At 32.9% G+C, this 139,771-nt stretch overlaps 18 protein-coding genes and 2 long non-coding RNA genes across 29 annotated transcripts; 10 read left to right on the top strand and 10 right to left on the bottom strand.

The window, feature by feature from the left end:
* Positions 1-2,530: 2,530 nt before the first annotated feature.
* On the bottom strand, positions 2,531-7,990 carry LOC118039239 (alpha,alpha-trehalose-phosphate synthase [UDP-forming] 5). Of its 3 annotated transcripts, XM_073404905.1 has the most exons (5): positions 7,720-7,990; positions 7,419-7,583; positions 4,870-6,912; positions 3,684-3,957; positions 2,531-3,096 (listed from the first exon to the last, which is right to left on the bottom strand). In XM_073404905.1, exons 3-5 carry the CDS (start codon positions 6,858-6,860, stop codon positions 2,767-2,769), a joined length of 2,595 nt encoding a protein of 864 aa, XP_073261006.1. In that variant the 5' UTR covers positions 6,861-6,912; positions 7,419-7,583; positions 7,720-7,990; the 3' UTR covers positions 2,531-2,766. The 3 variants fall into 3 exon arrangements, with proteins under 3 accessions (XP_073261006.1, XP_073261005.1, XP_073261004.1); XM_073404904.1 differs by having other exon boundaries at positions 7,419-7,990; XM_073404903.1 differs by lacking the exon at positions 7,419-7,583.
* Positions 7,991-20,067: 12,077 nt separating this feature from the next.
* LOC118039238 (uncharacterized) lies at positions 20,068-25,596 on the top strand. The gene is made up of 7 exons (XM_035045887.2): positions 20,068-20,575; positions 21,088-21,162; positions 21,247-21,763; positions 22,382-22,767; positions 23,711-23,937; positions 24,036-24,183; positions 24,941-25,596. Exons 1-7 carry the CDS (start codon positions 20,117-20,119, stop codon positions 25,067-25,069), a joined length of 1,941 nt encoding a protein of 646 aa, XP_034901778.1. The 5' UTR covers positions 20,068-20,116; the 3' UTR covers positions 25,070-25,596.
* Positions 25,597-26,257: 661 nt separating this feature from the next.
* LOC140954889 (uncharacterized) lies at positions 26,258-28,221 on the bottom strand. The gene is made up of 2 exons (XR_012168517.1): positions 28,024-28,221; positions 26,258-26,503 (listed from the first exon to the last, which is right to left on the bottom strand). It is a non-coding gene; the product is annotated as an uncharacterized lncRNA (long non-coding RNA).
* An 8,086-nt stretch (positions 28,222-36,307) lies between these two features.
* LOC118039237 (uncharacterized) lies at positions 36,308-39,497 on the top strand. The gene is made up of 2 exons (XM_035045885.2): positions 36,308-36,463; positions 36,619-39,497. The coding sequence occupies exon 2, from the start codon at positions 36,707-36,709 to the stop codon at positions 38,990-38,992; it is 2,286 nt and encodes a 761-aa protein (XP_034901776.1). The 5' UTR covers positions 36,308-36,463; positions 36,619-36,706; the 3' UTR covers positions 38,993-39,497.
* Positions 39,498-40,671: 1,174 nt separating this feature from the next.
* On the bottom strand, positions 40,672-42,938 carry LOC140955201 (uncharacterized). The gene is made up of 3 exons (XR_012168974.1): positions 42,681-42,938; positions 41,681-41,762; positions 40,672-41,090 (listed from the first exon to the last, which is right to left on the bottom strand). It is a non-coding gene; the product is annotated as an uncharacterized lncRNA (long non-coding RNA).
* Positions 42,939-44,503: 1,565 nt separating this feature from the next.
* LOC118039236 (uncharacterized) lies at positions 44,504-51,374 on the top strand. Of its 2 annotated transcripts, XM_073407233.1 has the most exons (3): positions 44,504-47,413; positions 47,785-47,854; positions 50,965-51,374. In XM_073407233.1, the coding sequence occupies exon 1, from the start codon at positions 44,701-44,703 to the stop codon at positions 47,179-47,181; it is 2,481 nt and encodes an 826-aa protein (XP_073263334.1). In that variant the 5' UTR covers positions 44,504-44,700; the 3' UTR covers positions 47,182-47,413; positions 47,785-47,854; positions 50,965-51,374. The 2 variants fall into 2 exon arrangements, with proteins under 2 accessions (XP_073263334.1, XP_034901772.1); XM_035045881.2 differs by lacking the exon at positions 50,965-51,374 and having other exon boundaries at positions 47,785-47,981.
* LOC118039235 (uncharacterized) lies at positions 50,799-53,816 on the bottom strand. Of its 2 annotated transcripts, none has more exons than XM_035045879.2 (7): positions 53,629-53,816; positions 53,403-53,492; positions 52,974-53,128; positions 52,096-52,216; positions 51,501-51,620; positions 51,355-51,425; positions 50,799-51,261 (listed from the first exon to the last, which is right to left on the bottom strand). In XM_035045879.2, the coding sequence occupies exons 1-7, from the start codon at positions 53,734-53,736 to the stop codon at positions 51,015-51,017; spliced, it is 912 nt and encodes a 303-aa protein (XP_034901770.1). In that variant the 5' UTR covers positions 53,737-53,816; the 3' UTR covers positions 50,799-51,014. The 2 variants fall into 2 exon arrangements, with proteins under 2 accessions (XP_034901770.1, XP_034901771.1); XM_035045880.2 differs by having other exon boundaries at positions 52,974-53,117; positions 53,629-53,677.
* A 4,815-nt stretch (positions 53,817-58,631) lies between these two features.
* LOC118039232 (heat stress transcription factor A-1d) lies at positions 58,632-63,664 on the top strand. The gene is made up of 2 exons (XM_035045876.2): positions 58,632-59,076; positions 62,036-63,664. Exons 1-2 carry the CDS (start codon positions 58,792-58,794, stop codon positions 63,281-63,283), a joined length of 1,533 nt encoding a protein of 510 aa, XP_034901767.1. The 5' UTR covers positions 58,632-58,791; the 3' UTR covers positions 63,284-63,664.
* A 1,677-nt stretch (positions 63,665-65,341) lies between these two features.
* LOC118039233 (mitogen-activated protein kinase kinase 10) lies at positions 65,342-67,014 on the top strand. Of its 2 annotated transcripts, XM_073404871.1 has the most exons (2): positions 65,342-66,326; positions 66,457-67,014. In XM_073404871.1, exons 1-2 carry the CDS (start codon positions 65,411-65,413, stop codon positions 66,498-66,500), a joined length of 960 nt encoding a protein of 319 aa, XP_073260972.1. In that variant the 5' UTR covers positions 65,342-65,410; the 3' UTR covers positions 66,501-67,014. The 2 variants fall into 2 exon arrangements, with proteins under 2 accessions (XP_073260972.1, XP_034901769.1); XM_035045878.2 differs by having other exon boundaries at positions 65,344-67,014.
* Positions 67,015-68,380: 1,366 nt separating this feature from the next.
* LOC118039231 (protein SAMBA) lies at positions 68,381-71,775 on the bottom strand. 2 transcript variants are annotated; one of them, XM_035045875.2, is made up of 4 exons: positions 71,508-71,775; positions 70,310-70,420; positions 69,107-69,216; positions 68,381-68,946 (listed from the first exon to the last, which is right to left on the bottom strand). In XM_035045875.2, the coding sequence occupies exons 1-3, from the start codon at positions 71,656-71,658 to the stop codon at positions 69,155-69,157; spliced, it is 324 nt and encodes a 107-aa protein (XP_034901766.1). In that variant the 5' UTR covers positions 71,659-71,775; the 3' UTR covers positions 68,381-68,946; positions 69,107-69,154. The 2 variants fall into 2 exon arrangements, with proteins under 2 accessions (XP_034901766.1, XP_034901765.1); XM_035045874.2 differs by lacking the exon at positions 68,381-68,946 and having other exon boundaries at positions 69,061-69,216; positions 71,508-71,774.
* A 1,239-nt stretch (positions 71,776-73,014) lies between these two features.
* Positions 73,015-74,850, top strand: LOC118039230 (uncharacterized). The gene is made up of 5 exons (XM_035045873.2): positions 73,015-73,235; positions 73,383-73,384; positions 73,691-74,076; positions 74,199-74,359; positions 74,485-74,850. The coding sequence occupies exons 1-5, from the start codon at positions 73,125-73,127 to the stop codon at positions 74,776-74,778; spliced, it is 954 nt and encodes a 317-aa protein (XP_034901764.1). The 5' UTR covers positions 73,015-73,124; the 3' UTR covers positions 74,779-74,850.
* Positions 74,851-76,286: 1,436 nt separating this feature from the next.
* Positions 76,287-80,604, bottom strand: LOC118039229 (syntaxin-22). Its single transcript, XM_035045872.2, has 7 exons — positions 80,129-80,604; positions 78,641-78,734; positions 78,289-78,428; positions 78,059-78,133; positions 77,305-77,462; positions 77,111-77,211; positions 76,287-76,667 (listed from the first exon to the last, which is right to left on the bottom strand). The coding sequence occupies exons 1-7, from the start codon at positions 80,317-80,319 to the stop codon at positions 76,602-76,604; spliced, it is 825 nt and encodes a 274-aa protein (XP_034901763.1). The 5' UTR covers positions 80,320-80,604; the 3' UTR covers positions 76,287-76,601.
* A 7,657-nt stretch (positions 80,605-88,261) lies between these two features.
* Positions 88,262-92,027, top strand: LOC118039228 (binding partner of ACD11 1). 2 transcript variants are annotated; one of them, XM_035045870.2, is made up of 5 exons: positions 88,262-88,419; positions 89,797-89,900; positions 89,990-90,065; positions 91,091-91,174; positions 91,254-92,027. In XM_035045870.2, the coding sequence occupies exons 1-5, from the start codon at positions 88,414-88,416 to the stop codon at positions 91,824-91,826; spliced, it is 843 nt and encodes a 280-aa protein (XP_034901761.1). In that variant the 5' UTR covers positions 88,262-88,413; the 3' UTR covers positions 91,827-92,027. The 2 variants fall into 2 exon arrangements, with proteins under 2 accessions (XP_034901761.1, XP_073265690.1); XM_073409589.1 differs by lacking the exon at positions 88,262-88,419 and adding an exon at positions 89,526-89,668.
* Positions 92,028-93,682: 1,655 nt separating this feature from the next.
* On the bottom strand, positions 93,683-94,670 carry LOC118039227 (uncharacterized). The gene is made up of 3 exons (XM_035045869.2): positions 94,260-94,670; positions 94,138-94,173; positions 93,683-94,041 (listed from the first exon to the last, which is right to left on the bottom strand). Exons 1-3 carry the CDS (start codon positions 94,555-94,557, stop codon positions 93,893-93,895), a joined length of 483 nt encoding a protein of 160 aa, XP_034901760.1. The 5' UTR covers positions 94,558-94,670; the 3' UTR covers positions 93,683-93,892.
* A 5,983-nt stretch (positions 94,671-100,653) lies between these two features.
* LOC118039226 (uncharacterized) lies at positions 100,654-102,898 on the top strand. Its single transcript, XM_035045868.2, has 2 exons — positions 100,654-100,829; positions 102,155-102,898. Exons 1-2 carry the CDS (start codon positions 100,699-100,701, stop codon positions 102,630-102,632), a joined length of 609 nt encoding a protein of 202 aa, XP_034901759.1. The 5' UTR covers positions 100,654-100,698; the 3' UTR covers positions 102,633-102,898.
* Positions 102,899-103,619: 721 nt separating this feature from the next.
* On the top strand, positions 103,620-105,671 carry LOC118039224 (dolichol-phosphate mannose synthase subunit 2). Of its 2 annotated transcripts, none has more exons than XM_035045866.2 (3): positions 103,620-103,708; positions 104,969-105,082; positions 105,167-105,671. In XM_035045866.2, exons 2-3 carry the CDS (start codon positions 104,993-104,995, stop codon positions 105,317-105,319), a joined length of 243 nt encoding a protein of 80 aa, XP_034901757.1. In that variant the 5' UTR covers positions 103,620-103,708; positions 104,969-104,992; the 3' UTR covers positions 105,320-105,671. The 2 variants fall into 2 exon arrangements, with proteins under 2 accessions (XP_034901757.1, XP_034901758.1); XM_035045867.2 differs by lacking the exon at positions 103,620-103,708 and adding an exon at positions 103,831-104,644.
* A 2,900-nt stretch (positions 105,672-108,571) lies between these two features.
* On the bottom strand, positions 108,572-109,902 carry LOC118039223 (probable calcium-binding protein CML11). Its single transcript, XM_035045865.2, has one exon. It carries the CDS (start codon positions 109,205-109,207, stop codon positions 108,713-108,715), a length of 495 nt encoding a protein of 164 aa, XP_034901756.1. The 5' UTR covers positions 109,208-109,902; the 3' UTR covers positions 108,572-108,712.
* A 4,778-nt stretch (positions 109,903-114,680) lies between these two features.
* LOC118039222 (plastid lipid-associated protein 3, chloroplastic) lies at positions 114,681-117,171 on the bottom strand. The gene is made up of 3 exons (XM_035045864.2): positions 116,534-117,171; positions 115,494-115,689; positions 114,681-115,241 (listed from the first exon to the last, which is right to left on the bottom strand). Exons 1-3 carry the CDS (start codon positions 117,127-117,129, stop codon positions 114,930-114,932), a joined length of 1,104 nt encoding a protein of 367 aa, XP_034901755.1. The 5' UTR covers positions 117,130-117,171; the 3' UTR covers positions 114,681-114,929.
* A 1,355-nt stretch (positions 117,172-118,526) lies between these two features.
* LOC118039176 (uncharacterized) lies at positions 118,527-120,971 on the bottom strand. The gene is made up of 2 exons (XM_035045794.1): positions 120,960-120,971; positions 118,527-119,147 (listed from the first exon to the last, which is right to left on the bottom strand). Exons 1-2 carry the CDS (start codon positions 120,969-120,971, stop codon positions 118,527-118,529), a joined length of 633 nt encoding a protein of 210 aa, XP_034901685.1.
* Positions 120,972-128,529: 7,558 nt separating this feature from the next.
* LOC118039221 (homeobox-leucine zipper protein HDG5) lies at positions 128,530-134,627 on the top strand. 2 transcript variants are annotated; one of them, XM_073410401.1, is made up of 13 exons: positions 128,548-128,686; positions 128,776-129,051; positions 129,174-129,411; positions 129,530-129,696; positions 130,017-130,134; positions 130,771-130,953; positions 131,120-131,602; positions 131,805-131,903; positions 132,052-132,264; positions 132,449-132,617; positions 132,877-133,145; positions 133,277-133,372; positions 133,582-134,627. In XM_073410401.1, exons 3-13 carry the CDS (start codon positions 129,271-129,273, stop codon positions 134,059-134,061), a joined length of 2,418 nt encoding a protein of 805 aa, XP_073266502.1. In that variant the 5' UTR covers positions 128,548-128,686; positions 128,776-129,051; positions 129,174-129,270; the 3' UTR covers positions 134,062-134,627. The 2 variants fall into 2 exon arrangements, with proteins under 2 accessions (XP_034901754.1, XP_073266502.1); XM_035045863.2 differs by lacking the exon at positions 128,776-129,051 and having other exon boundaries at positions 128,530-128,686.
* The last annotated feature ends 5,144 nt before the right edge of the window (positions 134,628-139,771 follow it).

Raw genomic sequence — 139,771 nt, 5'->3', positions numbered from 1 at the left:
AAGGTCACTAGATATGCTTTGCACTTATTATTATTGTTATGGTTGTGGTTATTTTAAAAAAAAAAATTATATTAAAATAATTTTTTTAAAAAAAATTATATTAAAATAATTTTTTTAAAAAAAATTATTTTTAAAATTAGCACATCAAAATTATCTAAAATATATTAAAAATAATTAAATTTTAATAAAAAATAAATTATTTTAAAAATAGAGGTACAATCATATTTCTAAACACTTTTAAAAACACTTAAGTCTTATTCATCTATTCTCATTATCAAAATGTTATTATAACTCTTTAAATAAAATAAAATAAAAAACTAGAGAATTCTAACGATATTGACTGAAAAAATCATAGAGTTATTACTAGTTTCCTAATAAACGACTTGTCTAATTCTAATAAATTCTGGAAAATATTAATCTGTAATTTATGTGCTATGTGTGCTGCGTCATTTTTATTCAGATATTTCCAATTCCAATTTACCCTTAACTTTGATCATAAGAAATTATTATGTTTAACTTCAATTAATATGCAATTATTTTTTTATTTTTTCTTACATATGCGACCATTCATAATCCCTTATAAGAGTCGACTAATGGTAATGTTTCAGAGGGCTCAATTGAACCAAAATAATATAAAGGGTTTGATTTGACCAAGTGTCAGAGTTTGAGGGACTATAATGATTTTTCCCGCTAAGGAAGTGAGGTGTTAATAATTCGAGGCATGGAAGCACCCATTCAAGGCAAATTCCTATCATAAGATGCTAAATGGATTTAAAAATAATACATTTTTTTGGGTTGTAAACAGGCCATAAGCCCAAAACCACAAGACGAAGCAACACAAATGCAGTACATAATGTCATCCATCCATTCTCTTCTCTTCTATTTCATTGGCAACCAATTTTATGATTTCTGAAGTTGAATTAATTATTGTTTTTTGGAATTGCTCAAACTCCTTCCTTGTTCAATTTTGTTCTTACTTGTATCTGATCTTAGCTGCGATTTCAGTTCTTAAAATAAATTTCCTCGAGGCTACAACTTGTGTAACTTGAATCTTCAAAGCAAATACAAAGAGTTAATATACACTCGAGGGAGGACAGGAGGACACATTGCCCCCAGAATTTTGTTGTTCCAGCTCCATCAAAACGGGTGCCGTGTGCTCGTGGAGAAGCAAAGAACACGAAAAGGAATTTATTGGCGATCCCGAGGAACAAAAGCAAGGAGTTCTCACTCTAAAAAGAGGACAATCAAAGACACGACAGTACAAAAACGCCTCCTTCCCTTTCCCTTGTTCTCTGCAAAGGAACAAAACTATATCATGTTCCCTGTGTTTCTCTTGGAAACCGGCATCACTACAAGGACAGCAAAATAAATCAACTATCTATCGTGTCAAGAAGAAAGATTTTACTTGTATCTAATCTCAAGTAACATCAGAAAAAAGTATTTATCTTAAAATATGTTATTTTTATTGTTGATAACTATGTTAAAATCCATAAAAAAATTTACTTGCTATTTACATATCATATGATAAATCAATGTCAAAATTATATTCTTGAAAGAAAATCTTTTAAGAAAATGTGTATATGACATAATTTGAATATTTTAAATCTAAAAAATTTGTCAAAAAAATATATAATCTATAAAAATCAATTTATGTACTCAAACAAACTTTAAAGAGTTGTAATATCTATTTTGATGAGATAATCAAACATCTTGATCTCATAAAAAATATAAACAATTCTTGTGTTTATAAAAAGGTTAGTGAGAGTGAAGTTGTTTTCATGAAGACGGCATATTATTAGTAAAAAATAATATATTTTTTCTCGTGGGTTCAAGCTTTTATTTGCTCTAGTTAATAAAGATCTGGTTATCCAAAAATTTATCTATGAAGAATATTATAGAAGCAATCTATATATTAAAAATAAAAATCTAAATAGAAATATCTAAAAGGTTTTGGAGTGTATCAATACATGCTCTATTTAAGTTGCTAAAACATTAATATTTTTTTTAATATTTTTTAAATTATTTTATTTTAATGTAATAATATCGAAAACATTAGACTCCAGCAAGTGACGTGACTTGAGCACTACCAAGGATTGGAAGCAATTCTAAATTATAACCCTTGCACTACTAAGATTGGATGCAAACCCATATTGAAATGTAATAAATATTCCTCGTACAATTACAGTCATATAAATCTGAAACTGACACAGTGAACTACGTAGTCATCTTTTTACAACTGAAGACTTTTTTGGCCAAAACATGACTTCCTTGCAAAGTTGGAGAAGGGAATTTTCCCATTAATGGAGGCAGGAGTGCCTCTGCACTCGTTCAGAAATAGTTTCATACCAGGAGTTCTGGTGATGGTTAAAATTCGCAGAACTTACTTTTCAACAGCAAACTGACTCGTCAATTTTATGGTCGTATGTAGAAAATTGTTTGCAAACTGTGCAGGCTCGTGCTTAAGCATGATCAGGGATGGTCGAGCATTGATAATCGACCTTGAGATGAGAGAATCACATAACCGGCACTATAACAAATGAGCCATACGTTTAGCATAATCTATCTACTCGCGATAAAAATCACAATTACTGTGCAACGAAAGTTGGAAAAGCTATCCATGTAATGGACAGACACAAGATCTAGACCTCCAAGCATCGTTCTGAACACCACGTAAATGCCCCGAAGGGTTCGAGGAAATCCTCAAGCATAGAACATTTTCAATATATACTTAGAGACAAGACACAGTACAAGGAGATAAAGGGATGATTACTCTCTGTCAATAATCACCTGATGAGAGGGTTGGGGGGCACTTCTGGCATCCAGCTGCTCCGAAGCACTGGCAAGACCTTGTAGCATTCTCAAAATCTCAGAAGTGTCTTCCAAGTAGTACTTGGCCTTGCTGGGTTTTCGGCCAACAGTGCATGCAAACACTTCAGCAATTGGGGAAAGAGAGGAGCCAGATCTTGCACTCAATATCACCTCAAACATGTCCTCATCAGACTGGTCATCCCCAACGCAGAGAACAAAGTCAGGAAGCTTTCCCTTCAGTTTCATTGTATCTAGGAGGCGTTCGGCCACAAGACCTTTTCTAACACCCTGTCAAGCGCGTAACAAACATGAGATACAATAGCAAAGCTGAAACGCATGTTTTGTTGGTACTGCATTGAGAAGATCTTCTCTAAAAAAGGAAATAAAAGAAATAAATATACAAAATTTCCATAGCTAATAGGCATTCATGGAGAATAAGTGGTCAAATACTTCAGGATCCATGAGAAAATTAATCAAAGAACTGCGGATGATACACTTTTCTGCAACACGAATTTCCATAACAAGCCTGTTGGAGACAATTAATTGTCCGTGGTCCAGAAAATATAGAGACAGTTCATTGTCTTTCCATTACAAGAGATGACTGTTCCCAGGATTCGAGCATGCTCTTTTATGGAAGCATGGCTGAACAAGTTGCCTAAACGCTAGAGACTCTTTTATTTCGAAGGCCTAACAATCTGTAATTAAAATGATTTGAAGATAGCATGGCATATTTGTGAGTTAAAGAGGGTACGGCACCCAAATCTGCAGTTGGTTTCTAGGCACCAAGGAACATACAACTTTTTTCTAATTAAAAAGCAAATATCAATAGAATGTAAGAATCACAAGGATAGATACAGGAACAGAGCAGCACTAACCTGGGGTTTAACTTCTACAGTGTGTTGACCGCTCTTGACAGTAACTGGCTCATTGACAAGAACACTTTCCAGGTGATCTAGAAGCTCCTTAGCCTGGCACGAACCAAAATCTGGATCTGCGTACTGGTAATTCCAAGCAAGTGAACTCTCTTTCGTCTCAATGGCAGAACCATCAGTTGTTTCAGTGTATAGTTTCATTACTGGCTCAGCAATACGTTTCCAATCAAAATCTGGTACGGATACACATGTTTCCCATTCTGCATCATGATTGGTCCTGTAGCCAAAAGCTGAGCTCAAATCGGAGAGTGAAGAAAGAACTAGGCTTCTTGTGCATGGATTAGTCTAAATTAGAATAATCATAGTAGATAGCTCAAATTTACATTGTTGACATAAAGACAGAATAATTCAAAGGAGAGCAGGGAGCTTTCAAAATGCGGCAAGATCTTGTAAATGCTAGCATTAGTTGCCCTTGCTCTGTCTGTTACCCAATTGAGATAGCCCGTCCATGGCTAAACTCACAGGTAATTAAATTTAATTTTCTTTTTGGTTCGTGATAAATCCTTAGTGCAGCAAAGGGGATGAGCCTAATCACCCCTCAAAAAATTAAACATGCACATCTGTTGAATACTTCGGTCAATATACATTATCTTCCAGTCAAACAGTCACAAATACCTCATTCCTAGGTCGTGATAGATGTTTCTAACAGTCTATCACAATCTAGGAATTGTCGTCACTAACAGAAGCTCACTTATGATAGCAAGGACGGCTAGAGTGGTTTAGATACCTAAGCCGAATAATATATCATTCATTATCCTTGGATTAAAACGTCCTATATGAGGGTTTCTAGAATGTGGATAAGTTGTAAATAAACATTACATTTTAGCCAATGCTGAAATTCACAGCACAACAACAGTGCTGTTACTTTCAGCAATGTCAAAAGCCATCAAGCTGTTGTTCCATAATGATGGATATAGCACAGAACAATGAGATATCACCCCTCTCACCAAAACAAGGACTACCACTGGTTGAACATGTGGAAAATGTAAGCCACATTGTCCATTTTTTCTCCTTTACATCACTAAACCAAACATCACTAAGAGAACCAAGGGTCCAAAGTCAAAAATCACAATTTTAAGTGGGGAGATCAAGATCAAATTGAAGTGGAGTTAGAAAAGGCAATTTGTACCTCATGAAATAACCATGTTCTGCAGCAATGCCAAGCTTTTCACAGGAAGAAAACCATTCGGTAAGAGTCTCCCTGTCTCTCCCACTAACAAGGAAAACAACATTCTTAGGGTCTGTACACAAGCTGTTCAAGACTCCAACAGTCTCCATGTTTGGAGTCCTAATTGAACTTGGCAGCGTCATAGTACCATCATAATCCAAAAGAATCACTCGGTTGTTGGTCCTCTTATAAGCAGAAACAATATGTTCAACTGAAATTTTTCTGAAATTTGGATCCAAAGCAATGACTCGGAAACCTAAACCAAAACCAAATCCCCAGCACCTCCTCTTCACATGATCCCTACATGCCCTTTCAAGATCCTGCAAGAAACTATGTGCCCAATATGCAACATCATGCGTACTCACATACCTATGGTGCTTCTCATGTCGCATCTGTTTTTCTAGCTCAGGGACTACCAGGGCAGAATTCATAGCTTCAGCCACAGCATCAATATTCCATGGATTTACTCGGATTGCACCACTCAGTGATGGGGAGCATCCAATAAACTCCGAAAGAACCAGCATGCTCTTTCTTGGGGCTGATGGATCCCGTCCTAATGTCTCATCCAGCTTCTCACTTCCTTGTCGACATATGATATATTCATAGGGTATCAGATTCATCCCATCCCTCACTGCCGTAACAAGACAACACTCTGCAATTGCATAATAAGCAATGCGCTCATAAAACTGAAGTGGCCTATCAATCAAAACCACTGGAGTATATCCTGGACTTCCAAATGTCTCATTGATCCTCCTCACTGCAGCTTTAGTTTCAGACTGGACCTCCTGTATTTCCCTTCCTCGGCCTCTTGCTGGGTTTGCAATTTGAACCAAAACAACTTCACCCCTCTTATTAGGATGTTGTGTGAGTAACTGTTCCATTGCCAAAAGTTTCAAGCTGATTCCTTTAAAGATGTCCATGTCATCAACCCCTAGCAATACAGCTTGACCCCTAAACTGGTCATGTAGCTCTGCAACCTTAGATTCTGTCTCGGGAAGATTGAGCACGGATTGGAGCTGACCAATATGAATCCCAACAGGGAGAATCTTGATGCTGACTGTCCGACCAAAATACTCAAGCCCTATGTAACCTCGCTTGGATTGATAAGAAAGACCGAGCATTCTACTGCAACAAGAGAGGAAATGCCTTGCATAATCAAATGTATGAAAACCAATAAGGTCAGAGTTCAGAAGTGCTCTCAGAAGTTCATCCCTTACAGGAAGTGTTCTATATATTTCAGATGATGGGAATGGACTATGAAGGAAGAACCCAAGCTTCACCCTATTAAATATCTTCCTTAAAAATGTTGGCAAAACCATCAAATGGTAGTCATGAACCCACACATAATCATCCTCAGGGCTAATCACTTCCTTTACTTTGTCTGCAAATATTTTGTTCACAGAAACATAAGCCTGCCAAAGGGACCTATCAAACCGGCCACCAAGATCCGGTGATAAAGGGAGCATGTAGTGAAATAAAGGCCATAGATGTTGTTTACAGAATCCATGATAAAATTTAGTAAAAAGGTCAGGAGGGATAAATGCGGGGACGCATTTAAAAGTTTCAAGCAATGTTTGGGCTACATCGTCTTGCTCACTTGGTTCAATCTCTTCTTTAAGAGAACCAACATAGATAACTTCAACACCTTCTCCAAGACCATCTTTGAGTTGTAAGAGAAGTGAGTCCTCATCCCAGCTAAAGCACCACCCTCCACTGCTATCTGGACTTCGAAGTGCCCGAAGGGGAAGCTGGTTCCCCACAATAATCATCCGTCTACCAAGAGAGACAGAAGAGGGGGCATCAGAGCCATCATTGTTTTCATCATCTAGATCAGTCAGTACTCCAGCAACAGTTGCCACTCGAGGAAACCTCTTCCTCTCACGACCAAAACTTGGAATCGGAGCATCACCAGAAGCAAGATCTAAGAGGTTGGAATATGACCTTGAAACCATTGCGAGGACAGATAAAGTAGTGCTGTTCTTCTCAAAGTTATGCAGAAACAAACTTTACAAAAATAAAAAAAAATAAAAAAATATTAACGAAATAGAATCAGAACTAAAACTGCAAATAATAATAATAATTGAAATATAATGCATAGCAATTTTTCCAGAAAATGTAATCTTTTGCCTTCTTTAGAATTCCTTACTGAAGCATGTTCTACTTAAGGAATTAAACATCTTAAGAGACTATATACCCATTACAATCCCAAAATATTCTCCACCAGAATAAGAAATTAAGACTCACTCTTATTAGTTGCCCTCTTAAAGACAGATTCCATGCTTTGCAAAAATAAAAAAATTCCACAAAATGAAGACAGACATACTTGTATGCACAGGGAAACATATCAAAAATTAAAAGAAAAAACAAAACTCAACATTGATTGATCAAACTCAGAAAATACAAAAAAAAAAAAACATCTGAAAACATGAAGAGAAGTTGGATTTACTACAAACATAAGTACCCATATGTTAAAATCTGATAAAATTAACACCCGGTATTAACACAATTACCTCTAATCTCCGATACCAAAAATATCCATCAAAATCAAGACAACAAGACTGATCAAATTATATGAACACTCCGAAAGCATAAACCACACCATCAATTGAAGAGCACAACTTCTAAGGGAGTTGGAGATGACCTCTTTGAGCCCATAAAGAGAACATGCATCAAAACTCAAAAACATGCAAACGGGTATGTGAGTAAATGTAACAGAAAGTAGCTGGCAATGGCATGCAACATGAAAGAGCAAAAACGCTAGAAAAGCCAGTAAATTTAGTGACAGAGAAGAAGAAGATCAAAAGAACTTACCTTTCAAGCTTCAGATATACTAATAGCAACCAAAAAGATTCTTCTCCTCTCCCTCTATATGCTGCGAGAGAAAGTATGGCATTTAACAGACCTTATTTGGCCTTGCTTTTGCAGTTTCCACTGAAAGATTTTTTTTTTGAGATTTTTTTTTTCCTTCAGAGATATGAGACTACAAATGGGATGATGTCTCTATAAAAAGCATTTGATTCTCTCAGAATTATTTCCTCTCACTCATTATGTGAGTACTGATGAGTGATAACACTAGGAACAGAGAACAGTGGACTCCAACTTATTGGTTTTCTTAACCATGGTTGGTTTTTCAGTTAATCATTTAATTTAATTTAATAATTATTATGTTATTAAGAGCTTAAACCCCTAAGCTTGTGTCTAGCCAACCTAACTCGTTACCTCCATCTCAGGTCATGCCAATTTGAGATGCAACATTCCGCGTGCTAGTCACTCGCTGATGTATCCATTTTACCAATGTAGTGGCAGTAGTGATGTTATTGTATTATTTAGCACAAGATTTACGCACATATTCATTATGTAAATGAAACTCCCGCTTGAAAAATATTACTTTTTATCATATGAAACCTAAATTATTTTAATTTTCAAACTTTTTTTTTAATTTTACATTGTTTTACAAATCTCTCTTTCTGTCGATGAGATATATGTCTTTTGAGATGGGAGTACGAGACACGCACTATGTGTTGAAGTAGGTAATGCAATAATTTGTTGCTGTTATTATTATTTTTACAGTTGCTCGTGTCTGTACTCCGCGTTTCATTCTGTACGATGCTGCTGTCACCACACAGGATCACAATTTGTACTGTCCCAGATATTTATTACAACCTTTACCGTAGGAAGCAAGTCGGCATTGCATTATTATTATTATTATTTTTATTAACACAGGATTTGATTATATGTAATTTAATTAATTTTATAAATTTTAAAATTAATAATGATATTAATTTTTAATATTTATTATATTAATAATCACAATACTCGAATCTAAAACTATAAAAAAAATAAATATTTTAATTTCAAACTTTTATTATTAAATCACTTACTAAATGGTTAATTATCATTGCATTTCTTAATGTATTTTGCGTTGCATGTCACTTCACTTGTTACACTACCGTGAAGAATTGAGCTACCAGTCAAGGCCTATGAATAATTATAAAAAAAAAAAATTGACTCAGATTTCATGTATTGCCTTAACAGAAAAAAAATGTTTATTGAATTTAAGTAACTTGATTTTCTTATTAAATAAATATAAAAACATGATCAGATAAATTAAATTATGATGAGTTGGTAAACAATAATTTATTTGAATTAAAAAATTATTTAACAATTAACTTAAATACAAGCCCGAGCTAAACCAAGCTGAATATAATTAAAATATGAAGTTTACATTATTTATAACCTCTTCCCTCTAAAAGATTTTACTGTCATAGAGGTCTAATTTCAACTTTTCAAGTCTCACTGTACAAGACACCAGATACTCATGTAATTTTCTAACATGGAATTGAGGTAATTTGAGTTTATAAAAGTTTATTAACTCAGGAATTCTTTGGTGTAAATTTTCTATTTACCTGCAATTAATTTTAAATGTGTTGATATTTCATAGTTGAAAAATAACTTTTTAATAAATTTTTAAGTCAAATTGTAAATGGACCCATATATAAATTTGGTCTTTGCATTTTTCAACGGCTGCAGATTGCGTAGTCGAAAGGTGGGTGCCTCCTGCTAGGTACCAGCTATTGAATCCTCATCAAGTTTCAGTAAATGGGTCATCAACACTTCATGATTTGTAACCGATACTTTTTTTTTTTTTTTTTTTTCCGGTTAGGAGGTTCCACTTGGTACTTTTCCTCCTTTGTGGAGGTTTCACTTCTTTCCTTGCCCCCCCCCCCCCTCCCGAGGAGGCTCCGGCACACACATAAGAATTATAACACATACATAAAAAGGTCACTAAACTAATTTGCTGAAATTGTTGACTAAGAGAATTATATTATGGTTCGTTGTTTAAAAAAACTATATTATGGCTTTTAAATATCAATATAACAGTCCAAAAGTACTCATAATAATTAAGCTGTAAAAAAGAATCCCATTGTACCGATGGACCGGCCTGAGGCATTATAAATAATATATTACAGTGGCACCGTACAAGCGGAAAACAACAGGTGTAGCTACAGAAATGCAACTCAAAAGAGTCCCACAAAAATGATTAATCCAGCCCATCTCCCATTTTTACATTTCTGAAACGCCGGAATCATTCAATTAAAAAAAAAAAAAAAACAAAGGGTTCTTTTAATGGTTAATAAGGTTGCTCTTTGTTTTTTTTTTTTTTTAAATTAATTATTCTAGTGCTTTTTAATTCACGCAACTATTGATTCTCTCTCTCTCTTTCATATCCTGTATTGAAGAAAATTAATTAACAAGATACAACATAGGAAGGCTAAATCATTGAGGTCACGCTAATAAGATACTATTCATCAAAATAGCTTATTTTTTATTATTTAATATTAAGCTTTTTATAATTATATTTCATAATCTTTTTTTTATTATTTTTTTATATTAGGTTTTATATTGGACTCACGGGTTTAGTTTTTTTTTTTTCTCTCTCTATTTTAACTTTCAAATTAGATCTGTGGGAAGTGAGGATCGTAATTTTTTTTATTTGCTTTCTATGAATTTATCATGATCTTATAATTAGCTTACGGATTTAATAAATTTACCCGAGTTATTTTTTATATAGCCTTTTCTAATTGATTATTTTTCAATTTAATCTTTAACATTGAGTTGGTTAGAAATTAAGCTTCGAATTTTTTTTTTTAATTTCTTTTCTAGAAGGTTGTTCTAATCTTATGACGAGTTTAAGACTTATTCGTGTGACAAGTAATGTCAGTTTTTTGCAATGGTTTTTCTTTTCCCTTGTCCAATTATTTCTTATGTAATGTGTTAGCAAGTGATGCTTAATAAATTATACTCTTAATAAAAAAAAAGAGTTATTATTTCTTATAAGTTGTTGGAGGGTAAAATTTAAAACAAAAAAGATTGAGTCAACTTAGGTCAACTTGCCAAACCTGTAACTCGGGTCATGAGATCGGGATAACCTCATATAAAGCAAATTAAAAAAATCATAAAGCCTAATTAAAAAAATATTCAATTAATAAGGACCTAAATAATAAACAAAGTCAATTTGAACCAACTTGTCAAACCCGCGACTCTGGTAATGAGATTAGAACAACCTCCATAGAAAAAAAATAAAAATAAATTATAAAGTCTAATTTCCAAATAACCTAATGTTAAAGGATGAAATTAGAAAAAAAAAATCAATTAAAAAAATAGCTTAAAAAAACAACTGAAGTCCACCCTTGGATAACTTATTAAACTCGTGACCTGTGTTATGACATCGGGATAAATTCATAGAACAATTTAAAAAAAAATGAAGCCCCACCTCCAATACATCTAATGTTAAAGGTTGAAATCGAGGGGAAAATGAAGCTAAATTCATGAGACCAGTACATAACTCAACAAAAAGAAAATTAAGAAAAATTATAAAGCACAATTACCAAAATAATTTAATATTAAATGATTAAATTAAAAAAAAACTAGATAAATAAAAAGATTAGGTTGTTGAAAGGTAAAATTGAAAAAACAAAACACTATTCTAATTAATAGTGTCTTGTGAGTGTGGCTATAGTATTTTAATCACATCCTTTTATTTTTTTAAAAGAAAAGGAAGAAGAAAAATGAGCTCACATTCTAAGGCAAAAGAAAGAAATGGAAAGGAAAAAAAAATAAGACACCAAAGACACATTAAAACTTCGATCAACACAACAACATCAAAAAAATCTTGACAAGACAAACTCAACAATACTAAAAAAGTCATCATCGAATCTAAGGGTAAACCATATACATGCCAGACATTTCTTCTTCTTCTCCATTTCAGTCCCTTATTCTAGTGCAGTTTCTCCAATTCAGTATTATAATTTATTTAACCAAAGAGCATGCTAAAAAAGAAGGGAAAAAGAAAGGCATAAGAGAGAAAATACTAAGCTCATGTGTTATGTAACCATGATTATTAGTATAGTAAATGCTCAAACATTGGCACACATCTCAAGGTAGAATTGTGACCTTTAATAAATTTGATATGATGTTGGACTAACTAATGCTTACATATGAGTTGTCAATATAGCACCACCTTTCCTAGCAATGGTTATTTCTCACCCACAAGTTATCTTAAAGGATGTATTTTTACAAACTCCTTAATTAATGACACACAAAGGCACCACAACCAATAATAAACATTAACCTTTCAATCAATGACACAACAAGGCATAGCAAATTGCTTAACTTTTCAAGTTATCAACAGGAAAAAAACAATTATTTTTCATTATTACTTCACTCTTCACGAGGTAAACTAACATGAATAAGGTTTGTAAATACCTCAAATCACCATATATATATAAAGTGATTGAAACCACTAGAGAAATTCCCACTAATTTATTCAATAATACCAAATAATCACACACTTCCTCCATTCTTCATTCTCTCTCTCTTGTACGTTATTTATAACCTTAAATTTACTGATTTAAGCAAGTGAGGGTTTTTTATTCTGATGGGGGACTAGTTATGTAGGAAAAACCAAGCCTAAAAATAATTCAAGCCTGGTCATCTCAACCTCAAAAGAAGTCGTGGAAAGCCTAATCCAATCTTAAGTTTTCACAATTTCATATATATATATATAGACAAATTAATAGTAAAAAATGATATTTTTAGTTGTATTGTATAATAATAATAATAATAATAATACAATATAACAAAAAAATATCATTTTTTATTGTTCATTATATTACATTTGTCTAAAATCATTGTGGGTGGTGCTATTTTGCAAAATCAACCACCCATCCAGTGTCGAGAAATTATTTGATACAACGATGAGTACTTAAAAGCATATCAAAACAAACTATCAATAAAGAATCTTAATAAACACAACATAAAATGTTGAAATTGAAATAAAAGCAAAATCAATAACTAAAGAAAACATAACAGATTAAGGACTAGACTTGAAAGCACATTTTGTTATAAAAAAAAAAAAAGTAGTATTGCTCTCTTGGTTTTAAATTTCTTTGAAAAAAACAAAATCAATTTTTTTTTGTTAAATCAAGCACCAATTTGTTGCTAATTTTTATTGATATCGTGATAGCCTTATAAAAGACAAATTAAAATAAATTATCAACTCAAAATACCAACAAATTAACATGCAATCCAATTATTAAATTGACCATAAAAAAATCAATAATTGAAAGAAAAAAAAAGACTAACGCAAAAAAAAAAATATATATTATAAATTACTATTGTAATGCAACATAATAGGTATAGATGAATGGTGATTTCCCACACCTTTTAGTATATATTTTTTTTAATTTTTAATTTTTTTTTATTAATGTGGGTGTCAGAGGCAATTTGCGTGTACCTCGACTAATCCTACAGGTCCTGAAGTTAATGACTATATATACAAGCTTTCAGTAGCCTTGAGGGAACTTGAACTTGTAACCATTGGAAAGCAAACGTAAGACCTGATCAGTTGAACTCGTGACATTAATTCTTTTTATTATTATTATTATTAACGTGGGTGTTTAGGTCAACTTGCACGCACTCGACTAATTCTACATAACCTAAAATTAATAACCATGTAATTCTCTAGTAACCCTAAAATTTGTGAGATTCAAGCTAATAATTTCTAGAAAATAAATCTAAAATCTAATCAATTGAACTACACCCGTTCGCGACATTAATTCTTAATCTTAATGGTGATAGCTAGCGTAAGAAAGCATTAAGGGAAATCGGCGGATGTAATGATGACTACTGTAACTGAAGGTGTCTCTGCAATCACATTCTTGTCTTGTTATTTTATAATGTGTTTAATTACCGAGCCTATCATGATTTTTATCTTGTAATATAAGTAACTAAGTTAGTGACACGTTTTTGTTTTCGTGCTAATTAAGCTGGCAAAATGAGAAAAAAGGCAGTTGATAACAACTGGAAACGCAAACCTTTTTTCTTTTTTCACTGATTTTTCACTTCCTAGCTCCCGTTTCCCACTGGGATGATAATTCTATCTGCCTCGATGAAGGTCTAGCTCTGATTATCTAGATGAAGGCTCACATGAAAGGTATTTGTCCTTATAAAATTTGTACAGTTTTTCTTCTTCCAAATATTGTCTAAATTAACTATCATAAAGATCAGGAGGAGTTCGCCGAAGAGAAATACCAGAAATCTATATGCAAAAACATGCACTATCATCCCTAATTTCTCTCGCTCAAATTAAACACCTCCTTCTAGCTCCAATAATCGTTAAATAATACCTTCGTTCCTTGTGCATTTCATGCTCCTTTTGTTCCATCAAAATTAGACAGAAAAACAAATCTTCTGATCGTGATCTGAGGGAATATCTGATTGTAATTTAAACCAATTAATTAACGGTGTTTTCCGCCATGATTCTTAATTTCTCAAGATTAGCGGGTTTTCCTTAGCGCTTGCTCTTGTTACTCGTGAGTCTAACTCACTTGTCTTGCATCGGTGATGGCAGCTGGATTCTTTTCTCTGCAGAACATGGCGGTCTCCTATTCTGGTGAGGACAAATTAAGGTGTGAACCTGTCAACAAACTCAGGGACTCAGCTCCCTCGATCGACTCATTCTATGAACCAGAAAACCCTAGTTGGTGTCAGCTCGCCCACATCAATTAAAAGAAAAGAAAGAGCAGCTCAAAACGCGCCAGCAATCGAAAGATTTTCTTACCTTGTTGTTATCTCCAAGTAAATCTTCACACATGCGTGTGTCACATCATATATCTTCAAATATATGAAAGTGGAAAATCATAATTAATGTTTCTCAATATGAATATTTCCACACTCATTATATGTACTGAAAAGCAAAGGGTCGTTAACTGATTGTGTTTTATTAATAAATTCAAAATTAGTTGGCTAATGATTACATTGGAGACTCGTGAACCGCTAACCATGATTAGAATACGAGGTAATTGAAAATGTAAGTAATGATTGTTTTTTAAAGAATATTTTATTAGATAATATATTAAATTATTTTAAAATATTAAAAAATATTAATTTAAAATAAAAAACACTTTCGAATACAGAAACAGACAAACAAGTCATTAATTACAAATCAAAAAACAAAAGTTTGGACGCTGTTCTTCTCTCAGCTTGCCTCCATTCAAGCATGATAGCTGAACATCGAGAGGCCCATTGCTTGATGATCTGTTCCGATGGAACACCGAAACTCGTAGGCTTGGACTCCAAACATCATGCACGAACCCCGTGTCACCAAATATCTAGAATGCTAAGACTGCACCCTTCATTTAATCTCTTTCTTTGCAGGAATATTTCTCTCTTTTTGTTTAATTCACTGCTGCCGCCGCCGCCGCTGCTAATCATCGACCGTGATCTTATACTGGACTTGATCAAATCATTGCTTGATGTAACTCCTTCAGAGGAAAAAAGATCGAAGAACAATCGCTGGAAAGTGATGCCCAGCTTCTAACATGAAGAAGGCTCGAAAATGCGTAATAATGTGGCTCCCTTTTGATATTTTACTAGGACTTGTGATGATTTCATCTCTGTTACGGTCTTGGCTGCCATTAATTACACTCTACTCATGGTTTTGTTATCTCCAGGTTCTATCTGTTTCACGCCTCTTTTCTCTTCTAAACTTGTAAATTTGTTAAAAGAACAGTTCTCTCCAGAGACAGGTTGAAGGCAAACGCAGACATTTTTATTATTATTAATATGAATATAGATAAAATAATGACAAAAGAAAAACAAGTACGGTGGCCACGCGCATCAACCATGTGGTGCGTGTGAAGTAAAGAAGGAAGAGTGTACGCAGACATTTTTATTATTAATATAGATAGAATAATGACAGAAGAAAAACAAGGACGTTGGCCACGCGCATCAACCATGTGGTGCGTGTGAAGTAAAGAAGGAAGAGTGTATATCTTGAAAACGAGAAGTAAAGAGTTGGTGGGTGGTTGAAACCTAGACAAATATTTGACCGTAGCTGACCCTTCACCTCAGCTTGTCTATTGCCTATTCGACGGTTGGACGACGTCACGTTCGTATCTCGTATTCTACGGTAATGTTCTCAAAACGGTGTGTTGCTCAGTGCAGACTGCAGACTGGAGGTCGTCCTCTCCTGCACACGTGCCCCTAGCAGCGAGTTTTTATTTATTTATATATTTTTCTTGAGTTTCCAATGATTGCCCTTTTCTTTCTTTTGAATCCCGACAGGTGACCGGGGACGATGAATCTACTTGTCAAGCTGGCTACAGCCAATCACCATCATAATCATGACCCGACTGCGACCCGGCAGATCCAATCCCTTCCTTTAATTTATTGAAACTTTCTCACAGTGAATTTACCATTATCGTCTTTACTGTGAAGTAAGGCTAAGTCATCAAACAATATAAATTTATTATTTGTTTTTGTGTGATTGATTATATTTATTTTCTTTATATAATGTATTATTATACATTCTAAATTGTTTTTTTTTTAACATCGCGATGGATGTATATATGTAGCCGTGATGATGAAGATAATCTATTCCCTTCAATACCTCACGTAGCATTGTTGCTATCACCAACTCCTCGAAACCATCAGCATAAGCAGCCTTCAATGGATGAAGACAAGAACCCCAGACATGTATGGCATAACAACCCACAAATTATGATCACTGACGAAGGATACTTTTTTAAATATTTAAATACAGGGATAAATTCAATTGATTTAAATACAAGTAAATACAATTAAGGTTAAATTATGTGAAGAAAATATAGTAATTTTCATTATAAAATACTATGAATTGATACAATTTTTCTCATATAGTTTTTTTTTTTTTTAGTTTTTTTTTATAATATTTTTTTTCTAAAATTATCTTTATTGATATTATTTTTTTAATATTAAGCTAGTTATAATTTAACTTTATAATAAAGCTTAATCATGTGAGGAAAGTATTGTAGCTTTCAACACTATGAATTGCTACAATGTCTCTCTACATGGGTTTTTTTCTTATGATTTTTTAAATTATCTTTGTCAATTTTATTTTTTAAATATTGAGCTGATTAAGAATTACAATTATAATTTATTACAAATAAACCTAATCATATGGGGAAGCACTGTAACTTTCATCACAAAACACCGTGAATTGCTACAATGTTTCCAGCATGGTTTTTTTTAAAAAAAATTATCTTTGTTGATTTTATTTTTTTAATATTGAGCTGATTGAAAATTTAATTTTGTAATTTTTTTTTAAAACACTGTGAATTGCTGCAATGTTTTCCCATATATTTTTTAATGAACTTTTCCAAAATTATCTTTATTGATCTTTTTTAACATTGAGTTGGTTAAAAATTATAATTACAATAAAAGTAAATCATATGGGGAAAGCGTTGTTTTCCTCACAAAACACTGTAGATTGCTACATTATTTCTTTAAATGGTTTTTTTATGATTCTTTCTAAAATTGTCTTTGTCAATTGTATTAGGGAAAACACTATAATTTTCTTCACAAAATAGTGTCAATTGCTATGACGTTTTTTCTCATGGGTTTTTTTCCTTCCAAAATTATCTTTGTTGATTTTTTTTAATATTAAATTGGTAGAGAATTTAGCTTTGTAATGTTTTTTGCCTTTTATGAACAGAAAAGCTAAATCATATGGCGAAAGCATTGTATATTTCCTCACAAAATATTGTGAATTGATACAAATTATTTTACTTTGTCTCGAAGTTTTTGATCACCAACACAATTTTTTTTTTCCATCATGAAATATTGGCTTCATCATATCTTTAGTTTTTATTACTTATCTAGCGCTAGTTCACAATTATAACACTATCAAGTACATTAATTTTATAAGTCCGCAGCAGCACGCGGACATGCTAAATTGCTAGCCTGAATTTGAGAGGGTTAATCATTATATTTTTTTCTCTCTTTTATTTTTGAATTCCTTTTCTTTTCTATTTTTTTTTCCCTTTAGTTTCTTTCTCTCATTTTTTGCTTTACATCTTTGATTTTTATTTTTTTTCTTTGTTATTCTCTCTATAATTTTTTTAACACTCGAGGGTTAAAAAATATTAAAAATCTTGAAAACATATAAAACTGGCTAAATATCCAAAAAAAAAATTACATTTTTGTTGTTTTTTCTAAGAAAAATTTCATAAAATTAAGATATCAAATTTGGATTATAACAATTATGTGCTATATTCTTCATCCTTTTAAATGATGACAAATGTCAAATAGCTAAATTAATCATTTTGGGGTGTTTAGAATATGATAATAATTATTTTTTTAGGTATTTTTTATTTAAAAATATATTAAAATATTATATATATATATATATATTTTAAAAAATTTAAATATCAATACATTAAACAATTTAAAAATATAAAAAAAATTAATAAAAAAATAATAATTTTGACACCATCTCTGTTTAGCATATCTTTTTTAACTCCCAAACGGGGGAGTTTAGTCTCTCCCCTACTTTTTTCACAAGAGTTAAAACCCGTCGTGGACAGGAGCGCATGTACTCCGCCTCAAATCCGAGTTCTGACATATAAAATCCTAGCTCTTTTGAATACTCCGCCATGACGTCGAATTGTCGAAAGCCATAATTTCACTAAGGTGAATGTATTTGTCCCAGAAATTGTCATTCCAAAGCGGCTAAGCCAGCTATTCCTTTGCCGGGGTACTCGCTAAAGTAATGAAAATTGCTTTTTTAGACTATAAAAATATATTAAAATAATATATATTTTTTATTTTTTAAAATTTATTTTTGATATAATATATTAAAAAAACGAAAAATATTTTTTAAAAATAGAAAAAAATTGACAAAAACGATGGTGTATACAGCTGCGCCAAAAAGGGCTTTATATGGCTAACACATAACTAGCTCACATAAATTCGGGATTTTTATGACAAGCGTCGGCCTAAAACCATTGCAATTGACAGACGCTTTTGTGTGTTTTGAACCATTCATGTCATCTTTCCGCTTGTATATATATATAATAAATGTGTTAAGATCACGTTGTCATGATTTTCCAAATTTTGTTGTATAATAAATGTGGCATCAGTTAATAAATAATTGCTAGCTTCTAATCAAGCAATTTCTTCAATTTACAGGAGTGCAAGTCCAAAGGTCATTTTCTTTTTATCTACATGTTTATTTTATTTTATTTTTTAAAAAATCATTCTTTAAGAAACAAGCACAATCTAAGCATATGAATCATTTCCCATCAGCCTTGAGCAAGCTACTGCAGCTGGGACAGCTGCTATACCACCACCCCGAGAAAAAAAAATCAAAGTCTGTAATAGAAGCCCTGCAAGTATACCCTTGATTCTACATGAACATCAGATAGCAATTGATTTCAAAGTAAAGAACAGAAGACAATTCAGTTAAGAACAAGCAAAATTTGTAATAATTATGATAAGTGTAATATCTAAAAAAGAAAAAATGGTCAGGACTTAACTCTGTGATTGAAAGGGTCAATGTGGAGGATTTCTTTGATTGACAAAACAACATTTGATGATGATGGGATTGTATCAATCTGGAAAGGCTGGAAAGCGATGACGTAATAAAATATTTAAGTAGTTTAGGAATAAAATTTATATTCTGAATACTTAATTAATCTTCCAGATCTAATAATTTGATCCACTCTTTTCTTATCCAAGAAAAAAAACTAAGGAATTCATGTTTCTGAATTTATTTTAAAAAGAGCCATCGTGTTTGACCTGGTTTTGGTTCCACACTGCTTTCGTTTTTCCCAACTTTTTTTAACTCCATTTTTTTATTATTTTTGTTTTACCTAATAACTTATTGACTATTCTCAATTGTAATGGAAGAACCGCTTGAACCTCGTCCACGAGGATGCTCTCTCCTTCATCTTCTTTTTCTTTTTCTTTTGTTTTTTTTTAATACGGATATCTTGAGTAATTTATTAGTATTTTAATTAATTCTAAAAATTTTAAAATTAATGATGATATAAATTTTTAGTAGTTATTAAAAAACTAAAACTTATAATTATTAAAAAGCAAATTTAAAATCTAAACAATTAAACTATATTAAATTTTAATATAATCATGAAAATGCATCCAAAATGTTTTTTTGTTTTCTTTTAACTTAAATTAAAAGTGTTTGAAAATAATTTTTAATTTTGTTTTTTATTAAAATTTATTTTTAAATATTTTTAATAATATTTTTTAAAAAAAACTATTTCTCACCTACCAACCACCGTAAAACAAGCCTATAAAATAATCAATCTGGTCATAAAACAAATCCACTCCCTGAAATTTTCAGTCCCTCTCCCTGTAAAAATTGGCCATGAGAAGAGGAAAGCACCGTATCGGGGAGTCCTGGACTGTTAAGCGACTTCACGATCATTCCCAACATCAACAAAAACAACAACAAGAAGAAGAATCTAATCTTGAATCACCATCTGTACCATCAGCTTCTTCACAACAACAGTATATCAAGAAATCCGAGCACAAACCCTCAAATTCTCAAGTAGGTTCTTTGAATTCTCCCAAATCTTACCCACCCTCTTCAAGCACTGAAGTGGGTGCTTCTAGTTTTGGTGAGAAAGTGAATGAAAATATGGAAAAACACCTTCATGAAACAAAGAAAGAGGAGATTGAAGAGAAAAAAGAAGAGAGTGAACCGGACAATGGAAATGGGGTTGATGGCGTTGTGACTAGATTGGAAGAATTCTTTTTGGGTGTGGAGGAGCCAGAATTATCTGAGGAGCAGCTAAGGATCAATGATCAGCTGCAGGAGGATGAGGTAATTTGAAAAACTTTGGGGTTTATTGACTTTTTTTTTTTTTGTTTAATGAATATTTTGTTGAACTTTATTTTGCAAGATATATACAAATGGGCATAAACTCAAAGGGCATAAAATTGTACATTTCCAATGTTTTAATTTGTTTTGTGAAACTTGATATGCACAGTTTTTTCCGGTAGACTGGGATTTGCGTAGGAATGTCAACAGAGTTCGAAGCTTGTTGTTTAACAACTTTATCGTACCTCCATTAGCATTTTGCCATTGAACGGTTTACAATTACAGAACTTTGTTACCATTGAACTGCAAAGCATCAAACCAACCATCGAGTTTGAAAACATATCTTTCTCGAAAGAAATCAAAAATCAAAATTTGTCTGGAAATGTAAAGAAAATCGAGGTCTTTAAAGTTGCCCGTAATTTTTTTCCCTGGTTAACTGAAGCCTGAAAGTAAGAAACCTTTACCACACCTCTTTCAGCCCATTCTCATCTTTCACTCTTATCCATTTTCTTCAGTTGCTTGCTATGGAGTCGATTTATGGAGACAATACCTTCATTCTTGAAAGACAGAGAGGTCTAAGATCTTTTCAGGTTACTTCAGTACCTTACAATTTGAAAGCTTCTTTTCATGTTGTACAAGAGTTAATCATCCAACACCTGCATGTTATTCCGCAGATTCATATTCACATCGAAGTTCCTGCTGAATTTACTGTAACTGCAAAGCTATATTCACTTGGTGATTGTAATGGGAAAAGCGATAGTTCTGATGAGTTTTCTTACTCATTCGAAGTCCAATATCTTCCACCAATAGTGTTGACCTGCCTATTACCTAAATCATACCCAAGCCACCTACCTCCTTATTTTACCATCTCGGTTCAGTGGTTGGATTCTACTAGTATTTCTCATCTCTGCTCAATGTTGGACTCAATATGGACGGAACAACCAGGGCTGGAGGTTATATATCAATGGGCTGATTGGCTACAGAATTATTCCCTTTCTTTTCTTGGGATTGATAAAGATATCATTGTTGGACCTTGTGTCACTAAACATAAAGAAGACAGGCGTGCGATTTCGGGAAGTGTATCCCTGGAGGTTGATGTTCCTTCACTGAGAAGTTACAATGCTGAGCAATGCCATGAGAACTTCTGCAAAAACTTGCATGAATGTTGTATCTGTTGTGAGGAGTATGCAGGCAATTTTCAATTTTTTCCTATTTACTTTAATCTGGTCTTAATTATATAAACAGCAAATCGTTTGGTGTACTAATATGGCTGACCTGTGCTCTGTTTATGACTATTTTAGGTTTTGGGGGATGGAAATGTATATTTGAACTCCATCAGTCTTTTTTTTTTTAAAAAAAAGACGACCTTTGACTTTGCTTATAGGTTATCGTAATGCATAGTTGTCCCTTTTGGTCCGGTTGTTTGCTGTAATCTTTCTAGATGATGTTGCTCTAGTTAAGCTTCAAACGTGTGCATATGGTTGTCATTTGAAATTTGATAATGCATAGTATTTCATGGACAATAATGTCAGACATTGGGAGACCTTCCACTTACAACTTTCTGCGGCATTTGTTTGCTGTATGAAGACAAGGTCATGGTTGTTAGTAGTCTTGTCCTTTAACTTCACACTCACTTTTTTGGTTCACTGCTGAGTTGGTTTTTGATAAACATCAACTTTTACTCTGAACTGATTTCCTTTTCTTACCTTTTTCAATGTACTATTTCTGAATACTATTAGAAAGAACCTCTTATCTGTTTTTGTATGTTCTTCTATGGAAATTAACCTTCTTTTTTATTTATCTTACCAGGCAGCGATTTCATCAGGCTACCATGCCAGCATTTCTTCTGCTCAAAATGCATGAAGAGGTATTCTGACATTCATGTTGCAGAAGGTACTGTGAACAAGCTTCAATGTCCAGATGCAAGGTGTGGGGTTATGGTCCCGCCTGGTTTATTGAAACGGTTACTCGGTGATGAAGAATATGAACGATGGGAGTCCCTGATGTTGCAGAAAACACTGGAGTCCATGTCTGATGTTTCCTATTGTCCAAGATGTGAAACACCCTGCATAGAAGATGAAGAACAGCATGCACAATGCTCGAAGTGCTTATATAGCTTTTGCACACTTTGCAGGGAGAGACGCCATGTAGGCGAAGTTTGTATGACACCAGAAATGAAGCTTCAAGTCTTGGAGGTAAAGTTTGTGTTCTCATCTCTGGTATTTAGTTTCAGAGTCACCTCTGCTAACAAGAAGGATAAACAAGCGCAAAAATTTTAATAGGGCATCCTACTAGAAGAAATGAAAACAAACTCAAAACAAGGGTGTTCTCTTGTCTTGCTGAGAAAACCCATAATTAAAGCTCCTGAAATATTAGTGATTGACAATATCTTTTCTCCGTATGTAATTTCAGTTCTTAATCATTTTATAGAATTGGGAGGAAACCAGTAAGAAAAGCGGAGATTGAAGGAAAGTTTCTCAGTACTCGTTAGTCTGTTGATCATTGGAAATATAATCCTTAGAATAATTAGGAATGGGATCAGGCTCCCTTATATACACTGAGAACTCTAGCAAAAACCCTAGAATGTTGAGAATTGGAATCCCTAAATAGGGAAACCAAATTTCAAATCATATGGGAAATTGAATAAGATCCCAATATCTATTTTAATAGGAAAGAACTAAAATTCTGATTGATCAAATAAAATTAAATAATGAAATGATAATCCAGAAATCTTGCTTGGTTATGCACACCTTCTTCTGTTTTTATTATAACTACTATGATGTTGCTCATGGTATCAGAATGAATTCTCTACCAAAAAATGCTTCTATAACTTTCATGTTAGCCTGCGTTTCAGATTTTCACAACTTGGATTTCATTTTCTCTTGATCTTTTGTGGTGCTTTGGAAAAATAAGTCATATGTGGTAGGATGTTTTCCTTGCCAGTTGTGAAAGAATAATGATGGTATAACAAATAATTGTTAAGAATTCAACACAAATACAAACAACAGCATTGATAGCAATTTAATGGAACCTTTTGTTCATTTATTTTATGTGTTGCATTCGTTAAAATTTTTTCGATATACCAATCATTACTTATCATGAAATATGTCTTTAATGACCTTTAATTTTGCCCTACAGGAACGTCAAAACTCATCTCACCTCAAAGATGGACAAAAGCATAAAGAGCGCGAGATGATAAATGAACTTCTTAGTGTCAAGGAAATACTTCGCGATGCTAAGCAATGCCCATCTTGTAAGATGGCAATCTCAAGAACTGAAGGTTGTAACAAGATGGTGTGCAAAAACTGTGGGCAGTTCTTCTGCTATCGTTGTAACAAAGGGATTGATGGATATGACCATTTTAAGTGAGTGATTCAATGAAAAAGTTAAATACTATATTTGGTGTGTTTGTCATGATCTTGCATTTGTCAGATTTATACAATAACTTTTGCAATTATTGAAGGGATGGACAGTGTGAACTCTTCCCACAAGAAGAGATTCAACAATGGGAGGAGAGGATGAATCCCCGCCGGGTTCTGGCTGAGGTTCATGCTGAACTTTTTCCGGATCATGTTAATACATGTCCCAATTGTGGTCAAGTCAATGTGAAGGTTAGTGATGATTGGTCTTTCTGTAGATAAGAATCAGATGTTGAATGCATTTAAATATTCTGAAGTGCTAAATTCTGTTTGGATCTCTCGTTCTTTTTTTATCTGACCTGATACCAGGTGCTTTCGTGTCTTGTGGGCCATGTGTCCTATTCAAAGTGCAACACCGAACCATAATTATTAAGCCCTAAACTTTCAAAAGTATTCCAGTTCCATCCTTTTTTTTTTAGCTATTGCATATCTATTATTAGTATTTTTTCTTAAAAAAAAAAAAAAGTTTAGACCTGAAACTAGAAAGGATAACTGAATCCCGCTTGATTCAAGACATGCATGGGCTGATCATTTACAAATGAAAACTTTGCAATTGACAGTCTTCATTTTTCTTTATTGCAAGTATAGTCTTTGGGACACAAATGAAAGCTGATCGATGTAATTTGTGGTATTAAAAGTAATATTTTTCAAGAATGACAAAATAAAATGCTATTCTTATGGGCCATGTTTGACATCAATTTCAAGCAATGTCGAACAAAGACTTCTACACTACACAGTGTTAGTGTTGGTAAAATCTGTTAAATCTTCAATGAGCTTGGTTTCATTTCTTTGCTTATAAAGATTCAGGAGATAATTAATGGATTGATTCCTCTGGAACCCTATGATCAAATCTACTCTCTTTTTTCCATTTGCTATGAAATACTAAAAAACATCGAGCATCAGCTGCCTGATAGGCTTGTCATTTTCTTCTCTTTTGACATGGTTACAGGTTGGCAATAATAACCACATTCTTTGCTGGTCATGCCAAATGCACTATTGCTACTTGTGCAGAAAGATTGTGAGGCGCGGTTCTCAGCATTTTGGACCAAAAGGTTGCAAGCAGCACACAGTGGGATAGCTGTCAGTACAGCTCTAAACCAGCCCAGTTGAAAAGGAATATTAGAGATTCAGTAACAATAGCAAAGAGGATTTGGTTATATTCCTGTGGATTGCGATGGTATGTAATTAGGGTCGCCCCCCTAGTTAGAGCTACCATGTTGAACAATGATGTCCGTTGTAAATGCTGGTTTCACGACCGAGAGATTTCGGGCAGGCAAAGCCCTCCCAAATTTGTGTTTTCTGAGTACATTTTTGTTTTCCCTGTGGTTGGTTGTTGCAACATTCAGTTTCGTGCGCTCAGGGTGCTGGCTGCAAGGAGTTGTGCGAGTAAAATGAGCGTGTTTTTTCCATCATAGCTTCGGTTTACTGAAAAGAAAAGAATGAAAATAGGGCAAAAATACAATTTTGAGTTGATATTGTGTAACATTATGGTTTTACTCTCTTTACACCCGCAAGTTGTGTTCTCTTAAAGATGAAGCTCTGGATTGACTGGTCGTGGAGTTTTGATGTGTTGTAATAAAATGTCAGTAGCTCTCTTCTTCTCTATTCCGTTGTCTGTGTAAATGCTCCAGGTACTTTTCTTATCCAGGTTTAGAGGCCTAAATTATAGGAGTAAAGAAAGAAGTGGAAATAACAATTTGCCTCCAAACTATCAATTAAGTCTCCCATCTTTGAGATTATGCTCAATTAACCCTGTCGTTACCTAAGGCTAAAGGGCATGCTAATTTTGCACATGGTTCCCGCACCTTTTATCTTTTGCCTGATTTTAGTGTAAAAACGAGGCTTCCTTAAATATTTTTGAGCTAAAACAAATGTTTTTAACACTCCAAATAAGTCATGTATTGTTGATAATTTTTAGCAGCAAAATGATCTTTGTTGATGAATATTTAATTTGGCAAGAAGCATCAAAGTTGCCAAGAACGGTCTAAAATTCAAGGCATGTATCTGTCATGTGAAAAAATAATGGACTTTTAAACTTTAAATAACAATGGAGGTTAATTTAATTGGGACAATCGAATGGTAGAGGACTCAATTGAGATATGTATAATAGTTTGGGAGTAAATTTGTTCTTTCCCCATAAAGAAAACTAGCAAGCTACTCGGACCACGCGCTGCTGCGGGCAGTCTTTCACAGTGTGGAGCAATCCTGTATATCCTGAAAGAATAGTCATGGGAATAATATAGCTGAAAAGGAATAAAACCAAGAATTGACGCCAAGCAAAATTAAGGGTGCATTCGAAAGCCATGTTTAAATGTTCAAAAGCTTGATGTGAGAATCAACATCGACTACAGTAACACATCAGCTGAGTTTATGGGATGACTTTGCGCACGATAACTGAAAATGGAATGTCTACGGAGAAGATAAGCAACCATTTGCAAGAGAGGGAAAAAAACATAGCAAGTTGGATTGAGCCATGAAAAAATCATCCAGCACGGTTTCACAGCAAGTCACCCTGCATAAAAACGAAGCTGTTAGCATGCATGATAACGGGGAAGGAGAAGACTATAGGCGCAAAGGTGTAATGGATGGCAGTTGAATCCTAAAACATGCAAACAGAGACAAAGCTGTAGCTAAACTATAAATAGAGTTATTCATTTAACACATAATGAAAATGTAAAAACGAGTAAATATGTATCTCTTTGAAAGCCATCAATAGTTTTGTGAGCGATTTAGGGGGCGAGTGGGGGGAGAAATGGCAAACAACCATAGCAAAAGGAAAACTAAATACGCACAATTTACAGGAAATGCAAATCAGGAAGCCAAGTTAACAAAGAGGGGGGGAACATGGAGAAATACAACAAAACTTTCATGTATAGTAGTGGCAAAATACAGAAGCAAGCAGCTAATAATATTGAAATTGCACATGTAAATGATAAGGGGGTGGGGAGAGGTGCGGTCTAGGAAATTGGCCAAATCTAGGAGGTGCCAAAGTTTAGCGCAACGTAAGATCACCAAGCATAATTCAGTCAGCTCAAACGCAGAGGGTATTTGAAAGAACAGTTTGTTCAGCTGCTAAGAAAGCTAAAGAAAAGAAGTAACAGTTGAAAGCATAATAGCAAAGGGAACCGCATGACAACACTTTTTCTTTGCCTTAATTGAATTGATCACACCAAATTTTTGCCAAGACGGGTCGAGGACAGAAAAGAAAGATGAAACGCAGTAGAAAAAGCTGTAAATGGTGGGCCAATTGAAGAGCAGTTGTATTGAATGAGAGTGGGAAAACGATTGGATCCAAAAATGAAAACATGTTGAACTGATACAAAAGAAAGGTCCTACAAGTATCTAGTCTTGAGAGCTTTGTTTATACAAAGAGTAAGTGACATGAGCCATGCATTATCAAAATAATAAGAAAATGCATCAAGATATTCAAGGGCAGCCTAGAACAATGAAATGCCAGTGTCCAAACAATTTGTTAGCAGCTGATAAATGCGTGAAAATACGTAAGGTCCCAGCAGAGTAGAGCTGGATCTGGACAGATTGAATCATTTTTTGAAGAATCTTGAGATAACAAATGAAGTGACCCGTAAGATAAATTAAAAGCAGGTGTTTGTTGGCAAATGAACAAAAGAACTGGAAAAAAATATGGTGCGTGAAAGAACAATGGAAACAAAAACTAGTGCAAGGTGGGAAGTCCTAGAAGAAAATGCAAATTTAAGGCTCGATTGTGTTGTATAACAGATAACTATAACAGTAGTTGCAAGAAAGATTGTGAATGCGACAGTGAATTTGTCTACAGGAAATCAATTGCTAAAATAAACCAGCGAGAAAAAGAGAAACAGAGTTATCTTGACGCGTAATTGCCCATGTGAATGAACCTAAATAGGAAACTAGCAAAGCTCTTAACGTCAATCTCTCATGGAAAGTGACTGTAGCAAGTTTTCAAGAGCATGGATATAGCTGCACTGCGCTTGGATAAACAACAAAACATATCCTATTGCTTGTGAGAATCACTAATTATTTAGAAACTGAAACCTGGAAATTATAACAGCGACCAATGCCAGAGGACAATCTGATGGTGCTCAAGGGATGAACTTGTATCGACCTGAGTCATCGTGGCACCGATCATGATAAACTCTGCAACATTTCCCATTGTTCATTGCGAGAGACGGCTCCTCTCCTGCATCGTCATCTTCTCTTATGTGCCTCCTTTTTTTTTTCATCTAGCTATGTGGTAATTCCTCCTCTCCTCTTTCTTTTGTCCTTTCTATATAAAAAAAGGGTATCGATTGTAATTTTCAGGAGAAAGCCTCTCTCACCTCTCTCACATGAGATTATGGCCTAATGGTTGAAAGGACTTGTTTCCTTCCTCCACACCAGGGTTCAAACCACACTTGTGTACGCCTGTCACCTCCGCGGTGCCTTACATGTTCACTAGGCTTGCAGGATGTTCAATGAGCCCGAGGATTAGTTGTGGTGCGCACAAGCTGGCCTGGACACCCCAGGTTACCAAAAAAAAAAGGCTAGGAAAATATGTTCTTAGACATGCCACATCCTTCAATACCCGAATTTAGTGATAAAAAAGAAACTTGTGGGAAAACACCCCATATAAGAGGAGGTCAAAGTTAGTCCCTTATATTTGCTTTGGTGATCAAATTAATCCTTATTATTTGTTATATGACCTAACATTACTGGACACTAGCATTCTAACTTCACATATTCTTAATTAATAACATATATCTATGAATATGATATAAATTAAACTTATAGCTATAAACCTAAACTGATTTTGATAGGAATTATAATATAAATTATATATATTAGTAAAAATAGTAAAAATACTGGGTTGAGTGAACCTTGTGCCCGCTCTAATATTCAATCTAAGTGAAATTGGGTGGAGATTTCATAAATCCACTTTGATTCTATTACTTTGACTTTGGACAAACCAAGTAAAATCTCAATCCAAATATACCGAATGATGTTGGATACTTGTATGAAATTGTCATCTCTACTCGTGTTATTCACTACCACCAACATATAACCACTTCAAGCATTACTACCAAAATAAATCAAAATATTTATATCTATAGAAGTAGCAAATAACTGCATATATGTTTAAAGCTATAGTTAGCAATATAGATAAGCAAGCACTGTCTGCTCCAAGTTATAAACCAGAATTTGCTCAAAATCCTTCACGAATGGTAAAAACATGACTAGCACTGCATTTTCAGTTATACTTGTGAATAGCATGCTATTAAATATGTGCATGAGATAAGCTCTAGCATACTCACATAACACCTTATTTATGAGGTCTGTCACAATCTAATTTTTGATCATTTTTATTTTAATTATTATTATTATAAAAAATTATGATAAAAAAAATAATAATGATGAAAAAAACAAGTAAAATGAAGAATGAATTAAAATTTGGGTTAAGAGCAACATGATTGGAAGTTTTGGGGTTTAATTAAACTTTGGAATTAATTTAATTAATCCAATCAAGGATTTTATTGGAGAATTGATAAGTTTTTAGACTTAATTAAGCTTGAAATTAATTTAATTAATCCAATCAAGGGTTTAATTGAAGAATTGATAAGTTTTTGGACTTAATTAAGCTTAGAATGAATTTAATTAATCCAATCAGGGACTTAATTGAATATATATCAAAATTTAGGGTTTAATTGGGGTCCAAATTGCAAAAATTAAAATCCAAGGACCGGCTTGAAAGTGGCGCAGAAATGCAAGGATTCAATTACATTTTAACCAGGGGCTTGATTGCAAAATTATAAGAATTCCAAGGACCAAATTGAAAGCAGCCTATAGAACTAGAAAACGGGGTCGTTTTGCAGCGACTATTCACCGTCTTCTTCCTCTGCAACGGCTATGCCATTAAAGGCAGAGACGTTTCATCCGTTGGCAACAACGCTTACTCATTGAAGGCGACCAGTCACAGGGCATTTAGGAGGCAGCCGTTACCACCGATTCTGGCCTTATAAAAGGGGAGAAGAAAGGGCATAAGAGAGGAGGCCACTGGAGACCCAGAACGGGAGAGAACAAAAATTCACAGAGCCGAATAGAGAAAAACAGGGAAGCATAGAGGAGGGAAAAACAGAGCAAGACAGAGGGAAGAACCCATAAAATAGAGACGAACAATACCACACACACACAACAAAAAAAACAGACCCAAATTCAAAAGGAGAAGCCAGCACCGTCCTCTGTTCTTCATCACAAGGACTAAGGAACCGGGGGGGAAACTAAAAATAAGAGTAGAACGGGGAGGCTGAAAGCAAGAACAGAAGCAAACCAGGAAATAAAGAAAGCAAAGGAAAAAACAGAGCAAGAGGAGGCAGCGTCGTTCGTCCAGCACAGCACCATCGCCTTCATTCTACTCCCAGGCAAGTGTCTCCAAGCTTTGTAAAATAATTCACCAATATTGTGCATTAGATATTTAATTAAGTGGTGACTGCAGCAAGCGTGCGTGAACAATTCACGCACGCTTGCGGATGAAATTTGCCTGGTCACTGGCTTGGGCCAGTGACCGGGTTGGGCCCACCAAAAAAAAAAAAAAAAATAGAAAGCGTAGAAATAAAATTTTTTGCATGTCTTAGAAAAAAATGTATTTTTATCAACTTATTCAATGATATCAGGATCATGAATAAAAAAAAAAGAAAAAGAAAATATACCGATTTTTTCATAGCTATGAATTTTCACCAACGCCAGAGTTGGAATTATTCGTGGTAGAATTTTTACCAACGCCAGAGTTGGAATTATTCGAGATCGAATATTCACTGGCGCCAGAGTCAGGAATATTATAAACAAATCATCATAGCATAAGCGAATAAATGTTTAGCAATTTAAGACAAAATCAATAATGTAGTCTGCCTCAGGCAGAACGTTTAAGGGGTGATAATATCTTCCCTTTTACGTAACCAACCATGTACCATAGAATCTCTGTTGACCAGTTAGGGTTTCTAGTGACCATAATACTAGGTGGCGACTTCTTAAACAACATCATTTTTCCTAAAAGAACAAGATGTCAGATATCTGTTCTTTTTTTTCATAAATCTATAATTATTTTTAGGGTCGGGTGCGACAAGGTCATTTAGAGGTAAGCTCAAGATAGTCTCTTTTGGCCACTTATCTTGATGTAATCTCCCTTAACAACAAAATTGTGATGTATTTGTCCTCATAAATGCTAACATATCATGCCCCTCTTATACAATTCTCTGTTAGTTATAGAAGTACTATCTAATAACAATCCAAGTAATAAGGCAACATCCTAGAGTGCATATGTCATCTTATTTACATTTAGATGAAACACGTGGGTATCACTCATTTATCATTTTATCAACGCACTAAGCAATCCATGCTTAAGTTTGATATGTTAAAGGTAATTGGTCCTATAAACATTGGCATGAACAATGAATGAAATAAAACAAGGATGTAAAAACATCAATTTATACAAGAGAGATGCCCTGAAAAATAATGAAATTACATAAATATTAGGATGATTACAAGCATGGTTGAATATAGCAGTCACAAATAAACTTACATATCTAACTCTTATATCTATGGATAGATGATGGTCCTATAAGTATATATCAGACTACCAATACAACCTGGAATAAAACTAATCTCTTCATAGTCTCTCAATTATGAGGGCATCTGATAGAACTTGTAGTGCCACCTCTCGTATGTACTATGTTTTAACATGTACCTGTATGATATATTTGTCAGATAACAAGTTGTTAATATTTCAATATAAAACAATAACCAATAACATCAATGCAAAATAACAATAATAATGATGATAATAATAATAATGCTTACATACGTTGTCCACTTTTGTAAATTTTTCTATTATGCTCTCTCATCACATATGTTACATTTATTTTTTGTATGTTCCCCTCTTACATTCATCTTAATATGAAAATGAAAATATATTTTTTGACACTTACTACATCTTCATCTTATTGGATATGTTTCTACCTTATTTCTGGTATATTTATGTCACAATAGTTAGTTAGGTAATTGATGAAATTAAAGATCATATGCATTTTATCAATGGATTTTCCATTTACCATATATCAAACAACCTTTTTGTATGTTAATTATTCATTGAATCTCTTATCTCTCTTCAACCACTAGGTTGAGGGAGGGTATTAACTTGAAAATATCTTATTTTATAGTTAAATTGAATTGCCATATGTGTTCTTAATATATTTAAAGTTGTTACAATTTCATAGTACTGGTAGTGGCTATAATATACTATGAGTTATGAAACCTTAAGTCTCAAATCTTCAATGAACAAAATATTTATTTAATCTATAAAAAGTCAACTAGATTAAAAAAGTAATGTGTAATGAATGTCCTCTCCTCCAGATATTATTAAAAACTTCTAAAAAATCTATAGACATAATGCTATAATAATAACCATCATCAAATGAAAGTGCCTACTTTTTTTTAGTTCAATTTCTTTCCATTATTATATTCATTTATCCTTCTCAATTAAAGTAGTATACCAGTTATCAAATTTCTTCTTTGATGGACACAACACATCAAATTCAAAGTTTTTTTTTCAAAGTTGAATATTTGAACCTAGTGTTAAAGTTATTTATAAAATGGCCTGAACAATAATGATGAAATCCAACTAGTTCATGGCATATCTCTACCATGTTATTCTTAATTGCAATATGTCTATATGATACACACAAACACACACACACAAAAAGTATGCCCACACCAATATATCGACGAATGTAATCTAAGAACCATTTTTAATTGTAATTCATCTCTTTTTTTGCTAAAAAAAAATATAAAGGATTATTATTTATGTCAAAACCAACTTTAATTAATAACTTCTTAATAAACTTCTTGTATAGGTGAGTGAGATTTATCAGTGGATGACAATTTCTCAACCCCTCAATTACAACTCTAAATGACCTTAAAACCCTTTAAAATGTTGTTATGTCATCATATACCCATTATGATTCTATTGGATAATTGTACTGGGATTTTATTGTTAGAGTGTTGATAACAATCTAGGCAATGTTTAAAAGGACTCTTGTGTGAATCAAATAATCACTCAAGTACCGTTTATTTAGCTACCTATGCATTACAATATGAGATATTAAACCTATATTGTTTACTTATTCATTACTTAAATAGTCATAATGTTCATAATTATGTCATCACTTATATTGACAAAACTATATTATCAATAAATTATGAATCAAGCTAACAATGATCTTCCTTAATTGATGAATTTTGCATGCATATGGACCTATCAAATTTGAAAACTTAAATGAATCATAATTCTTATGAAATCCTGATGTAAGCACCATTAACATTCTAGTGCATTTGTATATTATAATTCTAATATTTCACATTGATGGGTGAAGACTTAGGGGAGGGCTTTTATATGAGTATGCTCACCTTGATTAATAAGATGTGTTTTAAAGTCATGCGTGGCTGCCAAGAACAAATTCGCGAGACCCATAGGCCAAAGCGAATAATATCTTGCTAATGGGATGGGGTGTTACAATTGGTATCAGAGCTCGACTTACTGGCTGTCCAATGGTGTCGACGAGGTCGTCGGGCTTTTTAAGGGGGATGGATTGTAATATCCCACATTAGAGGTTGAAGACTTGGGGGAGGGCCTTATAGTGTGCTCACCTTAACTAGTAAGACGTGTTTTGAGGCCATGATTACAATCTCACATTGGCGGGTGAAGACTTGGGGGAGGGCTTTATATAAGCATGCTCACCTTAACTAGTAAGACGTGTTTTGGAGTCATGCGTGGCTGCCAAGAACAAATCTGTGAGGCCCGTGGGCTAAAGCGTACTATATCTTACTAATGGGGTGGGATGTTACAATAATTGCATGTAGGTTGTGGTTGAATGTTGCACCTTATATTCTAATGAATTTGTTACGTGCCACTATGTTCTTGCATTAATTAATTTATACGTAGTTCAGAAGTTTTGTCTAACCTCTAACTCAATACTTACACTTGAATTCCTATAACTCATAGCTTAGTCATTACATACTATTTTATCAGCCCTACTAGTATTCTTAAATTCAAGAACGAGAGATCTTATGAATTATAGTTGGCTTAATAGCTCATCATGCTCATCTTCTTTATGTGGATTAACTAAACATTCTTTTCATCTTCCTCATCATTTGATTCAAATTTATTATTAGCATACACATGGTTAAACATACTTGGATATTCAATTTCTATAATTTCAGGTATCAATGTTAGGTTTATTGTACCACTAAATATCCTAGATAAACCTACAAACTATGATGTTTATGTAGCTATTTGGGTATAACTTGGGACCCAAGTATACTCGATACTAGAAAAGTATTCTTATGTTAGGTTTAATGTTACAGTAAAGCTCTAAGTATCTTCAATTCTCAAACTAATCATAGACTTCAAACTGATATCACAAGAAATAGGTATAACAACATAATAAACTGGACATTTCTCAACTTGCATCTTTCAAGTAATTTCAACTTTAATTTCATTAAGATTTCATCCTTTATATATGACTTGTTTTAGTTTGGCTAGTGAAATGTCTAATTAATAAAAATAAAAAACTAAAATAGAAAAGGATTTTTCTGTACCCCTCCTCACAAAACACAATTCATTATAATAATTTTTTTTCTCTTTTTATTTTATTTTATTTTTGCATCTATATTTTTTTTTCAATTTCAATTTCATCCTTTAATGTTAAGTTTATTGGGGATTATGTTACATGATTTTTTTTAATTTTTTTTTTGCATCTATGTTTTTTTTTTTTGCAATTTCAATTTCATTCTTCAATATTAAGTTTATTGGAGATTATGTTTCATGGTTTTTTTTTTAATTTATTTTTTATGAGACAATCTCAGTCTTAAAATTAAAAAAAAAAAAAAGAGGATTTTATTGAACCTCTCCTCATAAAATACTATTCATTGAAATAATATTTTTTATTTTTTCTCTCTTTGTTTTTTTTTTTTCCAAATTATTTTTATTTTTTAATTTTAATTTCATCCTTCAATATATTAGATTTTATTGAAGATTATGCTTATAATTTTTTTTCAATTTATTTTTTTATGAGGCTATCTCAGTCTCAAAACTAAAAGAGGAATGGATTTTATTGTACCCAACTTCATAAAATACTATTAGTTAAATACTGTTTTTCTTTTTTCTCTAATTTTTTTTTTCAATCTATGTTTTTTTTTTAATTTCAATTACATCCTTTAACATTAGGTATATTAAGAATTGTGCTTTATATTTTTTTTAATTTACTTTTTATAAGACTATCGCAGTTTCATGACTTGGACCACGAGTTTAACAATTTAATCCAGTTGACTCGAGTTTTTTTTTTCTTCTAATTAACTTGTTTTTTCAATTTTATCTTTTAACATTAGATTAATTAGGAATTAGGCTTTGTGATTTATTTTGATTTGTTTTCTATAAAGTTATCTCAATTTCATGACTCGGATCATAAATTTGACAAGTTAAAAATAATAATAATAATATAAAAAGATTTTACTTTGCCTCTTACAAAACACTATTTACTATAATAGTTCCCCCACCCCCAACAAAATCATAAAGAATTATATAATTTGATAAAATTCAACAATTCTTATAAATTCTCTCAAAATTTATCAACTCACTCAAATTCTCACCAAAATTTATCAATAGCAAAAAATTACATAATTCACATAAACCCTAAAATAAAATAAAAAAACTAAAATATTTAATAAAATCATCAATTCTCACAAATATCAACCAATTCTCCTAAAATTTATTAATTCTCACAATTTCTCAACAAAATTTACCAATTACAAAAATTACATAATTCACTTTAAAATATACTATAAAAAAAACTATAAAATTTCATAAAATTAATCAATTAACACAACTTCTTACTGATTATCCTAAATTTTTTTTATCAATCTTAACCAATTCTCACTAAAATATATCAATTTAATAAATTTCATCAATTATCTCTAGTTCTCTTAAAATTCACAATTCTCATCAATCATATAAATCCTAATTGATTTAATTTATATCAATTGATCTAGATTCAAATAAATCTCAATATGAAAAAACTAAACACTAACATAATCATCAAATCACACTAAATTTCATAAATTTAAGTGTTAATTTAAAATTGTTAAAGGAGAGTCGGTGGAAGTAGCAGTGATGGAGCGCGGGTGATGCCTATTTTGTTTTCAGGGCTTTCTTTATGGGCTTGCTCCATGAGTAAGCCCATAAATAAAGCCTTGATAAGCGGCTGTCTAGGCTTCAAGTCAGAGCACCGTGCAGTGCCCACCACTCTCATCAGAGGCGGTGCGAAGAACATCAGCGGACAAAACTCCCTCCTGTCTTCTCTTCCTCCTGCCTTACTTTAGAAAAAAAAAAACCATCAAAGATAACTTCACATTTGTTTCTCTCAAAAGGATGGCCCTTTCAAAATTGGAGGTATTTTTCTCATCTATTCACTGTAATTTTAAAATACCAAGTTCCTTTCTTTACTTTGCCATATGCAAGCCGCTATTGCCTTTTCTTTTCAAATCTTCTTTGCTCTTGTGTTTTTTTAATTCTTTACATCTAAGGTTGTTTTTTTTCAAGTGCAGCTTATTGGTTATTCAAAAGTATCATCATTATTAGCTAAAAAAGCTATGCTCTCGGATAATTCTCAATGGCGGCACAGCCTTTTGTACTATGCAACTCCTAGTGCTTAATTTGCAAAGTCCCAATCTGGGTTTAATGGGTATTTTTCGTTATTCAAGAACATGCTTATTGAAACCAGGTTTGCTTCGAAGCCTTCTTATTTGGCGCAGAGGTTGTCTTTATGTACATTTTTCAGATTTATCTGCTTTGCAATTGGAAGACAATGTGTCTCATTATAGTTCTATGAGTGAAACTGATAGCGACGTTGATAAATTTATGGTACCAAGAATAAAATTTAAGAATCCAAAGAGGTGTGAATTGTCTCGACTTGTTGTGGAGCTTTTAAAGACTTTGAATTGGGATGTTGCTAGGCAAGTGAAATTCTCAAAATCCGTGAACGTCTATGGATTTTTTAATTCAATTAATGCATTTAGAACCATTGTTCATGTGTTTGCATTGGCGGGCCTGCAGAGGGAAGCACAATATTTGCTCACAGATATTGTTTTTTATTATAAGGAAGAAAATCTTAATGTTTCAGGGTTGTTCTCCACATTCTTGGATTCACCAGAGTGTGTGGGAAGATCGGCTACTGTATTTAGTTTACTTATAAAGGTTTTTGCATCGAATAAGATGCTTGCAGATGCGAAAGATGTTTTTATGCAGGCTAAGAAAATTGGTGTTGAGTTGAATATTTCTTCGTGCAATTTCTTGCTCAAGTGTTTAGCGGAAGGAGATAAACTGGAAGCTGTTAGAAGTTTGTTTGATGATTTGAAGAATTCTGGGCCATCACCAAATGTTTACACCTACACAATTATGATAAATTTTTACTGTAAAGAACGTCATGGGCAGAATATAGATATGGAACAAGCATCTCTGATCCTGGAAGAAATGGAGAAAAAAGGGGAAAACCCAACAGTTGTAACTTATGGTGTATATATCCATGCTCTCTGTAGAGTTGGTTCAATTGAGGATGCTTGGAACAAGATTCAGGATTTGAGAAGTAGCAACCAGCCTCTCAACATTTATTGTTACAATGCTCTCATTCAGGGGTTTTGCCAAAAAGGCAGACCAGATGAAGCCTTAAAACTTCTGGAAGAAATGAAGGATGAGGGAATATCACCAGACATTTATAGCTACAGCATTTTAGTCAATGCCTTTTGCACGGAAGGAGATATTGAATCAGGTATGAATTTAATACAAGAAATGGAGCATTGTAATAAGAAGCCACCCCTTGTTTGTTGCACCTCAGTCCTTATGGGTCTTCGTACTAAAGGACTGGTGAACGATTGTCTCAATTTTTTCCATGAGCTCAGTGCTAAAGGGTACAAGCATGACCTGATATCATACAGCACCTTAATCCATGGATTCTTAAAGGGGCATAATATGAAATCTGCAAACAATCTTGTGCACGAGATGAGAAAGAATGGCGTGGTTCTTGATTATATCATTTATATTAGCCTGATTCGTGAATACTGCAGAAAGGGGTGTTTAAAGGAAGCGCTAAAAAATTTCTGTACAATGCTACAGGATGGTCTCCAGCCAGATATTATCACTTGCAATCATATCGTTGATCAATATTGCAGCAGAGGGCAGTTTGAAGAAGCTTTGATATATATAAACCAAATGAAAGATCAAAATATTCTTCCCAACTCATACACATATAGTGTAATCATAAACTGGCTGTGCAAGTATCGGGCAGTGGACAAGGCATGGGAAGTTCTTCCTATAATGTTTAAGGACAACATTTTCCCTTCTGTTATTCATTACACGACCATTATGGATGGATATGCTAAACAGTTTAAAAATCCGATGAAGGCCTGGAAGCTGTATCGAAAAATGCCAAAACTTGGGTGCAAACCAGACAATGTGACACGTACAGTTCTTGTAGACATGTTTTCCAAGAGAGGCAAAATGTCTAAAGCACTTGATCTGTTTAAGGAGATGGCTGAAGAGGGTTTGAGCCGAGATGAGTTTGCTTTCACAGCTATTATAGATGGGTACTGTAGAGTTGGAAATGTGAAAAGGGCTTGGTCAATGTATAAGAAAATGAAGAGAAACAATGTCACACCCAATGTGAAGACATATACTTGTCTAGTTGATGGATTTTGCAAGTTAAAACGCTTGGATATGGCTACTATGCTGATTGATGATATGAAGAGAAATAATGTCACACCCGATGTGAAGACATATACTGCTTTAATTGCTGGGTATCAAAGAATTGAAAATATAGATAGAGCTTATGAGGTGTTCGATGAGATGAAGAAGAAGGGTATCTCGCCAGATCACATTGCCTATGTTACACTTGGACTGGGTGCTGATGTGGTTACAGAAGATTAGGTGATGGAGGAGATATGTGGCAAGGACCAGATTGTAGGTTGTTGAGTATCAAATATCTATCATATGAGCAGAGTGCCTTGTATTTAACTGATTTCTGGTTTTCTCTCTTCCCATTTAGATTACAGCATTTCAAAGAGACTTGAATCTTTTTGAGGTGTTGCTTTCATGAAGATCATCCCACGGTCATTGTATGGAGAGATGAGATAGGCACCTTGTTTAGGTGGGTGGACGGTAGCCAATTATTAGCAATCTGCAAAAGCAGGCTGGTAAATATTGTAGTTTAGGAGTATATGTCATATTAAGATGCTGGTATTTTCTGGATTGTAAAATTATCACAAAAATGAGAATGGCTGTCTCGCTCCTTGAAATGTGTAAAAGCATGCAAGCAACCTGCGAGGATGCTTGAATGATTACTATCACAATGTTTGTTCATTTTCATTCATGTGCACCTGCTTGCTTGTATTTCATGTAATGTTTTTTCAAATGGAGAATTGAGTTTTACTTACCAGATGATAAGGCCCTCGGGAAAGAAATGTTAAAAGAGGGCCATGAGTCTTAGATTTGTGGTTCATCTTGGTAGTACCAAGATGTACAGGGATCTAAAAGGGTATTGTTGGTGGCTCAACAAGAAAAAGAAATTTGAAAAGTTTGTGGTCAAGTATAGAATATGTCATCATGTAAAGATGGAATACCAAAAACCAATTAGAAAGATATCACCATGGATTTCGTTTTCAAACTACCTAGAGGGAAGAAGGGAAATGATGTCATATAGGTCATAGTAGATCAATAGGCTAGATTTGCTTTGTTTCTGCCAAAAAAAAATGATGGACCAGTGAACAAGCTTGCGAGGATGTATGTAAATAAGGTTATAAGGATACATGAGGTACCAATATCAATTATATCAAATTGAGATACAAGGTTTACATCTTGATTATGGTTAAGTATATAGCGTGCTCTAGGAACAAAATTGAATCCAAACACCATTTTTCATTCTTAGATAGACGGTCCATTAGAGAGGACCATATAAAACTTAAAGGATTTGCTAAGGTCATGTGTGATATAATTTAAGGAAATTAGGAGGATCATTTGCCATAAATGAAACAATAATAGTTATTAGGTTAAAGTAAGAATGACTTCTTTTAAAACATTATATAAAAAGAAATATTGTACTCCAGTATATTGAGAGGAAGTTGATAGGAATTTGATTGGGTCTGAGTTGGTACAAAGTACCATTGATAAGGTGAAGATAATTAAGAAAAAAAATAAAAATAGCTCAATATGAATAGAAAAATTATACAGATAATAAAAAGAGACCCTAGGAGTTTGACATGGGAGGTCCAGTGTTTTTAAAGGTTGCACCTTGTAAAAATACCATTAAGTTTAGAATGAAATGTAAACTAGCATCAAGATATATAAGGCTTTTTGAGATCATTAAAAAGATAGAACCAATTGCCTATAAGTTGGAACCGCCTCCACAAGTAATTAAGATCCATGGTATGTTCCATATCTCTTTGTTTTGGAAGGCTAAGGTGAAACCATTTTAGTTGCTTCCATAAGTATAGGTAGATATCAAGAAAGATTTGACACTGTAGGTGAAACCAATGAAAACTCTTTATTGAAATGAGAAGGAGGTATGAAATAAAAAGGTTTCTTTGGTGAGAATATTATAGAGAAACTCTTAAATCAAAAAAGAGATTAGGGAAAGGGAATAAAAAATGCAAAAGAAGTATGTATACTTGTTTCCAAAGTTAGGCATGAATTTAAATCTCGAGGATGAAATCTTTATAAGAAGGAGAGTGTCACGACCCGATTCCCGGATCCATGACCGACATATAGGCAAGGTTCCCCTCCAAGGTTCCAAACCTATGCGAACCCAAACTTACATACAATCTTATCCTTCAAAACTCAATCAGAGTTGTTCAACGCAGCATAAACAACAAACTAACTTCATAATATAATTCGATTGTCTTAATACAAGAGCTCATATAATTTCATAGTTTTTTGGAGCACTAACTTGACATAAAAAGAAAGATACAAATTACAATCAAAAGCAGGTTCGGAAGGTTCAACAAAAGTAACCCGCTATCAAGCTATAAGCCTGAAAAGAATAAATAATGAGAGGGTGAGTTCAACAACTCAGTGAGTAGATAACGTTCAATATACACACACGAGGTAATATAGCAATGAGAAATATATATACAAGTATGGCTTTAGTTCTTATACGAAGGTTTATCAAATAGGCCATAACAAGAATATCATATGGTAGAACTTGTCAGAAAATCAAAATGCAATGAGCATGAGGCTCCGTACTGTTGGATGATCAGTCCACACAGGTTGGTGTCTCCCCCGACCAACTAGGGTTTAGATACGATGTGCACAAAGACTAACACTACCCTGTTAGCATGGGTATTCTGACTGACATACCATAGGTTCATAATCATAATCAAACAAACATATTCATATCTCAAAGCTCAACTCATGACATCAATCAAATGAGGAGCTATCAATTCAGAATTCACTTCAAAATACATACTGGTTCATATCAAGAATTCAGATTCAATAATTGATCATGCTTTATCATAACAAGGATAATAATCAATATATATTATCAAGAAGCATGATCCAATTCATATTAACAAATCAAATATTTATACTATTTCTCATGCATATGGAAAATTATCCACTCACCTGACTCAAAAGCAAACAGAAACCAAAAGCAGACACTGAAGAAAATCCTACTGACGTCCCGCCGGTAGAATATCTGGATTATCTGAATACAAAGGAAATATTTTCAAGAACGACTCGAAAGAACATTTAACCTATTTAATACACTTAACTAAGGGTGTATTCCATAGCCCTATATGTTTTTGAACTAACTAGTCAATTTTCTCAAAAACCCAAAATCTAACGGTTTTCCCGAAATCTAATCCATAATAAAAACAACTAATAAAATTGGTAATAATTCACTAAGTAACCCTTAATTATTCAACAAAATAATCTGCAAAAGCTAATATTGCAGCTAGGGACTAATCTGTAATTTTCCATATTTTTAGGGCCAAATTGTAACTTTTATCAAATGGAGGACCAAACTGAAATTTGTCATAAATCCATGAATATACTGAAATTCTGACCTTAATTAATCCTCAATTCTGTCCAGGATGTATCATTATGCTTCAGGGATCATTCTGGAATTTTACTAAATTTTTAGGGTCAAATCGTACTTTTTGTTAAATTGGAGGACTAAATTGAAAGTGTTAAATTATCTTATCTGCACAGTAATTCTGTCCATAATTCATATGTTATTCTGTTCAGAATCTCGGAATATGCTCCAGGGACCAATTTGTAATTTTCCAAAGTTCGGGGACTAAACTGTAATTTTCGGAAATTGAGGGACCAAAATGAATTTTCGTCATCTTCAACCTCCAGTCCAGATTTTAACAGAAACCCCACTGTTCTCCCCTGATTTCTAACTCAAATTTCACCATTTACACAATTCTATAACTCAAAATCATCATAATCTTCCATAATCAACTAAATCATCAATTAAACACAACAATCAACCCCTAACCTTCAATTTAATTCATCAATTAAACCCAAAAAAAACAAATTCTCAAAACCCTAACATTCATCAAAACTGAAATTAAAGTTGAATTAACATATTATACATATTAAACAACCTAAATCTTACCTTTTTCACTTATTTCCTCCAAATCTCTTCCTTTTTCCCTTATTTTCCCTTATTTTCTCTTCTTCTTCTTTCTCTCTTCTCTCTCACGGTTCTGCTCTCTAATTTCAGATCACTTTCCCTTTTTTTTTTTTTTTTTACTTCCTATTTATATTTATCAACTATTGGTCAATTACCACACTACCCTTCAATCATTTATACCCTCTCTTTAAGCCTCCAAGGGCTTTGTTGTAATATCCTATCTTATAAATTTCAAAACATTACAGAGAGAATGCAAACCAATGGCCTAAAAATCAATATATAAGTGTCAAATAGAATAACATATAATTTAAATATCATAAATTAGGAGAAAAATTATTGTGAATTAGGATGGACATCCCTAGTAAATTAACTTAAATTTTGGATGAGATAAAGTAATAAATAGGTACGTGAAATGTCAACTCAATGACGAATCATGTAACTTCTTCAATCTGGTAAAACAACAACAACAAAGTGGAATTATAAATAAACTAATTTATGACCTTATGCTCGAAAAACATTGATAGCTGGTATTGCATACAATCGCGTTATCCTAACCAAAAATAGTGAAAACTCTGAGAAAAATCTTATAATGATTATGGATAAGAGTCTCTAATAAATTAGTTTAAAAATCATAATGATTTAAGTAAATAAAATAGTATAAAAAATCTAGTTTTTTGAGTAAAATAACCAACTATTCGATTTTAGGGGTGAGACACTTTCCATCATTAACCTTTCTTCATCAACTCCTTTAGGTTTTGATGTTCCAAAAAATAAAACATGTTTTATATCCATATTTAAAAGTGTTTGGCTATAAGACACTTATACATATTACTTGAGATAAAAGGTTTAAGCGTAGCTAGGATATGAAGATGATGAGCTTGGCTATAGATTATAAGATCTTAAAGAGAAGAAACAAATGTGTGGAAGTCATTTTAAATTTGATCTCAAATGTGCTAATTAACTTTGATTTTAAAACAAATTTTCTAACACTATGCGCAACTTTCAAAAAGGTTGACCCGGGCCCAAGAGGTAATAAGCACGACAAGTTTAGGTAACTTATTTGTGCGATTAAACAGACATTTAGGCCTGATATTTTTTTATATTATCTTTATATTCAATATTAGTTCAAGTAAAGCTATCTACTATAATTTAAATTGTAGTTGAATTGTATAGATCCAATGCAAAGCTTTTCTTTAAATATGTTGAGTTGTTAATGATTCAGAGTGAAAAAAAAAAATCACAAGAGAAATTATGTTTAACTACTAGTCTGTTTTAAATGCTCGAGACATCATGTTTTAAGTTATTTTATGTTTATCACAACTAAAAAAACTTTGAATTAATCATGGAATTGTTTCTAATTCGAGAAAAATTCTTGATAGGATAACATGTTTTTGGATTTTTTTGATGATTATGCAACTTATTGCATTCTAGTTACAAACCTACAATTACAAGCAAATTGTTCCAACTTTATTTGTTACAGGATTACTAAATCTATCAACCTATAAGGTTATCAAACTATTTGATAAACATGTTTTGAAGATCTTGTGGATTTAGTTGACTTATATCATTATTGTTGTTATTGATTCTATTGAATGATTTGTTCTTCTCTAAGTATCCTTCTTTAGATAAAGAATTTGAAGATAACCGAGAAACTAACATTTCTTATTTTAAAGATCTTGCAGTATATAAGCTATTATTTGCATTCTAATTGTTTACGTTGATCAATTTCTTGTTTTAAAAATCTTGCAGCATGTATATTTTCTTTATATATAAATGTGGACTTTTATCGAGTATAATTAATAATCAAGTCCGGCGTGTTTTCGTGTCCCAACTTATATTTTCTTGTATAATTTTGTGTATAACACGTGATAAGTAGCATGAGCCGTACAGTAGAAAATTCCCATGTACACATTCAGTAAATCCCTTACAAGAACAAAGACCGGAGGATTTGAAACCAAAAACCCCTTATAAAATTCTCTTCTCCCTTTCGACTCTTTCTCTCATGTCTAAAATTAACACGCTTCTTTCTCGCATTAAACCCCTCCATCACCCAAAACCCATTTCTCCTTCTCCCTTTCCCTACCCTCCCCACATTAAAATTCTTGTCAAAGACATCATCCAAATCCTCAGTACCCATCCACACTGGGAAAAATCTCTCGAAACCCGTTTTTCAGGCTGCGAAACTCCAGTTTCGGGGATTGCCCACTTTGTGTTTGATCGAATTCGCGACCCAGGATTGGGTTTGAAGCTCTTCGAATGGGCCTCGAAACGATCGGATTTTAACGATTTGCTTGATGGGTTTTCTTGTTCTTCACTTTTGAAGCTTTTAGCGAGGTGTAGAGTGTTTTTGGAGGTTGAGAATTTGTTAGAGACTATGAAGTGTAAAGATTTGGCTCCCACCCGCGAAGCCTTGAGTTTTGTTATTGGCGCGTATGTGGATTCTGGGTTGGTTAATAGAGCTCTTGAGCTGTACCATATTGCTTATGATATTCATAATTACCTGCCTGATGTCATTGCTTGCAATGCGTTGCTCAATGCCCTTATTCAACAGAAAAAAGTTGAGATTGCCCGTGAAGTGTACGAAGAAATGGTTAAAATGGATGGATGTTGGGATAACTATAGTGTTTGTATAATGGTGAGGGGGTTGTGTAAAGAAAGGAAGGTAGAGGAGGGTAGAAAGTTGATTAATGATAGGTGGGGAAAGGGGTGCATTCCTAATATTGTATTCTATAATGCTCTCGTTGATGGGTATTGGAAGAGAGGTGATGCTGAAAGAGCTAATGGCCTTTTCAAGGAGTTGAAAATGAAGGGTTTTTTACCTACAACTGAAACTTATGGGATTATGATTAATGGATTCTGTAAAAAATGCAATTTCAAGGCAGTTGATAGGCTTTTGGTGGAAATGAAGGAGAGGGGTGTAGATGTGAATGTTCAAGTTTATAACAGTATCGTTGATGCTCAAATTAAGCATGGTTGTAAGACTGAAGTGGGGAAGACTTTAAGATGGATTGCTGAGAATGGATGTGAGCCTGATATCACAACCTATAATACTTTGATTAGTGGTTCATGTAGGGATGGGAAAGTTGATGAAGCTGAAGAGCTTCTAGAACATGCAATAAAGAGGGGGTTGTCGCCCAATAAACTTAGTTATACTCCCCTTATACATGTCTATTGCAAACAAGGGAAATGTGTTAGGGCCTTAGATTTATTCATTGGGTTGACAGAGAGAGGGCATCCACTAGATTTGGTTGCCTATGGAGCTCTTGTTCATGGCCTGGTTGCCGCCGGGGAGGTTGATGTTGCATTGACAGTTCGAGATAAAATGGTGGAGAGAGGAGTGTTACGTGATGCAAATGTTTACAATGTATTAATGAATGGACTTTGCAAGAAGGGGAGGCTTTCTGCTGCCAAGCTCTTGCTTGTGGAGATGCTTCACCAAAATTTATCCCTTGATGCATTTGTTAGTGCTACTCTGGTTGATGGATTTATAAGACATGGCAAACTCGATGAGGCCAAAAAGCTCTTTGAGCTCACAATTGCAAATGGTATGGATCCTGGTGTTGTGGGCTACAATGCCATGATTAAGGGTTATTGCAAATTTGGAATGATGAATGATGCACTGACGTGTGTCCAAAGAATGAAAGATGGGGATCATATGCCTGATGAGTTCACTTATTCAACAATCATTGATGGGTATGTAAAGCAGAACGACTTGCATAATGCACTGAAGTTGTTTGGACAGATGGTGAAACAAAAATGCAAGCCAAATGTGGTAACTTACACCTCTCTAATTAATGGATTTTGTCGCACTGGAGACTCCAGCAAGGCTAAAAAGACATTTGAAGAGATGCGATCTTCTGGATTGAACCCTAATGTTGTTACATACACTATTCTTATTGGGTGCTTCTGTAAGGAGGGAAAAATTTCAAAAGCTTGCTCCTTTTTTGAACTAATGTTGCAGAACAGGTGCATTCCTAATGATGTTACTTTCAACTATCTGATAAATGGCCTAACGAACAATGTGGCAACTGCAATTTCTAACAAAGCAAATGAGTCTCTAGAGATTAAAGCTTCTCTGATGATGGATTTTTTTAGAACGATGATTTCAGATGGATGGGAGCAGAGGGTTGCTGCTTATAATTCTGTGCTCATTTGCCTTTGCCATCATAAAATGGTTAATGCCGCTTTGCAGCTTCGTGATAAAATGACAGGAAAGGGGATCTTTCCAGATCCTGTTTCTTTAGCTGCCCTGGTATATGGTCTTTGTTTGGAAGGGAGATCGAAGGAGTGGCAGAATACCATCTCCTGTAAATTGAATGAATGGGAACTCCAGATTGCTGTTAAGTACTCACAGAAATTGAACCAGTTTCTACCCGAAGGACTAACTTCTGAGGCTTCGAAGGTCTTCCACGCGTTGCTTGAGAGTGTCAAGCTCCATATCCAAGAAAATAATTTAATTGTCTCAGCAAGAAACAGGAGCTGATGAAAATCAATTTGAAAACCTGGCGTTGGTTTTTTTTGTAAAGTCGGTCCGAAGTTAAATGAATCGCCAGGGCTTGCATCCAGCTGTTGTGACACCTCAGGATACTCATTAGTTGCTCGGTGAAGGTCTGCTGAAAAAAATCCTTGTGTGTCATGCTGGGATCTGATCTGATAAAACCTATTGCGAGAAATGGTTGCCATGAGAGTCATTTCAGTTGCAAGCATGATTTCTGGTAATTAACTTCTACCCCCGGTCATGGATCTTTGCCTGCTTTACACACACACGTGCATTTAATTGTTCATTATTGAATGGAATATTAAGATTATGGGCCATATTCGGTGCTTTTGTGTGCAGTTTGATCTCATCCAGACTAATACATATACTTGTATATTATCTGCAATTTACGTTTAACAAAGAATTAATGCAACCACAAGAAAAATACAGCAGCAGCCACAACTTTCCTTTTGGAGTTATGCACCAGAATAACATCTTGTTATCTGATCTCCATTGCTTTCTTAATACTTCTTCATCTTCTTCTTTTTATTTGCTTTTATGTTTTTTAATCTAATGAAAATATGCATGATTTGGTCATTTCCACTTCAGCTGAGAGAAAGAAGAACAGGTTCCTCTGTTTGAGTTGAGGAGGCTCTCCATCAATTTTTAAAATGGCAAGGTAATTTTGATATATGAAATTAGCTCAGCCTCAAACTAAGTGTAATTCTATTAATCTGTGAGCCAAATGGAAAGAACAAATGTAATCTAATCATCAAGCATCAATTGATAAGCATTATATTAATTAACGCTTGTACGTTTCTGAAATTTATTGGTCTTTGAATGAAAAGCTTATACCCTAAAATATATGGGTCTAATGGCAATTTTTTTGTTGAATTCAAAGGTTATATTATAATGATAAATGAGTTTTGGATCAAAGTGAATATATTTCCATTTTTTTTAGAAAATTAAAAACTTTCTGACTTCCTAAAATTTTAAAATTACTTGTGAAAGCAATTGAATTTTTATTAGCCAGTTGAGAATGATTTTTATAGGTGAATTTTGATCATAGATCAAGGTTTGACCCATTGACCTAATAATGGGATCAAACAAATGGATGATATTTGTCTAAAATATGATAATTTAAGAATAAAATTGACCAAATTAATAATATAGGTGTTAACATGCCACAATCTCAATCGTTTAGGGACAAAAATTTCCATTAAATCAAAATATATAGTTGTTACTAACATGAGGTAACACGAGATATGCATAAACATGCACGGTTTTTGCTGTGTGTCTCGAAACTTAGGTTAGGATTATTATCCACGTGTTGAAAGAAGGGTTGGTTTTTTGAAGTATTCCTAATAAGTTTTCCTGAAGTTTAGATGGAAACCGAACAGTGAGATGGCTTTGTGGATAAAATAAGGGTTAGGGACCTAAATCAAATAAAAAAAAAAGGTGGAGGATGGCTGGATTTTTTTCTGATCTTGGCAGAATGTGGTTGGGTTATGTTTTAAGCGTTTTTTTATTTTTTTGTATTTATCTCAATTAGGAGAATTTTAAATTTCAAAGTTACATGTTAAATTTGATGTTGACGATATGAACTCTAGTCTTGTACTCTTAATTATTTCTATAATTTCAAACTTGTAACCATGTTTCTTAAATGTGAATTTAAGATTTTATAAAAGCAAGTACAAACTTAAGGAATAATCAAATAACTTAAATATTTTGAATGCAAGAGATAACTTAATAGCTTAGGATCAAATAACTTATATTTATTGGATGACTTTTCAATTGATTACCATGCATGAGAATCCCTTGATAGATGGACATGAACTGATATATTTTTGGTATTGTTTAGGTTTTTGGGTAATGAAAACAACAAGTTTACTGGATTACCATGAAAATTGCAAACTTATTTATTTACAAGCCTATTAGTTATCACTTATTAATTATCAGCCCACAAGCTATTTGCCTACACTAATTAAAAGCCTATTGATAAACAAGTTTTGAAGACCTTATAAGCTTAATTCAATTACAAAGCAATTATTATTATTGATTTGATAAGTTGTCATTGTTATTTCCTCCTTTCTGTCCTTGAGTTATATTATATATATAAAAAAAAGTTATGGATGGTTTCTTGTTAAACTATCTATTTTCTCTATTGTTTTCTTATTTCAAAAATGCATTATTGAAATTACTCATCTCCATTACTTTACATATTTAAATTAGTTAATTTCTTTTATAAATCTAGATCTTATTAAATCTTACCTACACCCGAGTATGTCTTTATTTTCTTATGATTTAAATTTCGTCACTCTCTAATTTTTATGTGTATTACTTATCTGGTCCAATTCATAACCATATTTGTCTTTTTTTTTTTTTTCTGGTTTGAATTTTATTTTTATATAAAACACTTACCAAGTTCAACCCATTACAAGGTTTGTCTTTCTTATGATTTAACCTAGACTTCCTCATAAACTCTCTAATTAATTTAGTGTGTAACACTTATTCCCACTCAAACAATCCATAAATGACTTATTTGCTTCTCAAATTAGAAGTTAATGGGTGGTAGAATCAATTTATTATTAATTAATATTCCTGAGATAATTTTGAATTTCAATCCATATCTATTAATCTTTTCTGATAATTTGAACCTTTTTTATTTTCTTTTTAGTCACTTTGTTAAAATTTTCTTTTATTTTATCTTTTTTTTTTTTTTTTTTTGCCTCTAACCTTCAATTTGCTACCATCTTCAATTGTTCATTCTCTTGCACCTTTTCTAATAAAGGTGGTGTTGTTGAAATTTATAGCTTCCAAGAACTAGGATGTATAAATACCGGGAGAATCCTTACTTTCTTGGGATAAGAGATGTGGAATACATGTTAAAATGCAATGTTGTTTTAAGGCTTGATGTTCTTTCCTTCTCAATTATGGGATCAACAGACAATAATGCTGCTTAAAAGAGATTTATGAGCGACACACGATTTGCAATGAGAATTAAAGCCAGATTTTAGAAATAAAGACCTATCACATTTTTTGTGTTACCTTTATCAACTGTAATTCTCTATCAATCTTGGACAACTAAGTAATGGTATAAAATATTAGCTAGCACCAATATTAATCCTTGATGAGGGGGAATTCTACATTTTTAATGCGACAATTAAATTCTACCTTGAAGAGGCATGGATTTGTCATACAAGTAATTGTGTATTCCAAGATCCAGGGAACCATGTTTAAAATATTAATTTATGTTTTCGCCGTAACCAGGCACTTGGTCCTGTTGCTCTAATCCTTGGTGGTAATGGGACAAAAAGGATTGCCGAAATTTCCTGATTAAATAGTAAAAGGGAAATAAATAAAGATAAGGAAGAGCGTGCTTTTAATTTCCTCTTCTTCCACTTTATTATTCCTTTTTAAGAAACACTTCCACACAGCTCCTCCTGCAAAAGAAAAAATAAGCGAGATGTTACTTTGCTGTTGAATTTTCATGGTAGTCATCATTGATTGTTTCAGTTCAAACCTCCATAGGGCGGCATCACCCCAAGATCATTCGTTTGGATTTGGGCAGGGCAATACTGGGGACAAAGTTTAGTGGGATAGCTTTGTGATCAGCACACAACTTCATCGAACCCTTTTCTTTTTTGTTTTGTTTAACAATTAACCAGAGAAACCAGTCGAGGTTTTAACTAATTTTTATGAGTATTTCTTGAACCATAAAGCTCAGGATGTGACCTTTCAATCTTCTTACGCTAAAGAAACAGGCCATTGATACTGGGTTTATTGCAGCTATTCTGCAGTAAGTGAAGGATATAAAGGACATGTAGAACAACAGCCAATCAATCATTTACGGTGTCTTCATCTTCCTCTGGCTTCACAAAGAACTCAATATAAGCAATTCGACTGGGTTGCTGATAGCCAGCAGAATCAATGTGTTGATGTGAAGTAGATGGTCTTGCAACAGAAACCAGATGCTGAACTTTCAACATTCCACCTCTTCCAATGGTCAACTTGCTTCCTCTGTTGTCTTTAGTAACACTACTGGGTATGTTAGAAGTTGTGGCTCGAAGGAACTTGTATTTATACCTGTCCACATGTTTGTGAAAAAACAGGATGCATGATTTAATTGTACAAGAATGTTGCCTCTGGTATAATAAATTGAAAACAATTGAATAATACCGGTAAGAGACTTGGTGCTCGCAGTGAAATGCAATTAGCAGATCAGTGTTTGCATAATACATGAAGTCTATCTGCAAGAGTGAAAGATTTTAGACTTCTGGTATCAATTAAATCCTTACAACTACTAGCTCGCACATGAAATAAACCTGTAAGTCTCCATGGCCTTCTCCTCTGAAGGTAACAGACGGGGGTACTGGTTTTAGTATGATCTGGATGCTAGATCCTGGCCATTCAAGATCATCAATAGCTTCCTTCAGCGCTGCAGACTGGGTTGCGATTACCATGATTTTCAGACAATTAATCACAACTAGTTCTGAAATACAAGAAGCTATCAAGTAAAGAAAAATGCATGATTCAAACAAATTTTCTGACATCTTTCCGAATTCCATGACACATGCATGCATTACTGGCTTGAGAATAGGATATCTTTGAAGGACCACATAGACAGCTCACACATCAGAGCCTTCAATAATTACAGGCATATTCATAACTGATATGGCTGAATAAACTTGATTGCAAGATTAAGTTGACATCAAAGCAGGTAGGCTCCAAGAGCCAGTTGTACAATAAAAGCTACATTTGCAATTACATTATCAGGGGCATGCTGTGGAACTGATGTTCATAAAGGACAACAGCCATGCCAGAAATATATGCACGTTACTAACTCCTGCAGGACACGATCATAAATGGGGGACCAAAACAGTGCTCCGCTTCATTATAATTACATATGCAAGAGCATACCTTGACAGTGAAGCTAAGCGGTGTGCTTCCTGCAGGTTCAAAGTTGTAGTCCCATGAAATTGTCTCTGGGATTCTAGTCCTGATTTCCGCATAAATGCAGTCATCTAGTGAATCAGCAGACCTAAGATATAGATAGAGGTATACGTCACAGCAGGATCTAGACAGATTCTAAATCCAGATATAGAAATTACTTATATTATAAAGCTATCACTCTGGAAAACGGCTGCTTATGATAACAATCACAAAATATACAGGAGGACCTGTTGTGTTTTAGGTATTTTAAATTCAGAGCGTAAAAAACGCTTCTACCTAATAAAATATGATTGCTTTTGATAACTGGCGTTCTTTTTAACCATGAAAAAATTGGGAAAGATGGATCGTAGGTTTCATGGGATCACAATCTATGACTTTTCAATCTCCATCACCTCATTTCATCCGTAATATCCAAATAACCGGTGCTTCAATTAAATGTTAAGGTTTTTGTTCAAAAAGTAAATCATAATTTGTTTGGTTGTTAATTAGCAAATGAAAACAATAATCAAGACAAGCTCCCAAATCTAGAAACTTTAACATTCAGAAACTTAAATCCTCATCCAATCCCCAAATTTCTCTGCAACAACAAATTATTAGTCAGCGTTAGACATTAAGTTCATTCAATCAAACATTCTAATCAAAGTCAGATCGAACTATGCCAGATAATCAACAGTAGAATCACTAAAGTACTAGTTCATTTCCTTTGAACCCCATATGAAAATCTATAATAGAAAAAATTCAAGCAACTGATTAGTAAGCTTTAGACCTCAAATCCACATATACAAAAGTTTAATTATCTAATTCTCATTTTTAACAAATTGCAACAAGCAAGAACATGAACATACTTGATTAGGAGCTGCATGTCTGGTCCAGGGTATCGAATTTCAATGGTGCTGGAATGCCCAGGAACCGAAAATGTATTCAAGCAATCGACAAAAAGCCCCAAGCTCAATCCAAATCGAGGCCGCCCTTGAGCAGTATATTCATATCTAATAAAAAGCTACAAATGGGTATCAAGATTTCAATATTATAGCCCATTAACCCAGAAAACAAATACCCTAATTCTCTATTTAATACTAAACAAGAAGGGAAAAAAAACAAATACTTCATAAAAGAATTAGCAAGGTGTAAGTAGCCCAGAGCGTGTTTGGGCCCTGCTATCATGCTCCTTTGGTGGATTGCCCCTTTCTTCTTTTAGTTGATTTTTTTTCTAGGCAAACAAACAGAGGATTGAGGAGATTTTCTTTAATATTTAGCAAGTTAAAAATAATCACCTCTTTTTGAAGATAAACTTTGGCTTGAAGACAGCCGGTTTCTTCAACAATCAAAACGATACCGTGTTCCGATAATTCAACAACCGCGTCCTGATATTTCATAACAGTATAATAAATTGAAAAACAATGAATCAGATTGAAACGTGGTGTGGTGCTGGTTAAAACTTAAAACCCTAGAGTTGTAAGAAAATGAAATCAAAAACGAGGGAGAAATGTGGTGGTAGACCTGGTGACGTTTCCACCGGACGGTGGAGAGGGCGTCGACAATGCCTTGGACGTTGTCGAGTTGGCACACCAGATCGGATGTATCTGCCTCCATCGCCGAGGAGCTCATGTTTTTCTTCTTTTTCCCGCCAATTAGAAAAGTGTTTTCGAAGACCCTTTCTCAGCGCGCCCGATCTTTTACGAGGCCATGGACTGCAAGCAAAAGCCTGAAGTGAAGAGTAGCAGGGAGTGGACACCATCCCACACAATACGAACCTCCAGCTTGGCCCATTCATAATAGGCTTCTAGCTCATTCTATTTTTCGATGCTTGATGCTTTGAATTAAAATAAATAAAAAAGGACAAATTAATTTTCTTTTCTTTTCTTATAGTCTTAAAAAAAAAAGATTTATAGAAGTTATATTCATTAAACTTGGATTTAAATTCAACTGTAAATGTGTTTCTCTTTTCGCGATATGAAAGGTCTGTTTCAAAAGTTTCTCTTTGTATATTTATCTTCTATATTTTTCAACCTAATATAAGAGATTGGCTACTTCTAAAAATAAAAAGGGTTTTGGACTATTAAAAAGAAGATATTTTCGAGATCTCTTTTTTTAAAAAAAAAAAGAAGAAGAAGAAGAAGTTATATATTATATGTTTTTAATTTATTTTAGTTGATTTTGTGGGAGTAATAAAAGAGACTCCCAGATTCAATTATTGTTAAATAAAAAATAAAAAGTAAAGCATACAAGATCTCCCTGAATTTTTATCAAAATTAAACAAGTCCTTGAATTCAAATATTCTTTAAAATACAATCTTAAATTTTTATAATTTTTATAATTAGTTTTTCCAATAATTTTGCTAGAAAGCTAATTTACCTGTTGAAATATATCTTATAGCAAAAGATAAAATAAAATTGAAGTTAATCAAGCTTGTGTAATAGCAAAGCGTGTGAATTTTATTATTTGTTTTTTTTTTAAAAAGAAAAAAAGATAAGAATGGATACGAAGAAAGATGGTTAGCTTTAGGGGTAATTATTTTTTATTTGGTTTAGTTTATATATATATATATATATATATATATATATCCAAACAGAAATTTTAAAAAAAAAAACATTGAAATCAGTTCAAAACGACCGGTGTTAGTTCGATTCGTTTTTTAAGATAAAAACCAATTCAAATCAATTTGGCTCGGTTTTTTTTATTTGACTTAGTTTTTTCCGGTTTGGCTTGTTTTTTAAATTTGGCTTAGTTTTTTTCTGACTTTTTTAGATTTGGGTTCAATTTGGTTTTTTCAATTTCAGTTTTATAAAACCAAAATTAAACTAGTCGGTTTTTTCAAAATTTTAATTAGTTTTTTTTCACGGTTTGGTTTTTACAGTTTTTTTTTTTTCAATTTAATTAATTTTTTTATTTTTTTAATCACTCCTAGTTAGCTTAGCTTCATTTTCTTCACTGGGATTTTTTAACTTCTCTTTTCATCCATCCTTTCTTCAAATGTTTTAATTTTTCAAATTCTTGTTGAAAAAAGGAAAATTACTTTTATCTTTAGAAGGTTTAATAGCAAGTGATTTCATATTTCCTCGATGGTTTCAAAAATTGTACTTTCATCGTCAAATTTAAATTTTGACAAAAAGGCTAAAATATCCTCTTTGATTTTTTTTTCTTCCCTTCTCCATCTGCCTCTTTCTCCTTTCCTTTTCCCTTCTCTCTCTTCACCTCTTCTAATACGAATATAGAGGCTAAGAACCATACAAATCCATAATACATAGTTATGGGATGAAAATCTCAATTTGTTAATTATAATTAACCAAAAACTAAAGGTATATATAAGTATGAACATCATAACAAATAAATATTTTATAAGTTTTATAAACAATCAAGAGTAAAAGCAATTTTTTCCATTCAAATTTGTTTCTGAATAATTAATGAGTTGTGGAACTTCCAAACTAAAAATAAATATTTATTTTAAAATAAAATAACAAAACTCAAATCTTAATAAATAAAATTGAATTTACATAATAATTTCTAGATTTTATTAAAATATCTTTTAGATATTTGATCGTTATAAAATTTTAAATATATAAAAACTAAACCTTTAAATTCTTTTTAAAAAACTTCAACATAATGGACAAATTAAAAATTATAACTATTAACATAAAATTATACAATCAAACTCTAATATATTAAGTAGTTTTATTCATAACTTAGATAACGTTGATCAATACTTATTTTAACTCAACTTAATACTTAACATCATCCTAGAAGAAATTCTCGAAAATGATCCAAACATCCTAAATCAGTTATTAATTATCTCTTTTATCTTACCCTATTCAATCGGCACATACACGTATTGATTCTCATCATCTTCTATATCCCCCAAGCATCTCTCTCTCTCTCTCTCTCTCTCTCTCTAAACATCTCCATCGATATCTAAAAGGTAAGATAGTTCTTGACTGGTTCAAGACATTCGCGAGCATAGCATGAAAATGTTTGGCAGATAAGTGATGTGGAAGGCCATCAATGGGCGACGTATTATGGAATTTGGAGCTCTGATCAATGCAGCAACAGGAAGGTGTTGTCCTGCAAGAGATCAACAGAGTTCAAGAGGTGGCTAATGGGACAATAAACAGTGATTTGATTTTCTGATAGGGGTGGTTAAATTTTAATTTTTTTAATTTAAAATTATTTTTTTAATTTTTTAAATATGCTAAAATTAAAAATAATTTTTTTAAAAATAAAAAATATATTAATTTAATGAACTTTAAAAAAAAAAACATTTTAAAATCAACTACTATCACACTTTCAAATATCATAGAATCCCTTCTTTCAAGTTTTACATTCCAATTTAAACCGCCAGGCTACAAGAAATTAACAGCATAATCTCAACGAAAGAGTGAACAAAAAATTAAGTTAGGGGAAATGGAAAGAATATTTGATTGCTTACAAGTTACAATCGCAATAGAGTCACAAGCAGCAATGTCTAAGATACCAGCACATGAAACTATGCCTGGGCAGACTTTCTCCACTTGAGACTTGATTTTGGAAACAACATTGAATCCCCTTGCAGAATTATTATTTGGACTAGCTGTTTGCTCTCTTCTGAAAGAGTATCATCAATAAATATTGACCCATCACAGCCAAAGTAAATAAATCTTCCCATAATGTTAATTATTACAAGTAAACTTAAGATTTTGACAACCTTTTTTTCTTCTATTATACAAACGTTTTTCATCTTTCATTCACAGGAAAGCGGATAATTAAAAACCAAGTGTATTTGTAGTAAAACAACACCACACACAACTTTTTAATCTCCTATACATGAACTTTTTGTAGGAAAGACATCATTTTCTATCACCAATAGCTACATTTTCATTTCGTCTAGCGGTCCATATAAATACCAATGAAAATAAATATATCCTGACACACGGACATGATATGCTAGCTTCTTCTTCAATAATATATTAAACAAAAAACTCATAACACAACATCACATCAACCAATGAACCATATTGATTGGTCAATGACACGATTCCCTTTTCTATAAATAAGCATGTATGTATAAATACATATACACCCAGTGTAATAATGCCTTGTTGTGGATTGATCTACAGGGATTGGATTTAAAAATGTGTTTCTTATAATTTTGTGGCCTCACTTTATACTCGGCAATGGTTATAAGATACGATTCAATGAAAATCCCTACCCACACTGCAATCTTTGATACACAATTCCTAAATGGGTTCGTGACTCTGCATTAAATAAATTTATGATTTCACTCAACACCTAAACTTAAGAGAAATTGATTGATTTTGGATTTGATTTAAGGGAAGAAGAGAAATGTCAAGTGGAGAGAAGAAGATAGACAATTATTTAATGTTTAATATACATGAACATATTATATTCTAGACTATAGTGAATAATTTCAATTTGAAACATGTTTTATATAGTTTTTCGTAAGAAGGAAAAGAAAATGAAGAAGTCTACATTCCAATTAGCAAACTTTTTTAAAGCATAGTTTTAAAACCCTACCCGGCCTCGCAGGTCAACCTGGGACACAACCGATCCAGGGCTGGAACTAGATCAAGTTAAAAAAAAAATAATAAAAAAAGAAAAAGCTGGTGTGACTTGGCAAAATCTAGTAAAAAACCCGGTTATAACCCGTTGACTTTTGTTTTTTTTTTTTAATTAAAACGGTGTCGTTTTGATTTTTTTTTTTAAAGAATCGACTCGGTCAAAACCCGAAACCCGAATTTTGGACCGGACTAGGTCTGGAAACTATGTTTTAAAGTGTCATTTTGGATGCTTTTCTTTTGAAAGTATAGTAAAGTGACTCGGACATTTTGGAAATTTAGATAATTTGTTAATTAAAATGGAAAAAATCATAGAGTTTTTGTACAAATAAAAGATAAAAATGCCATTTTCTTAAAATAAAGATACATTAACCTATTAACCTATCAAAGCTTAATATTAAATTTAAAATTAGATTAAAATATTTTTAAAAAAAACTCGTTTATTTTTACATTTTAAAAATATTTTTAAAAAATATTTTATTTTATTTTATTTTTTTGCTTCAAGTTAATTTTGTTGTGTTTTCAAATTATTTTGATGTGTTAATATCAAAAATAATTATTTTAAAATAAAATATATATTATTTTAATATATTTTCAAAAAAATATATATATTTTGATAAACAATTATTATTATACTCTCAAATACCTTTTTATTGTTTTCTTAACAATAATAAATACAAACATATTTAATATGTGCAAGATTCCTGATATGTCTTAAAGAATAATAACTTTTTTAAAATTAAATACATAAACATAGAGATTTATATGGAGATATTTTTCCACCAATAAACTCACCTTAAAGTTCTCTTAGCAAAAGAATTTAATTCATATTTATTGAGGAAAAAAAAAAAAGGTTGAAAAAAACAAAGAAAACAGGCAATCAACTGTTTCCGCCCGGCTCGTGACTGTTTTCGCCCGTCGCGTGGACTCTTCAATAAAATCCCACCCCACAGATCATTTCCTTGACAGGACTATAATAACCACTTGTCTCATCCTTACCTCTCTTCTCTTTCCTCTCCTTCAATCCAGGGTTTATGTTCTCACCAATGTCTGCCCTTCCAAAACCCTAAGAAATTCTCTAACTTACCAGTCAGCAAGCATTCACGTTACTCTGATGGATGGAATAAACACCACTGCAAGCGGTGGCGACGCCTCTACTAGCGGCGGTGGAGCACAAGCGGCGCCGGTGCCGATGGCGTCCCTGTCAAATTCTCCGCCGCCATTTCTGAGTAAGACTTACGACATGGTAGACGACCCGGAGACCGACGCCGTGGTGTCTTGGAGTTCGACGAATAATAGTTTTGTGGTTTGGAATCCGCCGGAGTTCGCTCGCGATCTTTTGCCGAAGTATTTTAAGCACAATAACTTCTCCAGCTTTGTCAGGCAACTTAATACATACGTATGGATTTCGCTTTCTTTATTTCTCTCTCTATATATTTTTGGATTTTTCTTCATTTCTATTGCATTTTGCTTTCTAATCTGTTGACGAATTTTCTTTTAGGTAATTTTTTTTTTGATTAAGTTTGATTTGTGATTCTGTTATTCTTTTCAATTGATTGCTTGCTGATATCTGGTAGTCAGTGGAGTTTTTTTATTTGCTTATAGTTAGGATGGTAAAAGGCAGTCATGGCTTAGTTTCTGTTCAGTGTAGACCACAATTTACTACGTGGAGTAGAGTTTGTATTCTTGCAAGAATTGAACTCATTTGTTACAAAAACGTTGGGGAAAGATAGGGGCGTGTTTGTGGTATGCTCTATGAGCTTGTTGTGCTCTCAGGGATATTCCTTTCAGGACACTATATTGTTGTTGAATGTAAATGGTGATGATCCATGTTTATTTGTTATGAACTAGGGAACCATTTTCATCTACAGAAAAGCGCTTGTGGGTTAGATTTTCATTACAATAGTGAATTCGATGCTTGATCATTGAAGATGTCAAGGGATGGAAGAAGGGATGCTCCTTATAAATAGTTTGAAGCTTATGTAGGAATTTTGAGGAATGAATCTGTGTAGTGTTCGCTGGTGAATGTGTTTGATTTGCCTGTTTAAGTTATTTGCAACAGATTTTGATGTTATATAGATAAGTGAAATAATTGGCATGGGGTTTGCAAACTTGCAAAATGTAATCATTCTTTCAGTATGAGAAAATTGGTGACAGGGAAAGCTGTGATTTGATTGTGGTGAAAATCTCATTTAACTAGTGATCCACTCGATTTTTTAAGTTGATCTTCTCTCCCTTCTTTGAAACTCTTGTGCTACTTGTATTGAACAATTTTCTGCAACTGCATAGCCTTGGCAAGTAGTTGCATGCATGAGCATCAGAAGGAAGAAGACTGATCTCTGTTCTGTCATTGGGGACATCAGTCATCAGTGCATATGGTTTTGGTTTTTTATATTGATACTTTTTTGGGGTAATGAGGTATATCTTTTAATTTTTTAGGATATATTTTAAAGTTTGGAAATGAATTAATTGGGCTATCAAAGAACCATAAGCGCTGAGATTAAAGAAAGAAAGATAATGTAGGTTTCTGTCTCTTTCTTTTTGGATTTTTTTTTGGAGGGATAGGAATTTATTTCAATTATCTACTTTGGGTGGGGAATTTGGAATTGATTTATTATGATTAGTGGTGAATGACTTCAAGTGAAAGTAAAAGGCTAGGCTATACTAGCACACTTGTGAAAATAACGAAAATATTATTAATCCTCCTATTGGTTGCTAAGAGATCCAAGGGAGAAAAAAAATTATTACAGATACTTATTTTATTTTTATTACAAGTCCAAAAAATTATTACAAGTACTTTATGTTTTTGTGCACTATGAAAAATTCTTCATTCAAGTCAGAAGAGATGAAGAATGGATGTGTTCAAGTTTAAAGTTTTAATTGGTTGTCTCCCTGCATTCTCAGCAACCAAATGGAGCAGAAACCGAACAACAAAATAGAAGTGTGCCTTATGTTGACCATACAGGATAAAAAGGTTATTAATGCCTCTTCTCTTTTAATTTTATTTCCATTTCTAAGTGAAACCAAGCTGAGGTCAGAATAAAATTTTCCAAGCTATCTAGTCAAGGTGTCAATATTATCTCTTGCTGCATGTTGAAGCTCTGCAAGAGCTTATCCTTTCAACTTTGATATTACTTCAAGGAAATTCTGGAAAAAATTTCCAAGCTGTCTAGAAAAGGTGTCAGTATTATCTTTTGCTGCATGTGGAAGCTCAGCAAGAGGTTATCCTTTCAATTTCAATAGTGTCAAGGCAATTCTGGCACTTATTTTAAATCAAGGGGAAATGCAGTTTCCTTTCTCAGAATACAGGGGGGCATTGTACTCCCTACAATAGTTGGAATGCCTTTACCACGAGCAAGTAGTCATGAAATGGCATGATGCCTGTTAGCCATGTGTGACAATCTATTGAGTTAAGTGTGTTTGATTTCATTTATAATTATAAGTAATGGCTAGTGTCCTTTGCTATTATTACTGTTAGCTTGGTGCTATGGTATCAGCTTTTCAATAGAGGAGAGGTTCCTCAACCTTGTTTGAACACTTTTTCTCATGTGCAATATCATTTCCCAGTTATTGTCTGTCTAGTCATGGATGGGAAAGCTAAGAAAACGATGCTCTTATTATAAATGAAGCCCTGATGCTGTTAATGGTTTGAATTTGTAGCTCTGCTCTTAAGTTGAGGGCACATTTAATAACCAGTTACAATAACTAGAGAAAAATTCTGGTTGGTTTGATGTTTGATTATGTTATGAACTAATAAAGTATCACTTTGACTTTACCAAGCAAGCCTGGTACTGCTCGCTTGTTGTCTATGACTGTACACTGTGATTTCCTTGTTGAACTCCAGGAAACATTGCAAGGAGATTTTGCACATGATCAATTGGAAGCAACCTTCTTTTTGAAATATTTTCATCCCACCTCTTGTTGCCATTTCATCTCTCTCAAAACTCTGGCACTAGCAATTTTTTGCTTTTCTACCCTTGGCAAGCCAAGAAGTGATCAACAGTTCTAGGAAGTCAAGGAAAACTTCCATGCTCATTTACCTATAGAAAGCAGCCAAATCTAATATGAAACTGCTTTTCTTGAAGTTAGATTCCTTGCATTATGTACAAAAAGCTAATAGGAGTGCTCCTCTTATGCTACAAGGGTTCCAAAACTACCTATTGATTTTAGCTAAAGGAGAACTAATCCGTGCATGTTATCCTCTAGTAATGTTTACTATTTGTAACACCAAGCCTAAGCTATTTCTGTTCCCCACCAGATATTACCAGACAGGGCAGTTCTGATGTGATTTGCATGTTTTTGTTTTGCTTGTTTTGGACTTAATCTTTCTGTACACTGTTGTCTCTATTTTCAAACAGGGTTTTCGAAAGGTGGATCCAGACCGTTGGGAATTCGCCAATGAAGGATTTTTGAGGGGTCAGAAGCACCTGCTTAGGACTATCAGTCGGCGAAAACCTGCCCATGGACATACTAATCAACAGCCGCAACAAACTCGTGCACAGAACTCAACTGTTGGCGCTTGTGTTGAGGTTGGAAAATTTGGGCTTGAGGAAGAGGTAGAGAGGCTTAAGAGGGACAAGAATGTTCTTATGCAAGAACTTGTTAGGTTGAGGCAGCAGCAACAGTCCACAGATAGCCAGTTGCAAACCATGGTGCAGCGACTTCAAGGGATGGAGCAGCGTCAGCAACAGATGATGTCATTCCTGGCAAAGGCTATGCAGAGCCCGGGCTTCCTGGCTCAGTTTGTACAGCAGCAAAATGAAAGCAACAGGCGCATAACAGAAGCCAACAAAAAACGAAGGCTCAAGCAGGAGGGTGTTTCTGAGAATGAGGGTTCTAGTGCTCCTGATGGACAGATTGTGAAGTATCAGCCTCAGATGAACGAGGCAGCCAAAGCAATGCTCAGGCAGGTCATGAAAATGGATGCTCCTTCTAGGTTGGAATCTTATGACAACAATCTTGATGGCTTCCTGATTGGCAATGGTTCACCATCATCCAGTGCAAAAGACAGCGGAAGCTCTTCAAGCCACATGTCAGGAGTGACTCTTCAAGAGGTCCCAGCAGCTTCAGGGATTTCCCGGCATGGCCCCATGGCTGCCATATCTGAAATACAATCTTCCCCGCACATTGCTAGCTCAGAAAAGGCTACAGCTTCTCAGTTTCCGGAAAGTATACTGGTTGGAGGACAAGGAGCACCCTCCATACCTATTCCACAGGCAGATATAATCATGCCCCAGGTTTCTCAAAAGCCAGAAATGGTGCCAGAAATTATTGCTGATATTCCTGGTGAAGATTACATGGAACCAGAGACAAGCAGTGATGTGTTCCTAGATCCAGCTTCACTTGGAATTAATGATACAATACCCATAGATATTGACAACATCTCCCCTGATCCTGATATCGATGCTTTGCTTGATAACTCTAGCTTCTGGGATGACCTTCTTGCACAGAGTCCAGTGCCTGAGGATATTGAATCAAGTTCTGTGGAGGGTAAAGCCAATGGAAATGATGTACATCAAATTATAAACGGGTGGGACAAAGCTCAGCATATGGATCAGCTGACAGAACAAATGGGACATCTCTCATCAGATCGCAAGCAGCTTTAATCTCGCACACCAAATGTACCTTTATTTCAAACCGTAATAGTTAAACACCTAGATAAACTTTTAACCTTGATAATCAGATGGTCCTACTCCTTTGGCCATTGGAACAACAAATCGATGCTTTTGGTTCCTGTTCCAGCAATAGTTTTTATTTTTGCACATGTGGAGACCTAAAGTTCTCTTCTTTTTTTCTTTCTTTTTTTTCAATTTTTTTAATCTGAACTTTCCCCCTCTACATCTTGTGAGAGTTTCTAGACCTCAAGAAACATTATGCTATCCTTAAGTCCATAGTTTTGGTTTTCCATCTTTTGTACCTGTCAAATCCTATTCGTGAATGTAGCCTTTGTTTCATAGCAATTCACTAGCATAGTTCCATGGGTTTAATTTTTTGTCTATTTCTACCTTTCGTTCTTGTGGACCTCTTGCTACTTTACCTTTATGGAAAAATGCATGCATTAATCAGCGCTACCTTAAGGTTACTTAGAGGTAGTGGTCTGGGGCATTTTAGAGAAATCTTGATGAGGGTGTACTGGTCGGAATTGTTTTGCTTTATCTTCTGCAACATCTAAAAAGAGGAGGGATGGCATGACTGGTGTCAGAACTCAGAAGCAATAATTCAATTCGGTACACTCTTAGATGGGATTTTAGTGCAACTCCTGGAATAGGGCGCTGATTGTTAAAAACAGATTGTGGGGTGTTTCGACTCTCTGAAAGGCAGTAAGGTAAATCCGCGCAATTGAGAAGGTTGACCAGGCCTCACTTGTTTGGAACTGAAGTTGTTTTTTATAGCAACGGGGAAGATGAGATAATTGTCTTCTGTAGCATGATCCAAGTATACATTTGCACAGGCTGCTTTTGGTTTAGGATGGAAGGTTAATTGTTGAGCAGAATACCAATTTAATTGTTCTTCTATTAATGAACTGAATGCTCGTAACTTGGTTCCAGTGATTTCGTGGCCTATTTAGGGAGGAGGAAGGCAAGGTGGGGATATATATATAAACCAACTGGAAGCCAATCTGGATAATTTTCATGTACTGGAGGTTTGGATTGCCTTGGAAAACGTAACGGGTCACCTTCTGTTCATGTGGTGATATTATTACTCAGTGGCGCTGCTCTTTTTTCCCATTGCCTGGTAAAAGTGGGATCTGTTCTTTGGTTTGGTACGTTGCATGATGAAGGAAATTGGTTGCGGTTTTGGTAGGTCTAATTTGATGAAGCTGTTCGAGTATATACCAATCAAGAACTAAAATCATCACTGACATTTGTTGATCTATAGTGCATGGCGTTGCATCAGTACTGACGTTGGTCTCATCTTGGACCTATAGTGTACTCTGCTTGTAAGTATCATGGCCATGAATAAAGATGCCCGTGGCGAAAATATATAGAGCTTAACAGAGCATGGGCACAACGAACCCAACCAGAACACGTCTTTCTTCTACTGTATTTGAGGATAATCGGACGCTGCATGGCCTTACCTTTACTTCGAACTCCGAGGATCCCCATGGCTGATCATGTGGCACCCTGCCGTGCCGGCAGAATCCCTTATTTTAGGAGTTGTTGATCTCGTTTTAAATCAGAATAGCATTGATTTAGTATTCACTGGAATAAAATCTGTTCTTTTTATATATATATATTTATTTTTATGGTAGAAAATTTATACATTTCCATGACACTTGGGCTGCACACCTTGCCTTGCTTGCTTGCTTTCTTTCTAAATCTTTGGAAGTAATTGCAACCCCGTACGTACGTAAACCATGGATGATGAGTGTTTATATATATATATATATATATAGAGTCACATGTTTCACGATAACCACGAAAATGGGTGACTTCAGTGTAAAAATTGACAGTTAAAGAAAGAACAGATGGCAGTGTAGAAAGAAACTCGACGCAAGAACTTCGCCAGAGATTAGCCGTGACGTTACCAGATAAAACCTCACCTGTCCGTGAATGTTGGGATTGCTACAGCCACTTGTTATCCCCCTGAAGCCAAGCATGCACGTGTGTGCCCCCCAGAAGCTCTCCAGTCGCATGCGTATATAACGGCTAGGCTAAGGTTTTGCCGTACCTATCCACAATGTTGCTTAGTATCTGAGCATAGAGAAGAGAGAAGAAGCAAGAGGTGTGAAAATGACTTTGGTGAGAGAGAGAAGGCACCAACAACCACTAAGGCTATCCCTACCACCACCCATACCTGCAGCTGACTTCCGGCAACAGATCCATTCGCCATCATTATCATTGACCATTAGTCCAGATTCTCCAAACATAGAGAAGCTCTCAGACCTGGAAAAACTGGCTGTTCTTGGCCGTGGCAATAGTGGCACGGTCTATAAAGTACGGCACAAACGCAGCTCCTCCATATTTGCATTGAAAACCCTCCGTTTCGACCGAAACTCCACCACAATTCGCCAACAAGCAGGAAGGGAGGCAGAGATCCTTAGACGCGTGGATTCACCTTACGTTGTCCAGTGCCATGCGGTTTTTGATAGTGAGGATGACTTGTACTTTGCAATGGAGCACATGGAAAGAGGATCACTGCATGATGTTCTGCTTGTACACAGAATATTGCCTGAGGATGTCATATCTGGTGTGGCACGGTGCATTCTGAATGGGTTACAGTATCTCCATGAGAAGCAGATAGTACATGGGGACATAAAACCCTCGAATCTACTGATAAATGCTGAAGGAGTGGTTAAGATTGCAGATTTTGGAGTGAGTAGGGTAGTGGTGGGAAAACATGATTCATATGAGACTTATATGGGAACATGTGCTTACATGAGTCCTGAGAGAATTGATCCTGAGAGATGGGATGGAAATGGAGATCATGGATTCGCAGGAGATGTTTGGTCGCTTGGGGTGGTAGTTTTGGAGTGCCTAGCGGGTCATTATCCATTGATTGGTTGTGGAGAGAAACCAGACTGGGCAGCATTGGTGTGTGCTATATGCTTTGGGGAGAGATTGCAAATGCCGAAGAGTGCATCCAGCAGGATTCAAAGCTTTGTTAGGAGGTGTCTAGAGAAGGACTGGAAGAAGAGAGGGACAGTGGGTGAGCTTCTTGATCATCCTTTTGTGACCCAGATCAGTTTTGAATCTAGACATGGGGTAGCTCATTTTGTTTTGCGTGATTGAGATTCGTTTTTCCTTTTCTGTCCTCTCCATATCTTATGTTATTTCAGAACCTTTTGGTTTGGATACAAGCCGTGAAAGAATTTCGTTTTGATAACAAAATGGAAAACCTTCGAGCCAATGGCAGTGATGATGTGAACCAGGAGGAAATGCGTGCGTGCCATGAAGATGATGCTGGTTTTGCACAGGAGCTGTGTTCTAAATATGGAGTTTCAGATTTATTTGACATTGATAGATATATAAACGATAAAGGGTTTTCCGAAGGATTTTTCTTTCACAAAATTAATAATAAAGCTGAGACTAGTACCAGACTAGCTATCTTCTGTCAAGCAGTATCTCTCGGATTCTACCAGTTTATCTGTTTAGATTTTCTCTGCTCTTTTTGCAAGAATCAGAAAATTCTCGGGTCATCCCATGCTCCCCAAGGATTATTTTTTCAGGGATTAATTAGGTTAAATGTCCAAAATATCCATGTAATTATTTAGATTAGGGTCCAATACTGTTATAATGAATAGAGTAATTAATTCCTTGAAATAAAAAATTTTACAGGCTAGCAGTAATTTGTGTGCCTGAGAAAAGGTAGATAGGAGTAATGCTTGTGTCTAAAATGCCACCAAATTTAATAACACGGGTGATTACATAATTTATCGCGATACTAATTAAGAGTTATCATTTGGAATTGGAAGGGTTCGAGAGACTCTAAATGACTCCTAATGATTCCGGAAGAGCTCCATCAGTGATTTCAATTCTTGAGATGAGACCACCAACTTGGGTTTCGGCTTGGTGTGGGGATCTTGTTTTGTTTTGATTAGGAGTGATTATTTTTTGTTTGGTTTAGTTTTTTACTCATCTCTGTTTTGATCAACTAGCTCTACTTGCACCGTAAAAAAGGTATATTTGAGTTATTTTTAGTAAATTTTGATGCGATATAACTGTATTTTTTTAAAAAAATATATTTATTTTTATATTTTTAAATCATTTTAATATATTTAAAAATAAAATCTGAAACTTTTACTATACATTTGTACATACCACCAACTAATATTATCAAAATAATAATAGTTACGCACTTGAGTTCTTAGCCCAGCGGTTGAAGGGACTTGTTCCCTTCCTCTGCATCCTGGGTTCAAACCTCACATTGCACTCCTGTCACCCCCGCGGTGCCTTACATGCTCACTGGGTTTGCAGGATATTCAGTGAGCCGTAGGATTAGTTGTGGTACGCGCAAGCTGGCCCGGACACCCACGTAAATCAAAAAATAATAATAATAATAATAATAATAGTTCCACTTGAGGTTTTGGCCTAGCGGTGAAAGGGACTTGTTCCCTTCCTCTGCACCAGGGTTCAAATTTCACTGTGCACGTCTGTCACCCCCGCGGTGCCTTACATGCTCAATGGGTTTGCATGATATTCAGTGGGCCGTGGGATTAGTCGTGGTGCGCGCAAGCTGGCCCAGACACCTACGTAAATAAAAATAATAATAATAATAATAATAATAGTAATTTTGAGATATATAACTCAACTAATTAAATTTTGTATTTATTTTTCAGAGATTACCAATTTGAATATTATAAATCTTAAAATTATTAAAAATTTATATGATTATTAATTTTATTATCTCATATAATCAGTTAGCGTGTAAACTCATCTAGATACGTTATAAAAAAAAAATCATAGTAATTGATGCGGAAATAGCGACCAAATTGCAAGCTATGCACTATATGCCGTAACGTATATAAAAACAAGAAACATGATTAAAAACGAGCCCACTGCTACTCACGGAGAAGATTCATTCGTTTGTTTTCTTCTATAAGAGAAGGCATTTATTTGTGTTAATGAAAAAATAAAGATTGGCTGCATCAACCCACAGTTAATGGAGACGGTCCAGAATCCTTAGATTTTATTGTTAATGATATAAAGCATAAAAGATTTACAATGAGTAGTGATCATTTGATCACTTCCACTCACATAATACCTAACTAAAGATCAATGCATTACTCTTCCAAAAATTATTTCTTATCTTTGATTTTTAAGCACATGCCGACTCAATTTCAATCCCTGTTCATCTACTACTGGGGTCCTATGCCTAAACACGAGCTGCAAGATTTGAAACTTCATGTAACAAAATCTGTTTGATCAACTCTTTTTTCTCCCGACGGCTGAGGCAGCGGAAATTTGTGTTGTTGCCTTCGAGTTTGTTAGATTATGTTTCTTGAATTGTTTGTTTGGACCATGTTGTGGTACATATTCGTCTTCTGAAAACCCTTTTCCACCTCAACTCCAAGGTTTGTGTTTTAGAAGCATCATAGAGTTGGTTGCAAGATTGGTTCAACCAAGAAAAACAACTTCAGAGCGATAGGCCTAAAATTTACAGTCAAAGGGAACAAAACTGTTGATGTGCTCTAAGCTAAATCAGGTGTATGGTCCCGTCACTGCGGAAAAAGCAAAGAAATCCCTAGCAGGCCAACAGGACTGTCATGGCATTGGTTCTTTTCGTCTTGGAATTGATCAACTTATAATTGTTTCTCTCTTCTCAAATCCTGTTGCAATTTAGTGCATTGGTTTGTTAGTAATGAACTTATTTGTAGTGTGGGCAACAGATTTATTTGGAAGCATTTCAGAACACAGGCCAACAACACATGAATCGCCAAGTCTAGAATAAAATAACTGATATTTGCCATCAAACTAATAGAGATATACCAACAGTCAATTGATGCAAAAGATGCAGGCTGTCTGAAGAATTACAAATCATTTTGGCAAGGCCAAGTTCTTTTTCTTTGTTATTTCCAACTTCTTGCTTAGAAATCCACCTGCATTAGGATCCATAAAAAAGACAAATAGCAAATCCTTAAATAACAATGAATAAAGACTAAAATTAAGAAGGTTTCAACGTAGAAATCACAGGGAGTTCAACCTGCTGTTCACAAACAAAGGCCTGTACGAGGCCTAAGACTCATGGTTTATTTTCATCTACATGATTCAATAGGATCCCACAGAATATAATAAGAAAACAAAACACAAAGTAACAAGGATAGTTATATGGAGAGATACTGATGCAGATCAGATACTCCTCAATATCTGTTCCATAATTTTCTAACATGTTTAAGAAATGAATTACAGCTCCAGAAGTAGGTTCAATATTTCTTTTATGCTCCTGGACAAATGTCAAAGCACTTGGCAGGCAACGATACAAGGGATAGGCAGGAGAATATAAGTGGCAATAAAAACAAAGGCTGGTTTTTTATCCAGCATCCATCGTGTATAAATGATCCCCTTTTGTTTTGATAAAAAAATTGGGGAATCGGCTAGTGTGATTTAATAATTTAATCTTACAAAAAGTTTACAGACACACCCAAAAACAATTTATCTGTGTATTGTTGTCCAGAAGCAAGAAGATGCCCTATTGGCCAACCAGTCACAGAGACAAAGTATGATATTTGCGTTTGTCTACAAATCATAGGAGCTACATTTGGAGCTTTTTAACAAACTCTTTCTACCTCATGACCATTATTTTCCTTTTCAATCTAAAGTTTAATTGGGAGATAAAAGAATTAAAATCCATTTTATGCATCATGAGTTTTTATGATAATGGGATGTGAAAATCCAACACATAACCCATTGCTACCATTATCCCACCTAATAAAGTTATCTGCCAATCTTTCAAGCATGTTTTAGATGAACCCTAGAAAGATGGCAGTGGCATGTGACCAGAGATCCACCACAATGAAGCAGTTGATATCACTGGCACTTGCAAAATTCCAGTGAAGTGATGCTGTTCTAAGATAAAGACACAGCTGGCAAATAAATCACTAAAGGCCAGTGTTATCTATGGCTCAAATTTACGCAGCACAAGTTGGAGAAAGAGTACGAAAGTAAAGGTAACTGGTGGGTTGAAAGACTAACCTGGTCTTGATATAAGGTTAATACGAGAACGAGGCCCTTCAAACTTCCAGTTATCTTCATCCAAGGATTTAACCTCCTTGTTAAGTGCAGCCATCAGATCAGTTTTTAGTGCTGCAACAGAAGAACAAGACTTCTATGAATAATAAAAACTCCACTCACTAGCTATCAGCTGAGATGATACTTATAGTGATTAAAATTGTTGGTGTTTCAGTAATTGGATTTGGGGCCTTCCTGTTTTCTTTCAGAGGTCACTTCTAGAGACATAACAGAGCCTTCCTGTTTTCTTTCAAAGGTCACTTTTAGAGACAGAACAGAGGAAAACATTAAAGTTCCGAAATATATTTCTTTCTTGTCTTGTTTTATAACCAAAATGGGTGGAGTATGAACAAAGGCGAAAAGGTAAGCCCTTGAATTTCATATATCCAAGTAAGATTAAACTTGAGAGGGCGACTAACAACAAAAGTATCTCTAGAAACGAGGAAAATTAACAGACAGGCTAATTAAAATGGATAGATTCAGCTGGATGAAAGAACTCAAATCAAAGATACAAACTTTGTCTTTTGACGGTAAATAAATGATATCCTCCACTAGACCAATACTAATGGAATCGCTTGGCTTAGTCCTATTTTTTAAAAGATCAAAAATGAAGATGTGAGCGTAAACTTATTCTGTCAATGAGTTCGATTTGTTCCTTAAAAAGTCATGATGAGCAGCATAAACTTAAGAATTCTTTGCCCCGCATAGATTTCATTCCCCTTATTTTCTTAGTAACACGACAACGAGTTCATGAATACGCCCAAAATCTTGGTACCATGTATATTAAACCCTAGAGAAAAGAAATAGAAAATCCATGAATTATGCAGATGAGGACCCATATAATACTGATTGCTAGAATCAAATAATCACAAAAACAGCTACATGTCCATAACCCAACACAGGGAATGCAGAAATATTAATGCCGCGATAACAAAGCAATGAATTTCCATAAGAATAACCCAGAACCCACAGAAATTATTCAGCTTTTAAATAGCCCAGATGGACAAAAATAAAAAAAAAATAAAAACAATCTTCCCTGAAAAATGCCTAAGCCCACGACTAAAAAATTCGAAATTCGCGTGGATCATGCAATATTATAACACCACAGATGGACAAAAGTCATATTTCAAGATTGAAATTAAAGAGGGAGAACAAAACAAACCAAGCATCGCCTCATCTTTGCGGTCTTGGATGGAAATTAAATCAGAAGGGAAATGAAAATCATCCAAAGCAGCATTGCTAACACTTCCTCCTCCACCTCCAATAATTGCTGTTGTTGATACTGATGAATTTGTCGGTGATGTACTGTTCATTCTCTTTTCTCTTTGTTTTCGTTGCTAAAAGATGGTCACTTTACTGAGCGGGAAAGATTCAGAAGCGGAGGGAGGAGAAGTGTGAAGAGAGTAGAAGTAGTGAACTTCATTACACATTATTCTACATTGTACATTATTTTATTCAGAAAAGCAATTAGATTAGGGTTTTTTTTTTTTTTTTAATGTTGATATTCGAACCAGCTGACATGCACCTCAATTAATTTTATAAGTCATGAAATTAATAATTATATAAACTTTTAATAATTCTGATATTTGCGAGACTCAAACTGATGATCTCTAAAACATAAATTTAAAGTCTGATCAGTTAAGTTATACCCTTTATAATTAGATTAAGTCTTTTTTCATGTTCATTATGATTATGATGTGGTGTAGACATAATCCTTTTCTTTTTTTAACATGTTAAATTTATTAATTTTGAATACTAAATTTTGTTTTGATTTCATCCTCTCCCATTACTTTTATTTATGAGATTATAACACAATTAATTTCTTTCAATTCACATTCAGCATTATATTCCCGTTATGTTTGTTTTAGTCCCTAAAATGCAACAACATTAAACTACTCGATTTTATAAAATAGGATTTGATTTTATCAATTTTAGAAAATTGAAACAACAAGAACTAACATTAACCCAGCCAAATAAAGGTAGCCCTCTTTTGACTTTGGTGTGGAAAATTATAGTTGAACCCTAAAGTTTTAATTTTTCCCTTTTTGTTCCTTTTCTTCGTGTTTGCTTTTTTGGATACCAAACTTTATTTGTTTTATATTTTACTCCCTGAATTTAAAAGAAAAAATGAAGAGTAAAAAATTTAATTAGTCATATAAAAAGAAATCCAAGTGTTATTGAATTTCTGCAGGAAAAAGCATGTCGTGTTAGAGAATAAAAAAAAATGTATTTTTTTACTAACTTAATGATATAATGAGCTTATAAATTGATTTATTATGATTTTTAGGGTTTTTATTATATCTTTTTAGGTGAAAAGTAAATTAAAAAATAGATCACTGGGTCCAAAACAAATACAGCGCCAACAAATTGAATTAATAAATAACTCGTCTGTTTATTTTCTTTAAAAACTTTATATGTCCGTAAACACAATATATTGAACCTTTGAAAGTTTCATTTTGGCTGTAGTGTGGCGTATAATTGAGCTAATCCTTGAAATCTTTGTATGCCTGGTTCATGTTTATGTACAGGGCCATCGCACATATGTGCTTGTTGCTCTGAATGTGACAATTTATCTGAAGAAGTTTTGATCTGATGAATCATCAAGATCATTTTAGCGTGGATTTGTGACTGCAATCGGGACTATACTTTTTACTTGTAGAAAATGAAAGTTGATACTATTTTAACATGGAAAAAAAACATGGGAATCTTATCTTTCCTGATAATGGAAGCTTAATATTTACAACTTCCATCGCATTTTTTACTCTGTTTCAGGTGGTATATGGAAACTCCAAATCTTGTTCAATTTTGCACTCACCAGAAGGCAGGGATCCTGTTGATACTCTTTGTTGGCTTTGGCTTTTTCTTGCAGGGTTCTTCATCTTCAAGTGAGGTGGGTATTCCCTAATACATATGCCTCGAATTTTCTTCATCATATCTGTTACTGTGGATATTTCTTATCCATGCTTTGATATCTCGTGTAAGCATCATGCTGTACTTTGAGTTGCACACACATATCCTGCTGCCCATATGATCTTAGGAGTTTGTAAGTTGTAACTTTCTGGAATTTAAAAATGCATGATTCATGGCTGTGAACTAGCATTTCATGAAGCAACGATATGGCATGCCCTAAATGACCATACAGCATTTCTTTTTTGTTTGGCTACTAGCCTACTATAGCTGTTACTTTCAACAATAGCTATATGTTCGCCATTTTGATAGTAAATATGTGTGAGAAAATTAAAATGTAACTGCAGGGCCCCATCTCACAAAGCCTTTCAATTTGACCATGCATGCGATGAAGTCTCAACATTTTATAGTCTAACTTGTATCATTAATTGTCAGGAGGCGAGGTTTTGAGTCGAATTTCAATTCCAACAAAACAGACTGTAGTTTTACACAATTCAGGAAGTATATTATGAAATCTTACTTTGAAAAATATGATAGCTTGCTTGAATCAAGTTTCCAAAACTTCACAGCGGATGAACTTCTTTCTAGCTCGTGCAAGCTGCTGCCTGATAATCTGAATCATCTTTTAAGAGTATCAGTTCCATGGCTCCATTTGAGAGGTGAAGGTTCTCATCGTCATATTTCATCAACTATCAGGTACCATATGCAGCCAGATTCGATGTCTCAGCTATGCACTCACTTTTGTGAAGTTATCATTATTGAGAGGCTGCCATCAGGAGTCTTTGCTGACCCATTTGAGCTCCAACACCTGCTCGAGCGTGGTGGTAGTACAGTTCTTTTTTCCTTTTTTTCCTGCGTTTAATGATTTCTGTGTACCACTTTTTGAAATTTGGGCTATTATGGCATTTTTCCTTGGTCTAATGTGCATTTACTCCACTCACTACAGTATTTACCGATGTAGCTGTCTTTGGAGATTCAAATTTGGAACTGCCTTCTGTTCTTTCCAATCAGTCAGCCTTTGAGATTCACATGAATGTTGGTGGCGCTCCCTTGTTGGGACACAAACTGGAAATCAGTGTAGACCTTCCATTGCATGCTCGATTTCCAGTAAGTGAAAGGAAATGGTGAAATGTTGAAGAGAGTAGGAAAGTGCTGTGTCATCACAGCAACAATAACAAAATGAGCAATCATAAAGCTGTTTATAAACTGTCTGAAGTCTCTCTCTCTTGCAGCCCCTCGATGACAGTGGCTATTCAAGAGTGGAATTTGGTGAACCTGATTTATTCCCGAGGTGCAGCATGGAAGGAAATGGGGACAACGGGAGCTGCTTACTTATGCCTACCCATGGCATGGTGGGACCCAGAACCGCGGATGTTGCGTGGAGAATACCTTCTGGAATAAGGGCGCATGCTGGCATTGTATCTGCTGTCACTTTTCTTGCAGCCTCTACATCTACTCTTTTAATTGTCCTCGCGTCCATCTTTTATTCTGATAGTAAATTGTGCAACAATGTGAAAGAATCATAGTTTTGTTGTAAATTCTTGCCATGATAGCATTTTCTGAAAAGATTTGTTCTTGACATCCGCACGCAATTCTGTTGTAACACAGCATCATCATCCATTTTTATTTCTGCAAATTGTTCATCTGCTTTTTCATAATTCACTTCAACATTCCAAGTAATGGCACTTAAAGATGCTTCAAATAACTGCTAAAAAACACCCCACCACAGGAATAGGATTGATTCGGTCATGCATCGGTAGGTGATGATACCAGCAACCAAGAGATACCCAGGTTTTCAATTGGCAGGACCTTTAGCGCCTGCTGTAAAACTAATGCAAGCTCGTTTCAGATGAAGTTCACCAGTGTTTCTGTCTTTTTCCATCGTTTTCTCGAGGACAGGCCTCCACCCTGACAGGTCAGGGAAGACACCCAAGAACAGCTGGCAACCGGTGCCTTATCTTGCTCCCTAAGGCAGGTCTTTCTTATGATACAAGTTCCCCCGTCATCAAATGGAGGTAATATCACTGTCAATCTCTACCTTCTAGCCTGGCCCGATGGTTTTGGCTTGGCTCCTTTGTACGCATCACTCAAGGTTACTTAACTAGCTTTCTTCTCCATTATTTTTTTTATCCTTTTTTTCTGAAGTTGACAACCGCAACCCTTACAGCTGAAATAGAATAGACAAACTTCGAGAGGACTCCTCTGTCCATTGAGAGGACAACGAATGATATGCGAGAGTTATCGCCAGGAATCACTTCTTCCACTAGACGTTTCAATAACCGCACCATGTCATCATCAAACTCGGACCTCTTCCATGCCAGTTCATTTCAAAGACCTCTTCCATGACAACAGATCTAATAAGTTGACATCGCATAAATTCTGATAACATTTTCTATAAAACCAAAATTTCTAGCAAACACCGTCAGTTGACTGCAGAAAATCCGAGAACTACACACATAAATAATTTTGAACTCAAACAATTTATGGACCAATGAACATCTCCAGGAGCAGGTTTGTTTAAAATAAAAAAATGATAGAGCTTGGTAAAAGTTTTTGGGGAAAGATTTAAATTAAAAATGTACTTGAAAAATATCTTGATGCAGACCCACCCACTATTTATCGTTGTGTAGTTAAAACTAAAATGCATGTTTTATATAGTAAATTAATTAACTTGAACAAAAATCAACAGTATTTTTTTGAAAATTGAATAGTCAAAAAATAAAATTCAAGATTTAATAATCAAGAAAGAAAAACTATATGGCAGGAAAAAGAAATGGAAAAAGAAAGAAAATAATAGCACACTAACACTCCATTTTCAATCTAATCTCATCTTTGACCGTTGAATTTTTATAAAATTTTAGAAAGACTTTTATACATCTTAATTAATTTGAATGAAGCACGGATTTTGAAACATCAACTATTCTATTTTCCCAAAACTTTTGTCAAACCGAGTTAAAATGATGACCCTATTGTCAAAATAAGCAAGCTAGTGAAGATGCATGTGAAGAATTACGGGAAGATAATACGAGAATGATTAAAAACAAAAGAATAAATGTTTAGTTTATTAATATTTCTATAAAACTTGAAACAATTACACAAACTGTCACACCCTTGTAAACCCAAGGCAGCAGAACATAGAAACAAACAGACACTCCACGCAGACAGAATTGCCTAAAATGATCACGTGCAGACATCATACAATATACACCACCTCTGACTAGCAGTGGGACACTCCAATCAGTCGCCATGTCTTGTAAAAGAACATAAAGGAATTAGCATAGAGATTACTATCTTGTTGCCAAGCAGCTCTTGAAATAGTTCCAAGGATTGTATCACGAAAATTTTTGGATTATGCAGCAAGTACTACGATCACAATGAGAATCACTATCCCGAATATCACCATGAGCAAGCAGGCCTGCATTCAAGACGCGGGGGTTAATCATGAATATAATTACATTAAATTGAGGGGAATCCACATCTTGAATGAAAACCCCCAACTTGAAGCAAGGGCAATATACCATTTCTTTCATCAATATTTGATGGGATAATTTGCATAAGAGAAACAGTTCATATTCTTAAATTATGAAAAAGAAAATGCATCTATCAACTTGAAAATGCAGATGGCATTTAGATAGCAAACCCATTCTGGATTAGGAGGGTCCAATCAATTAAACAAGAAACATAAAAAGAAAAGGTCAGTACAAAAAAAAAAAAACAGGGATCCACACAAGGCATGTCAGCACTCTGTAATTTACTTCGGTCACAAAAACAAACAGCACCACCACCACCACCACCACCAGTAATAGTACCGATGATAATAATCAAAAGGGGAATAAATAATGAGGTGCCATAAATTACCAGAGAAGAATTTGATCTTTGAGTCTTTGCAGCTTTCACAAGTTGGGATTTTCCCTGTGCTGTTGCAGCCTGGGAATTTTCAATATGGGAGCCAATATCATCTGTAGCATACCCAGAAAAAGGAAAGTTTAATAATGATAACGAATCAAAATATATGAAGCAAGTTCTTTGTTCGCAGACAATATATAACTTACCAATCATAGTTCCTTGTTCATGGACAAGAACAGCAAGATCTTTAAAAATCTCATTCACCTCACCAATTTGCTGCTGAATTTCATGTATTCCCTGTTCTCTCTCCTCGATAACAGCCTCATTGAAGGCAATCTCATTGTCCAATAGTAGGACCTCCTGTCTGCATCAAAATTGAATTCAAAGCTCAGAATTATTTTCTTTCAAGTCAATTAAAAGTCAAGTACACAGCAAGTTAAGCAACAGGCTTATTCAAAAAAAAGAAAGGGATGATCCTACTTTTAATAGTCTGTCCTGGGCTACCTCTGAATTGTAATCAGAGCCAACTCTTGTATACAGTTTTTCTGGAGAGTACATGATAAGGCTGTGAAGTTACAAACTAATTTCTCATCTCGAGGATGAAGCATGGAGGTCACCATTAATCAATCCTGTTGCAAACTTCCGGATGACAAGACTTCTATACACATTTCTGTACTAAAAAACCTCTCCATGCACAATATCCCTTTGGTCCTACAGATTTTAGAATCAATGATAAAAATGAAAAGTGTATGCAGCTAAAGGTGGCCGACAGTTTTTGAAAAACCTGCAAATGTTTGTTGGTTCTAAAGTATAAACTTGTTTAAAAAATACCCCAGCATTTTCAACACCATGAACAAGGAATGGTTATAGAAAAGATACATGGCTTGATAAATTCTCCCAAAGTTAGGACAAAAAAAATGAAAAGGTTATTAGTAGCCTATGTTTTTGAGCGGAACTCACCTTCTTGACTCCACAAGGAGAGCACGTTGTTCTGGACTTTTATCTAAACTTACATCTATTTCACTGGCTGTGTAGCTGCACAGAGCACCAACAAACACAAAATGTTAGAAGAATATACAAACATCACAAATCTATTTCATTTTATCAAAACAAAAGGTTCATTATAGCAAAGAAAAAACAGGAATCTCAAATCTCACATAATAACTATTAAGGTCTCCTAAAATAATCACCTGGAAGGAAGGACTGCTTGGGGAACAAAAGGAGTATATGCCGTTTCCCTCTCAGCTGCAAGCCGCTGAGCCTTCTGAAATTCTTTCAAAACTGCTTGAAAATCTTTTGCTAATTTAGCATCAGCAATCTTTTTGCTTTGCTGCAATTACAACAAGAAAAAAGAAGGGGAAATCTAAATGTTAACTGTCTAGTACATTGGTTGAAAAGCATTTCTGAACAGAAGAGAAAGGTGAGCAATTATGGGGATGGAATTGCAAGGGTTCTATGGGATCTTGAGGAACTTCTGAATCTGAGGGGTCTCTGGAAAATTACTCATTAATATATATGGTAAAGAACAAGAAGCAAACATACACTGACTCCAGCATAATGATCTGTTTCACTAGCTTGTTTAAGTCTGGCTGAAGTATCCTTCACCAATTGCCCAATATGTAGCCTTGTTTTATGCCTGTTGTGCAAGAAAAATCAGTACAACAACTCAAAGTGGAGGTTCCTTACACAGGTATTTGGTTGATAGAATTCAATTAAACACAGAAGGGGAGAGACTAACAGCTAGGCATTGACAAGATGCTGCCGGTGAGGATTTCAAATTACAACACATTCTGAATTCTGCCATTTTCTTTGAACAATATATTATTATGGAAGTCTCACATGCACTTTAATATTCTGAGCAAGAGAGAACAAACACTACCATCGAGAATTTTCAAAAACAGACCAAAAGAGATTGATACAATTATGTCCCAACTAAAATTTATGAGAAAAGTTCTTACGATATAATGTTGAACATTCTTTTCCAAAGAGTCATGAGAGTAGTCTCAACTCTCAAGCATGGCTGCAAAGACATTAATTACTAACAGAGTCCAGGTGTCCAACTCAGGCATGCCCTATGTTCTTTCTAAACTCTTAACTATTTTTTTGTTACTGGAAATTTTGCTTCATCTCTCCTTGGGGCACAAAGAAGGCCAAATACTGACATATTTAAGAGCTGAAACTTCAATTAGGCTTCAGCATGATGATTAATGTGCAAAACTAGGCTAGCCAACCAGTAAGAGTCAAGATGGAAGGACCACTTTTTTCAGCATGAGTATACGTTGGTAGAAAGTCCCGAACATCTTTAGCAGCAATTATTTATTGGTTGTAGATGGATTCTTGAAAACCAAAAAAGGTTCCACATAAGTACCAGTATAGAGATTTTTTAGTATTGCCAGCAACTAAGTACAGCCAAGGGCATTGCAACAGAGCCATCTGGGCTATTAATGTGAGATACATGCAATTAGCCCAGCACATTCACACACATGCATCTCTCATGCGTGGCCTAGATTGGGCAAATGCAACAACCACGATTGTGCTTGGCATCGTTTCTCAAAACTTTTTGAATAATGCTAGCTAGAGATAACAACAATCACGCTGAATGCTCTTCACCGGGTAATGTAGCAATTTATGATAAGCAATTCCTATATGATACCTTCCACATTACATAGCAATTAGAATGCCAGTAAAATTGTTAGAAAACGAACAAGGTAACTACCTTTCAGTGCAAAAATCGTCTTCTAATATATCATTAGAATCTCAATAGTTTTCTGATTCTATTTATTCTCAGAAGTACCAACAATTTTCTAGCTCCTGGAAAAAGACAACCAGACCTACAATTTCTTCATTTGAACTCCAAAAACGCAATAAAATCACTTCAAGAATACTACCCAGACAGCAAAATTACACATTTCCACGATCTTAATAATTCAATTCTCAATAATGAAGAAAAATCAACCATAATTCTGGATATTTAGTCAAAACGACAAACAAAGAAACTCAAAACGGCAAGAAAATAAAAAATAAACTTACAGCTTCTCCCGGAGCTCAGGCGTGTCTTTAGGAGTCCCAAGGGTATTAACAAGACGCTGAAAAGTGGAAACGGCAGTGTTGATCTGGAAGATTCCAGAAGCAACCGCTTGCGTGGCATCTTGTTTGCCGTTGATCAGCTCTCTCCTTGAAGATTGCAAGGGTCGTCCCGCCTCCAGATCTTGAAAGCTCATTATTATTATTATTATTATTATTATTATTATATAATTCGATTCAATTTGATCGAAAATCCCTGACCAACCCTTTCTCGAAAGATAAAAAGAGGGGATTTTTTTTATTTTTCGAGAAAGGGAAGAGAAGCGGGTTGTTTGGGTACAGGAACAATAATCTATTAAGGTTAATGGATGTGAAGCTTATAGCACGGCGTTAATTGAGAGAGAATTGTTTAGATCATCTTAGAGAGAGAGAGAGAGAGAGAGAGAAGGGAGAGGAAATGGAATGATGATGTGTGGGACGGGAGTTGCTGTTTTTTTTTGGGGTTTCTGGATTTGAATATTCGGTGCAGGCACGTTGACGTGGATTTGTGGACCCCTGAAGGAAAGGAAAGCCACGTGAGAAAAGAGTGTTTGGTAAGAGGAAAACAATTGCTTCGCGTGGGGATGGTGGCGATGTGGACAGATGGTTGCGATTGCTTGCTCCTCCGTTTCGTAACGTGGTTTATGTTTTTTAAAATTATTTTTTATTTGTAAAATATTTAATTAATAGTTTTTGTTTTTTATGATTTTAAGATACTAATACTAAAAAAAATGTAAAAAATATTTTAATAAAAAATATCATATAACACATTATTAAATACATACTTGATGTTTTGTTAATTTTAATTGGAGTTTTTAATTAGAGAAAGGATCAATGCCTGACCTTGTGAATTAAAGTGGCGTTCTGGGATGGAGAATGGCTAGTGGCTACTACTTCATTGAGGATCGTAGTATTTTGGTCGTGAACAGGGCCTGATCTCTGTTTGTTGTGGTTGCTTTTATATATATATATATATATATAAAAAGCTAATTTATTTAATTGATCTAGAGAGTTCTTGAATTTATTTATTAAAAAAAAACATATTTATGACACTTAAATATTTTATTAAGAAAATAATAGGGACTCGTAGTACAGTCAGTAATCTAATTAATATTCCAATAGCAACGAAGTTAGGATTTCCGGTGATTACAAGAAAAAAAAATAATGGTGTGTTTGGTATTGCGGTTGTTATTTTAGTTGTAGTTTTAAAAAAATTGTTTTATAAAAAGTATTTTTAATTGAGGTTGGTTTAAAAAAAATATATGTTTGGTTAAAACTGTGGTTGAAATTGAGATTGAACAAAAAATAGTTTTATGTGTTAAGTTAAAAAAATATTTTTCAAATTGAAGTTATAAAATAATTAAAATATATATATATATATATATACATATATTAATGATTTTTAATTTAAATATTGTAGATTTAACTACTGTTATTATATCATGAAATAAATAATATTGATATCAAATATTTTTTATTATTCCATTAAACTATGTGCAATGTTACATACGAAATTTATCCAACAAGGACTATATTTTCCATGGTTTTTTTAAGCGCGCAACAACAAAAATTGAATTTTTTAATTTATTTAGTGTTATTAAATAATAAAGATTGTGATATCTTTATTATTGGAATTGCAATCAAAATCCACAAATGCTACGTCATCATGCGATATCTTTCTAATTTATGTAGTGTTATTAAATAATATTAAATACTAGTTTTTTTAGTAAAATACAATTTTTTTTAAAAAATGTACAATTTCATTACTTACAAAAGTCATTCGACAAGAACTACAGTTTCCATATGATTTTTTGAGCTTCCAATAAAATTAGGTAAAATATTATCAGAAATAAAATTAAGACTACAGTATGAGTAAATTTAATTCACCTTAAACTAATTTTAAAAAAAATATATTGTTCATGATTAACTGCACTGATTTTTCAGGGGGGGAAACTAAACTTTTCTCACCAATTTTTCAAAAAAAAAAAAAACAAACATTGCGACAGTGGAGCCATGCTCCATTGTTCCTAAAAGTAGTAACGAGAAGCAGCAAAATGCTCCTTCTCCAATTCTTCGACAAGAACTACAGTTTCCATATGATTTTTTGAGCTTGCAATAAAATTAGGTAAAATATTATCAGGAATAAAATTAAGACTACAGTACTAGTAAATTTAATTCACCTTAAACTAATTTAAAAAAATATATATTGTTCATGATTAACTGCACTGATTTTTCAGGGGGGGAAACTAAACTTTTCTCACCAATTTTTCAAAAAAAAAAAAACGAACATATGGCTCCACTGTTCCTAAAAGTAGTAACGAGAAGCAGCAAAATGCTACTTCTCCAATTCTGCGGCTGGGCAGCAAAATTCAGTGGACCCTACCAGCTAAAATCAGGTTTGTTTTCTTTACCAAACATTAAAATGTGTGGCTGCGGATGAACCTGGCTGCGGGTGAACCTCACCGCAGCCACATTACCAAACACCATCTAAGTGAGGATGGAAATTATATTCCATCAATGTTCACAAAAATTTTCTTGTAAAAAATATAAACAACAATACCTTTTTTTTTGTTACAGATAAACAACAAACAACAATACCTATTTGAAAGAAATCAATGAAAAAAATACATGATTTCTTGCCATAGTTGTCCATTAATATTACAAGAATTAGTAAATAACTAGTTATGTGACCTGTGCTTCGATGTAGATCAGATAATTTTATTTTCTATAAAAAATTATATTTGCAGGTTTTTTCAATGCATTTCTATAATTTAAAAAATCTAAATTCAAATAAAAAATTATTTACATACATGTAATCAAATAAATAAAAAATTATATTTATGGATAAATAAATAAAAAAGTTATTAACGATATCTACAAATAAAACTTGAAAAACCTTTTTTTACCCAAAACACCATAGAAACCGTAATAAACATATCCATAACCTAAAAAAAATCACCACAGGAACCAAAATCAACCCAAATTCAAAAATCAACCAGAGCTTATATATATTGTTCATGAACTTGAAAGGTAAAAACACCTAATATAAGCTCCCTCGTCAAATGGAACCATTTGATAAAAATATCGTTTATTATGATGGCTACAACACTTTTCTCTCTCTACCACTGAAATCCAACGATTTCTCTCTCTCCTCTCTCATCAAACACTAACAAATAATAAAAATAAATTTTTGTACCAAAATTGAATTGGAAAAATATTGAGGTACTAAAATTGTATAATTTGTATGATTTTTAAAATTCAAGGATTAAAGTGCATCTTTTGCGAGACTTGTGGCATGCCACTCATGTTTGGTGTCTTTTTCATTTTGATCTCTTTTCTTTCAATTCCATATTTTCATGAAAAATAAAATGTCTTCAATTAAGACTAAATCGCTGGAAACAAAAATTTGAGAATTAAATTGAAAAAACACAAAAATTTGCATAACTCATCCACAATAATGTGTGAGAGAATGAACAATGGTGTCTTGCACGGTGAAAAACCCACACCTTTTAGAGTGATATTTAGCTAGTTATTTGACTATCGTTCCGCTGCAGGTCAAATATTTTTTTCAACAAAAAGTTAAATATACAGGCATTTGCAACATGTTTTGTTTATATAAATAACAAAATCAAAAGGTTTATTAACGCATCTAATTAAATAAATCGAGAACCATCCATGTCATTAAATGGAAAAAAAATGGTCATTAACAATAACTACATATATATCTATAAAAGTTGAGAGGCGGATGTAAATTAAGATATTTGATCTTGTAATATTATTCATTCACCGATTATGTTCAATAACTTTTTTTTATTAAATTTAATCTTTCTATTTAATCAAATGATAGTACAAATAGATACATGCATAAAATTAATTGAATAAAATCAAAGGGAAAAAAAACATCTAGCAAGGTTTCACTTGTTATAAATAATATCCAAGAATAAATATTTTTCATCTTTAAAAATAAAGTTCAATTATATAGAACATCAAAAAATATATGAATTATAATAATCTCTTAGAAAATTAAATACACATAAAAAAAACCCAACTACTATTTAAAAAAAGTTGAATGCAAAAAATATAAAAAAAAAACATGAGAGAAAGGCATTAATTTGAATGCAAATTAAAAATTACTTTTAAAAAGCATGATTTTTTATGAATGGAAGAAATTTTTTTTAAAAAAAAAATGTTAGACAATGTTGAGTATGGCCTATTTAAAAAGGGCTCGAGTTAAGGCCTATGTTTTGAAAAAACAATATCCAAACAATGCTTCGTTTTGACACGTTGCCTGGTATTTTCCAGATTCCAATCACCGTTGTAACCAGGAAAACAAGGTCTATGTTTTGTTTTTACTTAAAAACTCATTTTCAACATATTTTGATAAAAAACACCTAGAAAATATAAAAAATAAAAAAACCTTGAAAAAAACTCATAAATGGCCTTAAAAAAAAAAAACAAAAAAACCTATACAAAAAACCAAAAATCAATCCGAAACAAAAAGGTTTTCTTAGCTTGGATTTGGTTTTTAAGGTAATTTAAAGGTGAGAAATTTAAACTTTTTTCATCAAATGAAACCTTTTGACATCAAGATCGATCTTTTTATGGCCAAAATTGGTGTCAATATTGATTTTTTTTTCTCTATCTTCAAAATCTAGCCTCCTTTCCATCTACAACCAAAAACTGAAAAAATAATAAAATAAAATTTTATATCAAAATTGAATTGAAAAACTATTGAGGGATCAACCATGTATAATTTGTAAAGTTTGGGGACTAAAGTAAACATTTTGTGATAACTTTGAAAGCATCACCCATTTGTGATTTTTTTTAAAAAAAAAAATTTCTCATCTATCTTTCAATTTTTTATTTAGTTAACAAATATGATTAAATTATCTTTTAATCATGCCCTAAAAGATGCAATTGTAATAAATAAATAAATTAAAGATCAGGATAAAAAAAAATTGAATAATAAAATCCATAATAAAATACAAGGAGGTGAAGAATAAACACTAGCATAGTATTTATACCAAAACATTTAAAAAATATTTGTAATTAACACCGTGATTTATTTCGATACCATTCAACTTTAAGGTATAGATAAAAGTGACAATCAAACAATGATTATTTAATTATACCAAGCCAATTACAAATGCATTTATTTAAATTGTTGATTAAAATCATTGCTCTTAAAATGAATTGATTTCTAGATAGCATGGATCAAGTTAATTTTATCATTTATTTCTATGAAAGCAGTAAGAAAAAATTGCTAGAATATTGGCTATTAAGATAAATTATTGTTTCGAAGTAAATAAAAATCATTACAGAATCATACGATCTACCTCACACTCAATTTCTCAACGGTTTACTTCTCTATTCTATATAACCAAATCAAACAACTTTGGATCCCCGCTATTACAATTTTATGCATAAGTTGTCCATTTAATTTTCGACTTCGAGGTTGGAATATATATATATATATATATATATATATATATATATATATATATCAACAGTAATTTCATCAATATTAAATAAAAGTACAAATAAATTATTATTCTCGCACTGCATCTTGAAAGAAAAAACATAATTTTCTATGAGAAAATGTATATGACAACACTACATCTAGGAGTGATCATTTTCGGTTCAGTTTTTATAAAAAAAAAATAATTAATTTGATTTTTTAAAAAAATAAAAAACAAAAACGGTTCAAGCCGATCGGTTTCGGTTTATTTTTAAAACAAAACTCGATTCAAACCGGTTTTGCTCAGTTTTGTTTTGATTTTTTTTTGTTTGAATTCGGTTCGGTTTTTTCAATTTCAGACTTATGTAACCGAACTGAACCGGTTAGTTTTTCTAAAATTTTAATTAATTTAATCTATTTTTTTCACGGTTTATTTTTTCAGTTATTTTTTTTTTATTTAATCAGTGTTTGGATTTTTTTCTCCACCTAACTACACCAATAATGTAAGACAGTTTACAGATAAACGATTGATCATGTTTTTGATAATATAGGTGATAGAAAGAACTCCCTGAAGTTTTCAAATCTAAACAACAATCAATCATGTTGATAAGATATATATTCAAAACTACCAATTAATATCAAACTCTTCCATAAAATTATAATATATTATCAATCATTTATTTATCAAAAAATAAAAATGGATAGATGACTTCATGTACCTAAATACTGGTTTCAAGAAACAAAATAATATAATATAAACTAAAAATAAACACAAGGAAAGAAGTTGTTGCGACAAAAACGACAACTAAACAATTGTTTTATGAACCCTGTTTTTTTTAACAGTATATATAGGAGGACGGGGAAGTGTTTTTACATGGGTACTTGAATATATTTTTTTCCAAAATTTAAAATGTTCAATTCAACACTTCTTAGAAAATTTAGACATAACCATATGAAGCTAGAGAATCATGAATAATATTAAATTTAACATGCACGGAAATTCTTGATATAAATTTTTAAAAGAATTTTTTAATTTTATCATTTAATATTAATTTTAATAAGTGATATACTTCATAATTTCTTTCGATTTATTTTTAATGAAATTATTTCGATTTTATAATTTGGATCGTGAGTTTTACAGGCTAGACATTTTTACTCGAGTTTTTTTTGTCATTTTAAATTTTTTTTTTCTCAACTTCATCCTTTAACACTAAGTTGATTGAGAATTGAGTTTTATAATTATTATTTTTATTTACTTTCTTTGGAGTTGTCACGATCTCATAACCTAGTCGTGAGTTGCGGGTTAGCTAGGGTGACTCGTGATTTTTTTATGATTATTTTTTTAATAGAATATTGTTTTTCAATTTCATCATTTAATAATGAGTTGATCGAGGTTTGGATATATATATATGAAGTCACATCGATCTTTTTTATTTGGGTATGATAAGTTAACCCGGGTTGATTTAGATCATTTTTTTTTTCAATTTAATTCTTTAATATTGAATTGATTGAGAATTGAGATTCATATATTTTTTTTATTTGCTTTCTATAGGGGTATCACGATCTTATGATATAAATCGCAAGTTAGGCCAATTGACTCATGTCCCCCCCTTTTTTAGTTGATTTGTTTTTTTAATTTTATCTTTTAATATTGAGTTGATTGAGAATTATGCTTTATTATTTGTTTAAGTTTGTTTTTATGAGGTTATTATGGTTTTATGACTCGAAGCACGAGTTTGGTTGGTTGACTCGAGTGCTTTTTTTATGTTTTTTTATTTGATATATTTTTAATTTTATTATTCAACATTAATTTGATTGAGAATTGAGTTTTATAATTTATTTTAATATATTTTCTATGAGGTTATCTCGGTCTCATGATCAATTTTTGAAAGGTTAACCCTGGTTGATGTGACTAATGTTTTTAGTTGAATATTATTTTCAATTTCAACATTAATTTGATTGAAAATTGAGTTTCATAATTTATTTTAACATATTTTATGTGGGGCAATCTCGATCTCATGATTAATTTTATGTGGGTTGAATATTGTTTTCAATCTCATCTATCAACACTGGGTTAATTTAGAATTAAGTTTAATAAAAAAAATTTATTTACTATTTACAAGGTTATTAGGGTCTTATGAATCAAGTAATGGATTTAAAAAGTTGATCCAAATGAATCTAATATTTTATCGTTTCAATAATTAAAAAAAGATATTGCTTTAATTGTTTTTACTCAAACTATATTTTTATCAGTATTTCAAGTTATCTTTAAATTTACAAAATTGACCAAGCTACATAAGATTAATCTTTATATAATTTATTTATTTATTACTAAAAATAGATTAACAACTATTGAATATTTTTTTATATCAATTTTTATATGTATATGATCCACAACAAAAGCAATTATTTTCTACACATGCATCTTCTTGGTGAAAAAATAAAATAAGGTATAGTGCTTCAATTATCATACATCTATGTTGATAATTGAATTTCGAAACCAAATCAAAACATGTTCACTTGACCACTTATAAAATCATAAACTGCTCCTGTTTTTATTTAAAAAAAGAAAAAGAAAAAGAAAAGAAAAAAGCCGCGGTTACTTACAGCAGCAATGCTAATCAATCTCTCACGTGCCGCGACTGCCGGCATCAGTCCTTACGAAACATAGATCTATTTTTTTAACCTCCCCCTTCTTATAATCTCTCCCTCTCTTCTCCTTACGAAACAAACTCTTCTCTCGTCCTCTTTTAACAGCTCCCGTCCTTCCCCTCTCTTTTCAACGCAGCTCGCCATGTCGGTCAGTAGCATCACGTCCTTGTATTTTTTTTTGTTCTTAATTTATTCTGAATCGAGCAATTTCGATCTCTGATTGATTAATATGCATAGATCTATTTTCTGCTTTGCTATTTATTTTTTGGTCAATCTTAAAGCTTTGTTGCTTGCTATAAATTATTTTTTTGGTTTATTTGTATGCGTTGTTTCTAAAGATATTTTTGTTTGTTTGGTTACTGAAATATTAGATTTTCATTATTAATTTCTTATCTCGATTGATACCGATATGATTTGCTGATACTAAAATATATCTTTGTTCGGTGAGGATGAGTGTATTAGTGCGGGATAAATCTTTCAATGGCCTCAATGCTTGCGACGAGGAAGTTTAGTGGCTTGGTTTGTATTACTAGATCATAGCAATCATAGGTTTATTTAATTTCTAGTTACGGATGTGGAGTCTAAGAAGGATTTGTAGTCCATTAGTTTCTCATAATTGGAGCTTTGATTGTGAAAATTGTGAGTGATCCTTCATTTTTGGCTCGCACAGTAACATGGAAATGAAATATTGGAGACTAAGCAAGATCCCACCAGTAATCGTTATTCTGATTGGTTTCTTCACTTTTTATATTAGATTGGGATGAAGTTCGTAATTGTTTCTAAAACCATGTCTATTCATGCAAAATAATGGTTAAGTTAAAATTTTGCAAGGCAATTTTTGTTAACTGAGGCTTAAGAATATTTGGACTATAATTTCTCCATCTTTATTTGAATATGTTAAGGTGTAGCCAGGGCTAGTGGACCATTAAGCTACCACAAACCAGAAGCAAAAAACTAGACCCTTGAACTAAATATTTTATGTGTGAAAGTGTGATTGCGAATGGAGATTAGCCACCAAGCATACAAGAAGAACAAGAGGCTGGCCTGATTGCCACTACACTTATTTTACCTTGCTAGATTTGGATTTTCAGTCAGTTTGATGCGCTTCATGTCTTTTGGTGCAGTTTTCTTTGTCCAGAATTCTTTCACACGGTCTTTGCATTTTCTTTTCTCTATTTCATCCCTTTCCTTCTTTCTGGATTACTGATATTTCTTAGGGTTTCATTGTAGAGATTTTTTCTTATTCTTAGACCTGGCAGTGGAGCAGCAAAGCTTATTTTTTATTATTTTTTTATTAGGGCCTTAGGTGACAGTTGATACTGTGAGTCACTCTTTGCAAATCTATATAATATCGGGGCTTAGGATTTCGTTTCAACCTTACAGGCCCTTGCTTTGATGTAATTTTCCATAGTCATTCTATTATTCAAGTCTGAGATTTCTAGTTTATGAGCTGTGCTTGCCATCCTTATTTGTCATTATGGCTCCACAGGGCACTGATTTTTTCATTACCTTTTCTTTTTTGCAGGTAAAAACAGTAAAAGTCAGCAATGTTTCCTTAGGAGCATCTGAGCGAGACCTCAAAGAATTCTTTTCTTTTTCTGGTGATATTGAATATGTTGAGATGAAAAGGTATTGTGCTGTTCATTTCCATATTCTCTCCCCTACTCTTTCTTCCATTTTTCTCTGTTGTTTGAATACCATCTGTTATGCTTGTACAGTGATAATGAGCGATCTCAAATTGCATATGTTACCTTCAAAGATTCTCAAGGAGCAGACACTGCTGTTCTTCTCTCGGTAATTATATTTCAGTACCTGCATCACCATTAGATTAATGGGCCATTTCTTTTTATGTGCATTGATTTTGCCTCATGAGTTCAATTAATGTCTTTTTCCCCTTGAAGGGAAATGATCACGATACAGAATCCTCTTTTATTGAGAATATTTGCTTCTGAAGTCATAGGATTTTGTGTGTTCAGATCATGCTTGAAGCGTTGTTGTTTAACTTGCAATATTATGTCAGCAATGATCACAGGATGATCATCGCAAAACTGTCATCCATTGGAAAAAAAGAACATTATTTGTTTTTTGGAGCCTAATCTCTGTGATCCAATGGCTTCTCATATTTCTTTTGATAAGCGAAGGAAATTTATTAAAAAGGTCCAAGAGGGCTGTCAGTTTACATAGAAGGAAAAATTTATATTCAAAATAATGAGTCTATAAACTATGCTGTGTTGGTTACATTTATAAAAGCTTCATCTGCATTCCGTTAACTTGAAGTCCTAATAGAGAAGCCTCTTCCCTTGCCAATGCCATTTCTGTTCCTTTGCAACCAAAATATAACTTAATGAGATAGTACCATAGCCATCTTGTTTCCTTCATAAAACCTCCACCCCTAGCTTCTCCTTCCAGAACTTGTGTATGATGAGAGTGGCACTCATCACCATTCAATAGCTTGTAAAGTGCTTTTAGGTCAAAATTAGTGTAGCAACAGGTGTTTGACAAGATCCATCCCTTAAGATGATAGCACCGATTCACCAACATTGTTCCCCTCCTTCTGTAGGTTATCAGTATTCAAAATCTTACTTCAATCTGCCTCCCATTCAAAAGAACAATGTAGAGGGGTACTTTGTCTTCCATATCACTAGTTTCTTTGGGAAATCAGTTACCTCCTCGGTAAATTGCTTTCTTAAAGCTCTGTAAGAAAACTTTTCACAGATAACTGAGCTATTTTCGAAGTTGATAGGGTTTTTCTGAATATACATGGTCTGCTTTTCTTAAGCAACATAGTAGGTATTGCTCTAAACTGTTTTTTATGTCAGGGAGCAACAATAGTTGACCTTTCTGTCACTGTGACTTTGGATCCAGATTACCAGCTTCCACCTGCTGCTTTAGCAGAACTCTCTGTAAGAATGTTGTACTGAACTTCTGTTAGCTGATAAACCCTAGCACTTTACTGAACTGGTTATACCCAACCATCTGCAGGCAACAGGAAATAAAGCTCCTGGTGATGAATCAGCTTTGCGGAAGGCAGAAGATGTGGTTAGTGGCATGCTTGCAAAGGGTTTCATCTTGGGCAAAGATGCAATCAACAAAGCAAAGGGTTTTGATGAGAAGCACCAGTTGACTTCGACAGCCTCAGCTAAAGTTGTTTCTTTTGACAAAAAGATAGGTCTCACTGAGAAGATTAGTGCTGGCACCACTGTTGTCGGTGACAAAGTCCGGGAAGTGGACCAGAAATTTCAGGTTTCTGAGAAAACCAAATCAGCATTTGCAGCTGCGGAGCAGAAAGTCAGTACCGCAGGATCTGCCATAATGAGTAATAGGTACGTGTTTACTGGGGCTGCTTGGGTGACTGGTGCATTCAATAAGGTTGCCAAGGCAGCTGGGGATGTTGGCCAGAAGGCAAAAGAAAAGGTAGGAATGGCTGAAGAGGAACAAAAGAGGAAAATGGTGGATGACTTTGCTCAGGTCCACCTATCCGAGTCTCCCAAAGCATCCGGTGCAAGTGACCAGAAGCCGTCCAAGCCTCCACCCGCGCAAGGTTTGATTCTTTGATTTACAGTTGTAAATTTTTCAAGTAGAACGTTTGTATTTTATTGTCTCTTGATTACATGCTGGAGTTCTTTCAGCATGGAAAAAGCTGTGAATGTAGGACTGGTTGCTCCAATTAGTTGGATTAGATTGCATGCAATGTCTCGACTTCTTCCCCCAGAATGACAATGTACAAAATTTCGTTAAATCTTGTTGTTTCTGTTATTTTCTTTCTCACCGAGGGTTCTTGATTTCTAGTCATATACGAAATAAACTTACTTGATGCTATGCTAGAGGCATAGCAACTGGTACTCCTGGTCTTATGACTTCATTTGGAGAAATGTTGGGCAAAATAAAGGCATTCATTTGATAGAGAAAGAATTTCGGGAATTTTTTTTAATCAATTTCACCCTATTTTTCTTTTTGCAATTTTATTTTGAGACTTTTTTTAACTGTTATTCAAGTTATTTTTGGACTATTTAAGCGGTTATGAATTGTGTTCCAAACAACATTTATAAAAAAATAATTTTTTTTTAATTTTTTAATTGTCTGTATTAATGTATTGATGTAAAAAGTAATTTTAAAAAAATAAAAAAAATATTAGTTTGATGTATTTTTAAGATAAAAAACACTTTAAAAAATAATTGTTATCATTCTTAAACACCTCTAAGTCGATTGGATCTTATTGTTACAATTTTAATATAATATAATTTTAAATAAAAAATCAAATAGAAAGATTTCAAGGTTGATTTATTAGATTAAGTTTAATAATAATATTAAATAATTTCTCAAGACATACATTTTTTTAAAAAATGATACAACCTAGGGGGGACTAGGACCATAGAAAACAGTAAAATTGAAATAATGAAACAGTTAAGATAATAATTTGTTTGCTGAAAAATAATTATTTAAAAATAATAATTTTTATTGAAAGTAAATTCATAAAAATAAATTATTTTTAATATTTAATAGTATTATAAAAAATAAGTTGGAGAATATTTTTTAATATTTGACTAAGTCGTAAAAAATAAATTAAAAAATAACTTATTAATGTTTTATTTTTTTAAGTTTAAAAAAATTAAAAACAAATTTAACAAATAAAAAAGCTGAAGAATAATAAAATAATTTTATAAATCATTTCAAATAAAGTAAATAAAAATTAAAATAATAAGAACTAAATCTGATAAATAAAAAGTTTCGATTACAAAAAATAAGATAAAAAAAAACTAAAACTAAATTAATATAAAAATAAAATTCTAAGAGAAAAAAAATATATATATATATATAGCAATCCAAAAATTAAAGGTTAAATTTGATATAAATAAAAAATAACAAAATATTTTTTAAATTTTTTACATCTTTATGTTTTTTCTTTAAAATAAAATGAAAGAACTTTTCTAAAAATAAATTAAATGCTTTTTACTGAGAATATTTATTATTAATGATAAACAAACATTTAAAATTTTAAAACTAATTTTCAAAAACCAATTTAGTCGGCGAAAAACTGAAAAGGTAAGATCACCATGGCATCATGAAACAACCATGCAATTGGGGCATAGGTTATCGAAGCAGTTTACTTAACAAAGATTAAGAAAAAGTCATGGGCAACTGTGACTGAGTACCTGATACCATCAGAGAGTACACGCCACCCTACTTTCCAGCTGGCTTTCTCAACCCCAATTGGAGGAAAGTACATACTGCCATAACTGCCATAACGGTCCACTTCTCCAGCTGGATCCCAATCACCGCTTTAGGCGCACTCTAACATACTTCATCGCTACAATACTAACGTACGCACTCCTCATAGCATTGTATTCTTGTTTTTATCTATATTTCTCCGAGAAAAATCTCTTGCTAGCCATGCTTTTCAATAAAAACGATGAAACAAGCGCTGTAAACAGAGGTCCTCTTCGCCGAACGTAAATAAACATCATTGTTCTTAAAAAAATATCACATGGAATTTAATTAAATGAATACGTGCGAGCGTGTGTGTATAACACGCAAGTGTAAGCAAGCAGACATCGCACGTGCGATGCGCTGTGAGAGACGGGCAGCAGGGGTAATAAAAAGAGAGAACCAAAAAAGGCGGCTTAGAAATGGGCGAGTTTTCGGTGAAAGCGATATTTGAGGGAGGTGAGTTCGTCGGCAGCAATCTCCTGCAGGTTTCCGAAACTTCGATTTGCCAAGACAGCGCCTCTTCGGACCTCACTTAATCCACCAATGCTCTCACTCGCTGCTTCTACCATCACAACTCAGAAAATAAAAATAATAAAAATAAAATACCAAAACATTAAAAATAAAAGAGAATAAGATTAATTCAGAAACTGCATTGTACCTATATGGTTAGAGAATCCATTAAACTGAGCCAAATCTGCAACAAACAAACAGATATTTTGTTTTTCAAAAAAAACTAATTAAGAAAAATCTAGACAGTTAATGTTTTTAATTTATTAGTACCTGACTGAGAAGGAGTATGGGAGACAAGGAAGAGGACAAGGAAACAAAAGAGGGTGAGGAAAGGAATAAGGTGAATGAGTTTCTCTGGTTTTGGAGGCGCAGATGAAAGTACCGATGAAGAAGAAAAGAATCGGCGTGGTTTTGTTGATTTGTGATCTAAGTCGTCAGCGTCGGGTGCGAGTGAAGTAGAAGGAGGCAGGTCTTTGATTACTGGTTTAGTGTCGTTTGATAAAAGAGCATCGGCTCCTCCATGGGGGTGGAGCTTGGTTATTGGTGAGCCTAGAGATTGTCTTTGCATTCTTCAGAGACAGAGACCGAATAGGGAGAAGGATTGCTTGCTTTTTATTGATTTGTTTAGCCAATACGCTCTGGGTGTCTAACAAGAGAGTTGTTTTGTGAGCTGTTGTTTACTTGCCGGTTAATCTTCTATGCCAATAATTTTCCTTTTTTATTTATTATAAAAAAACAATATATGGTTTCATATATATAAAAAAGTCATGCTATCTGTTCGATAAAATAAATGTTTTTTTTTTAGTTTTTTTAGTTTAATAATTTTATTTTTTGACTTAGTATTATTAAGTTTTTTTATTTGAAATGTATAGTTTTATAATTTTTATTTTTCCTAAAATGTATTGATAGATATTGTTTTCTAGTTTTTTTTTTATATATATAAAGGGTTGTGATAATTTTTTTTGTGAGAGAGTCTTTGATTAAATAAAAATAAAATATTTTGGATTTTCTTGTAATTATGCTATACAATATCTTTAAAAATCTTGATTTATAATAAACTTTATTATCTCTTAATTTTTGACAACGTCAAATATGGAATGCGATTTTTTTTTTTTTAATGAATAGGAGGGTCAAAGGTGGGTGTTAAATTGTTACTGTTGTGTATGGGCTTTGCTTTTGATTTTTTTTTGTTAAGGGAAAAATGAATTAATTTTTTGGGTCAATTTGTTATGCTTTTTAGGTTGACGGTTGATAGGGTGGGGGCTGAGTCATTAAAAAAAAAAAAATGTTTGTAGGCTATAGGGTCGGTTTTCAAAGTTCATGTTAAATAAAAAACATTTGCTTTTAAAATTTTTTTTTAAAAAAAAAAAACATTAAATTTTAAGGGGTTTTTAAATATTTTTTTTAGTATTTTTATATACTGATATAAAAAATTAAAAAAATACTTTAAAAATATTTTATACCACATTACCAAGTAAGTTTTAAGATATTTTATTTTAATTGTGTTTTTATTTTCTTTAAGAAATAAAATTTGAAAGCAGTTTATAAAGAAACTAAAAATAAAGAATAATAGTATAACTTGCAACTAGAGACATATATATATATATATATATATATATATATATATATATATATATATATATATCTTGTGCTTTAGGCGCTGGTGGAGGATGTCTTCTTTGGACTATTTCTTTGTGGGAGGCGGCAACAATAAGCTAAAAATAAAGAATAATAGCAGAACTCACAACTAGACACACACACGTGTACACATTTTCGTGTTCCTCAACTTTTATTTATTTTTTATTGTCAGCCATTATATTTGTCATGGTATTTCATCTTTTTTGTAAGAAGTGGTCCCTACCACCCAACTACTCATGTATTATCCACTCATTTGTATTATCCACGAGTGTACTATGTTTAGTTTACATGGTGGATCCAAAAGTGTGACTCCGCGTATACGTCATCTGAATTTCACTAAAAAATAAAAATTACTTCACTGTCATCAAAATATTAGATTGAATTTAAATATACTTCTTAATCATGTTTTTAAGAAATTTTTCAATGATATATTAATAAAATATTAAAAGATATGACTACATCACAGCAACCACACACATAAAACACTATTAATTAAAATAGTATTTTATTTTTTTTAATTATATCTTTTAATATTATATTGTTTTAAATATTGGACTACATAATTCTTCTTCAATTTTTTTATATTAGGTTATATACCAATCTCATGATTTTTTTTCTTATTTTTAATCTTTAATGTTAAACATGTTGGAAATGGAGTTTTGTGATTTTTTTTATTTGCTTTTATAAATTTATCATAATCTCAAGACTCAATTTATTTTTAACTTGAGTTATTTTTTTTTTATCTTTTCTAATTAATGAATTTCATCATTTAATATTGAGTTGCTTGGAAATTAGACTTTAAATATTTTTTTATGGGATTATTTAGATCTCATGATCAAAATTGTGGGTTTAGTAGGCTGATCTAAATTGACTATGGTAATCTTTTTTTCCTTTATTAATTGAATTTTTTTTCATTAGGCTTTATATTTTTTTCCTTTATATGATTATTATGATTTCATAACCCAGATAATAGGTTTTGCAGGTTGACCTAAATTGATTTTGTTCTCTTTTTTTATCCCTTTTTAATTGATTTTTTTTAAATACACCCTCCAACAACTCAATCTTTTATTTATTTTTTTAATTTATCCTTTAATATTATGTTATTTGGGAATTGAACTTCGTAATTGTTTTCAATTTGCTCTTTATGGAGTTATCGCAGTCTTATGAATTTAGTTATTTTTTTCTTGATTTCAAACTTCCATATTAGGGCTATTGAAAATGACCTTCATAATTGTTTTTATTTAATTCTTTTGAAGTTATCTTAATTTCATGATCCATGTCCCATGTTTAACAATTTAGCTCGAGTTGACTTTTGTTGTTTTTATTTTTTTTTATTTAATTTTTTTCAGATTCCATTGTTCAATATTAGGTTAGTTAGAAATTGAACTTCATATTTTTTTTATTTGCTTTTTATAGGATTATCTCAATCTTATAATGCAAGTTGCATGTTTAACATGTTAATCTTGGTTGACTTATCTTTATTTTAATTCAATATAATATATATATATATATATATATTAATTTCATCCGCTAACATTGAATTGATTAGAAATTAACCTTCATATTTTACTTTAATTTGCTTTTTATAAGGTTATTATGACCTGGATCGTATATTTAACAGGTTAATCATGATCGATCTAATATGCCGTCATCTTAATATTTTTTAAAAAGTATTATTCAATATATTATAGTATATATATTTTAAAAAATAACATTGATCATGCATCATATTTTGAATTCATATTTTTTTTTTTATTAAAAAACAAGTTAGCAATATTTATATATATTTGTTACGTTAACAAAATTAATCTATCTTGTAACACAGCACAGGCCAATGATATAATTCATTCTAAAATAAATATGTAGTTAACAAGACTTCAGTAAATTATGTGTTTACTTCCTAAATATAATATGTCTCGGAGTGTAATCAACATGGAGTGCATGGAAGATCTAAAAAGATCCTCCATTATAGTAATCAACAGTAATCTCAAAAACACATGTTAATAAGTATTGAAACAATGAATTTATTTTAGAAAAATATTGGCATAGATGGTATAGAAAAACACCTAAAATATTTAATTTCTATTTATCTATGTCTCATTTGCCAAAAGGCAAGTGAATAGGAACCCTATTAATATTGAATAGAAGAAGAATAAAAGTAAAAAAAATTATTCCTTCAAATAGAAAATAAACTAGAAAAACCTAATAATTCTTAATAGAAAAAATAAAATTATAATGTTAAAAACGAGTTAGCTCATCTCATATTATCCAGTTTACATATCTATTTTGCTATCTTATATTAACTCAATTCTAGTTTTTTTTTTTATTCAATTATATATCTTCAAATGTTTTTTTAGGGTATCAGGATCCTTTTTGTTTGTTTGTTTATTATCATTGTCATTTTTTTTCATCATTTAATTTAAATAAAGTCAATTTATTAAACTTAATTAGCTGTATAACTCGAGCAGTTTATAATAACTCATTTTATAAATTTATCATAGAACACTAAATAGCATGAGCCCATACCAGTTCAAGGACTATTTGAGAACTATAACTATATTAAGAATTTTTTATTTAGAATAAAATTTAATTAATATTGTGAACGACTATGGTGAAACTTGCATAAAGACAGAATAAATCAAAAGAAAATGATTTATAATTGAATAACAGGCCAATGCTCCTCATATTTCATTTTTGTTGCTTAATCAAACATTTAAAAAAAAAAAAAAAACTGAAGCTTTAAAATTTAAGAGGTCTAAATTTCAAACCAGATAAGTTGAAGCACATTTGATTGCAAGAGAACCAGCATCCCTCAGGTGTTATAATTCATTCCTCTTGGCAGACTATAATAGACCCGATTTTTGCCCCAAAAGCTAAGATTGATGAGAGGTATTTTTCCTCCATATATTAGATCTTTAGATGTAGATTATATATCTACCGAAGGCCACTGTCTTCATTCTTGAAATTGTGATCACTATACTTGTATTCTAGTAGGTAGACTTGGCTCGGGTTAATTTAAATATATTTTTTATTTTATAAAAAATAAAAATAATATCACTTTTAAAATAAACAGTAAAAATTAAAAAAAATCAATTGATTATGAGTTAATTTAAGTTTTTAACCGGAATTATACCATATCAATTTTTTTTATATATATTTTTATTGAAACCTATTCCTGCTTAACATGTTATAGATGAATTGTTCGCCAAGCTCAAAGTAAGGCCTTAAAAGGGATAAAAGCTTAAAGAAGGTATCATTTCACAAGCTCTTACCGCTAAACCCTTCTAAAAAATCTCAGCAAGGCATTTACGTTGCATTAATTTGTTCACCAAATATTATTTTTCGCTGGCGCATATGTATATTCATAATTATATATAAAATCATTAATATAATACCCTTAATTTATTTAAAAAATGTATATTTTCTATATTTTCAATATAACTTTTTTAATTAATTTTTCCTATTTAACATTTTGTTCTCTTTTCCTAATATAAGTTTCTTATTTTTTTTTCGTTTCCTTATTATATTATGTTTTCAATTTTTTTTTCAATTCAGTATCTAATCTTGTGTTTTCTATACAACATATTCAATAACACTTTCTATATAACACATTTTCCCTCACAAATCACATGAACTTTTTTCTTTTTTCACAAGTCTAAAAAATATCACCCATCAATATTGGTAGTCCCAATGTCACCATCAAATAATTTTGGCATCAATTTTACTATTTAACTTTTAAAAATTCTAAATAAAGAACTTTCATCTATTTTTAAGGCTTTCCATTCATATTTTTATCCAAATTATTTATTCTTGCAAGAAATGATGTTATTTTGTTGAGAACTTAACGTTTTTTTATCAAGTATTTAAACAAAAGTCATTTATTATCAAAATAACTTACTGGTAAAATTGATATAAAAAATAATTTAGATATAGAATTGATAATATCCTAATAGTTTAGTGATATATTTAATATTTGTCCTTTCTTTTCCTGTCATATCTCAAATAGAATGATGAGAATACCGATTATTTAAGGCCCCGTTTATTTGCTGAAAAATAATTTTTTTTTAAAAAAGTGAATTATTTTTTGATGTTTAGTAGTGTAATGAAAAATAAGTTGGAAAACATTTTACAGTGTTTGATTATGTCATGGAAAATAAACTGAAAAATAACTTATTAATTTTTTATTTTTCTCAAGTTTATTAAAATAATGAGAAATAAATATTACAAATTAAAAAGTTGAATGAGAATAAAATTGAAAAAAAATATAATTTCATAAATTATCTCAAATAAAATAAATAATAATCAAAATAATAGAGATCAAATCTAAAAAATTAAAAAAAATAAAAGATGAAGAAATTAAAATAATAATAATTAATATTTCATAAATTATTTCAAATAAAATAAGTAATAATAAAAAAAATGAGGATCAAATTTGATAGATAAAAAATTTCAATAAAAAAATGATAAGTGAAAAGCAAATAACAATTATAAAAATGAGGACCAAAGTTAATATAAAAATTAAATTTTAAGAGATGAAATGGAAAAATAAATATTCAAAACAAAATATATATAGCAATCAAAAGTTTAAGGACCAAATTTGATATAATCAACAAATAACATAACATTTCTAAATTTTTCACGACTTCCGTAAAGTGTTTTTCGCCTAAATTTTTCAGTAAAACACTTTCCTGAAAATCAAATCAAATTTTTTTTTACTAGAAAGTATTTTTCATGAACCAACTATTTAAATGACAAATAAATATATAAAAATTTAAAAAAATAATTTTTCAAAAACAACTTTTTTAAAAATAAACATAGCCTAAATATTAGAGACTATAACAAACATTTTATGGTCTGTTTACTTTTTCGATTAGAAAATGTTTTGGTGAAAATTCAATTGTTTTTTGTTTTTTAAATTATTTTAATATATATAAAAATAAATTTTAAAAAATAAAAAATATTATTTTATATATATTTTTTTTTTAAAAAAACACGGTAATGCAGTAACAAACGGGCTCATGCGGTGCACAAACAAAAGAAGGAGAAGTTTCTTGAGAAACAGATACACAAGATGGTGCTATGGGAGATCGCATTGGGAACTGCGTATTTTTTGGGTTTGAAACGGGCTTACAAATTGGCTTCAAGGATTCAACTTAGGATTATCAGCCCCAAGTACCCTAGGATTCGTCAGTTTGTTCAGAGGTATGTGCTGTTGCTATTTTGTCGAAATGTTGTTTAATTGACGAGCTCTTTTGATGCATTTGATTCTTGTAAGTGAATGACTCTGTTTTGATGACACATATGATCTAATCAGTATTTGATCTATGCATTTCTATAGAAATTGATTTGTGGAGTGCTTTTTCATTGACCATTTTACTTATTCTTTTTTTGTGGGATTTTATAAAGATATATTTGAAGTAGCTGCACCAATGTTCTTATGATCTTGCTCGTCTATGATTTGTTTGATAGAGACTAGGGAGTGCCTGGTTTAGACATAATTGAATTTCCCCATTACTTCTTAAGTCTCTAACCATTTAATACATAGTTCTTCGAGGAAATTGGGGTGGTGTGAATGAGGTTGTCATAATATCGAACACAAATACACAGGTATTGGCGGTATATCTCCTTAATCTTGCTGATTAGGCTGCCAAATGGATTTGATTTGCTTAAAATGCAATGAAGACCTACACTGCAGTTTTTCCTCTGCTTCAGGAGCATCCATCAGATTCATTGAGTTCCATTTTAATCATTATTTTCTTTGTTCAGTGCCTAACCGTTGCTTCTGTAATTTCTCTCTGTAGTCTTCTGTATATAGTTGCGCAATGTGTATTGGCAGCATCTCCTTAGTGGGTCGCCTTCCCTTATGCTAGAGTTTTTTCCACACATGCATGCACACTATAGAATGGGTTTGCTGAACTTGTTTCATTTTCTCTTTCAAACCATAATTTCCATATATCACTCTCTACTTCAAGGGTGTCAAGAAGTGAAAGCATGCTAAGGGGGTGTCTTTTCTAATTTGAATTCTGACATAATTGACTATACAATTTTATCCCAGAAGGTGATTATGCCTTAAAGTCCTCGCAATTAGAAAATTACGGTATTTTAAGCAATCAGTTTTGAGATAGAGGTTTGGAAAAACTTCTTCAATAGTATACCATGGATTTTGATAACGCATGTCAAACATTAACAGAGTGTATACTGTTTGATGTCCAGACAACTATTTGAACGTCTATTAAAGATTTGAATAGATGAAGTTAATGCAATTGAGACATATTTGGATGCCTTAAAGGCTTGGAAGGTTCTTTCAGTGCGACTGTACTGCTGCTAAACTTTCTATTTTATTACCAGATTGGCTTAAATGCCATTTTGTACAGTTTGTGCATCTATTACTTGCTGGTGCTACTATCGCTGTTGTATGTTGTGTATCATTATGTTGCTAGTACGTGTATATCTCCATGCCTCTAGTTTGAAACTACTTTAGGGCTTAAAAAAACCTCACATTTTCCTTTCTTTTCCCAACTTCATAGACGAACACGTGCTATTTTTGATGTTGCTCTGAAGGTTCACCTGAATGTACAGCAAAGAGACATAGAGGTTGGTCGAAATCTTGGTAACAGGATTCTGAGGTGGCTGCACCAAATGAAACCTTCCGCTCAGATTCAGGGTCCCTCACCTGAGAAACCCACAAATGGTGCTAGCTCAAATATGAATGTTACAAACCAGGTAACCAACACTTCCCACCTGAAAGCTTCGGGCATTGGCCGGACATCTAGATGCCAAGAATCTTATAGGCACCTTTTCACCTCACCAAGGAGTACGTGGTCAAAACCATTTTCCATTGCAATGATGATGCGACCATCAAGACCTGCTGGGATTTTTACACAGTACAGGCACTTGAGCATCCAGGGCCCTGGAATGTCAAGGCCAAACTACATTATTGGTGGTGGATGTGGGTTTCGGGGGGTTTTCCGGAAGGACATGATGCGGTATATGCTGCGAAACTAACAGTGGTAGGTATTTTTTATTTTGTGTTTCTTGTGGAGTCTGGCTTGATTCTGAGATGGAACTGTGCTAGAAGTTGGCTGAGGTGTAATTTGAGGGGACACAACGTAGTCATGCTGAAACTGATAGCCGAAACCATTTTTCCTATAATTCTTTTCCCCTTGTGGGTAATAAATTTCCGCTTTTATTTTCTGGTTGTTGTGTATGCTTTAGAGCTCCTTTTTTCTTAGAATTTGCATTAACTCGACCTCATTGATTTCCTGTTGAATGTTTTTTGAGTTGTACGGCTGCTTAAACAATTATATATGATGCTGATGACTTATGAAATGACGCATATAACAATATTAACAAGTTTCTGAACCTATCAATCAATTATATATATAAAAAACAACTGCCATTTTTGTAGTATTATTTTGTAAGAAATCAAATAACAACATCAAGTATTCTTATACTGCTGGGATTTTGTTTCGCATGGTACAATCCCCGGTGAATTAGGCCCATGTGCTGTCGAACCACCAGCGAACCCCGCCATGTTGTAGTGGCATCACTCTCCGGAGCCAGGACCACACTGTGCCTGTTCGAACAAACCCTGCTGTGTGAAGCCAAGACCGATGTCGGGATTAGCGTGACTTACCAAATCGTGTCCTGGCCTGAACTGGTTGCGGCCAGCATCACATTGTGGTGCTTCAAATGAGGCCCTGCTCCGTGAGGTCGCTCTACTAGCCAGGACCCAGTAGCAGAGTAGGCTGCCTGCCCTGGGATGCCAGCACTATCCCAAGCAATGTCAGGCTTGTATGGACCTGAAAGAGTGCCAGCGAATTACACGGTTTACACCCTCCGGGTTCAGTCCAGTTCCATCACTTTGGTGTCCCTACATGGGTCACAACTCACAAGCCACCAAAAACGACAAGGCCATGGTGGTTTAAGCCCACTTCATATGGGTAACTGTGTATGGCTTGCATTAAAGCCCAAATACATATCCAATAAATTTCCACCTGTTTTCTATTTTTCCGGCTTTGGAAAGTAGAAACCGGCTCCTGCACTTTAGCAACCTCTCCTCGTTCGAAAGAAGAGAACAGGTGCGAGATCATCTTAACCCTGTCGTTTATGATTTTACCACTGTCTTACTTCTTCTTTTTTGTATTGAATTACTCGTATCTTTTTTTCTTTTTCTTTTTTTATAAATTGGGATCTTACAGCTCTGTGATTTTGCTCTAATATGGTGGAAACAGTAATGAAAAAAATCGATTGATTGGCTTCAATTTTAAGTTGGTGAATTCCCACTTGATTGATTGAAATCATTTCTTGAATTTCATATGGGTGTTTGTATCTGGGTTGATTAGTCTAATGACTATGAGGATTGAGATGAGTTGCTAGATTCTAGAAGAATGTTCTTCTGGACCTTAAGCTCCGTAGTTTTATGACATTGTTGGTGTTTGTGTTTGGGGTATTCCCTGTCTTAAAAGGGGCACTACTAATTGCTTTCATTTCGTTAAATGAGGTAAATGACCGGGCTGCTTCTTCTTCTTCTTCTTATTATTATTATTATTATTATAATTCATCTCCAAAATGAGTTTCTAGGCTAGTAATGATGGATCACAAATGAGGGCGGTGGTGCATTTTTCCCAAATTCTTCTCTTAGTTGTTGCTTGAACCCTTGTAAATGGCTTGTACTCAGCTGTTGATCATTGTGATTGCAATGATAGTTGGCAATTGAGTATGATTGTGTATGCTTGGTGTGGCAAGTCTAATCCCGATGCATGAGATGTGGATTGGGTAATAATTCAATTTTTTTGTTTAGTGTTCATGATCCTCCTGAGTTGTTTCTTATTTCCTACCTCCACATCGTTTACACAAGCAATGAGGTGAAAATGCTCAGGAAGCATGCTGTGGCTAAGAGCGGGAAGTCTTTCTGAAGTTAAATTGGAATTCTTTGGATTTAGCATTTTGGAATTTGATAATTCTACATTTATTGTGGATCATGGAGCTTAAATTCAATCCAAAATTAATCTTGTGTAAGCCAACTTCTTTATTGATGGCTCTCATTACACACAATAAACCAGAAAGACATTGTTTTCCTCGTTTTTATGGGCATCTCTTTTCACATCCTTCACAGCCTGATTTGTAGAGTCTGTTTAGCTTGAGGAAGAAGTTCTCTTTCTTTTGATTCCTTCTCGTATTTTTAGTTTTTGCTGCATCTCCTTGTATAAGGTTTTGTATGTAGTATTGTGCCACCTTTCTCTTGTTCTTTTTTTTTTAATTATATCCTGCTTGTCCACAGATTTTTTTTTTTTCTTTCCCCTTTCTGTATGTTGAATTAGTATTTCATGTTCTTACAGGCACAAACAACTGCAAACACTGGCATGGAGTTGGCAGACAGAGCAGTAGGGTTTTTGTTATCTTTAACCAGTATATCTATCTTCACTTATTATACTTTCTGGGTTATCATTTTGGTGAGTTCAGTTTTTCATTGATTTGGATCTGCATATTCAATGAACTTATCTTTAGTGTTTACTCTTAATCTTGTGGTTTTTCAGCCATTTGTAGACAGTGATCACTTCATCCACCACTATTTCCTTCCACAAGAATACGCCATACTTGTACCTGTGTTTGCTGGCATGGTGCTTCTCTGCTTCTTAAGCGTGTTTGTTGGATTTGTGATGCTTAAATCCAAAAAGAAGAAAGCATAATGCAACCTCGATTACCATTTTGCATATTCTAATACATTTTACATTCACAAACCTCACTTTCTCTCGTTGCTAGATTTGAAACCCAGAGTGTTTTTCTTGTGAGATTAGAGCAATTATAACATTATTGTGGCATTAGATTTCTTGCTTGAAATGACTGATTCTTTCTTATTGACTATCATTGCATCGTTGACACATGAGCAGTTTAAGAATATGGCTCAATTATCAAGTTTCTTGTGATATGTAGAATATTAAGCCAGAACTTCCAGTCCTGAACTGAGTTTGTTCATTTTACTCTCTATCAGTTCTTTATTGCTTCGAGTCTATAAAGAGCATGCCTCCTATTTGTTATTTTTTTCAGGCCCATTCCCCTTACTCTCAGAGGATAACAAAAGGTTTTCTGGTTTATACAGTTCCTCATTAATTTGAGCCTCATGCATCCTTAAATTCGGAAATGACTCTGTTCTGTCTAACGATTGCTGCTCAATTAGTTCACAGCCTGATGGAGTAGATCTAGTTCCAGGGATTTCCCACATTTCTCCTCTAATATCAAAAGAAAATTCCAGGGATTTCCAATTAGTTGTGACTCACATGTCTCCTCTAATATCAAAAGAAAATGCAGCCGTACCATCAGCAGGGTTCTTTGCTTGGTTATCAACCGAGGTTATTGTTTACTTGCAGTAGACGTAGACTATTATACAATACATCTAAAACAAATGACCGTTCTGAACTGGTCCTCTCCTTTGCTTTTATTAATGAACAATTTCGTTTTGTTTTTTTTTTTTTTTTTTTTTTTTTTTTACATTTTGATCACTGAACGTATTTTCTCTCTAACTTCATTTCATGTGATGTTTGTGATAAATCACGTGTTGATGTAGTCTTCTCCTTGTATTTTCTTGACAATCCAAAGTATTTAAATAAAATTTCTGAAATGAATTAGAGGTAAATTTCAAGAAAATAAGATTTAAATTTGTTGTATTAAAAAGAATTAAAATAAAAAAGGACCAAAATAAAAAACAAAAAACTAACTGGGTTTCTCAACTTCGCCCAAAAACTTTGTTTCTTCTAAAAATTCTTTATTCGCTCATTTTTTTTCCTTTTAATTTTATAATTTTGTATTTTAATTTTAAACTTTATTTTTTTAAGTTTGAGTCTCTAAATTTTGATAGAGAAGATAGAAAATCATAAGGGAACGGCAAAGGTGAAGGAAAGTGGTTGATTGATCATATTCTGACACTAAAAATTATAGAGCTTGGTTTCATTAGGTTTTTTTTTTTTTTTTTTACAAGAGGAGTATTATTAAGGTTCTTTTGAACTTTTTATTTTGTCAATACAAGTACATGGAGGCCCGAGATTCTTTTATTTGGTTTAATTTATATATATATTATTAATTTAACGGTGTTGAGATTGAAAATGGTTTTATTTAGATATTTAATAATGTGTTTCTAAAATTTTTTCAAGTGAAAACATATCTGAAAAATAGATTCAAAGACTTCAATCTTAACTTTTCAATCATCTTTGATGGTTAGATATTTTACTAATAAATCATGTGTCGTGTTTTTTTTATTAAAAAAAATAGGATGCATGTCGTGTCGCTCTCACTATTAAACAAAAAAAAAACCCCGTGTCGCTCTTGGTGCTGTATGCCCACCAAACTTTAATAAAACATTATTAGATTTTTTTTTATATATAGCCTTTTAGTTTGTTTTTAATTTTTCTTAAACTTTAATAAAATTAATTATAATTCAATATTTTAAAACATTATTCCATTAAATACCTTTAATTTTGTCTTTATTTTCGAATAAGATTATAGAATTTTTGTGATATTAGCAATCAATTCATTAATTATTTTATATGAACCTATTAAATTTATGATCATGAATATTCAATAAAAAGAAAATTTTATATTTTGTAATTATAAAATTTTTACAAGATTTTTTAAAATTAATTATTTTTTCTCCAATTTCATATAGAGACATGATTTTCAATGTTTCTTTGTTAAAACTTTATTTTCATATTATTATAAGTTTCTTAATTTAAAAAACAATGTATGAGACTTGGTGTTGAGTCGGAGGCAATTTTTGGAACATTACCATAGAACTGAGTTAATTACACCTGTTTGTTGGGAAAAACTCCTCTGATGTGGATACGTATATCACAGTTACCACAGAACTGAGTTAATTTTTAAAGATTATTTTTTTAGAAATAGTTTGGAATCGCTACTCGAATCATCGGATATTTAAATTTTAAAAATATGGTTATAGAGCTTGGTTTTGACAATTTTTATGATTTTCATATTTCTTTCCTTTATAATTTCTGTTTTTTTATTTTGATTTTTAGTTGAGATAAGATTTCTGCCTATTTAAAACCTTGTAAATATTCTAAAAAAAAAGCTTGAGAATTGTTATTTTATAAAAAATAAAACATGAAAACTTAGGGTTCATATCAGCATTTATTTTTGCTCATAAAATTCCTTTGTTTTTTCTTTGTTTGTTGCTTTTCACCTGCATCAGAAGATCTCAAACCTAAAATTTCAATCATGTCTCGAAGGAACAAGAAGAGAAATCTAAGATTAAAAATGCATATACATTATTCTGACTCGCCTGAAACACCAACAGGTTTTTGCAACAAGCTCATAGCCCTGCATAATCCTCAATGCACTGAGGGTGCTGGAAAGAGAATAAATCTGCTCAAACTGTTTCCAACACTGTTTAACTCGCATCGTACAATACATAAATTGACATCTCACTCATTATCAATGATTACTTCTTTGAAAAGCGCGAAACACCTACTACTATTCTTGTCCAAGCAGTCTTTTAATCAACCAAACTTTTAAGAGGATATGGCGAGGCATTGCATTCATGTTTCAGATTTTATAGCACAAGTTGCTGAATGTAATGCAGTTGGAAAGCATCAAGTCATCCGTGAAGTTGCAAAATGTCTTTTCATCCATTTAATCATCTTAAAAGAGTTGAAAAACACCTTTTTGCGTGGTAAAGTGTCAACAATCACACTGCTGAAGAATTACGGTGGAGAAGAAAATATAAAGAACAGGGTGTCAAGACTGTACCTTGTACCTACTGAGATGATAAATCCTACCAGGATAACAATGAACAAAGCAATCTACCTCTTCTAAGTTATGCTAGGTAAATTCAGAATCACCCTGTTGGTTTGTTGAATTAAGATTAATTTTAATGGCGCTTGGCTAAAGTTTACTGTTAAAATGGTGAGGCACATTTCAAGCAGAATCCCATATTCAAAGTGTAGACAACGATTCAGCATTCCACGCAGTTTCATACAAAACAGAAGATCATTTCCCAGAAAAGCTAGTGGCTTTTGAGAGTGATATGAACCAACCAAACAGAACAGAACATACCAGAAACAACACCAGTTGCTTCAAACCCAAGAATTATCAAAAGCAGCTGATGTGATTGCCCGCGAAAACTCCTCGAAACTTATTCTTCCATCCCCATCCGTGTCTGCCTCCTTGATCATCCCTGTCAACTCCTCTGCAGTAAGGGCATGCCCTAGTTTTGCCATCGAATGCGCCAACTCGGCTGCTGTAATAAACCCATTACCATCTCGATCAAACATCTTGAACAGATGCTTTAGCTGCTCCTCACTATATGGTGACTTCTCCGGAAGCAGCTCTGGTGCTACCAGAGCCACAAACTCTGAGAATTCAATTAAACCGTTGCTGTTTGTATCTGCCTTCTGAATTAAGGTTTCAAGCTGATCAGGACGAGGTTTTAGTCCTAAGGACCGCAAGAGTGAACCTAACTCAAGCTGCGTTAAGCTTCCATCATTGTTTCTATCAAAAGAACGAAATATCTCACGAAGCTCGGCGATTTGCTCATCATCTAGCTTCACAGCTGGTTTCTTGTTGCTCATATTGTCAACAAAAAACAAAAAATCTCTCTTTTCTACTCACTTTCTTCACAGTTTGTATCTTTAATTCTTAGCAAATATGATCAACTCACTAGCTATCCAGATATTTATTGGAATAGTAGTGTCCTAACACAAAAGGCTATATATAATATATTTGAACAAACAAGAAGAAAAGGGGCAAATATTTGGCAACTAATGAATGTCCAAAAATTTGCAGTATGAGAAATTCTGTCTGGATAAAATAATTTTCACCTCTTCTCTTGATATGAGGGTTCGAGTCATGGCTTTCTTTCTTTCATTTCCAAGATTGATTCACTTCTATCGTACTCCCGTTGTATATCTATCAATTGTAAGCCCCCTTTTCTCTCTCTCAACAAATCTTGGAAATGGATGACTTCTTTTTCCGTGACCAATAAGAAGAGATCTGAGAGATCCAAGATTGCGTTGATGATCGTTCTTTCTTGCCTCCACTTTAGATGGATCCTCACCCAACCCAACGAAGGAAAAAGAAAATAATAATAAAGAGGGGAATAAGGAGCCAAAAATTGAGAAACTTTGGTGATGCTTCTTTGTCTTAAGATGATGAACACGTAGTATATGTTGAGACTTTTCGTAATTTTTGTCAGTTGGTGAATAGTCAACACCAACACCAAAGACAAAGAAGCATTCCACGAATCAATAAATGGCGAACACAGATATTCCATGAACTTAGTTTTTATTCATTTATTTTGGTGTTTGCGAAGAAGAAATCCAAAGCGGCAAAAGAGGCAGCAATTCCGTGATTGGCGAAAGTCTTTCTTGCTGGTTTAGCTGCAGTGTCACATTCTCCTGGCTCTTGCCAACCCTTTTTTTTATTTTTCTGTTAATTAAATCAATACTCTTCCCTTTGTTGGGCAACCCAAGCAAGTGGGAATGGAAACAAATCATATTTTGGCATTTGGCATTTTGCACCAATCAAAGATTTTTCCCATTTGAGCATTTACCAGAAAAGAAAAAACATTTTACTAAAGAAGAAATTGGATGCGGCGTGGATAAAGCGTGTAATGAGTGTGGGTATGCAGAAGGAATGTGGAGGCATGCACCGAGGACGGTGATGTCGGTTCTTACTTATATTTGTTTTTGTTTTTTAAAAAATATATAAAAAATTTTATTTTTTTATTTCAAACTAATATTTTTTTTTTTGTGTTTTTAAATTATTTTAACGTCATAATATAAAAATTAATTTTTAAAAAATATATATATTATTTTAATAATAAAAATGTAAAAAACCATAATCACAAAGTAAGACTTATTTATAATATAATAATATTAATCTATGGATTTTTTAAAAGACAAATGCAATAATCCAACCTAACTTGTCTGGGCAAGAAAATTTTAAATAACTAGACATGTTCGTCCTCAAGAAACAACAAGAACATGGAAGACAAAAAAAGGATGATGGACGGCTATAAAAAATAATTCGTTCGTTCGATGCCATGGCTTAGTTATTTACTAGGCTCTGGTCGGCGCTTCGGTTTGGATAAGAAATATATAATTACATTAAAAAATATAAATGTTTTTTTATTTGTACATGCATGAAATATTTGAAATAAAAATTAAAAATTTAATTAATAAATCAAAAATAAATTAATCAATCACCATAAATATTAATAAATAAATAAAAAGTTGATATGACTTATTCAACCAAGCGGACAAACATTAACTTAACTAACTTACTCAAATGGTATTCTGGCTAAAAAATAAAACACCTTCATCATTTTAATCTTGACCAACTCTATCTTCAATGTCAAAATAAATAATTGCTAAAGAATTAGATTGAAAGAAAAAACCGAGCGAGTTATATAATAAGACAACAACAAACTATATTGACCCGGGTTAACACATAAAATTTACAAATAAGGTAATGAATGCGACTATAATGTGTTAACTTGACTGGATAATTTGTCTTCCTTTTTCATTCCTTTATTCTCTTTTTTGTTGGACATTTATTGAGTTTTAATTGACACAAATCAAGTTAAATTTAGAAGTAAAAAAAAAAAATTATAAAAAGAATTTAAGCTAAAAATTTAAAAATCTATCATAATATATTGATCTCAATCAACTTTAAATAACAAATAAAATTTAAAGTCCAATTCAAAATATGGTCGCAATCATGCATTTAAAAAAGTTGAAGCATGAAATTTGAAGGAAAAATCTTGGAATACAAAATTAAAGAAAAAAAAAAGGAAGAAATGTTTGAAAAAAACAGTAAGTGAGGTGCTTCACTATTCATTATATTGCTTTTCAATTCTTCTAGCAGAGAGAATAACTAGCTCTGCTTCCCATGCTTAGCTGGAAGTTAAATAAAATAAAAATAAATTAACATAACAAATGCAACTCAAATTTTTAACACTGAAAAAAGAGAAATTGAGGGAAGGATGGATAGTTGAGAATGAATTGAATATATATATCATTCGATTGATAATTAAGGACAATGATTCAATAAAAGATTAAAGAGATCCTTCAAATCCTTCTTCACTTATAATTCCTAATCATTTCAATTTAGATGAACTGACTTCTACCATTCTTCTTCTTCTTCTTCTTCTATATATAAATTGAAATGATTAGGAATTATATATATAGAAGAAGAAGAAGAAGAAGAAGAATGGTCTCATCCTCCTTCTTTTACTTGTTAACCAAACACCCAAAACAATAGCAAATCATTCATCCTCACCTATCCATTCTTCCTCGCAAATATAACCTAAAACTTTGAATCCGTAACTATTAAAAAATTAACAGCCAACAGTCAGAGCATGGCTGCTCGATAACCAGACTGCTTGGTCAACGGTAACTCATGCATCCCCGCGTATAGGTGCCATTTTTTTTTACATGTATATATATATAAAATAAAATATATTTTTTTACTTTAAATAATTTTTTTATGTTTTTATATTATTTTGATATGTTAATATCAAAAATAAATTTTAAAAATATTATTTTAATATATTTTTAAATAAAAAATATTTTAAAAAATAATTATTATCACATAATTTAACTACAAACTTATTTGAGTACGTGCTTTTAACACATAGAAGAAGTCATTTTACCTTCACTGCATGTACATTAGTGATAAATAGATCCGAAAACGACTTTATTTGATCTCAAATCTACCTTCCTAGTGAATAATACAATGATGGAGTCTACTACGGTATTAAGGTTCTAAGATCTAATGATCATTAGGAACAATCCAACCTGCAAAAATTAGAAATTTTAATTTTCTAACGATGGAGTTAAATGCCAAATCACTCTTGCGTAACGCGATACTAAAAGAAACTCCTTGAAATTAGTATTACATTAGCTAGTTTACCTATGTTGTGCTGCGGGTAGATTTCAATTTAATTTCTAGTAAAGAAAAATAGAAGTTATGAATTCATTCTACAATATCATAAAATTTATTAATTAAGAAATTGAAAGATGATGTCCACATTTAATACAATAGATTAAAAAAATATGAACCTATAAATAAATAAAAAGAGCTCTTAATGCTAATTATAAATTAAAGTTGAAAACTTATCTTTCTTGCAAGAAACAAAATATAAATGCACATGTAAATATTTTATCATAGCTATATTTTTCATTTTATTTGTTTTTTTTTATTTATCTTTGGATTTAATTTTGGTGGCTAAGCACATAAGATTTTTATTTTTATAAATGGACAATTTAAATACAATGTATTCATCCATCTATAATTTATGAGGAGAATATATTCCAAAATAAATTACAACAATCTCTTTTAAGTACTAGCTATTCGACTCATGATTTATCACCGGACATGATTCTTTTGAAAAAACTTGGGTATGCAAGTTATTTTGACATGTTTTCTTATATAAAATAAAACTCAAAGTGTAATTAAATAAATCAATAATCATCTATGTAAATAAATAAATAAAAATTGTTAACAATAACTAAAAAAAACTAGAAAAATTAAGATATCTAATTTCGTAAAATAAAATATTTACTTTTCGAACCCGTAACCCATGTCATTACATCAGAAACATCACAAATGGAAAAACCTTAAAGTCCAATCCCCTACAAATCAAACACCTAATGATGAAATAAAAAAAAAAATCAATAAAAAAAAATTATACTTAAAAGAATGATGGTGAAAATCTTAGATAAAAAAATAAATTAGATGGCATAAAAAAGATTTAAAATGAAGGGTTAAATTGAAAAGAAAAAATAAATCAAAAGAATGAGGGCTAAATCAAAAAATATAAAAAAACATAAACTTTGATTGAATGATGAAATTAAAAACCAATAAAAGTTTTAAAAAAAAAACCAAGAAAAAGTCAAAAACCAAAAGAATAAGGATCAAGTTGAATATATATGTGTGTGTGTGTGTGTGTGAGAATGAGAAATGACAATTTAAAGACTAAATTAAAAATATAATTTTTTTATATAAAATAGATAAGAATGAAAATACGCAATCAAAAAACATAAGAACTGAAACTAAAAAACAAAAAAAATTAAGGATAAATATGTATTTTCTCTTAAAGAGAAGAAAGAAGAAAAAAAAACCGACCACTATTAAGAAACCATGCCAATTTAACTTTGAAATATTTTATAACACATTGGATAAGCAAGAAAAAACAAATCTGAATAGATCACAATTCATAAAACCATGCTAACATAACTTACAAGGATGAAATTTTAAAAAAAAATTAACTTCAATGACAGAAGTACAAAACAATAACAATCTCAAGGACATGAAAGGAAAATATTAACTATGAACTTTGACGTGAACTAGTAAATTAGAGAGGATGGATAGGAGGTTGGTGTACCGTGAAACACCCATTTTTTTTTAGTTTATTAGTGGAATAAAATGACAGAAACATTTGCATGCTGCAGAACATTTGCTGTTTTCCCCGTATGCTTGTCAATACTAAATTTTCTGCTGTCGAATTCTTGTTTTCAACGGCTTTGCTTATCTTCCTACCTCACAGCTTTATGCAGTACAATTTTCTCAAAGAACACAGAATCACGTCTAAAGACATAGTTCTGGAGACTTCAAACGATAACGAAACTACACTAGAAAGATCTGTTCTAGGCATTGCATAATTTTAAAATAGTTGGCAACTGTGTATTTATTTTACCACCAAGAAAACAGGCGAGTTTTAGTGAAGCAAATAAATAAAGTTTTGTTCACAGAACTGTAATAAAGATGCCTCATGTTGAACTCCTTAAACTTAAGTCAGCTAAATGAATGTGATGCTATTTGTGTTTTTCGAGTTAACAGGCATCAAGAATTCGTTTATCAGTACCAAAATCCTATATTTGGCTGATTGGCTCAGCAGACAAGCATACACATGATAGGCAGCCAATTAATTTGAGTACTGCCTGCCCATTTTCATTTTCATCTTAATCTCTTAAAACTAGAGGATGTTCCCATACACCTCCTGCCTAATTACAACAGCTACTAGGCATTTTAATATCATCCTTTCTAATAATAATTGTACTTGTATTCCACTTAAAAGTAGAGAAACTCGTTTAGAAAATGTGTACTCTTACAATTATATTGGATCGGGGGGTTTCAAAGTAATCTCTTTTTCTTGGCCTCCCAGAAACTACAATCTAAGCATCTTCTTCATCATTTAAGCCATTCCCTTTTCTACAAGGTCTAGTATAGAAGAGAAGACATTGTATATCCACATTATATAGCACTTTGCAGAATGTACCTCGCTAATGGCTACAGTTCTAGAAGAGGACTTCCTTCTTTAGCAAGAACAAAAAGACCACCATCCCCTCTTGAGATACGGAGATCCTCATCAAGGTAGGTAATAAGAAGCCAGGAGCTTGCTTGGTTGCCTGGAATGGGTACCTTAAGTGGCGGCTGGCCAGAAATGGTTCTTCCAATATTTGCCGCTGCCTCCTGCAGAGGATTGAGAGATTGCTGGACAGGAGACAAATTGATCTTTTGCCCAAATAGTTCAACATTTTCTGGGAGATCTATGTTGGAATTTATTTCCGGAGGTTGCAGTGTACCTTCCTTAAATTCAACCTGGGCATTTTGAAAGTAGAGGAGACTAGTAAGGTTTAGTTAAATCCTTATGCCAGAAAGTTGAAAGAGGGGGATTTCAGAAACCAACTCTTCACAGCAGGGGCCACAAAGCTTAAACTAAAAACAGTATCTTTCCAATGCAACAATTTCTTATGCTTTCCTAAGAAGATACTCTATTACTGTATTTTTCTATTTTCTGTTCCATTTTTTTAACATCAAAAGCCACATTGTTTCAAAAGTTTTAAGAAGTACCTGTATTCTTGAAGGAGTCCGAACCTCAAAAGTTGCAGATGCGCTAAAAGAGAAAGTAGCAAAAGGGCTTGACAATGTAGTTGAGTTCACAATAGATAGATTGCTGGAATCAATTGTTTGAGATATGCTTTTCACTTTCAATAAAGGTGTAGCACCTGCTGCCAGAAGTGGCAACAGTTCAGAAAATGCAGTATACCTGTCAGTTATAAATCCAAATTAGATAACAGATTCATAATTGAAGACGGTGAAAATGACAAGAAAATATATGAATTTTGTCAATTCATCAGGATGCTTGCTACAATGTTTTCCTTCATGTAATTGAAATCACCAGCAAAAAATTGCATTTACACAAACTCTCCGGAAGCATACAATAAAGCCACAGTTCCATCCAATTGTAATCCTCATACATTTCATTTTGTACATGCCGACATAAAGAGTGGCAAAGAAAGCAGCCTTATTTAATAATCTTTAGGACAAAAACAAAACACACATTTTATGTGGTGTACTTCCAACAAAAGATGATGCTTCCTATTGGTTCCATACAGATGGGCAAGCTGGTCTTATTGTGCAGCACACAAATCGATTAAGTCCGTGTAATTTTATCAGCAGAAAAAATGACTATTTGTTCTTTTCATTTCAAGCATCATAGCAGTTTCAGAAACCAGCTTTCCATGGTACGAGAATCCCAATTAAATTGTTTCCATCAGAAACTCTATTCTATAACTCCAATCAATCTCCAATGGACTGATTCAAAGTGCCCCTAATTAGAATCCCAAACTTGAATTATTATCGATTCAATAAGCATTTGAGAACCATCAATAAGTCTTGGTATTCAATTTCATGTTAATTTAGCTACCAAACCCTCAATCTCGACAATAACTAAAAATACATAGATTCCAAAGCCCAAAGTAGTCTCCTTTCCAGCTATAAATTCCATTTCTACTAAACAATTTATAAAAAACACGCACAAAAAAATACATAATATACAATAAAAAAAAACTTCAAGAATTGAATTAACTTCAATAAACTAACAAACTTACACCAAGACCCATTTTCCATCGAGCACACCAGTAGCATCCACAGGTGCCGAAGTCGGGTTTACAGCCTCCAGCTGATTAACCAGCTCTAAAACTTCAGCCCGGATTTCCGGGGTGGCCCGAAACCCAAACTCCGTGCCATAGACCGTATCTACCAAACACCTCTTCAAATCCTCAATCCTCCCATCCTTCTCCACGACCACCGCACTGCTGGTACTCGGTGCCGCTGCGGTGCCGTTTCCCGCGTCAACAAATTGCTCCCCCCACTCGTCATCATTTCTCGGAGGATCCGAGTCCGCATTTTTTGGTTGCTCGGGCTCTGCCTTCTCGCCCCACTCGTCAGTGATGCTTAATGGAGTTGGGTTTGGCTCCGGATCCGGGTCAGATGACGGAACAGAGGAGGAGGTGCGTGTGAGGTGGGTGGGGAATCTGGGTTGTTTAGTAATTTGGGGATGAAAACGGAGAGTTTTAGGGGATTTGCAGGAGAAAGAGAGGGATGGTAGTTGTGGGGATTTGGGGAGAGGGAATGGGTTGTCGGGGTTTATGGAAGACGAAGGGGAGAAGAAGAGGGAGGAGTGTGAGGTGAAGAAGAGTGCCATTTTTATTTTTATTTTATTTTTGTGTGTGTGTGATTGAACTTTGGTGGTATTTGTAGTCCCAGATACATTCATCAAAAAATTATTTTTCTTTTGGCGTTTTCGGATTTGGAGTCCCATTATTATTTTATTATTGTTATGTATTTTCTTTTTAGGTTACGAAAGATCAACTAATGTTGAAGACGGAAATAAAACATGTTTTGAAGTCCAAAATAAGATAACAAAACTAGAGAGAAAATTATATTTTTTTAATTGATTTTTTTATTTTAATTTTTAATAATAATTTAATTAGAAATTGAGTTCTGTAATATATTTTAATTTGTTTTTTATAAAGTTATTTTGATTTTATAATCTGGATTATGGATGTATTAAATAAATCTGAGTTAACTCAAGTTAATTTATTTAATTTTTTTTAATTTTATTACTTAGTGTTAATTTAATTTAAAATTTAATTTTATAATTTAATTAAATTTTTTTTTTTTTATGATATACAAATCTTAAGTTGTATCTTTTGATCGACACTGTTTGGCATTGCGTTCCAAACAGTGTTTTGCCCAAATTCAATTTTTTTTTTTTTGCTAAAATTAAGTTGGGTTTGTACTTTTTGGATCGTTTTGATGTGCTGATGTCAAAAATGATTTTTAAAAAATGAAAAAACATCATTGGCATGCTTTTCGGCACGAAAAGCTATTTGAAAAGCAACCGCTACCACACTGCCAAACACGCAAGAAAAGCCAAATCTCCCTCCACAACACAACAAGAGAAGCATTTGATGATGAGGTAATGGGGAAACAGGAGCAGTTGTCTTTTTTATATATATATTAAAAAAAAAAAACCATCACGAGAAGATGTGATTTAGCATCCTAAAAGAAAGCACATCTGTATTCCAAAACAAACTTGATATGTAATTAAAAAAACTTGCTTGAAAGGTCTTATCAATGCCAATCTGCAACCATGTCAAGCATAGTTTTAAAACCAGGACTGGCCCGGTGGGTCGACCCGAGCCTGGGACCGGTCCCGGTGGAGGCAAAAACCCGCTCGGGAATTGGCCCAGGAAAACCCGGTCGACCCGGCAGGGGTCGACCCGGGACCCGGTGCACCCGGCCAAACCCGGGTGAGACCCGGTCAATTTTTTTTTATTTTCACTGTCATTAAACGACGTCGTTTTTTACATTCTAATGCCAAAACACAGAAGAATGAAGAGTGAAAACAGAAGAAGAACAAAGCAATAAACCTAATTAATCTCTGCGATAGAAACTCAGTTGAGGAGCAACGAACATCTGAATATGAGAAGGTTTGAATCTCCTTCTTTCACTCTCTATTTTCTTTATTTTTGGTCATTTTCTCATTTCTGGCATTAACTTCAGCCCAGCACATCAATTTCAATTTCACTCTCTGTTTTACATTTGATGGGGAAAGACGATGGGGAGAGGAAGGTAAACAGGCAAAGCCAGGCTATCAAGCAACTTCAAATGGAAAGACCTAATACCACCCCACTTCCTGGGCACAATCTCCGCGATCCCATTAATAGCAGTCATCACATTTTTGGAAATCTCCTCTCTACTCATCGAAACCCTCCCTACCTTCACCACACTACAAGTTCCAGTCCTCAGGAACAACAAGGCAGACCCACACGCCTTGTCAATCTGCTCCTTCCAATTTTGGTGCTTCAAATCCAAAGTCATCAGAATCTTCTTCTTCTTAAAAAACTGTTTCCCTAACATCTTAGGCAAGAGAGGAACCACCCTTTTATCCGCAAAGAACATATCATAAGAATCACAGAGTTTCCTCTTAGCCTTAAAGGGACGGTAATCGGTCTTGAGCTTGGAAATCTTGATGATTTTGGAGATGGGTATGTTGTCGTTTTGAATCTTCTTCTTGGCAGCATCTTTATTGAGGCCTGATTTGGGTCTGTCATCGATGATTAAGCAGAGCTCAGGGGCTTCAGTTAGAGGGTTGGTTAAGGGGCAAGGGAGAGGGATTTTGTGGGCGTTGATGCGGCTGACACCCTTATGTGGGATCTTTTTGAGGGTTAAGATAAGGTAGAAATCACATGCAAATCACCCGATTTTTTATAGGTTTTTTTTTTGGGTTGACCCGGGTAAACCCGGGTCAACCCATATGACCCGTGACCCGATCACTTGACCGGGTCGGGTTTCAAAACTATGATGTCAAGAGATAGAAGAAAGGCATCCTCAAATAAGACAAATGAGAGCATAACCACTCACCCAGGTGTGGGAAATAAGAAAAGTTGATCTAACTTTTTTTAACGTTATAAAATTTTATGAGGCATTATGGTATCATAATATAAATTATGAATTTAATAATTTAATTTAAATTGATCTAATTTGATCTATTATATTACTATTTTAATATTATTTTTTTAAAAAATATATTTTTATCAATTATTTAAGTTGTTTTTGAATTTATCAAGTTGATTGAATTACATCAAATCAACCATCATATAGTTTAAATTTTTTATACCAGAAAATACATTAGTCATACTTGTATGTGTATGTGTGTAAAAGAAATGAGGAGATTGTTTCTTTTCATGCCAAAATACATGTAAGTGATATTTTTTTTATTTTTTAAAAATTATTTTTAATATCAACACATCAAAATAATTTGAAAACACTAAAAACATATTAATTTAAAGTTAATGAAAAAATATAAAAATTTTAATTTTTTTCAAAAAGGCTTTTGAAACACAAAAACAAATAAGCGAGGACTCAAATTAAGTCATGTCCCCTAACAAAATTAGATGCCAACATACAACATTAATTTGTTTTAAGAATTGTCATAATCTATTTTGACCCTTTGATTTTCTATGTGTTTTTAAAAATTACATTTTCAATCCAATTTATTTTTTGATAATTAATTTAGTTTTATAAAGAAAAAAGTTTAAGGAGTGAAATAAGAGAACAAGGGACTGAGAATAGTAAGAATTGTAAAATAATAATGAGAGATTATTGGGGGGGGGGGAATAAATTGGAAGATCAAGCAAGATTGAAAAATTATTGAAAAAGATCCATCCTATGCATTGAAAAAATAATAATTAATTAGAAATTCATGATCAATATAGAAACAATATAATTATCAAATTTTTTTTTTAGTTGCTTTTGTTTTGTAGAGGATTTCAAACAATATAAATAAAGGAAACACAAATAGAAAAGAGAAGACACGGATAGGTTAAAAAGAAGAAACTCTCACAACAAGTCTAACTAGATAAAAGATATAGCAAAGAGATAAAAAACCTAGCACAAGGAAAAAAAATAGCAACAATCCAAAAAAATCCAATAGTAGTTGTTGTGTTCTTGGCCCTGATGTCTTATCTTTGATGGAGGGGGTCGACACCACCTGCACCAACAGGAAGTCGAAGGATTAGTGCACATGGCGGACACACCCACACACTTTCTTAACCTAGAAGCACATGCAACAAAGCCTTGAAAGCCAGACCATCACTCCGCGTATGAACAATACACACAAACACTATTATTTTTCAAGCACTCGTTCTAGCCTCTCCAGTCCAATTCCAACTAACCATAATGACTTGTAAAGGATAATTTTGAATCCTAATATGTGATTAATTTGCATTTTAGAATAATTTATGATTTGTTTGTTAAGTTTTGAATCACAAATTATATTGATGTTGACTTTGTTTTGAATAAATTCAAAATGTATTCGTGATTTTCTTTTCATGTTTGATTATGCTTGTTTATATTAATTAAACTGGTTGAAATATTTATGACTATTTATGACGGTAATGCTTGATTAGATAATTAATTTACGATAAGTTAATATAAATCGGGTAATTAAAGGAAACAGTTCAAAACCTGAATGTCCATTTATTAATATTTTAAATCTTACCCTTGTAATAATAATAATAATAAAAGGATTTGGTTTTATTGTAAAGCCTACATCCTTAATCTCTTTCTAGAAATTCTTAGCTCTAATAAATATATATTTATTTTAGGTAAAATATTAGCATGCATGCACAATATATTGTTTTATCAATTAAATTAAATAATAATACAACTTATCTTATATAAAAATATTTTAGGGTGAATTTCATTTTCTATTAAGCATAATCAACCTTACACCAAAAATCTTTAAAAGACTAACTAGAATTCCTAATAACCGTAACATGTTTTTCTTTATTTTACCCCTTTCATGTTATCAAATCTTCAAAGTACATGTCCCTGCAATAAAATGACAGCTTCATTGGAAATTTAGGGTTAAGCTTTGTTTGTTTAATTCTTAGGATAACATGTTTGATATGGTTTTGTACATATTTCATGTTTAATTGCCTATAATAATTAATATGTGTTTACTATTTATCATTCGCGTGTTCTATGTTCTTGTATGCATCTTTGTCTATATATTCTTGTATGTCATATTTCATACATAATTCATTTTTATTAATCACATGCATCATTCTTTGAATTGAATATTTGTTTTATTGGTATGCTCGTATTACATAACACCTTGTTACATGTATCTTGCTCTAAGTTAGCATTAGGGGATTGACGATGCTTCAATGGGTTATACTCTTATTAAAAGTTTGTATGGTCATAATTAGTAATCAATAAAATTTCGCTCAGTCTACTATCTATATTTTATAGACCTAAAATTAATCTTTTATGTTATCTAGGTAGTAAAGAATCTTTTTGAGACCATTAGATTAACTCACTTATCATTGCACAATGGCTAGAACCTTTTCATAAAAACTTTACGAGATGGGTGAAAAGACAAGCGAAAGCGACATTATAAGAGATTCATAAGACATCCTGAAATGTCAAAGTTTTCGCTTCACTTGCTTCTTAAAATTTGGGTAATTAACACTCAAAGAGAATGAATTAAGGAAAAAAAAAAAAAATATATATATATATATATATATATATATATATATATATATATATATATATCCATTTTTGGATGAATAGAGGTTTCAAATAAATGAACATAATTTTTCAAGGCTTTTATTCCTAAAGTGGATGGATTAATATATTCAATAATTTATCATACAATAAACATTTTTATCCATGACGGGAACAAGATATCCAAGGTGAAGTTGCTCATGATAGTGATTGAATGATACTTTAGAACGATACAAAAACATTTGAACCTCAAATTTTTAAGAGACTTATCCCAAAAAATGAGTGATGATAAAATCCTTTTCTGAAAAAAAGTAACAAGAAGAAACAAACATAAAGTATAGTTTATAAGCTTAATTTTTTATGCATTTCTTTTATAAAAAGATGATTTTCTAAAAATTACTTTTAAAATTTTTAAACATTAAATATTTAAAAATTACAAACCAACTTATAAATTATAGCTTGGATTTCAAGAAAATTGTTTTCTTTTATTTTGAGTAGAATATACTTTTTAGAAGTTATAAAAAAATTAAAAATATTATTTTATTTGTTGATTATATCAAATTTGATCATCAATCTTTTAAATGTTATATTTTTGTTTTGAATCTATTTTTTGGTTTTTTCTTTCAATATAGTTTTTTTAAAAATTTGATTTAGTTTGTTTTTTATAACAACTTTGGTCCTCATTCTTTTTATTACAATTTGTTTTTTTTCTTATTTTAATTGAAGTTTTTTTATCTCTTAAATTTGATCCATATTATTTTGATTATTATTTATTTTATTTAAAATAATTTATGATTTATAATTCATCATCTTTCAACTTTTTTATCTATCAGATTTGGTTTTTATTTTTTTATTATTATTTGTTGCATTTGAAATAATTTATGAAATTAAATTTTTTTCAATTTCATTTTCATCAAATTTTTTTTATTTGTCATTTTTTGTTTTATTTTTTTAATAAACTTGAAAAAAATATTTATAAAATATTTTTAATTTATTTTTTATAATATAATTAAATACTAAAATAAAATTTTAATTTATTTTTTATGATACTACTTAATACTCCCTAGCTACCATTATCAATCAAATGCGATCTTCAACGGAGATGGATAGAGAGATAATGAGCTAATATCCAGGGGGTAAAGAAATAAATTATCACATTTTATTAATAAAAATAATAATCTGGCTCACATTTTATCCACGATCAATTTAATACATGAGCGTATAATTAATCGAAACCCCACCAGGGAAAGTAATATTATCAACACTCTTTTGTTTACTGATCAATGTTGTTTTTCTTCTCCAGGTCTCAATAAAAGATGTGCTTTTTAAGAAATAATAAATACAAAAAAAATTGTATTTGATTCGGAGTGGAAAAAAGTCCCATATATAAGAGTATCATATTTTTAAACTTTTACAGTGATTTGAAATTAATTATTATAGTATTTAACTTAAATTGAATTGATAAATAAATTAAATTTATATATTTAGAAGAAATAAAACTCAATTCATTTTATTTTTTACATTACCCTAGTCACTTTTATTTTATTTATTTAAAGATTTTTAAATAAAAAATATGGATAGACCACTATTTTAAAGAAATTCATTTTAATATTATTATTTTTTTAATATAATAAATAATAGGGGTTGATTTCTAATTTATTTTTATCAACTGAGCTTTCACAGCAAGCTCCAGTGGGGTGGGGTCCTCATGGTTATGGTGCCACGGGGGATCCAGCGATAGATTTATCCGTGTCCTGTGGCTTCCATTATCTTCTGATACTTGTCGGCTATATTCATATATATATATATATATATATATATATATAGATAGATAGATAGATAGATAGACAGACACACACCACACACACTCCGTCTTATTTTATTGGCCTTTGTCAGTTTTCAGTAAAAATTAATTTTGGCCAGCCTTTTTATATTATTTTTATGGGTTTAAAATTAAAAAAATTAGAAAAATTAAAGTTTAAATTATTTTTATATTTTTTTATCTAAAAAAAACTAGCGAACATTCTGTTATACACACCTTTTGAAAAGTCAAAAGGGCCATTTAATGGAATAGAAGGATCGCTCAATACGTTTTAAAAATATTAATTGATTTGCATGTGTTATGGTTAAAAGAACTCTAAAATACGTAGATTTTTCACTATAATGTATTTTTTTATTATTTTTTTGTTTTTCTATATATAATGTATCACTTGCATACAGTGCATAGTGAAACACTCGACTTTTTTTTTTTTTTTTTTCTTTTTTTTTTTTCCATTTTGCTTATGGGTTTTTTTCTTTTTTCTTTGTGTTTTTTTTTATTTTAATGTTTTTTTTTATTTAATTTAGTTTGTTAATATGAAAAAAAGTTTTTATTTAGTTATCATACTTTCATGACATAGACCTCAGGTTTTGACAGGTTAACCTGGTTTAACGGATTAACCTGAATTTTTTTTGTTTTTTTTTCCTTTTTAATCAATTTTTTTCATTTAATTTAGTTTATTAATTTTTTTTTTCGTTTGACCCATTGATTTTTTTTTTCTATTTAGTTATCAAACTTTCATGACGTGAATCCCAGGTTTGACTGGTTAACCTGATTTGACGGGTTAACTCAGTTGATTCAGATTTTTTTTTCTTTTTCCTCATTAGTAATAGGCTTATGTCTTTTTTTTTTTTAATTAATTTTTTTCATTTAGTTTAGGTTGTTAATGTTCAATTTTTTTTCTATTTCTTTTAATGATTTTTTTTTGTTTAATTTAGTTTGTTAATGTGAAAAAAAAATTTATTTGGTTATTATACTTTCATGACACGGATCTCAGGTTTTGACAGGTTAACCTAGTTTAATGAGTTAACCTGAATTTTTTTTTTGTTTTTTTTCCTTTTTTATCAATTTTTTTCGTTTAGTTTAGTTTGTTAATTTTTTTTCGTTTGACCCATCGATTTTTTTTTTCTATTTAGTTATCAAACTTTCATGACGTGATTCCAGGTTTGACGGGTTAACCTGATTTGATGGGTTCACTCAGTTAGTTCAGATTTTTTTTCTTTTTCCTCATTGGTAATAGACTTATGTCTTTTGTTTTTTTTAATTAATTTTTTTTCGTTTAGTTTAGGTTGTTAATGTTCAATTTTTTCTCTATTTCTTTTAATGAAATTTTTTTGTTTAATTTAGTTTGTTAATGTGAAAATTTTTTTTTTATTTAGTTATCATACTTTCATGACATGGATCTCGGGTTTGACAGGTTAACCTGGTTTAACGAGTTAACCTGAATTTTTTTTTCCTTTTTAATTATTTTTTTTTATTTAGTTTAGTTTGTTATTTTTTTTTTCATTTGACCCATCAATTTTTTTTTCTATTTAGTTATCAAACTTTCATGATGCGAATCCCAAGTTTGACAGGTTAACCTGATTTGAGGGGTTAACTCAGTTGATTCAGATTTTTTTTTCCTCATTAGTAACAGGCTTACGTCTTTTGTTTGTTTTTGTTTTTTTTTTTTTAATTTTTTTTTAATTAATTTTTTTTCGTTTAGTTTAGGTTGTTAATGTTCAATTTTTTTTTTATTTAGTTATTAGACTTTCATGACACGAATCCCGGGTTTGACGGACAACTTGGTTTGACGGGTTAGCCCGATTAATTCTGGGTTAACCCGTTAATTTTTTTTTCTATTTAGTTATCAAACTTTTACGGCACAAATCCAAGGTTTAACTGGTTAACCCAGTTAATTTAGATTTTTTTCTTTTTCTTCATTAGTTTTTTTCTTTCTATTGGTTTTTTTCTTTTTGATTAATTTATTTAATTATCACACTTTTATGAGATGACCTTGCAGCCAGATCCGCATCCAAAGCTATTGGGTCTGGTATTGGAGCTAGACCTACTGAGTCATGCAAGTTTATTATTATTATAAATATTACTTTAGGGTCAAACGTTATGGCCAAATTCAAGATTCTTGGATATAACTTTTTAGAAAGACCTAACACTTTTAAATCTTAGTTTTTTTTTGGTATTTTTTATACAAAAAAAATTAACCGCGATATCGCGGGGTTATGGGACTAGTATACTCTAAAATGTGTGAGATTTTCATTGTATATTTATTATTATATAAAATTTTATTTTTTTAGTTTGATCCTCAAATTTTGTTTTTGGATGATTAAATTCTATTTAAGAAGTAATTGATTTCAAATTCTTAGGGAATTGTGGGATTGGAAAAGGAGGGACCGAAAAGAAAAATACAGCAAACATGGGTGACATACCATAAATTTTAAAAATATTCACTTTGGTCTTTCAACTTAAACAATCACGCAAACTATACAATTTCGGTTCCTCGAAATTGTTCAAATTCCATTTTAGTACAAATGTTTGTTTTTGTTATTTTTTGGTTTCTAGTTAAGAGAGGAGAGAGAGAGAGAGAGAGAGTGTCACTAAATTCCAGCAATAGAGAAAAAAGCTTGTTGTTAGCACTGATTTAGGCAATCAAAATGAGAGATTTTTGTGTCAAATTGTTTTATTTAATAAGAAAAGTTCATATTAGGTGTTTTTGTACATTAAAAATTTGCAACAATATAGATCTGAGCTCGAGTTGATTTTTGATTTCAGGTCAAGTTTGTTTTTTAGGGCCATAAATGGGTTTGTCATGGTTCATAGGATGTTTTAAGTCAAAACGAGTTGCAAAATAGGTTTTTGGGGCAAAAGAGCAAAGGCCTTGATTTTTCGGCCACCATAATAACCAAAATCTAGACAAAACAGGCGATGCGTCGTTTGTTGCTGATATGGCTGTGAGACCCAGGACGCTTGGGTCTGACATGGTTACCGTAAAAAATATAACTTTAAATAATGCAGTTGAACAGAAATAAAGTGACGTGATCGATTAAAAAACTAAAACAAAAAAAGGGGCAAAACCTCGTCTTTTATATTTTGTCCAGAGGTTCTCTTTTAAATAATATTGATTTTTTTTGTTATGTGTTTAATTTTCAGAGAGGTTTTTTGGTTCATCTATGGTTTTGTTTTTAGCTTTTATATAGATAAACTATGTTTTTGAAAATAAAAAGGTATTAATTTTCAGATTATATTTTTAATATGTGTAGCATTACATGTTGTTCCTTTTTTATATATATATTTTGTTCAATCAATTTAATGTTCTATTTTTCAAGATTAAATATCTTGATTTACATTTGTTTTTATGTTTTTCAAGTTTTGTTTTTAGATATCATTAATAATTTTTTATTTATTCATTAACGCACATAATTTTTAATTTATTTGATTACATGTGTGCATAATTTTTTTAATTTTTTATATTTTTTTTTAAAAATCTTGTATATATATATTTTTTTATATATAAAAAATAAAAATATTTAACCTAAGAGCACGGTAAATTACGAAGATATATCTAATAAAGTAGCTTTGGAGACATCTTTATCTAAACTCAAAACCTCTTTAAAAAAAGAAAGTATTAATACCAATTTGAGCTTCAACTCATTAACCAAGATCAATCCTTTAACATATAATGCAAGAAAGTTTTAAAAGGAAAACGACAATAGTTTGTTTGGTTAATTATATTAGAGTCTCGTTTAACTTTTTTTTTTTTTTTTGCTTTATCTCTGTTTATTTGTAGATTGCACTCATGACACTTTATATCATGCAAAAAATTCAACAAAAAAAATCAATTTATTTATAAAATTATTATTATAATTTATTTAATAACTAAAAAGTCCTTATAATATTAAAATTATAAAATTACCGTAATTATTAGGTTGCCATTTTTGTTTTGGAATTTTATCAAACTTGCTGTGTGCACTATTTATAGGCTTTGTTTCGTTTGGTTTTTGTTTATTTTTCTCTTGCAAACTCTGTTTTTTTCCCCCTCCAACTCCGTCATTACTGTGAAATTTCAGTTTTAAGATTTTACCATCCAATCAACTTAATCAATAAATAACAAAAAATAAATCATACCGAAAGGAGAAAAAAATCATAACCATGAAGTCATTTGAGGACAAAGGGGGGTTTAATTCTTGGACCAAAGCTAAAGGGTGGCCTGGTCCCTCCAAATCCTCTCCATTAACACAATAAACGCCCTGTTTTTAGTCTGTTTAGATTGGCCGGGGGGGAAAATGTAGACTCTCGTGGACCCACTTGGCTCACATAATTGACAGCTATGATTTATTGACCCTTCCGTTGACTTTTCCACTAGCTTTCTATAGATAGCCTTTTGTCTCTCTCTGTGCATTGACTCTTTTAACCCAACCCAACACTCCATCCAATCTTAATTACCATAGCAAGTGGTAAGAAAAAAAGGCACAGAACGCCACAACGCTTTCGCGTGTATACACGAACCAATCAAAAGACAGACTCACTCACAAATGTGGCAAGTTCACATTGGGAGCGTGAGATGGGAAAAGGGAAAGGTTTGACTTTGGGATTTTAGCTTCGGGGAAAGCATCAGTTTTGGCGTTTGATCGGTTTGTGTCAAACCCTAAAAGAGGAAATCCCAACATTAACCCTATATACGGTGAAACGAAAAAGCAGCCAATTTATGACAAAGGAATAGGGACAGAGGAAGAACAGTACAGGAAGTAAAGTGATAAGCAAACAAGTGAGAGAGTGAGGCTTTTGGAATCAAAAGGGGAGAGATTTTCTTTCAAACTCTTCAATTCCCAAAATTCTAAAGATCACAGCAAACATATTGTTGTTGGTGGTATTAATTCTCACCATGTCAATTTTTAACTCCTTTCCGTTTCTTTTTGTTTGAAGCTTCCTCTTTCCGTTTTTGTTTTTTCTTGACAGCTTCTTTGATTCTCGGTCTTCATGGCGGTTTCTGTAACTCATGGTTACAAGCCTTTGAATTTCATTTTTTCCATAACTTATTATTATTATTTTTTTTTTTTTTGTCTTCATCAAGTCAAAGGTATTAGAGAATCGTCACGACATTCTCTTGCAATTCAAACCTTTTTCTTGGAAGACTTTAATTAAGCTTTCATATTTCAGCTTCTTTCTTTTAGCATTTAAGTCTTTTCTGCGGGGTTCTCGTTGTTTTAATGGTGTTACGAAAGCCATAATTAGGTTCGATTGAGGTTCTTTAATTTGCACACAAGGATTTATCTTCTTGCTCGCACATATTTTCATTTTTGGGTACACGCTGGTCTTTAATTCTTGATAAAGATTTCCCCTTTTATGTATGACAGGCACGACCAGATTTATGTGAGCAGACAAACAACACCAGAACCTAGTTGGGAAAGAAAATCGGTTTCATCTCTTCATATTTCAAAGAACCAAGCAAAAATGTTTGGTGATTGCCAAGTTATGTCAAACATGGGAGGGAATGTAGTCTCCTCCGATACCATCTATTCGTTGCCGATCGAAAACCCTAGCTTCAACTTCATGTCAAGCATGCCTTTCCACACTCTCTCCCCCATTATCTCTGTATGTCCAGACTCTTTGATCTCCATATTTCTTTTATTTATTTCTTTTCTGTTTTCTCTCTAATTTTTCAATATTCAATGGAAAATTAGTTTCGCACAATGTGGTTTGTTTTGTTTAGAAAGAAGGAAACGGGCTAGTTATGCCAGGCAAGGAGGAAGTCGAAAGTGGGTCTGGCTGTGAACAACTTGAAGAGAAGTCAGGGAATGAGGAAGAGAGCAGCGAGCAACCTCCAAAGAAGAAACGTTACCATAGGCACACTGCACGCCAGATCCAAGAAATGGAAGCGTATGTTACTAATTTTTGCACATCTCTCTCTCTCTAATTTTTCTCTTTCTTAAATCTATGAAAGAATATATTTCTCTCATAATTTTTCTTTCTCGTGCATCAAAATTGCCATGCAGAAAAAGCTATTTACCTTGGATTATCTGTTTACAAAATCGATCTTGTTGTTATTCTGTATGAAACAACCCCATTATACATGAAGAATATTATTATATAAGCAAAATTGATTACTAACTTCTCTCTCTAACCATTTCTATTACATCTTATTCAAAAGTTCACCGTTTTTATCACACGATAAAAATAAAGGAAAGCTTGTTTTGCAGCATGTTTAAGGAATGCCCACACCCAGATGACAAACAAAGAAAGAGACTCAGCCATGAACTTGGTCTGAAACCACGCCAAGTCAAGTTTTGGTTCCAAAACCGCCGTACCCAAATGAAGGTAAACATGGTTAATTACCTCTCTCTTGGACCTTTCACTTTCATGGAAACCCTTAAAAGTCCCAACTCTTAATGAAGCCGTTGATTTTATTTCAAGAAGGCCCGCCTCCCATTACCAACTTTTTCACGAAGCCATCGTTTTGAGCATAGTAGCAAAAGGATCGCATTTATAACTTTGGGCGACTGGCTCATAGCTTACAGTCTCACATGCACCACCATATCTGGCTAGATATACAGTCTGTCTTCATTAATAACCCTCTGGAACATGTAATGAACCCTTGCCTGCACATGTGCTTCCCAAAGAGTGCACAGCATTAATGCTACATGGGAGATATTTAAAATGTGTATGACAATGTGGTAGTGGTAGTGGTTACTTTTTAAATAATTTTTTTAAATAATTTTTTGTGTTGAAATTGTTAAAAATATATTTTTATTTTTTAAAAATTATTTTTGATATCATTATATCAAAACAATAAAAAACATACAAATCATATTAAATTTTAATTAAAAAAAAAAATTGAAGCGTTCCCACACACAACCTTAGTGCTGCCGCGTCAAAGTAAGTCCACTAGTTTTCTTCGAGTCTAAGCACTAATAATGTTTGTGTACATTCTTTTTCCTTCACCGAATTTAACAGGCACAACAAGACCGATCGGATAATAATATACTCAGGGCAGAAAATGAGAGCTTGCAGAATGACAATTACAGGCTACAAACGGAGTTACGAAGTCTTATTTGTCCCGATTGTGGAGGTCAAGCCATGCTCGGAGAAATTCCCTTTGAGGAGCTTCGACTTGAACATGCAAGACTTAGAGAAGAGGTGAAATTTTCAAATGTTGCTCTGAAAATAAGAACAACATGTCAATGACCCAATATTTAAACATTCACTTTTAGCTGGCCAATTACCAAATAATCATAATCAAATACATTGCAAATTCTAAACTGCGGCTGTTGATCAATGAATCTTTAATTACAATGTTGTTCAGTTGGAGCGCGTTTGTTGTATTGCTTCAAGATATGGCGGCCGGCCAATCCACCCAATGGTACCGGCTCCTGCTTTTGTCCCCCCTTCCTTGGATTTGGATATGAGCATGTATTCAAGGCCGTTTCCGGAGTCTTTGGGCACTTGCACTGATATGATGCCTATGCCTATGTTGCCAGAAGGCCCAGAACCATCTTCCTTTCCCGAGCCTGGGATAGTATTAATGGAGGAGGGAGAAGGTCTTGCAATGGGGCTTGCATTGTCGTCCATGGATGAACTTGTGAAGATGTGCCATGCAAATGAGCCTCTTTGGATCACAAACAATGAGAATGGAAAGGAAATGCTTAATCTTGAAGAGCATGCGAGAATGTTTCCATGGCCTTCCAATCTCGAACAGAACTCAAGTGACATGAGGACTGAAGCTACTCGTGATTGTGCTGTGGTTATAATGAATAGCGTTAACTTGGTTGATGCTTTCCTGGATGCTGTAAGTCCCTCAATTTCAGAAGAACTTCTTTATACTCATGTAATGAGTATCGAATCATTTTTCTTAATTAATTTGTAGCGCCTGTCGGTATATTCTACAAAAGAATTTTTTAAATTCATTAACAATCTTATCATATATTTTTTTAATTTTTTTTTTTTGTAAAGGTAATTTAAGCTGATGTTGATTTTGTACAAATTGTTAGAATAAATGGATGGAGCTGTTTCCCACCATTGTTGCCAGAGCAAAAACTGTTCAAGTTATAAAAACAGGCGTTTGCGGTGCAAGCGGTTCCCTTCACCTGGTATGTATGGATTTGATGCTACAATTTTTTAATTCCCACATTATCTAGTGTTTATTATTGAACGCTACAAGTACCAGAAATTTCTGTGATATAGCTTATTTTCTGTTTTCTAAATAGCTTAATTATTTGTTACTTGTTATCTGAGCAGATGTATGCAGAATTGCAAGTTCTTTCCCCATTGGTGCCAACTCGAGAAACACATTTTCTTCGCTTTTGCCAACAAAATGTAGAGGAGGGCACTTGGGCTATTGTCGATTTCCCCCTCGATAGCTTCCACGACAACATCCGACCTTCCTTTCCCCTGTACAGGAGACGTCCGTCCGGCTGTGTAATTCAAGACTTGCCCAATGGGTACTCAAGGGTATGCACTAGCCTAATTTTTATGCTTTTATTGTTTATTTGTTTCTTGGTGGAGGGCCAGATGACAATATTTGATACTTAAGCTCGATTCCCCATTAAGTCAATTTTTAAGTCAATTTTCTTGCAACTTATGCCCTCGAAATTGACAAAAAGTTAATTTTTTACACTTGCACATCTCCATACAGTTGACATGGATAGAACATGCAGAGATAGAGGATAAGCCTGTCCATCAGATATTTAACCAGTATGTCTATAGTGGGATGGCGTTTGGAGCACGTCGCTGGTTAGCAGTCCTACAGAGACAATGCGAGAGAGTTGCAAGCCTCATGGCAAGAAATATCTCTGACCTAGGAGGTAAGAGGTTACAATTCTACATATCCTCCACTACTTGAAATTAATTTAGTTCACTATATGTATATCTACTCCAGTATTAAGCTGCATTTAACCTTGTACTAATTATTTTAATATTAGTTATATAATTGTTATCGAAAAAGATTATTTTTCCTTTGCTGCTTCCTAAATGCACGCTTTCATGTTATAGCCAAAATTAGTCCCAGTATCTGCTCAACTTCCATTAATTCTGAACACTTCTATTCCTGGTATGTATTCACAGTAATACCCTCTCCTGAAGCACGGAAGAACATGATGAGGCTGGCTCAAAGAATGATCAGAACTTTTAGCCTGAATATCAGCACTTCTAGTGGCCAATCATGGACAGCTTTACCCGATTCCCATGATGGCACTGTTAGAATTATCTCAAGGGAAATCACGGAGCCTGGCCAGCCTAATGGGGTCGTTCTCTCTGCAGTATCCACAACTTGGCTGCCCTATCCTCACTTCCTAGTCTTTGATCTGTTGAGGGATGAACATCGCAGATCTCAGGTTCTAGTGGACGCCATAAAAGAACTCCTTTATATAGTTGATCTTTTACCCTCCGCACTTGAGATAAATTGTTTGTTTCTAATAATGATCCTTGTAATAATTAATTAACATGTATATTAAATGCTGTGTAGCTGGAAGTTCTTTCCAATGGGAATGCCTTGCATGAGGTTGCTCACATTGCCAACGGCTCTCATCCAGGAAACTGCATCTCTCTTCTTCGCATCAACGTAAGCTTTTTCTTCGCTGCATTTATAATCAATTTAATAATACATACATCACTATCAATTTCCCTCCTCTGTTGTTATTTTTTTTTTATTACCAGTAACATAAAAAGTAATAAAATTGCTGAATTAAACCTCTGTACTAATTTATATATACGCAGCAAGAACTTTATCTGTATTCCATTAAAAAAAATCGTATTCTTGCATATATGTAGGTCGCCAGCAACTCATCACAGCATGTAGATCTCATGCTACAAGAGAGTTGCACTGATCAATCCGGCAGCCTTGTCGTGTTCACCACCGTGGACGTTGAGTCTATTCAGCTGGCAATGAGCGGAGAGGATCCATCCTGCATTCCTCTACTTCCACTAGGTTTTGTCATAGTCCCAGTAGAACCCAGCAGTAGCACTGTCAGTGAAGGCAATTCAATACAATCTAATTCGGAGGATGGAAATGGAAATGGACATAACAACTCAGGCTGCCTACTGACTGTGGGTCTCCAGGCCCTTGCAAGCACTATTCCATCTGCAAAGCTCAATTTCTCCAGTGTCACTGCGATAAATAACCATTTGTGCAACACAGTGAACCAAATCACTGTTGCTCTTAGCAACACCACCACTAGCAGCTGCCTTGATAACGGCAATGCTGCAGGGTCTTGCAATGAGCCTACAGCTGCACCCAAACAACAAGTTTAGGGTTTTCTCCGTGCAAATTACCTTGAGTCTCCCCTCATCTATCTCTCACCCAGAGAAACTCCTTGTGCATTTTGGTGGTTACAAAGGTGGACATTTGACAGAGGACTGAGGGATTATTATTCGCTAAATCCCATTCTATAGGGTTTGTAGAGGGGAGATTTCAGGTAATTATTAGGAAAGTAAAGGCTAGGATTGCAAATAAGTTACCATTACTGTAATGCTAGAAGAAGTAGTGGTAGCTCGGTAAGTAAGAGTCTGCGAAGCAAATTCGGTCAGTGGGGTAGATTTTCGATAAATGGAAATGAAAGGAGGGTTGTGCCATAAATGGCAGAGATATTGGGCTGTGTGAAATAAAAAATAGATGGATAATAGCGGGGAGTCAAGAGCGCACCAAGATGTGACCCTTGCTTCTTGGTAAGGTCTTTTCTCTGTGTATTGTTGTTAATGGAGATGGGGCCTCGCCAGTCAGCAAGGGTGGTGGTTCGGGTATTGACTCCTGCTTGCTTGCCGGTCTGAATTTTATGCTGTTTCGAATTTAATGCCACTGAATGAATAGTTTTTCTTCACTTTGTTCGTATTCTCTATTGATTCTATCTCGTCTTTCTTACTCTGTCGTGAGCCTCTATGTTTAAAAATAGATTTTGTTTGGTATCTTGCACCTTCATGAGTGACTGACCATCCAATCCTGGATCTTTTGTCTTAATTTAAACGAGGAAAGGAAAATTGGAAATTCATCTTTGAATGTTCAAGAAAATAAGATCACCAAGGCAACCTTTCGAAGGTTGAGATAAATGGGGATCTGGGAATCTTGGCGCCAGGATTTTGCGGAAATATATGAAGCCCTCAGGATTCAAATCTCTCTCTGTATATGCAGTGATCCTCCTTGAACCTTGGCTACCTCATTAGGAAAATTGCTAAACAGAACATAACATGATGCATATGTGTGTGTGTGTTTCCAAAGTCTTAAACCTAGAAATAAGACATCTACAAGAAATTTATTCGGTTAAAAGTAATCCCATTTAAGGATTAATCGATGAGATTCCATTAGCCCCTTCTCATCAAGAAGATGCACGCACACCATCATTTCTTAGGCTCCAACTGCAATTGATGCATCTCAACTTCACATCACATGCCCGAAATATTCCATGATTTGTATCGTTAAGACGAACGTAACACCAAATTATATCAGAGATGGAATGATAGTGTTCCCTTGGTTTCGGTGCCTGCCTGCAATACTTTGTCATAGGGTTTCTTATACCCACATGTATGGTATGTCACGGCCTGCATCATTGGTCCGTAAGTTTTACTGTTACCGATGGAAAAATAGAATTCGCCAATTCTTTCAAGGGAATTGCCACCGGCACAGCTTTGTCTAGTTTTTATACATGATATATCTAAACTATCCTTAATTTTGAAGGCAAGCTAGACCCCCCACTATCCAAAGTGTAGTAATTAATAAATGAAGATGATAAATGTATGAGAGGCGTAGGAATAGAATGTTTTTTTGTGTGTTTATTTTATTTTTATTTTTTTATTTACGTGGGTGTCCGGGTCAGCTTGCGCGCACCACGACTAATCCCACGGCCCACTGAACATCCTGCAAACCCAGTGAGCATGTAAGGCACCGCGGGGGTGACAGACGTTCACATGGAGGTTTTTTTGTGTGTTTATGAATGTATGAGTTGATGAGCTTCCGAGCTTGTTATTTAACTGGTGCTTCATGACTGTTTATATAAATTATAACCATAAATGAATCATGTAAGAACAAATATTCAAATAGACTGTGGTTTATTTTAGAAGTTATTGTTTAAGATAATAGCTTTCACTAATGGTAAGTAATTTACATCATAATTATCAAATCTGACTTAGTGGTTGACTCGGCCAAGGAACCGAGTCCTGGGTTACATGAGTTGACCCGGGTCAACTCATGTAACCCGGAAAAATTTAAAAAAATTTTTTTTTGAAGTTTTAATATTTCATACGAAAAAAATTAAAAAACAATCCATGTATATAGACTAAACATGTTATAAAATAAAAATTTAAAAGATTATTTTAAAAAAAAAGGTTTTTATTCTACATTGAAAAGATACCATGTTAGTATGTTATTATTTTAAGTTGAAGTATTTAAACCAAAAAGATTTTTTTATCCCACATTGAAAAAATATAATTTTTTTCTTGTGAACATAGATATATATATATACTAAAGGGCTTCAAATCCCACGTTGAAAAAAATAAAATATTCTTCTAGTATTTATATAGTGAATTTTGAAAAGGGTTAATAATAACCAACTAAAAAAATATAAAAAAAGATGGGTCTTTAGCTAGGAGAAAAAACACATTTGAAAAAAAATCGATTCTCAATCAAGTTTTGTCGGGTCTCCCTGGTCACAGGTAACCAGGTTTTGCCAGGTTTTTACTCATCCCAATCTTTTGTCTTACTCGGATTGGTCTAGCCACTGGGTCCTGGGTCGACTTGTGGAGCTAGTCCGAGTTTAATAACTATGGTTTACATTGTTGATTATGAATTGATATGTAAAAAGTTGAGCTTACTGATCATCTCCTTATCTGCTTATTTAAAGTTGATCCATTCATTTAAAGTTGAGCTTCAATTCTACTAGTAAATTATGAAATTTAACTTTGGGCTTGTTTTAATTATTTGAGCTATTAATTATTTATCTTTTAATTTATTATAGGGATGCAGAATTTAAAGGTTGTTTGAGTTAGGTTTTATTTTTTTATTTTAGTTATTTTGGGTTTTTAATGTGTTAATACCTATTTATCAAGCTTGAGTTTATTAAATCAAATTAGGGTTAGCTTTCTAGTATATAAACTAATTGTTAACATTATTTTGGGATTGATGAGTTTTTATCTAAGATTGCCATATATTGTGTGCATTTTTCTCTGTGTGGTTGAATGATTCTTATACTAAGTTTTTGATTAAACTTGCAGACTCTTCAAATAATTGATCAACTTTATTGTGATTTATATTTTTTTTATTCATGTCTCATTATAGACGTATGGTGAGGGTAATCAATTGCATGTAACTTTAGTTTTTCAAGGCAAGATTCTTATTGGGTTAAGTTACAAACTTTCTTCAAAACCTCAAATTAACAATCCAAGAGAGAATTTTGCATTAGGATTCATCATCCTAGGTGAATTAGAAAAAATATTTTATTTGTTCTCAAATATTATTGATTGTAAATCCTTGCATAAGGTGGAATGAGATTTGAAAATAGTTTCAAATCTTATTCAAAAAATCGATGAATATAGCATTGAGAACAAACATGATTTGATATAGTAGACACATTGCGTGCTATAATATCTAAATCAAAACATTGTTAATATTAAAGGGATAATAATTTATATTGAAAAATTGATCACCAAAAAGTTAAGTTAAATCACTCATGGTTTTTCTAATATTTAGAGAATCATGACAAGTTACTAGACATTGTACTTGATATTCAAATATAAATCAATCAATTGTTAAATTGATAATAAATTAATTTATTTAATCATATTTTATTTAGAATTATGATTTATATTTGAGTCAACTAATCAGATAAACCTAATGAGTCACATATTTAAGAACTATTAATCAAAAATTAAAAAAGATTATTAATCAAATGTGACTTGATTGTAAATTAATTTAGAAGTTGAGGATTGTGATGATAATTAATATAGAGAATTACTGATTTTAAATAAGATGACTTGATATGATATAAATTTCTAAAACTAAGTTAAAATATATTTATATTTTTAAATTTGATATATTGTGTTTATATTGTTAATTTGAAGTTTTTTTATGTTGAAAATTATGTATATTAAATTAATATTTTGAATTATATATATATAAGTTGGGTAGTAGAAAGATTTAACTCCACCATACCGCAGGCAGCATGGCGAAAATTACTGTAGCTTAGAGCTACAAAGAAAGATGTAAAATTGCAAGTTATTGTTGTCAACTTTATACAAGTAAAATTGTGATTTGAAGTGAAACTGGTGTTTTTCTATATACATTGCCTTCTCTCTTTAAAAGGCATCATAATGGGAAGAAGCTGCTTCCAACACTTTGCCAAAGAGAGTAATAAACCAAGTTCCTACAATTTTTTTTCCTTAACCACAGAATCTGTAAATGTCGACATCAAAGATTATCACTTAAATCTCTCTCTCTCTCGATAATTAGGAATATCCTATTTCAAGCAATCGTGCGCTTTGAGAGGAGATTTAATGAACTAAAAGTAGTCCCCTTTCAGGAACAATTCATGAGAACTCGACTCCTTCCTGTCAGGTGCAAGAAGAAATACTCCATCATTTCTTAGGCTCCAAATGCATTCAGTGCATCGTAGCTTCACTGAATATGCCCAAAAGACTCCATGCTTTGATTCTCCAAGGTAGACATAACACCATTTCAACGGGAACATTATATCATGGAACGCAAACGACATGTATTCCCCTGGTTTCATTGTATGCAATTTTTTGTCGTGCTCTCCATCACCGCACATATACTGGATCTCATGATCGGCATCATTGGAAACGGTCACTGTTATTTTTTGAAAAAGTTTATCTACCAACGGTATAGATAGAGAAGATGAAGGTTCGAGGAAGGATGTAAGAAAAATGATGAAAATCGCACAATTTGCAATATTGAATTTGCATGCAGCAGTCATGATCATGGCCATATATACTAAATGGTGGTAGAGATTGCTACAATACTACTTTTATGTGTTGCTTGTTGATCAAGGCATGCAATGGTAACATTTAGGGATTCCTTGTGTCTTTATATAAGCGAGTTGGTTAGAGAAATTAAAACGGATCAAATCTTAAATGCACCAGGTCATCAAATCAACCAAGTCGTTCGTCTGTTTTGCCTAGCTAGAACAAAACGAGTTGTAAACCACTTATTCCAAACGGATCAAAACAGTTTTCTGGCTATATAAAGTCGAAGTTAGTTCAAGAAACAGGGTTTAACGGCAAGCTGCTAGTCATTTGAAGTGCTGTCTTGTTTTTATAGCTGTGCCCAATTCTTCGACAAGCCTCCTTTAACTAATATTGGAAAATCACAGCACATATTTATAAAAATCCAGAAAACTGCCAGTGTGTGCCGCATAATACAGCTTTTACCAGGTCTCCAATTCCTTAAACATCTCTGTGTGCTGTGACGACAGGTTCTTAACCTCAAAAGGGTAGCCTGGTAGTTTAGAAATCCACCCCCTCCCTCCTTCAACTTGTTGAATTCAAATCTTAGGACTAATATTTGAGAGAATTTATTTTTTAAAATATACTTAGGTCGATTGGAAAGGTGCCAGAAATACCTGGTCTTGATTGATAGATAAATTAATGAAAAAATACTGCTAATTAACCTTCAAACCACAGCGCGCACAATAAAGAATCGATCACACATCAAACTAAATCTAGCTATATGTACGAGGGTTTGCGTGTATCCTCCGAAAAGATGGGCAAGAATTCTAGTTTTAGTTCTAGAAATGATTAGAAATACTCGAGCTCTATAATGATAAGGCTAGGATCCAAGATCTGCCCACCTCCTAACCCGCACCCTTTCCACTTCGACGCAAGTTTATATGATTTTATCTGTAAATGCTAAAATTAAGATAAGAAGACCATCAAGGAAAACCCATCACAACTGTCCCGAACCAAAGGCCCATTTCCTGATAAGCTAGTGAGTCCACTTTCTTATTTTAGCTTCTCAGGG

Source organism: Populus alba, chromosome 1 (assembly GCF_005239225.2).
Source record: "Populus alba chromosome 1, ASM523922v2, whole genome shotgun sequence".
Classification (NCBI taxonomy): Eukaryota; Viridiplantae; Streptophyta; class Magnoliopsida; order Malpighiales; family Salicaceae; genus Populus; species Populus alba.
This window is presented reverse-complemented; position numbering and strand designations above follow the sequence as displayed.

Excerpts from the sequence above, each read along its gene's own strand:
- LOC118039239 (XM_073404904.1), bottom strand. The coding sequence starts at position 6,860 with ATGGTTTCAAGGTCATATTCCAACCTCTTAGATCTTGCTTCTGGTGAT. Across the intron at positions 3,958-4,869 it reads GAACATGGTTATTTCATGAG|GACCAATCATGATGCAGAAT; the intron begins GTACAAATTGCC and ends TTTTGGCTACAG. Across the intron at positions 3,097-3,683 it reads CTGTAGAAGTTAAACCCCAG|GGTGTTAGAAAAGGTCTTGT; the intron begins GTTAGTGCTGCT and ends CGCGCTTGACAG.
- LOC118039238 (XM_035045887.2), top strand. The coding sequence starts at position 20,117 with ATGAGAAGAGGAAAGCACCGTATCGGGGAGTCCTGGACTGTTAAGCGA. Across the intron at positions 22,768-23,710 it reads TGAAGCTTCAAGTCTTGGAG|GAACGTCAAAACTCATCTCA; the intron begins GTAAAGTTTGTG and ends TTTGCCCTACAG. Across the intron at positions 23,938-24,035 it reads GATGGATATGACCATTTTAA|GGATGGACAGTGTGAACTCT; the intron begins GTGAGTGATTCA and ends CAATTATTGAAG.
- LOC118039237 (XM_035045885.2), top strand. The coding sequence starts at position 36,707 with ATGCAACTCCTAGTGCTTAATTTGCAAAGTCCCAATCTGGGTTTAATG.
- LOC118039236 (XM_073407233.1), top strand. The coding sequence starts at position 44,701 with ATGTCTAAAATTAACACGCTTCTTTCTCGCATTAAACCCCTCCATCAC.
- LOC118039235 (XM_035045879.2), bottom strand. The coding sequence starts at position 53,736 with ATGAGCTCCTCGGCGATGGAGGCAGATACATCCGATCTGGTGTGCCAA. Across the intron at positions 53,493-53,628 it reads TCCGGTGGAAACGTCACCAG|GACGCGGTTGTTGAATTATC; the intron begins GTCTACCACCAC and ends ATGAAATATCAG. Across the intron at positions 53,129-53,402 it reads AAGTTTATCTTCAAAAAGAG|CTTTTTATTAGATATGAATA; the intron begins GTGATTATTTTT and ends ACCCATTTGTAG.
- LOC118039232 (XM_035045876.2), top strand. The coding sequence starts at position 58,792 with ATGGATGGAATAAACACCACTGCAAGCGGTGGCGACGCCTCTACTAGC. Across the intron at positions 59,077-62,035 it reads TCAGGCAACTTAATACATAC|GGTTTTCGAAAGGTGGATCC; the intron begins GTATGGATTTCG and ends ATTTTCAAACAG.
- LOC118039233 (XM_035045878.2), top strand. The coding sequence starts at position 65,411 with ATGACTTTGGTGAGAGAGAGAAGGCACCAACAACCACTAAGGCTATCC.
- LOC118039231 (XM_035045875.2), bottom strand. The coding sequence starts at position 71,658 with ATGAACAGTACATCACCGACAAATTCATCAGTATCAACAACAGCAATT. Across the intron at positions 70,421-71,507 it reads CAAAGATGAGGCGATGCTTG|CACTAAAAACTGATCTGATG; the intron begins GTTTGTTTTGTT and ends CTTCTGTTGCAG. Across the intron at positions 69,217-70,309 it reads TAACCTTATATCAAGACCAG|GTGGATTTCTAAGCAAGAAG; the intron begins GTTAGTCTTTCA and ends ATCCTAATGCAG.
- LOC118039230 (XM_035045873.2), top strand. The coding sequence starts at position 73,125 with ATGGAAACTCCAAATCTTGTTCAATTTTGCACTCACCAGAAGGCAGGG. Across the intron at positions 74,077-74,198 it reads ACACCTGCTCGAGCGTGGTG|TATTTACCGATGTAGCTGTC; the intron begins GTAGTACAGTTC and ends CACTCACTACAG. Across the intron at positions 74,360-74,484 it reads CATTGCATGCTCGATTTCCA|CCCCTCGATGACAGTGGCTA; the intron begins GTAAGTGAAAGG and ends TCTCTCTTGCAG.
- LOC118039229 (XM_035045872.2), bottom strand. The coding sequence starts at position 80,319 with ATGAGCTTTCAAGATCTGGAGGCGGGACGACCCTTGCAATCTTCAAGG. Across the intron at positions 78,134-78,288 it reads CAAGCAGTCCTTCCTTCCAG|CTACACAGCCAGTGAAATAG; the intron begins GTGATTATTTTA and ends TGCTCTGTGCAG. Across the intron at positions 77,463-78,058 it reads CTCCTTGTGGAGTCAAGAAG|ACAGGAGGTCCTACTATTGG; the intron begins GTGAGTTCCGCT and ends ATTTTGATGCAG.
- LOC118039228 (XM_035045870.2), top strand. Across the intron at positions 89,901-89,989 it reads GAATATGTTGAGATGAAAAG|TGATAATGAGCGATCTCAAA; the intron begins GTATTGTGCTGT and ends ATGCTTGTACAG. Across the intron at positions 91,175-91,253 it reads CTGCTTTAGCAGAACTCTCT|GCAACAGGAAATAAAGCTCC; the intron begins GTAAGAATGTTG and ends AACCATCTGCAG.
- LOC118039227 (XM_035045869.2), bottom strand. The coding sequence starts at position 94,557 with ATGCAAAGACAATCTCTAGGCTCACCAATAACCAAGCTCCACCCCCAT. Across the intron at positions 94,174-94,259 it reads CCATACTCCTTCTCAGTCAG|ATTTGGCTCAGTTTAATGGA; the intron begins GTACTAATAAAT and ends TGTTTGTTGCAG. Across the intron at positions 94,042-94,137 it reads TGGATTCTCTAACCATATAG|AAGCAGCGAGTGAGAGCATT; the intron begins GTACAATGCAGT and ends TTGTGATGGTAG.
- LOC118039226 (XM_035045868.2), top strand. The coding sequence starts at position 100,699 with ATGGTGCTATGGGAGATCGCATTGGGAACTGCGTATTTTTTGGGTTTG. Across the intron at positions 100,830-102,154 it reads ATTCGTCAGTTTGTTCAGAG|ACGAACACGTGCTATTTTTG; the intron begins GTATGTGCTGTT and ends CCAACTTCATAG.
- LOC118039224 (XM_035045866.2), top strand. The coding sequence starts at position 104,993 with ATGGAGTTGGCAGACAGAGCAGTAGGGTTTTTGTTATCTTTAACCAGT. Across the intron at positions 105,083-105,166 it reads CTTTCTGGGTTATCATTTTG|CCATTTGTAGACAGTGATCA; the intron begins GTGAGTTCAGTT and ends GTGGTTTTTCAG.
- LOC118039223 (XM_035045865.2), bottom strand. The coding sequence starts at position 109,207 with ATGAGCAACAAGAAACCAGCTGTGAAGCTAGATGATGAGCAAATCGCC.
- LOC118039222 (XM_035045864.2), bottom strand. The coding sequence starts at position 117,129 with ATGGCACTCTTCTTCACCTCACACTCCTCCCTCTTCTTCTCCCCTTCG. Across the intron at positions 115,690-116,533 it reads GATGGAAAATGGGTCTTGGT|GTATACTGCATTTTCTGAAC; the intron begins GTAAGTTTGTTA and ends TATAACTGACAG. Across the intron at positions 115,242-115,493 it reads GGACTCCTTCAAGAATACAG|GTTGAATTTAAGGAAGGTAC; the intron begins GTACTTCTTAAA and ends CAAAATGCCCAG.
- LOC118039221 (XM_035045863.2), top strand. The coding sequence starts at position 129,271 with ATGTTTGGTGATTGCCAAGTTATGTCAAACATGGGAGGGAATGTAGTC. Across the intron at positions 132,265-132,448 it reads TGCCCAATGGGTACTCAAGG|TTGACATGGATAGAACATGC; the intron begins GTATGCACTAGC and ends ATCTCCATACAG. Across the intron at positions 133,373-133,581 it reads TCTCTCTTCTTCGCATCAAC|GTCGCCAGCAACTCATCACA; the intron begins GTAAGCTTTTTC and ends GCATATATGTAG.